The sequence below is a fragment of the Cryptomeria japonica genome, chromosome 6 (genome assembly GCF_030272615.1).
Source record: "Cryptomeria japonica chromosome 6, Sugi_1.0, whole genome shotgun sequence".
Taxonomy (NCBI): domain Eukaryota; kingdom Viridiplantae; phylum Streptophyta; class Pinopsida; order Cupressales; family Cupressaceae; genus Cryptomeria; species Cryptomeria japonica.
In genome coordinates, this window is record NC_081410.1 from 199,647,951 (window position 1) to 199,792,129 (window position 144,179).

Genomic DNA, 144,179 nt, shown 5'->3' on the forward strand with positions numbered 1-144,179 from the left:
TGATCAGTTGGTTCTTCCTCACCTTCTCTGATTATCGGCTCTGCAATGTGCAATTCTTGTTCTCCTTCGGGATTCACTTGGGTTGTGTATTGGGCTTTGACCACTTTTCTCTTCTTCATGTGGGGTGCGCCTGATAGTAGGCTGTTGAAATCGAGTGGAATCACCTCTATTGGTCTACTAGGCCTTTTCTGCTATTTTAACCATTTGGACATGTTTTCAGCTTCTACATTTATTAGGCTGACCCCTTTCGAAATGACTTTCTCCTTTTCCATTTCCTTGTTCATTTATGACCCTTTTGAACCTTGATCTCTTCCTTCTCTTTTATAGGAGTTATCTCCCATTTCTACTTGTAGGGATTCTCCTTTATCTTGTTTTGTTCCCTTTTGCTATTTTTTCCGCTATCGGGCATACTTATCGCTTTGTTTAACTCTCGGGCTCCATCTTTGCCTTCCTTGGCAGAGTTTGCTTTCTGTAGGGATAGTCGTTCTTCTTGAAGAGGAACTTCAAGAACCCTTGGTTCTTCTTGGTGCAGGGGCACCGCTGCTTCTTGATTACATTCTCTTAATTGCTCTTCATTTTCTTCCACTATCTTTTGTTGGTTTTCCTCATGAAGTGTTGTATTTTCTTCTATTCCTCTTTGCTCCACAATAGGAGTTTCTTCCATTCCACATTGTATGTCCTTTGCATTTGTTGTGTCTTCCTTGGATTCTCTTGAGCCTTCCAATTTTATCACTTGGTACATCATGCTTTTTCTAGTTGAGGCCTTTGCTCTATGTGCTGGATTTTGCAGTGATTTCCCCTGTTCCATCTTCTTCCGCAATTCTTCTAAGTTTCCCTTTCAGTGTTTTTCTAGTACCTGATTCAATTCATCATACAATCCTAGATCTTCTTCAGGTCTGACACCAACTAGTCTAACTATTCCACCAAAGGTGTTGTTTATTGATAGAGGGGATGAAAATAGTTGTGCAGTGGAATGAGACACGTTTATGGTAATGGCCCCCAATGACTATTCTTGGAGTGTTTCTTCCCACATCTCAACCCTTTCTCCTTGCCTAAGGGTTTGCACTATTTTACTACCCTAGTCTTGTGGTTCCTTCCTTTTGCTTTGGCCAGCATATTCAAGTCTGCATCTATGGTGATTACCTCAACACCTCTTTGTTCCAACTCTTTTGCTTCCATGGTGCCTGGTTTTATGATTTTGGCCATATCTATACTCCTTTTGTGAACCAAAAAATTTGCATTTTCCTCAATATCCTTTCTCTTCGTCTTCCTCCTTGCAATGAGTTTTGTTCCATTCTGCATGAGCTCTTCTTTATATGCCTCTAGTCATTTCCTTGTCACTTCTAGGAGTGGTTGATTTACTTGGTCCATTGCGATCATTTCCGGTTCATTTGGTGCAGGCTCTATCACCAGTCTTTTCTCCACATTGTGCACCATGTAATCTGGCCTTAGGATTTCTTCGTCATCTTAAGTTATCTCTGCGGGTACTTTGATCCCTGTCTTGTCTGGCCTCAACTGCTTTAGTTGTGCTAGTGTTAACCTTTGGTAATACTTTCGCTTTCTAACTTCTACTTCATCTTTGCAATCCATCCAATAATCTTCTATGTTCGAGATATGTTTGACTCTTCTAGCAATGTACTTCTATATCCTGTGCAAAGAGTTATAATCCTTCCTTATGTATAGGAAGTATTGTAGATGTCTATCTAGTAGGTCTTCTTCTGCCTTCTTCACATTTTGTAGTGATTCACATCTGAATTCTCCAATTTTTACAGGGAATTTGAACCCTACTTTTTTGTGAGAACTGAGGTAATTATCGTGAAATTCCACCATTTGTTTACAAAATTCCATTAACCATGCCCAAACTGAAGGATACCTTGGTAATTTGAAGGGCCTTCCTAAAAATCCTTGTACCCTTAAGTATGACCATGTGGGAAATTGTATATACCAACCCCCATAAAACAGGAGCACTTTTCTTATTTCCTCCAGCACCCTTTCACAAGGTCTTCCCTCTAATTCTTGGGCAAGCTTCATAATGAAGTAATCATTTATTTCTGTATAATATAACACCGATTCTTTCTTTTCCAGCTATGGGAAATATACGTATACTAGGTTCTGGCCTGGTTTTGTCCCTAAAAGTCCTACAGTTTTCAACCCTTGAATGTTTTCTTTTATTTCTCATGCATATACTATGTGTGAAGACATGTAAAAGCTTCCTGATGTTTCTTCTATGGGATGATATATTGAGTCACTAATGAATTGTGCCCAGTCATAAGTTCCCCTATTTTGCCTCAAACTTTGGATTTAAGTGAGCATCCACTCATGAAATACGCCACTGATTTCCAATCCAGGTATCCTACCGAGATAAGTGATCCCAATGTACACATCTAGGTGCATTTATTTCCTTAATACCAAAGTGGGTAACTTAGCCAGTGTTCTTCCTTGTTTCTTGATGTACCACTCTTCGCGTATAATCTTATCGCATGCTGACCTTGACTCCTGAAATTCATTTTATGCTTGTGCTCTGCTTCTTTCAATGCATGCTAATGGGGTAGGAATCCCTAGAGTTCTTTTATACCTCCACGCGATAGGTCTACATATATTCTGTGATTGTAAATGACATGTCTTTTGACTGCATCATAATGTTGGATGCATTGCTTGACTAAATCATGTGCGTCTACAGCTACCAGGAACGTTGGTTCCCATATTAGACTGCTTTGCCCCATATTCTTCATTTCCTCTATGGCAACTGGTTCTCTCATCCTGTCGATGAGGTCAGTGAGGTTGCACTCTCCCAGGTGGGTATCCAAATAAAACCCGGTATTGGGTATTATTTGGGGAAATTTCCACTCAAACTCCCACTTCATCTTGGCTTTCCTATTACCCATTACCGTGTTTTTCGTTCTCCTTGCTAATATTCCCTGTTTTATTTCTATGAATTTTACATTCTAAGCATTTAAACGATTTAGCCTTGATTTTTCCTCTTATCCTTACTCTGATTTAATTGACAACCTTTCACATGAATTTACTTAGTTGAGTTAGGGTACTTATCTGATTCGCTAGCAGAATCGCTAGAAGAGTCTGAGTATACTACCCTTCGGGATGCTCTGGGCTTGCTCATGTATCCACTTCTGTATTACATGTAGCTTATAACATTGCAAATTGTACGATTGCATAATTTGTGCCACTACTGTTACTTCTATTTAAGAACCAGTCATGTCTTATGCTAAATTCAACGCATGTTAAGCCACTAACACTTTAAAAGCACCTACCTGGAGGGAAATTTGAAAAAACCTATATCTAATGGTCACCATGGCATTTCCACATTCTTGGGTTAGAGTACCTCCTTCCGAGGATGCTGACACATGTTTTACCCTTTGAAAGTACTTACGTGAGCTCTTTATTATTCCACAATCCACCTCGGCTATCTTTCCACAATATTCTTCAATATTAAGAGTGATGTTTTATGTTCTTTTATCTCTTTTCTCTGCTGACCATTATGTCTGCTTCTATTACCTTCTGAGCTCGATTATACCTTTGCAAGGTGATCTTACTCTTCTCTTTCGGGGTTTCGTTAACACTTGGAAAACTTTTACTTAATACCCGCACTTCAGCTTGTTCCCATTAGATGATTCAATTTTGCGGAACATCAGGTTGTGGAGATATTCTAACTTTTGTCGCTTCTACCCTTTCATCCCGCGATGTGATATTCTCTGCAACTACTATTTTGCAGGGGGAAATGGTCATTGGGAACTTTGAACTTTCTCTTCTGTTATCATCTATCCCAAGTTGCCTATTTATTCCCGCAATCAACTTTTCTCCACTGGAGGGTATTCTTCATTTCTCAAATTAAAAGCCTCGTTAAGTAAAAATTTCGGTGGGTCTTAGGTTGTTGTATTTTCACACAATGGTTTTGATATTTAATGATTATTGGATGATTTATTGTTGAGGATTAATATTTATTAATGTTATTTTGATTAATTTTTATTAAGCCTTGATTTATTGGATTTATTATTATTTATTATCTTTTATTTAATTATTATTGATGTATGTTATTATCTTTTGTGGCTTTATATTTAATTGGGTATTTATTTGTATTGCCCATGGTTCATTTAATTAATTGGTTATTCTTATTATTTAATCTCTTTTTACCCATTTTGGGTTATAATTAAATTATTATTTATCCTACCTACCATATCTTTATTATTGGTTGAAAGATTTGGGTAAGTTAAATAATCTTATTTTATATTATTTTACCTTGAATTGGGGTATGGTTGGTAAGAAATATTATATTTCTATTTTTTTTTTATTGGCTGACATATTTCATAGATTATGAATGAATTGTATTTATTTGGTTTCATGAGCATTGTCGGGGGTTGGCTTTCTAGAGATTTTTTGTATTATTGGAGATTTTGATTTTCTTGGAGCTTGGAATTTGGCTTGGCTAGGTTGTGGATTGGATTTGATCTACTTCGAATTTCATTTTGCATAACATTGATATTCTAGGTTGGAGGAATTCTTCCTTCTATTATTTTTAATTTGAAAATATTGAATTCTTTGTGCCTGTGAAAAGATTGTCTGCAGGTAAATTCGGGTGGTTGTAAGATTTATTATATAGTTTGATACAAGATTATTATACTTGGGGATATTGTATTTTAAGGGTTATGCATTCCAGTATATTGTCGTGAATGGCTTTTGTAATTACATCTATGCTTTCCGTGAGTTTTTGTAGAACTGAGAATGGTTGCCCTGGGAGATGTTGGAACCTATCTTACCATGTTGTTCTATGTATATTGGTTTAAATTGTTAACTCATTGGAGTCCTGATATTTTTGTGTGAATTGGAAGTTTCTTACTTGTTACTGTCATGAGGAGTTGGTATTTTGTGTATTTTTAGGAAGAGCTTCTATGATGTTTTAGGAAGTGTATGTTTTGTCTTGGTGGAATACTTATACATTTGTGAAGTTCCTTGGGATATACTTTGAATTGCGCCCGTTTGGGATAAATTTGGTGTTGATTTTATGCCCTTAATGTATTTTTTGGGAGTTATCGCAAGTTCTTTATTTTGTTTTCTGAGTCTATCCTCCAAATGTGCTATTCCATATAGCATATGCACTAAGTTGATGTATGCGCTATTATATTGAATGAATGCATTGCAGGATTCCTCAAATGCACTACTCTGTCCTTCAAAAGTGCTACGGAATTTGACAAATGCACTACAAGATTTGATAAATGAGTTGCAAAATTATCTTTATGTGCTATAGAATGTCTCAAAGGCACTGCACTGTAATGTATATGTGTTGCACCATTTGATAAAAGTGCTAATCTTCTCTGTGTATGCGCTGTTTTGCTGACTTTGTATTTCTGAGATGGTTTTGATCTCCTAAGTCAAGTTTTCTTGGTTTGTTCTTTGTATCAAAGGCTAATTTTGGTTTCATTGTGATTTTCTAAGTTAATTTATGGTTCAAATTGGATATTCGATTATGTTTTAGCTCCAACATGATGATGTATTCCTTGATGTAGAGGGATATATTGAATTTAGCTCCAACAAAATGTTGTGTGCCTTGCTATAGAGGGTTGTAGTGATATGGCTTCAATGAGATGATTGTGCATTGTTGTAGAGGATTTTATTATTTATGGTTGAGCAAGAGGGAATTATGCCTTGGTCTTGTTTATTGGTTATTTTTTGAGGCTTTTGGTTTATATATTTGGCATTATGACTTTTGGTTATTGTTTTCAGATTTGTATATGTATATGTGGATGTTATTTTGTGATTATGGATTAACCTCCTTGTTGATGTTATTGTATGTGATTACCCTAAGGTCTTGGAACATGGTTAGGGGGAGTGGGCTTCCAAGTGATGGTCGGGGTCATGAGAGAATAGGTTGCCAAGAGGTTCCTTGTAAGGATGCTCAAAGTCTAGACCACCAAGAACACATTGGAGGTTTTCTTGATTTAAATAAGTGATAACCATAATAATTAATTAGATGGGTTGGGTAAATGGAATTCATCTAAATAAGATAATACAATGGATTCTTTGTTGCCCCACCTCATAGCCCTTGAGTTGAGACTCAGGATTAGCATGGGAAGGTTGTGGAGATGATGTAACCAAACTCCCTTGATTCTCTCATAGTTTGAGATGGTTCCACATGTCTATCAAGGTGATGGGTGGAGATCTCATACTATCGGGTGGAGATCTCGTGGTTTATATTTCCCTTATTTATGACGATGGTATGTGATGCCACTCTTCCCTACATGTGTCCTTGTTCCCTATGCCATGATCGTTGGTTAGCCTTTGGGAGTTTTTGTGCTTTTGAATTATCCATGTGCTGAGTTTTGGATTATTTGTTACGTGATTTCTTTTCAGTTGTGGTGTTTGTATTGCTGAGGTCTCTCTTTGGTTGTTAGGTGTCAACCTAGGTCTAGAGTGTGTGTGGGACCTTGTTTCATTCTCTATAGCATGAGGAGTGGCTCCTTATGGTTCCACATAGTTGGATGGTTTGATGCCTTCTTCCATTGGGATGTTCTTTGTTGGATGCTCTTGTGCATGGATGTAGATTCTTTATCTCTTTAGCTATTGGATGGATTCTCAGAGCAGATTGATGTAATGTGATTCATGTGGAATTTTCATTAGTAGGATTAATGATATAATTATATTTGTAGATTGAGAACTATGTATCTTGATGTGAGAGGATATTGTATCTATATGCAATGGAAAATGATGTAATAGGTTATGATTATGATTCTTGTAATTGGATATGATGCAGTAAATCTTGTTGAATCTATGTTGTTTCTTGGATATTGAACATTTATGGGAGTAAGGATTTAGATTCTTTATTGAATAAGATGTCATTGGATAGTCTTAAATGAAATAGAGTTTATGTTTTTAGCTGGAAAATAAGTTATTTCCTTATTGTACTTGTCTCTTGAGCATGGTTATGCATTGAGCATTATGTTGGATATGTATGCTTATCATTACTTAAGGAAATGGATTAGCTATGTTGCAGGTGATGTTTAGTAGTGGAATTTATGACGTCGTGATAATCAATAAGTGAATGGGAGGTTAGGAACATTTGGATTGGTGCTCTTAAAATGAATCTAAGGGGTTTAATGAAATTTGTATCATAACTGGATGTATTCATGGTAGTTAAATTGATGGATGATCTCTCTTATGTTATTGTAAGAAGTAAATGTTGGAATGTTAGAATATATTGGTTTATGGTAGTAAACATGATGCTATGTCCTTAGTGTTATATTAAGTAAAGGCATTGAAATACCCTAGGGAATCTTAATTGATGAGTTGTATTTATTTCCACTTGCATAATGTACTCTTATGATTATCCTTAAGTTGAATATGTGCATATCTAGTTGATGGTTGTTTAATGCATTGAGTATTTTAGTTACACGTGTTGTATTAGTTTATATATATATATATATATATATATATATATATATATATATATATATATATATATATATATATATATATATATATATATATATATATGTTAGTTGTTTATATTTTTGTAGGGTATTTTGGCGGGCATTACACGTCGATAGAATTTGGAATTTTGTCATGTTCCTGTCAAAGAATAGTTGAGGCAACCACCTCTTCTTAAATAGAGAAAGCAAGATTTCCCAAAAAGTTTCTCCTGGTAATAGTTTCTTTTTATCATTCTCATTGTCTCACCATGTAGTTGCTTCACCATTAAGTTTAAATGCATCACAAATAGCCTTAGTTTCATCCTATAGATTCTTGAGCTTGAAGTATTTTTCCATTTCCTTTGTTTTCCTATTGGTTTTTCTCCTCTCAATTTCCTTAAATTTATTGCTCTAAATTATCCATCTTGTTCCTAGTTATAGTCAAGAGGTTCAAGATTGATCCAACTGATTAAGATAATAATTGTTTGGTCCACTATGGTCATTATTCCTAGCTTGTACCATCTTTACTCAATAGGTGACCTGCGAACATAAAAGTCACATCTTAGAGAAGTAGACATAAGGACCTAGTGTTTAACCTAGGCTTGGATACATATGTAAAGACACAAGCAAATATAAAAATAAAATTCACTTCAAATGAATCATTCATATAATGATAAGGAATTAAAAAATCATATTTCATTAACATAGTTCATCTCAATATGAGGAAAAAATATTACATTTCCTTGAGATGTATAGGTTGTTTAGAAATATAAAATAACAATATAATATTGGTATTCATCCCTAAGAAGTCTTTTGCTTTAAATAAGGGTATTCTAGAAGTTTCACAAGCATGAGACTTTAATCTGGTCTATGAAATAGCCTCTGATATTTTTAAAGTCGACTTCACTTTGAGGGGGAAAATAAAAAAGGGAGGAGGAAAGGTATTGAAAGCTAAATGGAGGAAATATGCTAAATGCAAAGCTTTTACAACACTTTAAATTCTCCCTTTTGTAAAATGACAAAGAAACATTGATTGCTAAAATGAGCACATCATACCATAATCCTTCATTGTTGAGAGGAGAATGAGATGCACAAAGTGATTCAGACATATGACATAACCTTCAAATCCTCTCATGGAGAGCATATGTCAAGGCTTGGTTGGAAGTAGAGTGATCTCTTATGATTTTTGCAATAATTAACTATTCTTAAAATATTATCTCAATTAACGACATAATTCAAATCCTAATCTAAGAAAAATGATAGAGTAAATTCCACTACATGAACCAGTATCTCAGATTAGCAAAAAATGAAGAAGCTGAAATGAGTATACAAAAACCACTTTAAAATCAAAGCGACACAGAGCATGTAAAATTAAATGAAGCAAACAAAAGACAGACAAAGGCACAATTTAATGCCTGACTTAAGAACAAACATGCTAAGGTCATATTGACTAACCTTCTTAATTGTTCAACAATTAGACCTTGAAATCATACCTCACGGATTGGACATCCAACTAAGTAATTATCTTTCATCATGAAGTTGCATTTAGTTGTCAACCCGGAGCGTATACTTGAAATGGGTCTGCAAACTATATGCACTAGAAAGACCAAAACAACCACCTTTCCTATTGCTGGAAATGAAATTTTGACGAGGAAAAATGTTGAAAATAAGTAACTGAAATGCTTGAAAGGAAGAAAAACTAACTAAATTCCAAGAAACTAATAAAGAAGATAGGACTTATCCATGATCAACAAACAAAATTCTACTTGGTTTGTAGTGGCTGCAGGAACAGTCATAGGAAGTGTTCCAGTGGCTGTAGGAATAGTCTGTGATCAAGATAATGCTAAGTACATAATGAAAAATAACAGATGAAAAAAATCAAAGGAATACTCACTAAGTGGTCCCCCTTAGTAAGTATCCAAACAACTGAATCAAATGTATATAACTTAAAGCATCATCTTATTGATTCAAAAGTACTTGATAACATAACATCAAATTGTTGGAAGTCTGTTTCTTCAACTTAGAACTGTATTACAACTGCTGGAACTATCTTACTCTCAACCACCGTACAAGAGAAGGTGGGAGTTTATTTAAAGCATGAAATTCCTAACTAACTAGCATACCACTCCCAAAGTTCAAGGAGGATGATTTTATTTAACAAGGAGGATGCTTTTATTTAACAAGGAGAAAAAGAGGGTGAAGTTATAAGTGTTGAGAATCAGTCAAAATATGTTGGAACAACAGAGAGAATCATGCATAACCTCAATCCTAAATCTACTCCTTCAGCAAAGGAAAACATTTAAGTTTCAGATAAGTCATAATGAGCCATTTTCAACCACCAGCTGACTCTTTCAATGACAATCTTTGCAGTCTCTCTTACTAGCCAACAACTCCATAATCTTTATTACTGAGCATCTTGGACCAGTTCAACATTCTTCTTTAACCTTGCATGAAATTGTTAACGTGCCCAAATATAGGCCTAATTATGCCTACTAGAGTAACATTCAAAATCTACATGCAACATTACCATGTATATTTCTCATAGCATAATTATCTTTTATATTGCATCAAAAAGGAACTTATATCAAATGAGTTCATGTCACATGACCATACCATCAAAACATATAAAATCTTATCACTTAGAAAAGGTTATGAACTCAAAAGACATATCTAGACTCCTAATGTCCTAGTAATGACACATAAACATAGATATAATAGAGATATTCTTTTGGCTCATCACATATAATAAATTCTTATTGTTGTACTTCCTATCAACCCTTCAACTTTCCAAAAGAAAGGGCATTACAAGAACCTTCTCATTCAAAAGTGTTGAGCCATGATTGCAGGCATTCCCATAGGATTTTATAGAGTTCATTCCATTAGAGAGGGAATTATTTCTACAACTGCATTCTCCTCTACATATACACCATGTGTTCTTGATCCATCATGATGACCATTGTAAAATACATGAAGAATCTTCACATTATTTTCTCTCCACTACTCAAGGCATCAACACCACTTGGGCCTTCTATTAGTGAGATGATGTTTTTTGGCATGCAATATCTTTTGGGATATTTTGGCAACTAATATTGATAACTGATTCTATCTTTAGTCCATTAGGCATCTAGATTCATTTATGGGCCTACACATTCCTTGAATACATGGCAGGTCTTCAAGATTTGTTACAGTTGTATCTCTTGATTTTAACTTGGGTCTCCATAGGACTTCCACATTGTGTGATGGTGGAGGTTTGTGGGGCCTTCATTTTATTTTCATTCCTTTTCTCTGTGTGGCTTACACGTGTCTTATTTCTGTGGAACACTTTTCTTTTCAGTCAGAAAACCTTTGGAGAGAATGCAGGGGGAAATTTTCGCTCTTTCTTTTCTATTGAACAAGTGACACATAGTCAAATAATATTTGAAGCTTTTCCCTCTTTCTATTTTAGTTCTCCATGAGGCTTACACATGGAAAACCTATGAGAATGGGAGCCTTCACGAATATTTTATGCGTCTCTAAAAAGATTAAGGTTGTGAGGGTTATGCCTCTATTAGATTGAGGCTGGGTCAATCTAGCTATAGTCAAGGAATCTACAATTTTTGGCAACTCATAGGGGTCCTTCACTTTGTGGAGGATGAATCTAGAACCTTTAGTTTTGCAAACCAATCCTTAGGTATCCATATCTTTTCATTGTGGATTTTTTTGATTGGTTGTTAGTGATGAGGAAGGTTGTTGCCTTTGATTGATGTGCTAGTATTCTCAAAAAGATTAGCTTGCTTACAAGTGGTACATGGTCATGTCTTTCCCATTCAGGTAATCACACCTGTTGCTTTGGTTTTTTGACATCTGCAGGAAAAATGCTAACAGTTAGGAAATAAATTAATTATCTAAAGCATAATTCGTATGCATCTTAGATCAAGCATTATGCACAAAACAAATTCACTATGAGGATACATCTCCCTACAAATATAGACTAAAATGTATCAAGTTTTCACATTACTTTAAAACATGCATGAGAGACACAAGGCAAGTTTTTCGATGAACTAGAAGTAAGGTGAATGGACCCCCATGCGAATAAATACTTAGGCAGTTTGAATATGTATCCAACTATGCTTATGGTAGCATCCTGATTCTAGTAACAATAATAGGCTTCTGCTTTTAAAAGGAAAATAAAGAATTGATGGATTAGTAAATCTAATTTTTTTTAAAAATAGATTGATCTCCTAGAAAAGAAAACTTATACATTAGAAAATTTGCACTACAAAGAATTGAGACATCATTTGGGAGGGTCCATTGATTGTGTGTGCATTGTTCTTTGTTAATTACCCTTTTCATACGATAAAGTAATGAAGAAGACATATTTACATTAAGCTACGTAGTTTGGTAATTCCCTCCTAGCCAATCAGATAGAGCCTTGCTGCCAGACGAGTGTCCATAGCCTCGACAAGGATATCGTTTTGGTTTTTCACAAATCTTCCTCTACTACTAGTTGAGCATCTATGGCCCCTGTAGAGTCGCTCACATTACCCAAACATGAAATGCTTCTCTTTTTTTACTTTTCTCTTTAAGTTTTCCCATTTATTTATCTTTTATATTTGTTGGTAATAAAAATGGGTTGTCAGCTTGGAAACTGTTATCCTGTCATTCATCCCTCATAACAAGAGTAAGCCGCCTTACCAAAATTTTATTTGAGTCTTTATCTTTTCAGAAATTCCTTGGTTCAATCCTTAATTCGCTGGTAAAATGTCTCTTAATCCGTAGCGTCAAGTTTCAATGGCCAGTTTGAACCTCATGAACCCCCTTGAACCATTTTCAAAAGAGTTCATAATGTTCATTTAGGTACCGCGGGTTCTAAGTTGTCTAAAAAGTTTTCATGATAACGTTCACTCAAGTGTTTTTGTAGTAGTTCTATTTCATGGTCGCGTATGATGTGTTATATCCTCTTCCTCCAGGCTGTGAACCCTTTGAACCTAGTTCAAACAGTTCAGTGGTGTTCAACATGTTCAATGAAGTTCAAAATACCGACGACAGTTAACAGAGTTAATCTTTTCAAAGAGAATTTTCTTGGCGCAGCGCACGCTTTGAACTACCTAAACCCTCATGAAGTCAGTTCAAATTGTTCATGTGTGTTCAAATTAGGTGGGTCCATGGACTAAAAGACATGATGGTGCATTTATTGCTAAGTATGATGAAGATTGAACCATATCTCGGGTGACGTCAACTGGCTGATTTTTTAAGGCAAGTAATCATTTTTGGGAATTGGCGGTTACTCCAAAAACGTCGCCATGCATTCAATGTACGTGTGTGATGTCAATTCCCAATGCTCGGCACATTTGAGTTGACGACCGAAATTGATGCACTAAATAAGTTTGTATCACTTCTTTTGCTATAAGGTATGAAGTGATTAATTTTTGAAACTTGTTCTTCATTGCTGTGGAGTGTTTGATAGAAGGTTTGTTTGCTGGTAGTCGTTCGATTGGTCTCAACTGTGAAGGTGAGTTTTGTTTCCTATCTTCTCCAGTGATTTTTAGCTTCTTTTCTCTCTCGTAATAAAATTTGCTGGGGGAAATAAGGGTTGTTGTTTATGAATTATGAAGTCCACTCTGCACCTTTTCGGAAATATTTTCAGTCTTGCTTGCACAGAGCCCATTGTCAGTGATATAGACCTGAAAGGAGAAAATTTGGAAGTTTTGAAGGAAAGGGTGTTTAAAGGAATTGATGGTTCATTTGGTTTAAAAATTCTAAGTAGTGGTCTCGTAGAAGTGGCAACCTTTCCTCCTACTATCCCTTGCCCATAATTAGTTAGGGAGTGCATTGCGAGGTATGATCCTATTTCCGAAACTATCAAGAGAGATAATGGTGAAACCCTCCTCACGATTAACAGGGAAGTTATTTCCTCTGTTTTCAAATTGCCTGATTATCAGTTTTCAAATTTTTCTCCTGCCCAATCAATCACTAAGTTCAATGCAAATAAAACTGGACACCGGAATAATATAGCGAAGCATTGGTTGAAAATTCCTCAAAGGGGTGGCTCCAGGTTACCTAAGTATTCCAACAAGAATCACATGCTTCCCCACATCCATGATGTTATGTTACTGTTACACCGAGTTAGAGGTTCAGCTGAGGCCTACAACTTTGATGATTGGATTTACTGTTGTGTGCAACTGGTGTTGGAAGGAAAGCAGTATCTTGACTGGGCAGAGCTTATTGCTGACTCCATGAGGCAACAGTTGAGCATGGCGAAGAAGTTCAAGCAAAATTTGTTTATTTCCTCATATTTGATATATTGTCTGGCATGTGTTAAAGAAATAGTGGGAATACCTAGGCAGCTTGCTGAGGGAGATGTTTCTATGTATGATTTTTACCCCATGTTGAAAAAAGATAATTTTTCAAGATTTTAGGAGAGTACATAATGCTTTCCTGGGAGATTTGTGTTATGAGTTAAAGAACATGAAAACCAAGAGGATGTCTAAAGATGCCCAGGCATTAGTGAAAAGATATGGTAGTTTCTTTGTTCAGTTTTCTCATTTCTGTTATATAAGAGTAGGTGGTTTTGAAGAAGAGCCTTTCAGACTTCCTCGTTTTTGTTCAGATTGTTTTGTTCTTGCTGAGATCTGTTGCCAATTATCTATTGGAATTAAGAAAGCTCAACCCAGAGATAAATGGGAGGATCATTTTCCTATTCAATTAGGCATTATATCTTGTAGTTTAATGTCAGATGCGTTGAGCATAGGGGTTGACTTGAAGAATTTCAATTTTCCACTATATCATGAAAGAAAGGGCTTTGACAATAAAGGTTTCTCACAGAGTCTTGGTTTGATGCCGCACCTTCCAATCCCACACCTGGAGGACTTTTGGGAAGATTGTAATGATGAGGTTGAAGTGTACAAAAGAGAAAATATGAGAATGGTTTTGGAACAGGTAGTTTCACTACAGGTGAAACTTGATATAAGTGGGATCGAAGAGGATTATCTAGAGCTCTTTGAACCTGTATATCTAGACCGAGCTGAACCCGAAACGTCCTGCATTAACTGGGATGTGGAAGAAGAGGATGATATACAGCTTAAAACAAAGAGAGTCTTGGAAAGAACCGCAGATTGGGTTAATAAGAGAAGAGCAATGAAAATAGGCATCAAGATTGATCCTGCAAGAGATAGTGAGGTTGCTCTACATCCTCCAAAGCATTTTTTTAACCCTACTTCTATGCCTGTTCATGCAGATAAAAATAAGAAGTCATCTCACACGAAGCACAAGCCTAATCCAGCTCTGGACTTTTTTGCTCCTCGATATACAAGGTCACGGAGTGCTACGCAGAAGAAAATGGACTAGGTCAAAGACACAGAGGTAAAAGACAAAATCCTTGATACTCAGATTTTTGAAGTCAAGGACCTTGACAGCGACATTGTCAACACCATGGATTCTCATGTGATCATTGTAGCCATGACCCCGCCACCTAAAGTGCCTGGAGGAACAACTAGTTCAAGTGCAACGCCTAAATGGCTAACCACTTCAATAAGAAAGAAACGGAGTTTCATTCCAGTGTCCATCCCAATTCAAGACATGGTGGTTAAATAAACGGAGAAGGGTCCCAAATAGAAGAAGTTCAAAACAACTGCCAGATTGGATGCTGATGAAAAGACTGGGAGGTGGGTTGCCGAAATCGCTTCCTATAAGCCTAAAGATGAGAATAAGGAAGTAAATGTAGAGGATTTTGAGGTCACCAAAGTGGATCTTGGGAACATGAGCAGGGATTCAGATAATCAGCTTTTCCAAGTATCAGCCAAGAATATTCTCACCAGGTCAGAAAAAGATGGGCAGGAGAAAAGAGAGTTGAAACAGCATATCAAGATTCTAGCTCAGTTCATTGATAGCATAGGTTGTTTTGGAGCACTTCCCATATCGCTTGCTTCAGAAAATTTTGACCCCACTTCACCAGAGAACAAGAAACTGGTGAATCAAGTTCAATGAGCTAAGAGCATCGCAGGGGCCGTAGAGAAATGGATTGAAGGAGTGATTAGAGATGGTGACAAATATATCACAAGCTCCCGGAAGCTATGCGATGAGATGCAAAACCTCACTGCAGAGATTCAGAATCAGATTGTGCCATGGGAAAAGGAAGAGCATAAATGGGAAAATTTATTACCCATGCTCACCAAGATAGAGGAATACGGAGCTGCAAAGTTTTTAGCAGAAAACTCAATTAAATTGGTAACTGATGAGTGCTAGCTCTTCGTGCTGAAGAAAACTATAGCATGGTGGGTAACTACATTCAAGTTTGTGATTTCTGATGCCAGGGCTTCTGTTTACGAGCTTCAAGAACTTCAGAGTAGTTTGGTCAATGACAATATAGTGGTTAACCCGGACCATGATTGGCAATTGGGACTTTGTGGGCTGAACACGCAGGACACAATAAGGCATTTAGGTTGCACATGGAGAAAGTTAAGGCCAAAGGCAACTTCACTCCCGAAGATATAACGCAAATCGCCCAAATTGAGTCCATGACGTTCATTGGTAACGATCAGTTACCTAAGCATGCCAAGAAAATGGTGAAACATAGATGGGAGAAAGAAGTCACAAAAGCAAAGATCAATGCCATGAAAAATCTGAGTCACTCTATAATTCAGGAGCTTACAACTACCCACGATGCCCAAAAAAGTGGAGGAGAGGATGACGATGGAGAAGAGGCATAGCATGATGCTAATGTTTTGTTTTTATTTAATATGTTTCATATGATCTTGCAATGACTTCGGGACATTTGTTCCCTAAATACTCTGTTGGTTTTTATAACTGTCTCAGAGGAGGTCGAGTTTTCTGGGAGACCTCCTTTGTTCTTTAAAAAGCTACTATAAATTAGATGAAGAGGGATAGAGAAAGGGTGAGAACAATAAGCTTAGATTTTAGAAGGTTTGGTTTTTTTGGAAAGAAGTGATCAAGTTTTTCAGAAATCTAGACTTGGAAAGAACTTATGTGTGTATTGTTATGTCTTTGTTGCATGAAATATATATATAAGATTATATGCATTTTGAGGTGGAAAATCTTTGGGTTTGAATCCGTGGAGTGGTATTTCTTTGCAAATATTAGTCTAATCAAAATGTTTGTGATTACCTTTCAGATGGTGGATGTTGATATTAGTATGGAGCTTCTTTCTGTTTTGTTTAGAAAGATTTTTAGTTGAAGAGAGACTTTGCCCCTCTTGTCTATTTTTAAGAAGTGCTGAAATCAGTGCTATTAAACTTTGCTTTGATTTCTTCTGATATTCACAATAAAACATTTTGTAGAAAGTTATTCTGAATTATTTTACATATTACTTGGTCTCTCATCTAAGAATAAAGTAGGCAGCCTTACGTGCTTTCAGGTTAAAAGCATATCAGTTTATTTAGTTAGATTATTCCCTGAATAACTAATGGAGGGAGTTGTACCTATCTAAAATTCAGAGGGAAGTGATGTATGTCACACTTGCCCAATTGTTTAGTTGAACTTTTGTCTTTCAAAGGGAGTAACAGAGCATAGAATCAATTCAATTTAAAGAAAGACAAAATATGTTCACTAACAGAAACCAAAGTGGTAGCAAGGGCTACCTTTATGTTTTTCACTTAAGGAAAACATGTGCCCCTTCAATATTTCAAATAGGAGAAAAAATAATTATATTATGATGACTAATTATATGGACACTACTGCCAAATGAATGACAAGGTTGTAGTTGTATGAGATTTTTTGTCATATTAATTAATATCTCTAGGAAAATCAAGTTAAATCTTTGCTATAGATAAGCGAAATAAATGCTTCAATTCTTCACTTAACTCGAAAAAGAAAGTTGCATAATTACCTTTGTTGTCATTCAAAGGAATACTAAAATAAATTCTTATTGAATACCAAATGTATTCGACATGCTACCTTGGTACCTGGAGACTTGTTAGCAAGCATGATTGTTCACTTTAAGATGTGAGAACATAGTTGTTCACACGTGCATAGAGGCTAGGAATTGTCTATAGAAGGCAATTACTCTATTGATTAAATCATTCCAAACTTGTTGATTAAGCCTATATAAGAAAGAGAACTGGTATAGTTGTTAGCTTAGATAGCAGTGCATACTCCCATTGACTTCCAGTAAGGCACAAAGGTCATTCTTAGGTACCAAATTATATACGCGGCTAGAGTGATTGATAAACACTAACAATGACTTGGTTCTTGTTGTAGTTAAATAGATTCTGGGGAGCGATTTCTTAGTTAGCAAGGATAAGAATTGAGTCAATTTTGATACTGTATCTCACTTCATAGGTTCCTTTCTTGACCTTGGGGATCCAAAGGATGTGATTTCAAGGATGACATAGGAATTGTTTGAGAATGATCTTCTTGGTGGGATAGACCAGATTCGAGAGGTTGCACTATACGGGGTGGGTATACCTACTACGATGGACCTTAAGGCATATTTAGAGAAAGATGTAGTAGTTCCTTGGTGGCCCTTCATGGCTAATTTCAAGAGCTAATCTACTGAAGATCATCGAGTGTGTTGTGGTCATGCCTTCGAACTCCTCAAGAAAGTGATAGGGAAGGAATTGACGTTTGACAAAGAGTGGCTAGAGGGCTTTTAGTTCCTAGTGGACAACTAGGATTAGGACAACAACCACAAAAGTGACATGATCAATAAGAGGGAACTGCTCCAAATAGATGAATATTTTTTATTAGAAGGACAACAAAGGGGACATCTCCTAGTCCTTATAAAGCTAACCCTGCCTGCTTGTGCTGCAAATAAAAAATATTTCGCTTTCTATTTCAAAACAAAAATTCATGACAATTTTGCAAGTTCTTTTTTGGAAAACCCATTTTGAAATCTTACAATGTATTGCAAGGTTTATGAGCATATATGTATACTTGTATGATTTTACTATATAAATGAATATACATATATGCATCTTTTGATATTATGATTCCATGCAAAAATTGTCTATGCATGTGTTATGTTCTTCTCTTTCTGTAAAGACTTTTAAAAGCACATTATTAATCAGCTCAAATCTATAATGTGTGAAAGAGTATAATTAATCAAATGCAGAGAAGACATTCTTTTGAATAAATGTGAAAAATGAAGTTTCCTTTTATTATGCTTTTGATTTTTGGAGCTAAGGACCCAAAACACTACATACAGAAAATGGCATCGGGTAGAGTATACCTGATATCTGAAATGTGTGTAATGATAAGTCAAAGCACTTATTCTTTAACCTTAGCATGTTCTATTGTTATGTGGGGGAGATTCTGAGCATAAGGTTTTTCTTTTTTGCATACATTTGATAGGACGCATACTAATTCTCATTGTTATTCAATTTTAGCTAACAATTTTGAAACCAACAAGGGATGCCAAGGGTCACACACTTTCACAAAAAGAGAAGAGAAGTAAAGGCCAAATGATGCAATTCCTAAAAGGGGGCAAATGTTTGACAACGCTTCTTGGAAATAAAAACAACTAACTATCCCTTTTCTAGCCTAACCTACTACAAAAAAAATGATCCTAATCAAAACCATTAACTAGATTTTTGAAATATCTTCCCTTCTTACCTAATTTATTACATTTCGCATGCTTTTGAATCAAGGGTAAAGAAGGGAGTAAAGACTTGCCTAATATCTCTTCTTTGCTTTATTCCTAGGTCGAGATATTTTTAGGGGGTTTTTTTGGGGTTTTAGGAATAACCTCCCTTTCATTTTAATGCTTATTGTATCATCAAAATCTGTATTGTGTGTCAGATCTTCACAGAGATTGACTCTATCTCATTGTGAATCTAAGATCATCTCTAGGGTTGGTACAAAAATTGCTTCTTTCTTGCTCTCTGGAAGACATGGGGCCTAGAGATCTTCACACACTTCCTCTCATTTTTCATGATACTAGTTTGTTCTCCAAACAACTTGTCCACCCTTGAAAAGTGAGATGGTGTCGAGGAGAGACATCTATGGAGGTGTTGGTTCCCAAATCAACAAAATATTAAGATCTAACTTTATATTCAATCTTAACACTAGACTTGGCCAACTAACAGGAAATAAACATTTTCCCTACACTTCAAGCTCTACAGAACCTAAGGGGGTGACCCTTTGCAATATCTATTAATCCAACACAATTTAAGACAAATATTGCATATAATATATGACTCTCAGAATTTTTAGTCAGAATACATTAAACTTCATCTAGATTGGCTCTATTCTAGTTATATATCATTCATGCATATCTGAGAGTAAAAACCCTACTCTAATTCGTCTCCTGCAAACATGAAAAGTAAAATGATTTGATTAAATATTATTTCTGAAACAAGAAAACTACTATCTCATGGACCAATGCCTACAACATGATCACAAAGTCGAGATTACAGAAAATAGGAATTATTTGCAAAAAAAAAAAAAATCTTGACTCAAATTAGTGGGCATATTCAATAATACCTTGCATTAATGAACCCTATGTGAATATTTCAGAATTCTTCTTAGAAACACAAAACTAAGATTACTACGAATTGCTCAAGGCAATTATTTCTTTCCTTAAAAGAAAGCTATGAACATGAATGACACCTTGACACCTTTTGCCTTTTGACATTAATTATTTCATATTCATCTTTGCATTTTCCTCACACAACAAAATTGGGGCGTGCCCCACACATTTTATCACCAAGCCGTAATCTCCTTGCGAGCTAGCGGGGGAAGCACAAACTTTTTTAATTTATTAATTTATTTATTTCTCCATTGTATTCCTCATGGGCCCACGTCACTTTTCATTTTTCCCTAAAATCCTTGCGAGATAGCAGGGATGCATAAAACGTTAGAAAAGTTTGATTGATTTATTCTCTTTGTATTGCCTTGTGGACCCACTCCCAATTACAACAACCTCCCTTAATGAAATAAATGTGAGATGAATTAAAATATTTAAATTGTTTATTACTTTGAGATGATATAAAATAAATCACGACCCTCTCAACTTTGGTAATATTCTCTTACCATGTGACCCTGGACTCATTTTTCACTTGCCCACTTTTCTTTGGGGGGATGCGGGGTAGAGAAAAATCCTCCTTGCTAAGTGAATTTAGAAAATGGGCTCCATGTTGATTTTGAATATATTTAAAAATATTGTAGCCCTTTACTCTTGAGAAAATATTTAAATCATATAAAATGATTCAAATAATTTTAATATTCATTTCCATGCTTGGGATTGAAATTCATTATTTATAAAGCACACTATTATTTAAATCTAGAAATGACTTAAAATAATAAAGCTTTAAAATTGAGCATCATGGTATATGTCGATTCCCCTCGTTGGCCTGGCCTAATTTTTTTTTCGTTTTTAGACAATTGACCTTGGAATGCTCTGAAACCACATTTGGACATATCCTAGACCCAAAAGATTGAGTGGTTTGTCATTTAAACTTGATGTTTGGAATCTCTGCATTGTAACTAAACCACTCAAGTAGCCTCCGGAACTGCCTCTAAAAACATATCAAATCATCTCTGTGTCTCGAAAACTGGCACACTTGCAAAATGTTATACAAAGAATCTATAATGCCAAATAAATACTCATGACGATGCTTGAGGCAAGAAATTTTAATACAAGAAGTTGCCTACTTAGGTACTTTGGGAAACTGGACATTTATGAACCCTTTCAAACCCTGCGCAATCACCGTTTTGGAAAAATACCAAACCTACGTATCAGGGGCTGCCACTAGGGAAATTACTTCATCTGAATACAATGAGCATGTGTGCAAAGGGGTTTTCTTTGAATTGATCGCATGTGCAAGATATTAACATCTGAACTTGTTGTTTGCCTCACCAATAGGAACAATAACCATAGCTAAAGTCTCAACTTGAAGTTTGGACATTCACTATGTGAAGTTATTATCTCCATAACTAAAGTTCATTTATTTGTCAACCTAGGGACGTATTACTTGAAATGGGTCTGCACTATATATGCACTAGGTTCATGTGATAGCTATTCTGCATTACTGCAACAACTAAACCTATTTGAAATAAGCAAGCAAGAATTATAACAATTGAATGACTACAGGAAAACTCAACATTAACAGAAAATTCTAATTAAAGAACTGTTAACTAAGTCCAAAGCTGACAAACAAGAATTACTCTATTTGCTTTAGCTACGAACAATCACAGGATCTGCTTCCAGTGGCTGTAGGAACAGTCAATCGCTAGAACGTCTACTGCAGCAAAAAGGGAAACTGAATCTAACAATTGCACAAGAATACTCACCAAGTGGCCCCCCTTGGATGAGTGTATCTAGACTTCAAAGATATCTCTATATACTCAGAATAGCATCATTTTATTCATTGTTTTTCAAAGGTTGATACAACACACAGAATGAAAGAAAATGCTTTTAATTCTAAAAATAGTCTGCAACTCTATTTCTAAATCTCCTGTCACTAACCTTTGAGAAGAGGTGCAGGCTCTTATTTAAAAGAAAACTATAACAACTTCCTACAATCTAGGTCACGTCGATGAAATGAGGCGAAAAACATTTATGACAGAAAACAAACGGAGTTAATCCATTGAAAACGTGGATCTCCACTAAACCGCAGCCAAGAATATAGCATGGCGGTATTATAAGATTGATGTTTGCTGAAGACAAACATAAATGAGTCTTGCGCGCCCTGGTATTCCTTTTCCGCTCCTCATGCCTTTTATTCTCTTTGTTGTTTTGAATATTTAAGCGCCCCTTGAATATCTCTAACTGTCTTTATGACGTGAAACAATAACCACCTCTGCAGCATCTTACTTATTCTTGAAATTAAAAAGATAGAACATACAAGCACACATATATCTATTTTAATTAATCATAACACTTATACATTTCACACATGATATTATCTATGATAATCTGCATGGCAACATGATTTAATGGGTTTAGTTAACATCTAGAATGCATATAGTCAAACTTCGATACATCATATGACTTAAATACTATCCCATTATACGAATTAAAACATGGCAAAAAATTATGAGTTTTAGGAATAAAAGAGCTAATATCTCAGCTCATCAATTGTCTTCTTTGAATTTTCTAGAAATGTTGATTTTCAACCCTTACAAAGCCCATTTGAATTTAGCTTTAAAAACACATCAAATGAAGTGTTGGGGTGCTACAAACTAGTGAAGTGGTAGATTAATATACAAAGAATCATGGGGAACACTCACTTTTTCATGCAGTTCAATAGGCCATGAAATAAAAATCTGGATGTAGGGCTACTTCAACAGATTTTACATAGTTTAGCCTACAAATTTGAACAAAATGCATATGAATTTGACATGGAAAACATGTCAAATGTTTTCATGGGGCTCTGAATATTGATATGGAAGTTCTATAATGCCTACCAAAATACCCTAGAGAAATAAAGCTAACTAACATACAATAGAAAATAATTTTTTTTAAACATCATTTAATACAACACTTATAACTATCTACTCATATGCATTTAACATCCATTAACAAGATATACATATATCCATCATGAACATAAACATAAAAGCACTATACACAAGCGGAAATAAATATAACTAACCACAACTATCCCTAGGGTATCTTAACGTCATTACTTACAACATCATCAAGAACATATCCATACAAGCACATCTCTACATAAGCATAACATCATAAATTACTACCATAACCAATGCATTCTAACTCAACTAACCTTTCTCTTCATGCATACATAAGATATCTTACTAATCTATCTATCATGATTACAACCATTAATAATGCAAATCTCATTTAATGATCTATATCCAAGATACATCAAGATACAACAATAATCACATCACAACGATTACGTCATTTTTCTATCACATATAGATACAAGATCTCACTATACCAAGATACATGGTTTCTTTTCTACAAATGCAACCATCTCATAAGTCCTACTAATACATAAATCATATTACATCAATGTGCTACAAGAATACATCCAAGAGTTTCAATAGAAGAATCCACATCCACGCGCAAGAGCGATCATTGAAGAACATCCCAATGGAAGAAGGTACCAAACCACCCAACCATGTGAAACCAAAGGAACCACCCCCTATGCTAGGAGATGACACAAGGTCCCACACACACTATAGACCTAGGCTAACACCTAACGACCAAAGAGATATGACAACACTCAAGCCCAACTAAAAAGCAACCACATAAACAACAAGCCAATTATATCACAAGGCTAACTCAAAACCGCAAAACCTCCAGAGGCTACCCAAGACAAGGCATAAGGAACTAGGATCAACATGTAGGGAAAAGTGTCATCACATGCTATCACTATTGAAGGATATCCTAGAACTCAGTCCCGACATCTGTGATAGACACGCAGAACTGTCTCAGCCTTTGAGGAAATCAAGAGAGTTCAGTTTATCCGGTTACCAGATCTGCCCATACCTCACTTTGGATACACTAGCAATCCAGCCATGAGATGGGGTACCACATATACATTTCTTATCTTATTAAGATGAGTTACTACTACCCAACCCACCTACGATTAATTTATTATGTTATCCCTTGATTATTACAATAAACCTCCAATGAGCTATCCCAATGGTCCAGACCTCGACTCCATGACACAAGGAATCCTAGCAGTCCATACCTCATAACCTCAACAACCCATGGAAGCCCACTTCCCGTAATCATGATCCTAGGCCTTAGGGTAAACATACACAACAAGAACAAGGACAAGGGCTCTCAATGCAACATCACCTGGATAACCAAGGTCTCCATTACAAGATAATCAATAATGAATGTAAATCAATACCATTACCACATCATATAGCCATGTAATAGCCAATAGTCGCAATACCAAGTGTAATCCAATGAGCCCCAATATCATAGCAAGGCATATCACATCTTGCTTAATTTGCCAAGGGTAACAGACATAGCCTCTGGACAAACAAAAGATCAAACTGAAATCCAGGAATCTGATTGAGAAAACCCAAAATGACCAAAACATAGAAAACAAGCAGAATGAGACATTTGACTGATCCTATGGCACTTTCAATGAGTTCTACAACACCTTTAACACCCAGAATGACACATCTAACATATTCTACCATGCATCTGACTAATGAAATGGTGGATTCAATAGCTATTGTAGTGTATTCAACCTATTAACTATCACATATAACACAGACTATGGTGCTTATGAACTAAACAATGGTGCATTCAACACAGAGACTAAAAACTCAAAAAAATGGAAGTAAAGATTGCGATTAAGTCGTGAAAATTACTAAGGGACTCCAGACGATACCAAAATCAACCAGATAAAGATGCAAAGGTAAATACAACCTAAAGAATTCACAAAATAATATTAATTAGATCCAAAGCATAAGATAATTCTATTGGAAACAAGGCAGAAAATAGAGAGGGGGGGTGAATCAGTTTTCTCAAAATCTTTGCTAAACTCAAACACAATTTCAGATCAGATAAATAATAGTGAAAGCATAAATCAACACCACGTCAATAACACACATAATACCAATCTTTTTGACGTGGAAAACCCAGTTTAGGGACAAACCACAATGGCAACCTACCCGCAATATGATGATACCCTATTAGAAGTATATGAAATATTACAATGGAGAATGCACACGCATTCAGGCACACTGCTTAGAGCTCACTACTCAAAACAACAACAATAAGGGCTACAACCCTAGGGAAGACTTATTGTCTTAAAAAAGGATTCATATTACATCCAAAAGATCATGAACTGATAGAATAGCATCTCCTCATGCTTGGTTACAGTTATGGTTAGGCTCATACACTTCTCTTTCACACTTCTTCAAATTTCTTCCCACTTTTCCTCTGCTACCAAAAACTCAAAGCATTATTCGCACATCACACACATTTGCAAATTCATAGATACATCTAAAACATGATATTACATTAATTTATACATATCATCAACCTATCTTTCAAGGTCGGCTCAACCCACATCACAAATTACAAAATATAACAATACACACTACAATATTACATGAAGACCAAAACAATGTCAGCTACGACATAGTATGGACCTAAATCACCACCCCGAACATGAAACACCTCCAAGAATTATTCCTCAAACATTCACAACACACTACAATCATCATGTCAGCCAAGAACATGAAGAACACCACGGAAAATAAGGAAAATCATCAATAACGCAAACAACAATCAATGCAGACCACCAACACAAATAGTACATGATCAAGAAACATCCACAAGCATCATGAATTACCACAATAACAGTCGCAACATCACCACTTACTAGAGTATTCATCATCATTATACCGAACTTCAAGAACACTGACTGAACTAACTATCAAACTGAAAGATACACTTGCGGACCTCCAAATCATGAACCATCTGAATTAAGGACACACCAGAATGTCCCAAATAAACTGCTAAATTTGCAAACCAATATATTACAACATGGAGCAATACAGAGAAAAATATAGAATACTAATCAACATTGAACAACTGAAAAACTAACCGCAACACCAAAACTCGATCAAATATCCATGCAAACTATTGAAACTTTTAGTGAATAAACTAGAGATAATTATCTCAAAACCCTTTAATCCACAACAACTCATCTGCAACACACTGGGCAAACCAACTTACTTAATCTGAATACAACACTGGAACACAGAGAGGAATACTTTGACAACAATGACAACACATCGCTCAAACACATATTTGCACATTATCCCGATAATCTCCAACAATCTCCCCCTTTGGCATTGATGGCAAACATGAAAAATAATAAATGACAAAGACAATATTAAATCTCAACTGTCAAAAATCTCTCCCTAAGATCAAGCATATGATATGATAGTTGTTCACATGATTCTCTCCCCCTTTGACATCAATGTAGAAACACATATTTGCAAACCACAAAAATCACTAAATTGAACATCAAAATCACAACATTGACTACTCCCCCTAATTAGAAACCACCACACATCAATATGGATCACAAGATAATATTGTGAAATCCACTAGACTGATGCAAATCCATGCATCTTAGTTCTTATCTGTAGGGGCAATCACCCCTAACTTCTCTCTGAGATACTCAAAAGTATCCTTAGGCAAAGGCTTCGTAAAGATATATGCAATTTGTTCCTTTGTAGACACATACTCCAATCTAACTTCCTTCTCATTCACCTTCTCTCTTAAGAAATGAAACTTGATTGATATATTCTTAGTCTTTGATTGTAACACTGGATTTTTAGAAATATTGATAGCACTTGAATTATCATAGTATATAGCAGTAGGCACATCATAAACAACTCTGATATCCTTCAACATCTATTTCATCCATATTACCTGTGTACAATTGCTAGTAGCAGCAATGTATTCAGCGTCTGCACTAGACAAAGAAATAGCATTCTACTTCTTAATCGTCCATGAAACCAATCTCTTTCCTAAGAAAAATGCACCACCACTAGTACCCTTCCAGTCATCATTATCACTTGCCCAATCAACATTTGTAAAATCCCTTAAAGTAAAATCATCATCCTTAGGATACCACAAACCAAAATCAATAGTCCCTTTCAAATATCTAAAAATTCTTTTCACAACAATGACATGAGATTCCTTAGGATCAACTTGAAATCTAGAAATAAGACAAACGACATTCATAATATTTAATCTAGTCTGAGTCAAATAAATCAATCCACCAATCATAGAACTATATCTAGTTTAATTTTATTTTAGAGAATCGTCATCCTTTGTCAACTTACATCCGGTTCCCATAGGAGTAACAACTGGCTTTGAGTCATCCAAACCAAACTTCTTCAACAATTCCTTCACATATTTGGACTGAGATATAAAAATACCTTTATGTGACTGAGTAATTTGCAATCCTAAAAAGAATTTCATCTCACCAATCATAGATATTTCAAATTCATTATGCATGTCATCAGCAAACTTCTTGCACAAACTATCATCTCCATAAAAATTAATATCATCAACAAATACCTCATCAATCAAAATGTTATCATGATCAATCTTGAAATACAAATTACTATCAGTAGTACCTTTATTGAATTCAAGCTTCATCAAATACCTATCCAATCTGGCATACCAAGCTTTGGGGGTTTGCTTCAATCCATATAGTGTTTTCTTCAGTATGCAAACCATATCTTTCTGATTTGTCAACTGAAATCCATCTAGTTTCTCAATATAGACTTCTTCTTCTAGCTCACCATTAAGAAAAGATAACTTGACATCCATCTGATAAACTTTGAAATCTTTGTAAGTAGAATAAGCAAGAAATAATCTAACAACTTCAATTCTTGCCACCAGAGAAAAAGTCTCCTCAAATTCAATTCCTTCCATCTGAGAATATCCCTTACAAACAAGTCTAGCTTTGTTCCTAACAACTTCACCTTGTTCATTCAATTTGTTTTGGAAGACCCATTTAGTTCCAATTATATTTTTATCCTTAGGTATGGGAACAAGAATCCATGTATTATTCTTTTCAATCTAGTTCAATTCTTCTTCCATTGCTTTAACCCAGTTTTCATCTTTACATGCTTCATCAACATCTTTAGGTTCGATTTTAGAAATCAAGAAATACTCTTCATCAATTCGTCTTCTTTTCATCACACCTTTATTCTTATCAACTATGATCTGATTCTCTGAATGATTCAATCTTACATACCTGGGAGTCTTAGGATTTTCTTGATTTCTAGACTCTTGAACTCTTTCTTTTACACTAGCACTTGTACCTTCTCCTTCATTCTTAGGCTTTTTTGGATCAAACTGAATTTAATTCTTGGTTTGCACTTGCTTTCCTTATTCTGAACTGGCATCCTGATAATTTTAATCATATTCATAAGATCTTATCTATCTCACATTTTTTTCATCAACTTTCACATTAGAATTCTCAACTATCTTTCTCAATCTCTTATTATAACACCAGTAGAACTTGCTCTTAGTAGAATAACCAAGAAAAATTCCTTCATCACATCTAGCATCAAATTTCCCTAAATCTTCATCTCTTCTGATATAGCATTTAGTTCCAAAAATTTTGAAATAACTAACTATAGGAACATGACCAAACCATAACTCCTAAGGAGTCTTATCAGTATAACCTTTAATATGCACTCGGTTAAGAGTATATACAATAGTACTCACAACTTCTCTCCAATAGATATGCGGAACATTTCCTTCAATCATCATGGTTCTAGCAGCTTCCTAAATTGTCCCATTCTTCCTCTCCACAACACCATTTCGTTGAGGAGTTATAGGTGCAAATAATTGTCTCTTAATGCCATGCTTTTTACAAAATGCATTAAACTCACTGGAAGTAAATTCACCACCTCTATCAGATCTTACTTCAACTTCAGTTCAGTCTCAGTCTCAACCATAGATTTGAAATTCTTGAACTTCTCCATGCTTTAGACTTCTCCCTTAAGAAAGTAACCCACATCATCCTTGAATTGTCATTGTATACACTTAAAATTGGCTATGAGAAATTGAATAAATATTTTATATTTATTTAACGTTAATTCCTCTATTAAATAAGTAATTTGAAAAGATTAATTTATTTAATTCGCTTTCATTAATATTCTTCTATTAATTAATTAAGTTGAAACATTTTATTAATTAATTCATTAATCCCTTTCTTCTAAACCAGTTAATTAAATATCTAATATTTAGTTATCTCCACATCACTTCCTCTTTTGCCAACTCATCAATCATGTGGCTAAAGATATTAATATTTTTAAATATTAATACATCATTTATCTTCAACTTCCAAATCATAAATCAAAGAATGTGTACGTACACACATTTCTCAACTTCCCTATATTTTCTCCAACCTTCCTACATCTTTGGAGGGAGTTGAGTCCACTTGTCCTCATATCCCTAAATCTTCTCCAACTATCCTATATTCTCTCAAGTCTTCATCCTCAGTCAAGGAGATCTTTCTGACACTTAGATTTTCCTTCCACCTTTTCCTCTGTCTTGTAGGTATAGGAGGAACATCTTCCACCTTTATCTCTCACATCTCAACCTCTTATTTCATTGCCATCCAAATTGCAAGATTTAATCAGGGTCGTTGATCTCCGCCACCTAAGCTTATCCTCTCAAAAATCTATAAATAGAGGTCTCCTAAGCCATTTTTGAAACTAATAGCTAATCTCATAGTGAATCTAGGAGTCTTCATTTTGCATCTGTGAGTTTTGAGTTTGAAGCAATTTAGCATTTTAGGAGTTTTACCATAGCATATCATTATCTTTGCATATTAGATTAATATCATTTAGCATATCATTTAGTAATCATCAATCAACAACCAATTATCTGTCCATTCTTCATGTGCCATCTTGGAAGCTAAATAGTGCTTGTTTGAGAGCAGCATTAATCTGCAACCAAGAACTATGGGGATAGGACACAATGAGACATAAGGGTAAAAAGGTATAATCTTTGATATTTTGTTATTTTACTTTGTTTCATTGGTTGAAGCTTCAATTCTTGTAGCTTTTTGTATTTCATGATGAACTAACAAGTTGTAGGTTTATTTTGAGTTCAACTTAAGTCAATACATTTTTGGCACCCACCGTGGGGTCGAGGCCTCAGATCCTTCCAATATCCTATCTTTTTATTCGTAGCTTAGATTTGATTTCATTTAATCATGCATTTGTAATCCAGTTTCACACCTGTGTGTTATTTGGCAGTGCTTTTACTCTGTACGATAGCACATTTACTACTTCCGTTAATGCAGTTACTACATTGGCTAGCGCTTTTATTGATAAAATCACACATTTACGATGCAGGTTCATGCTTTTGTGATGCATGTTAACGCTTTTGTGATGCAGGTTAACAATTTAATAGATTTTTCTCACGCATATACTTGTTTAGCGCATTTACTCTGTTAATCTGCAAAATTGGAATTTTACAGTTTGTCAGCTAACTCTCTTTTTGCAGGTTCGACTGTCCAAGGCAAGATTTTTGAAAAACCACTAACTGGGTGTTGCAGGGTTCATTTTTAAGCAATTTTTCATGCATTTCCTCACTTAGCTAAGTTAAGGGTTTTTCAAAGTAAAAGATCATACTTGTTCATCTAGTTTAACTAGGGGTGAAAGAACAACATGCAAACTTGTATTGAGTGTCTTCTTTAGATTAGTTGCACTTATATTAATTTAGGAGGAAAATCAATTTTTTTTTGTTCACTATGCTTGTCAAAGTGGTAGGTTATTATGCTCTCACCTCAACCACGTGATCAGAAAACTAGACCCACTTTCTAGAATGTATAACCTTTAGAGGGCCTTCCTCCCGAGTATCCCTTAAGGCTTTGTGAGAGGGGATGACCCAAGTGAAAACAAGTTAATGCCAAGCTCTTCTGATCCACTATAAATAAATTATGTCTGTAACGAAAGTTACAAGCAATGAGTGTTGATTAGTTCATACCGACACCATGTCTCCCCATAAACCCTATAGAGCACAACCTCTATAGGTTGGGAGCCTTCCTTAATGAATTGTAAGGTGTCGCATGTATGGCCACTTGACCGGATGCCTTGACTAAAAACTCTTTGTGTAAAAAGCCCAAATCCTTCTAGTTGTTGGCACTGGAGGTGACCTCTGAAGCGGCTCACATACATATGGTTCTTAGTAGAGATACAAAGTTCACCATGAGGAGTTTTCATGGGAACTGGTGTTTGGCTGCCCTAAAGAAGTGAGTGTTGAGGGTGGAGCCAGTGGGGTCAAGCATCTAAGTATCCTCTTTGAATAGTGTATCTTCAGGGAAACTGATGTGAGATTCAACAATCATTGTCCTGGACTACCATAGGAATTGTACTTGCATGTGCATTTTTCTTTTGAAACATTGTGTCTGTTGTGCGTACATCACGTTTTCAAAATCAAAAGCAAAAAAATAATCATCTTGATGAAAATCTCAAAACTTGTTGAAAAAGAAACTGAATCATGCATTCCCAGCACAGAGTCGCACTTTTGCAAAATTTGACAGCGCAATTACCTATCAAAGCAGCGCATTTACAACTTTAGATCACACATGCACACTGTTTGATAGCACATTTATCACAAAACAACACATTTGCAACGCAGTGTCATGCTTTTGAAACACAGAGTTGCACATTTGCACAAGAGTGCAATCCATTTGTTACATTGGACAACACATTTACACAATTAGGTCGCACATTTGTTTTTGCGCATTCATAACAGAGGGCACTTCCCGCAATCAACTTAAAATTTTGAAAACAATTTTGGATACCCATTATCAAGAAGAATTCATTTCAATTTTCTCAGATTTAGCAACTGGTCAAACAGATAAGTTTCATGAATAAAATACCAAAAACAATAGATCACACCTAAGGTTATCACAATTATTCACCTTTAACAAGTATTAGATCCAACATTTCAAGTGCACAAAACATATTTTTCTTGATAAATTTGATCTTTCAAACATAGTTTCTCAAACAGGATACATCATCCTTCATCACGAAACTTTAAGATCATATTAACCTTGTTCATTCACTTGGATATATTATTTCACCTTGAACTTGGTATTATCAAACTTCACAAAACTTGCACTCACATTGGGATCAAAAAACTTTTCAACCATTACATACTTGTATGACCATTTCGTGTTGTCTCAAGAAAAGGAAACCTAGTTATAAGGCAAGCTTGAAGAAGAGAAGGTTTCTATACATAAACCGCAAAATTTTGTTGAAGCATCTCACATTCCTACACCATTTTCATAACTATCTATGTGGTTACGGAATAGAGTTTGATGAAGAAAACTTACAAGAATGTGCTTTTCAACAAAGAGATGCCTTATCTCAATGCACTAATAGGGGTGATAAAATCAACTTAGCTTATCTTCCTAAACAAGTAATCACCTATTGAGTTACATCTAAAAAATCAAAACTTGGGAAGTTTCAAATTGATCATATGCCAGTTTGGATCAGAGCTCAACACGAGCATTTGAGAAGACAACAAAAATAAATGGAAGAATAAAATTCAATGTTTCAACCATTTGGATACACAGAGGTTGATGAAGAAGCAGTCAATAGTACCATTAGATATCTTGAACAAGATTCCAGATTTGATGAACTATTGGAAAAACAAAAACACATGTATCCTAATGTTGGAAAATTTAGGATCAATATTGCCACAAGGTTTTAACATGGAAAGTTTGAACCAAGTCATAATCAAAACACTGATGATCACAATGACGATGACTTAAACCAAGTAAACCATGAAGAAACAAGAAGAGATAGAGAAGAAACAAGAGGAAATAGAACATGAAGAGACCATGATGATACAAGGAACCAAGATGAAACAAGAAGGGAATGAAGTGATAGAAGAACTTATGAGGATGCAAGGAGAACTCGTGTTGATAATCCTCTATTAACTCTCACTCAACAAATGCAAACTTTGCATCAACAAATACAGGATATGCAGAATGGAAAAAGTTCAAAGAAATATTAATTGGAGGACTTTTGTCCATATCCTTTTGATAAGAGTTTAAACATGATAACAATCCCACAACATTGTGAAATCCCAAAATACGATAAATATGATGGAGAATCTGATCCTCAAGATCATATTAGGGAATTTTGCACTATGAGTATGGAGTTTGCACACAATGAAACTTTTTTGATGCGTTTATTTCCTAGAAGCTTAAGTGGGCAATCAATGGAATGGTTTTCAAAATTGCCATCTAGGATTAAATATTTTGAAGAACTTGTGAACAGACTCATCTCACAATATTACTCCTACAACATAAGAAATGAAATAACAATGCTAGACCTATGCAACATCAAACAAAAGAATGGTGAACCTTTCATGGTTTTTCAATGAACGATGGAGATGATTGTTTAATAGGTATCCAAGAGATGTACCAGATCAAGAGAAAATGGATATCTTCATTGACAATCTTACCAGTGAAATGATTTATAGACTCAAAATGCAATGTCCTCCCAGTTTTGCAAAAATGATTGAAAATGGTTTGAAAATACAAGATGCTATGGTCAAGAAGGGAGAATTAAAACTTTACAATTCCTCTAACTAAAACAACAACAATAACAACAACAACAACAACGGTAACCACAACAATGGCAATAATAGCAACAATGATAAACCAAAATTCTAGATGAAGAACAAAAATGTTGCCAATGAGGGAGTATCTCATAACATTGATGCTAAACCACAACAACCCATTTTCAATCTCTCAAGTCTAACAATGGTAAACAATCAAGAGAATACTAAACCAAAGTCCTTTTATTTCAACCTCCACAATAAATTTACAAACATTGGGTTACCATTGGAATCGGCTCTTAAAACACTTCTTGCAAACAAGTTAATCACATTACCAAAAGCAAGATATTTTGAGCATAAGGTCAAACCAAGTAGGCAGAATGACAATCATTTTTGTGATTTACATAGAAACAAAGGACACCAAATGAATGATTGTCAAAGACTGAAACATCTCATTCAGGACTTGATTGATAATGAGGTTATCCCAATGGATGGTCATAAAATGAATGAGTCACACTTGGCATTCAAGACTCCACTCCCCAATTATGAAAAAGGGGATCATCCAATCCATAAAATTACAAGAGAAAAGCAAAGGTAAACTATACTTAGACATATGACAATGTAGTGAATGTCATCATCGTTAAAGACAAAGCACCTACAGAACCAATGAATGCAATTACTCAAAGTAAGGAAAAGGTAACATTTTTGGGTGTAACAAACAATACAACATCCACTTTAAGACAATACAACTTAGTGGATCAATTATAGAAAATACCCATGCAAATATTAATCTTAGAGCTTCTCAAGATCTCACTAATGCATAAGGAAATATTGGAGAAAGCTCTAGTGGAAACAATAGCCTCTAAGGACTTGGATGTTAATCAATTTCAAAACATGGTGGGACATCTCATAGCCCCTCATTGCTTATCATTCATAGAAAATGAGGATGTATCATTACAACATCCTCATAATGCTCCCCTACACATTGAAGTTGTTATTCATACAACCCTTGTCAATCATGTTCTTATAGATGGAGGAGCTAATTTAAATATTTCTGCATTAAGTTTGATAAAAGGTTTGAGATATTTAGAAAATGCAGTGGATCATAAAAAGAAAATAACAATCAAGGCCTATGATGAAGAAGAACATTCTTCTAGAGGAACAGTGGTTTCACCACTCAAAATAGGACCAGTTGAGAGAGATATAGCTTATCAAGTTTTGGACTTGAATTTATCTTAAAATATTCTTCTAAGTAGACTGTGGATTCATGATATGCAAGAAATTCCTTTGACATATCATCAATGTGTCAAATTTCCTCATAATGGACAAGAAATAACCATATCAACAGATTCCAGTCAGTATTGCAACAATTTGAAACCAGCTCAAGATGCAAGGGTTCCTCATAATAGAGAAGCATTATATCCTACCAAGGCATCTCAAGAAACATCATATACATCCACTTTGGAAAGTTTTGAGAAAAAGATAAAATTAAATGATGTTGGAATGGGAAAGTATTATTTACAAGTTTTACCACTTTCTCCAAAGTCATATGGAAAACCAACAAATGCAAAAACACAAATCCAACAAAAGCCTATTGAAATATTTGATGGAAAATTTGTTGGAGTTGGAACATCATCTAAAGAAATTGAAGAGAAAGACATTCTTGATTGGTTGTATAAAGATGAAGAGGAAATCAGAGCAACATCTTTAGATATCACTATCCCCACATAACAATATGGTAATGGATTCAGGATAATGCAAAGAATGGGATATCAAGGAAAAGGCCCTATTGGCAAGCATCAATAAGGAATTATAAAACCAATCACACCTCACTCTCAACATATTAAAGATAAATTTAGACTTGGGTATGACAAGCATACTCAACCTATATAAAAACGAGATCATTATCAAAATACCCAATGGAGAAGAAAAGTAGTGCATAAAGAGGAATCATGGCAAGAAGTGATACATCAAGCATCTAAAAAGACAAATAGAGAACAACGAGAAGAATAATATGAGAAACAACAAGAAGAACTCTCTATTCAAAGAGAGGAGGCTTCTTATAAACAGATTCATCAAGTGTAAGCCAGAACACAACCTGATCAAGATAGTATAGAATCAGCAACAAAAGAAACAGTTAGAGAACAAAGAGAAGAGGAATATGAACAACAAAAAGATGAACATATCCATTCAAAAGGAGGAGTCTGTTTATGAAAAAATCCAAAGAGTACAAGCAAGTGCAGAACCTGAATTAGAATAGGCAACAAAACTGGTATCCATTATCAGTGAACTCTTCTTGCCATACAATATCCCTGTCAGATACGACGGTGTAGTCTTAGAAAGTGATTCTAAAACCGACTCACGTGAATATGAATGGGGTCTAGATCTACCACTTGATTTATCAAGTAAAGAAATTGAAGGCAAGGCCACTACTCCAAAAGATAACACATCTTCCAAGAAACAGAAAGAAGAACTTGATAGAAGATAAGAAGAAATTAGAATCCAAAGAAAAGAAGCATATGCTAGAAAACATGAGGAAGAAAATAAGAGAAAGTGTAATAACCCACCTTACTTAACCCAACAAAATTTGACCATTTTTTTTTTTTTGTTTAATTTAATCATTTGTGTTTGATTCAATCACATACTTTGGGCATCCATCCATTAGGATTAGGCATTCATCCATCCAGGATGATCATCTAACCATACGGGTTAGGCAACTGTCCATACAGAGCAGGAGGTTTCATCTATCCAATATGGGATAGGTATCTACCCATATGGGGTAGGCATCTATCTAATTGGGATAGGAGGTGCTCTGGCCAGAGACTTAGACTCATCAGGACCATTCGGCTCCTGAGTCACTCACTAAGTACTACACTCTTCTAATAGGAGTGCACCAAGGTCGTCGTCCTTAGGAGAAATTAAAATAACATAATACAAGCTTGAATTTCGCCTTGGAATTTGGCTTAAAGTCTCGGGAAGTCAAGCGAATCCATACGGGATTCCTTCCGAGTATGCATTGAATTACTTTTTTCTTTTTATTATACTTATCTTTCAAATTAGGATTCTACTCAATCCTTCTTCTTACCAAACCTAGACCCCATCCACGAACGCCTGAGTACTAGGGACAACTCCGTCCCAAGACTGCCTACATACCCGTTTCGACACGAGATCAAGGCGTAAAGTGTGTAGTTCTATTTTCTACTCTATGGTTTGATGTAAACTGATTAGTGGGTGTAGTCACATAAATCTGTCCACTTAATTAAATGAATACTTAGTATTTATTTGATTATTTAACCATCAATTAATAATTAATTAAATTAATATTTAATTAATTCATCTTAACCCTCTTCTCCTATTAATTAAATAAATTATTCAATTTATTTGATTTAATTCACTTAACCAAATTCATACCATTAATTAAATAAATAAATCATATTTGTTTAATTATATCTTCTCTCACATTTAAATAAATTAATATTTATTTAAATCCCCCAAAATCCCACCTCTCACATTTAAATAAATTAATATTTATTTAAATCCCCCAAAATCCCACCTCTCACATTTAAATAAATAAATCATTTATTTAAATCACCTTTATCCTCCACCCACTTGTATTTTCCTACAAAAGCAAGTTGCACAATTATTTTAAATAAATAATTTATTTAAATCACCTTTATCCTCCACCCACTTGTATTTTCCTACAAAAGCAAGTTGCACAACTATTTTAAATAAATTATTTATTTAAAATCCTATTTATCCTCACCCACTTGAAACCTTTAATGGTTTCCCTTAAAGTATTCAAACTTGATGGCTTTAAAGTCTTCAAACTTGATGGCTTCCTTCTATAGTCTTCTTAAGACTTTAATGGTTTTCCTTAAAGTCTTCAAGCCTTTAATGGTTCCCCTCAAAGTCTTCAAGCATTTTAATGCTTTATCTTCCTTTTTCTCATTTAAATAAATTAATATTTATTTGAATATTTATCCAAATACAACTTGCACACATTTATTGAAATAAATAAATTTTTATTTTAATAAAATCCTATTTTCCCTCACCCACCAAATCCACTTGCAAAATCTAATCCCCTTCTAGATTCTTCTAACCCCTTCCTAATTAACTTAATCCATCCCCTAATTATTGTCACATTCCTAAGCAAAATGGAGTCACTTCTCAAAGCCTAAAAGTCTTGGATAACCTTTGAAAGCTTCCAACCTTCAACCACTAAATGGCTCAAAGTCTTTGATAACCATTGAAGGCTTTCAACCTTCAACCACTTAATCCCCAAAGTCTCCAATAACCATTAATGGTTACCTCAAACCCTCCCACATGGTTAAAACATTTGTTTTGACTCAACCTCTACCCAACCCAAAGGTCTCATCAGGCCATTAATGCTTTGACCATGATTATCTCTTAAACATTTGCACAAAGGTTTATCCTTGGATTAACTCTTAATCCAGTGGGTAATCTTAATTTGGACTTGACCCTTAGCCTCTAGATAACCATGAGGTCTTCTCAGGCCTTTAATGCCTCCAACCTCTTCTCTCAACCCAATCTTATGTTGACACTTGTCACCATTTCATTGGTGCAAATTGTGCACATGGATCCCCAACTTTCAAGCTTGGCCCTTGATTAAACCATTCAATCTTAACCCTTCATTTCCCCATTTCTTCTATAAATAGAACCCTTCTCCTCAAGCAAAAAAGAGAGAAGCATTAGAGTATTGTTGTTATATTGGCATTAGCATAGAGCTTTCTCATAGCATCACTATCTACACTTGCATAGCATTTGCTTATCATATTCAACTATCTTGAATCTCCATATGGCATCCATGGCTAGTGCTAAAAGCTGAGAGCTACACTCATTTGGGACTTGGAGAGGAGAGGAACAAGGGAGGAGCAACTATGAGCATCTTGATTAGCTATTTTATTCTATGTTTATATGCTTTCTATTTCATGCTTAATATCTCTCTTGATATGCCTGTTTAGGATAATCTTTTGTTGCTAACACTAATGTTTGTTTCTTGTGCTCTTGTGTGTGTTGCCATCAAACAGATTTTCTAATCCTTTTTGCAGAGCATCAGTGGGTACACAACCCTTTCTAGGGTCAATGTCCTAGACAGTTTCTCTATGGTTTCTACCCATGGTGGTAGCACTTAAGCAAAGGCTCAAGGTGGCCTATTGCTTGTGGCCTAAACAACTAGATCCTAATACTTATCATAAGCGTCACCCTTGCCCCAATTGTCAATCATCAACAACTCTTCAAGCTTAAATCAATTTCATAAAAGCATTTCACTTAATCAACCCTAAAGGAGGTTTACTATGGTTTAACTCAACGGATGTAAAAATCATTTAAGGATTATCTTATTAGATTATCGATCCAAGGGGGATTACCCGCCCCTTGGATTTTAAGTTCCAAGTGTCCCTTATTACTCCCTGACAATTTATAGGGATGATGCCACAGACGTCATTGATGCATCTTTATTAGGTGTTAAGTGCAGTAGTTCAACACGACGGCATTACCCGTAAGCATGACCCAGACGCACTATATATACCGAACACTGCTAGGTTTTGGTTTTCCGACTTCCTTTATTTAGTTTCCTTAACTAAGAAGCTATGAAAAACATCATGCTTGAAAACAATTATGAATTGAACGTGTATAATTAGACATTGCAAAGCTTATTTAATTGAAACAACTACTTGATGAACCACGTGGAATAAAAACTATAACTAAATTATTTAATATTCAAAACTTGAAATATAACTTGCAGAATAATGACAATTATGAAACTTGCATATTAATAATTAAACGTGTAACTTGCATGAAGATGAAGAAAATGTAACTTTGTCATCAATAAATGCAAGTAGTGTATAAGTAATTCGCATGAAGCAAGGATAGTGTAAGTTACATGCAAGGTTAAGCAATGTGTTGATTTCTACCATGAGAATAATCACTTATAAAGTCACTAGTCCCAAAAATAGCAATTAGCTTAGACATTTGGTTCAAATCATAGTAATATGAATTAATTGTTTTTAATGAGTCCAAAATGCCAACTAAGTGACCCAATGAATCTTAAGTAGTTTTTATAAAATTCCAATTATAAAATTTAATACAATTTAATTTATAATTAGAAAATTGCTAAAAATAAATTAATTATAAAATTTACTAAGGATGATAAATTTCAAATTTACCTAAGTTAAATTTTTATTAAACTAAAATTTGGACTAAAAAAGTTAACAAAGTCCAAATTGCCATGAGTTAAATTTATAGTGGCATTTAAAAAAAAAAAAGAAAGCAAGTGGGAGTGGGGCCCACGGGTCCCATCACCACTACGGACTTGCGGGAGTAGGCCCGCAGTGATGAGGGGACCGCTGTGGTCCCCTCCACTACCCTATGGCCACTGTCGTAACAGTGACCGCAGGGTTAGTGGAGGGTACCACTCCCCTGCAGTGGTAATAACTTCTCCCCCCCTGCGTTTGGCCTGCTATTCCATGCAAGGACAAAGTTAAATCTACGGATTTCTTCGTGCACTAATTTCGAATATATTTTTGCTTTGCATATATATATATAGTTTTTCATTCCAGTTTATTTAATAGCATAAAAGGTATATGTATAAGAGAAATGTTAATGAAAAAAAAAATGAGAATAAGAATTTAATCACGGGGATTAAATAACACAAAGAAATAAATTTGTTTTAGCTATGTACAGATAACCAAATTTGTTTCAGCTATGAACTAACAAGTTGCAGGTTTATTTGGAGGAGTTCAACTTAAGTCGATACAGTCATCAATCAACAAAATGAAATACATGTCTCCCTACAAGTTTCTCACTCTAGAAGGACCACAAAAATCAGTATGCACAAGATCCAATAATCTATTAGAATATACTATTTGCTTTTGAAAGTAACTCTTGTCTACTTCCCTAATTGACATTCCTTACATACCAGATTAGTAGGCTTTACCAACTTAGGAAGATCTCTCACTACTTGAGTAGAACTTATCTTAACCATACAATCAAAATTCACATGGCACATCCTTCTATGCCATAATGAACTTTTATCAACCTGAGAAATCAAACAACTTTTACCACTAGCAATCAAGTTAAAGATATTACCTTTAGTCTGTGTCCCTGATGCAATCTCAATTCTAGAACCACTTAATATTTTATGCTATCCACTCTTGAATTGCAAATCATATCCCTTGTCAACCATCTGTCCAACACTCAAAAGATTATGCTTTACACCTTCTACATATAAGACATGCATTCAAGCGCACTTCCTAAAGCTCACTGCTCAAAACAACAACAATAATGGTTACAACCTTGGGGAAGACTCACTGCCTTACAAAAGGATTTGGATTACATCTGGAAGATCATGAATGGATAGAATAACATCTCCTTATATCTAGTTATAGTTTTGGTTAGGCTCATACACTACTCTTTCACACTTCTTCACACACATTCGCACATGAAACACCTCCAAGAATTATGCCTCAAACATCCACAACATGCTACAATTATGCCGCTAGGTTGACTTAAGGATAGGATCATATCTTTCTTCCATTTTTGATAAGATTTAAAAAGAGCATCGTTCCTTGATGGAAGAGATTGAAATTGCTTAGGCCAAAAGAAATCAATAGGAACACTAGGGCTTCTTTCGGATGGACAAAATAAGCTATGATTCATGGTTATGATTTCTCCATTGTGAGGAAATTTCAGACACTTGTGGATTGGAGAAGCAATAGCCTTCATGGAAGATAGCCAAGGATATCCCAGCTTCACACGAAATTGCTCACAAGAAGGTATGATAACAAAGTCAACATCCATGGATTTAGTATGAACTTCAACAGGAAGGGTGATAGAGCCAATAGTAGGACAAGAGAATCCATCAAATAACTTCACCACTACTTTAGAAGCATCATATAGTGGTTTATGCAATCATAAAGTGAAAAGATACTCCTCAGTGATGATGTTAACCATGCAAGAAGGATCAACAAGAGCATCATGGCAAGGGATATCCTTAACCTTCGCAATTATCTATAAAGGGCCAAGCTTTAGGAGATACCAATCCCCCAAATGTTTCAGATGATTACAATGAGTTTGAAGGCGCCAAGCTTTAGGACATACCAATCCCCCAGATTTTATGGACACCAATCCTTTTACAATCACTGAATTTGAAGGCACCAACCTTCAGGAGACACCAATCCCCTACACTAACCTGTAAGACTACAATCTTGAAGTAATACAATGAAAAATTATGAACCTTCGGTAGTTCTGCTCTGCTTCAGTAGTTCACTCTCTATTATCTATGCAACTCTATCTTCTTATCGGTCCAACATTTATCAACAACGGACTAACCTTTGTCGACATACATATATTCTACATTCACCTCCATAAGGTTGGCCAGGACATAGTTCATCATAGATCAAACCAAAATAGTTTGCATCATTATCATACAACATGATTTATACAACTTTCTATGTTACATTAGAATCGTCCATTTAGTCATTTTGCACTTTGATCTTATCATCTTAGCATAGAGAATCTACCCCATTTTGTAACTGAAAAATTGCATTCAACGGTTAGCAATCTAAGCTTATTTGTGCAAGTTCCCAAAATACTCTGTTAGTGTGCCAAAACAAGTTCTTCAATATCTTTAAATCTGGACCATTGATATGCTAGATATGACCAAAAAGACTTGGTCAATGTTGGCGTCATGGCGGTTCAACATGCCACATCATCAAAAATGCAAAAGGTAATCCCACAATTTGACTAACACTACATGTTATATGCTTGTCACTATAGCACCAAAGGCTGGCAAGAAACAAATTGAGCTCTACCTAATAGAAAATTCTCATTGAAATAAAAGGATGTCGGTGAGACTTGAAGGATCTCTCACTCAAATGCTTCATCAAAACTGGAATATCGGAGAGACACCGTGGGACAACCAAGACTGAAAAAGGTCTTACCGAAAAGCAAACTTACATTGAAATGCTTTATTATCGTCACTAGTTTGTGGATTTGGCAGAATGTTTGGGACATTCTGGTGTGTCCTCAATTCATATGGTTCGTGATTTAGAGGTCTGCAAGTGAATCTTTTATTTTGACAGTCATTGTTGTCAGTGTTCTTGAAGTTTGGTATAATTATGATGAAGATTCTAGTAAGTGTTGTTGGTGTGGTTGTTTCTTGTTGGGAAAATTGTGTTTCAAGCTTGCATTTACATGAGTTTACTATTTATAGTAAGTTTTCATTTGGGCACGAAATGCTGTGAAATTCTCCTTGAAGCTTCTGGTTGGCTAGATAAGCATTTCGGTAAAGTTACATCGCAAGATCACATATAGTTTTGAAGATATTAAATCTTTTATTTTGGAGGGTGCAATGAAAGGTTTGAATTTGAGTTTGAGGACTTTAGAGGCCCCAAAATGCCTTGAAAAGTAGGTATAAGTGGTGTAGTAAATAGAGCACTTTGTGAGCTTTCCAGTGCTTCAAATAGTTCGTCAATAAGACACACAGTTCTCAAGTTATGGCCTCCGGAAGTTTGTACTCCTGAAATAGGAAAATATAAAATACATCGAACACATAAATGAGTTGTAAAAGAGAGAGACATATCATAGGGCATCTAGAAGGGAGATAAGATCAGCTACACCTTATTGGGTGATTTTAGCCCATGGTTTTGTAATATCGTTTGGTGTTTTCTTGTATTGTATCTCCTATATATGAGGTGCGTGAGATAGAGGTTGTGTGTAAGAGTCTTATGGCTATTGAGTTACCTCTGAATCTCTGATTAGTAGTACTTCTATGAAGAGCTTGCTTTGAAAGTATATGGTAATCTATTTTGATTGCTGAATAATATATTGGGTGGCTTTTGGAGTGTGGAGTTTTTCTCCTAAAAGGGTTTTCCCCATGTAAATCACTGTGTTCTAGTTTGAATGTTATTATATCTATTTCTTTTTTTGTAACTATTGCGACGATCTGTAAAAGTTTTTGCATTATCCTCCTCTTAAGGTTAGTGTAGGAAGTTGTTCCACTACTTAACTTCCTTACAAGTGGTATCAGAGCTTTATCACCTTTGGTTTCAATTGTGGGTTGTAGGGTTTTTTTTTAACTAATCCAGATTTGAGTGGGAGCTTGTGTTGAAGACACTTTTTGATCTTCTTGCAGGAATTTCCAGATGGCAAGTTCTTCAGGGAAAATAGAGGTGGAGAAATCTAATGGAACGAATTTTGAGATGTGGAAGCTGAAGATGGAAGATCTGCTAATAGATCAAGATCTATGGGATGTTGTTGATATGAATGTCCAAAGGCCCTCAGATCATACTGTGGCGGCTCAGTATGATGTTATGTATCGAAAAGCCAAGGGTCTAATCAGAATATGCTTGGCAGCCTCTGTTATGGTCAATGTCCATGAAGAAAATGCTGCAAAGAAGTTATGGACTAAGCTTGGTGAAATGTATCAAGCAAAATCTTTATTAAATCAGATTTTCTTGAGGAAGAAATTGTATTCCTTGAAGATAGAAGAGGTTGGATGAATTGTAGACCACCAGGAAGCATTCAATATGTTGGTGGATCAATTAGTATATGTCGGTGTTAAGATGAATGAAGAGGAGAAATGTCAGATCTTGCTTTTTTCTTTGCCTGATTCGTGGGATTCTCTTGTTATGGCTATCGGTAGTAATTCTGTTGTTTTGAAGTCTAAAGATGTGGTGGGTGCCCTACTTGGTGAAGAGATGTAGAGGAAGGTATCCCTCAGCTCAAAGAAAGCCCTAACTATTTGTGGAAGACCTAAGGACAAAGACAAGAAGAATGAGAAGCGCAATAAGTCCAAATTGAGAGGGAGATCAAAATCTCCTAGAAAGTCCAAAGTCATTTGTTGGAATTGTGGTAAACCAAGTCACATATGTAAGGACTCCAAAGAAGAAAAGTAGAAGAAAAAGAAAATTTTTTATTATAATTATGAGTTCGAGAAGGAAGATGGTGATGCATTCATTGCTGCTTTGGCGATTCATGCAAGTAATGATGCCTAGTTAATTGACTCAGGTGCATCTTTTCATATGACTGTCAATACAGATTGGTTTTCTAAATATGAAGAATTTAATGGAGGTAAGGTGTACTTGGGCGATGATTCAAATTTAGACATTGATGGTCAAGGTAAAGTTAGAATCAGGTTTTCCAATGGTAGAATAAAAAGGATTAATAGTGTGTTGCATATCCCTGGATTAAAATAAAATTTGTTATCTATGAGCAAACTAATAGATGTGGGTGTGCAGGTAGTCTTTTCTGAAGCAGGATGTAAGATGATTAAGGGTGCTATGGTAATTGCTAGAGGTGTCAAGTTCGACACTTTGTATAAGCTAGACACATACACTGTTGAGTGTAAAAGCACTTATGTAAAAAGTAAACTTGTGGAAGATTTGAGGGTTTCACCTTCAGTAGATGGAAATGACTTTTGGGTACTTAAGGGTGCTCTTTCTTCTAAAGCAAAGTTACCTACAGAGAAGACTATGTTATGGCACTAGAAGCTTTGCCACATTGGAGAAAATGGTCTAAGGACCTTGAAAAATAAAAACCTTGTTGAAGGTTTGAATGATTATAATTTTGACTTTGATTTATGTGAGCATTGCATTTATGGAAAACAAAACCACGTTCAGTTTTACTCGAGTTCTCATAAAACTTGTGGTGTTTTGGATCTTATTCATTACGATGTGTTTGGTCATGTAGATGTTCCTTTGATTGGAAAATCCACATATTATGTTTCATTTATTGATGATTTTAGTAGTAGGACATGGGTATATTTTCTAAATAGTAAATCTGAAGTTTTCAGTTGATTTAAAGAATTTAAAGCAATGGTTGAGTTGCAGATTGTAAAGAAAATTAAATGTTTGGGGATTGATAATGGCGGTGAATTTTACTCTAATGATTTTGATAAATTCTATAGACTGTGGCATTAATAGATAGAAGATGACTCTGTATTCTTCACAACAAAACGGAGTTGTAAAAAGAATGAATAGGACACTAATGGAGAAGTCTAGGAGTATGTTGAGTGGTGATGGTCTAGAACAAAAATTTTGGGCTAAAGTTGTTGCCACTGCTTGCTACTTAATTAACAGGTCTCCTACATCAACTCTTGTTAATAAAACAACTATGAAATCATGGTCGGGTCACAAGCCTTCATTGAGACATCTTAGAGTTTTTGGTTGTGAGGCATATGCACATGTACCAAAGGAGAAGCGAACAAAGTTGGAGAACAAGGTTGTGAAATGTATCTTCATCAGGTACAGTTATGGTGTAAAGGATACAAGTTTTGGGACCCTAATGCACAAAAGGTAATTCATAGTAGAAGTGTTATTTCTAGAGAAATTAAGTCTTCTTTTGTTACATTGCAGCTGGAACAGACTAAAAAGGAAGATATGATTCAATTCCCTTCTACACCTGAAAGAGTTGAATCGAGACCCATAGATAGGCAAGAAGTTGAGGAGAGCTCGTCTAGCTCTAAATCTTCAAAAGAGGAAGAACCTCCAACTCAGCTTGTTTGAAGGTCTACAAGACATAAACAACCACCTGAAAGGTATTCACCTGATGATTGGAGATGTATTTTGCTTTGAATACTAATGTGGATGAACTGAAATCTGTAGAAGAGGCATTAGGTATGAATAATACAGAATCCTGGAAGATTGCTATGGAAGAAGAAATGACAACTTTGAAAAAGAATGATACATGGGATCTTGTACCATTGTCTAAAGGATGGAAGCCTATTGGTTGCAAATGGGTGTTCAAGAAAAAGATTGGTTCAGATGGAAGCATAGAGAAGTATAAAGTGAGGTTGGTTGCACAAGGCTACTCTCAGGTTGAGGGTGTTGATTATGGTGAGATATTTTCTCCTATTGCAAAAATGACATCCATTAGATTTTTGCTTTCTATTGCTACTGCTTATGATTTAGAGGTTGAGAAAATGGATGTGAAAATTGCTTTCCTTCATGGTGATTTGGAGGAAGATATTTATATGACATAGCCAGAGTACTATGTGGTAAAAGGTAAAAGTAATTTGGTCTCTAAATTAAAAAAATCTTTGTATGGCCTCAAACAGAGTCCTAGGATGTGGTACCAAAAATTTGATACATATGTGTTAAGTTTGGGATTTGTGCATTCTAAATCAGATTACTATGTTTATTATAAATCTGATGGTCATCATTTCTTGTACATTGCATTACATGTTGATGACATGTTATTCATTGGTAAAGGAAAAGGTATGATTCTAGAACTAAAGTCTCGGCTTGAACTGAAAGATCTTGGTGCAGAAAAACACATTCTTGGGATGGAAATTAGAAGAGATAGAGTTAACATAAAGCTATGGCTAGGCCAGCATAACTATGTGAATTTTGTGTTACAGAGGTTTAACATGCAGGATTGTAGACCATTGTGTGTTCCTTTTACAGTTGGAACGAAATTATCTATTGCGGATTGTCCTACATCCCCATCGAAGATGGAAGACACAAGCAGAGTGCCTTACCAAAGTGCAGTTGGAATTTTGATATATGTTATGGTTTGTACTAGACTAGACATTTCTCAGGCAATGGGAGTTTTGTCCAGATATATGTCTAATCCTGGTAGAGTTCATTGGGATGCAGTCAAAAGAGTCTTCAAATATTTGAAGGGTACCTCAGAGTAAACTTTCTATTATCACGATAATTCAATTGGAGACATGATTTCCCTTGATATTCATAGTTATATGGATTCAAACTAGGCAGGTGATATTGATAGAAGAAGATCCACCAGTGCTTATGTGTTTACTCTGTTTGGTGGTGCAATTAGTTGGATGAGTAAGTGACAGGTTGTGGTTGCTTTGTCCACTACTGAAGTAGCGTATATGGCAGCTACTCATGCTTGTAAAGAAGCCATTTGGCTTAAGATACTGTGTTTAGATATTGGAATAAAACAAGGAGCGGTGACAATATATTGTGACAGTCAGAATGTGATCTACCTAGCTAAGAACCCGACATTTCATGCCCGAACCAAGCACATTGATGTTCAGTATCATTTTTTCAAAGATATGGTCGAAGATGGCTGGGTGAAGCTGGTTAAGGTATAAATTTTGATGAATGTTGCCTATTCTTTAACTAAGGTTGTGAGCACAAAGAAGTTCAGATGGTGTTCGGAGTCTATGGGCCTCATGGCCCTTAGCAATTTATTTATTGTGTTGATACTCTCTTTTCTCTTGCAAGGTGTTCGACAAGTGGGAGAATGTTAGGAAAATGGTGTCTCAACCTTGCATTTACATGAGATTACTATTTATAGTAAGTTTTCATTTGAGCACAAAATGGTGCGAAATTCTCTCAGAAGCTTCCGATTGGCTAGATAAGCATTATGATAAAGTTACGTCGCAAGATCACATATAGTTTTGAAGATATTAAATTTTTCATTTTGGAGGGGTGCAATGAAAGGTTTGAATTTGATTTCAAGGACTTTAGAGGCCCTGAAATGCCTTGAAAAGTGGTTGTAAGTGGCGTAGGCAATAGAGCACTTCACGATCTTGTTGGCGCTTCAAATGGTTCATCAATAGGACACGGTTCTCAAGTTATGGCCTCCGGAAGTTTGTACTCCTGAAATAAGAAATATAAAATACATCAAACACATAAATGAGTTGTAAAAGGGAAGGACACATCATAGGTGATATAGAAGGGAGATAAGGTTGGCTACACCTTATTGGGTGGTTTTAGCACATGGTTTTGTAATACTGTTTGACGGTTTCTTGTATTGTATCTCTTATATATGAGGTGTGTGAGATAGAGGTTGTGTGTAAGAGTCTTATGGCTATTGAGTTACCTATGAATCTCTAATAAGTGGTACTCCTACAAAGATCTTTCTCTGCAAGTATATTGTAATCTATTTTGATTGTTGAATAATATATTGGATGGGTTTTGGAGTGTGGGGTTTTTCTCCTGAAAGGGTTTTCCCCACATAAATCATTGTGTTATGGTTTGAATGTTATTATATCTATTTTTGTTTTGTATAACTGTTGTGATGATCTGTAAAATTTTTTGCATTATCCTCCTCTCAAGGTCAGTGTAGGAAGTTGTTCCTCTACATAACTTCCTAACATTTCTATGGTAATTCATGATGCTTGTGGATGTTTCTAGATCATGTCCTATTTGTGTTGGTGGTCAACATTGATCATTGTGCGCATTATTGATGATTTTCCTTATTCTGGTAGTGTTCTTCATGTTCTTAGCTGACATAATGATTGTAGCGTGTTGCAGATGTTAGAGGCATAATTCTTGGAGGTGTTTCATGTTTGAGGTGTTGATTTGGGTCCATACTACGTCTTAGCTGACATTTTTTTGTTTGCATATGTTTTTGTTTACGTATGTTATTGTAGTGTGTACAGTTATATTTTATAATTTGTGAGGTGGGTTGAACCGACCTTAAAAGATAGGTTGATGATATGTATAAAATGATGTAATATCATGTTCCAGATGTATATGTGAAAGTCTATGATGTGTGAGTAATGCTTTAATCTTTTGGAAGTAGTGAAGAAGTGTGAAAAAGTGTGAAGAGGTGTGAAAGAGCAGTATATGTGCCTCACTGGAACAATAACCAGGCATTAGGAGATGTATTTTCTCATTTCATGATCTTCTAGATGTAATTTGAATGTTTTTGTAAGATAGTGAGTCTTCCCTGGGTTGTAGCCCTTTGTTGTTGTTTAGTAGTGAGCTCTAGGCAGTGTGCTTGAATGCATGTGCATTCCCGATTGTAATATTTCATATACTTATTGATGATGTGAGAAATGGGTACAAGGCACAAACAAAGTTCAACATTAATATGTTAGTTCCAACCAAAAACCATAACCAAATGAACTAGAAACTATTTCAAAACATATCAAAAGAGATTTAAAAGCATAAATGAAACATGAACGAAACAAAAGAAAAGAGAAAAGTCTCCCTAAGATGCTTTCATGATGCCTTTGTTTCTCCTCCCTTGTTTCCCTCATCTCCAAGTTCCAAATGAGTAGAGCTCTCAGCTTTTAGCACTAACCATGGATGCCATATGGAGATTCAAGATGGTTGAAGATATGAAACAAATGTTATGGAAATGTAAATATTATTATGCTATGAGAAAGCTCTAAATGTCTATACTAATATCAGTATAGTAACAATGCTCTAATGCTTCCTCTTTTTCTTGAGGGTGATGGCTCATTTTATAAGGTAGAATATTGATTGAATGGCTAAGATTGAGTAAGTTTGTGAAGGACTGGGATTGATAGGTTTGTGATCCATGTGATGGTTTTCAATCCAATCCTATGATGACAAGTGTCAACATGAGATGGATTGAGAAGAGAGGAAGGGAGCATTAAATGCTTGAGGGGACATGAGGGTAACCTCATGTGGTTGGGTTTATTAGATAAAGTTTTTTATCCAAGGGTAAAGTTATTATCCAATGGGTAAACTCTTGTGCAAATTTTACCCATGGTTAAGTCTTGACCAAAGGATCAAGACCCATGTGGGTTGGAGTGTTGAAAGAGGAAATGCATTTAAGACTCTGTAAGAGCCTTAAATGACTTTTGAAGACTTTTAGGGGGGAGTTTTGGATTAGGATTGTGCAAGTGGCTAAGAGTAGGATTTAGGCTAATTTGGAAGGGGTTAGAAGAATCTAGAAAGAGGTGGGTGTGGGTAAATAGGTTTTTATTAAAATAAAAATCTATTTAAATGTGCAACTTGCATTTCTAGGAGAATTCAAGTGGGTGGATTATTTTTAAATAAACATTGATTTATTTAAAAAAGGGATTTGATTTGGTTGGAGTGTTGAAAGAGGAAATGCATTTAAGACTCTATAAGAGCCTTAAATGACTTTTGAAGACTTTTAGGGGGAGTTTTGGATTAGGATTGTGCAAGTGGCTAAGAGTAGGATTTAGGCTAATTTGGAAGGGGTTAGAAAAATCTAGAAAGAGGTGGGTGTGGGTAAATAGGTTTTTATTAAAATAAAAATCTATTTAAATGTGCAACTTGCATTTCTAGGAGAATTCAAGTGGGTGGATTATTTTTAAATAAACATTGATTTATTTAAAAAAGGGATTTGATTTGGTTGGAGTGTTGAAAGAGGAAATGCATTTAAGACTCTATAAGAGCCTTAAATGACTTTTGAAGACTTTTAGGGGGGAGTTTTGGATTAGGATTGTGCAAGTGGCTAAGAGTAGGATTTAGGCTAATTTGGAAGGGGTTAGAAGAATCTAGAAAGAGGTGGGTGTGGGTAAATAGGTTTTTATTAAAATAAAAATCTATTTAAATGTGCAACTTGCATTTCTAGGAGAATTCAAGTGGGTGGATTATTTTTAAATAAAAAGGGATTTGATTTGGTGATTTGATTTTTAAATAAATGTTAAATTTATTTAAATAAGAAGGGGGGTGAATTAAATAAATTAGATTTATTTAATAACATGGACTATAGTTAATAATTAAATAAATTGATTAAATTTATTTAACTAAAATAGAAAAATCAGCTAAGGTGAATTAATTAAATGTCAATTTAATTAGTAGAGGAATATTTAGTCATTAAATAAATATTTAATATTCATTTAATTAATAGACAAATTTATGTGTCTACACTTCTAATAGGGTATCATCATATTGTGGGTAGGTTACCACCATGGTTTTTCTCTTGACCAGATTTTCCAAGTCAAAAATATTGGTGTTATGTGTGTTATTGATGTGGTGTTGATTTATGCTTTCATTGTTAATTATCAGATCTAAGATTGTGTTTTAAGTTAAGATTTTGTGAAAACTTTCTATATTAACCTTGAGAGGAGGGTAATGCAAAAAAATTTACAAATCGTCACAACAGTTACAGAATACAGAAAATAGAAATAGATATAATAACATTCAAACCATAACACAATGATTTGCATGGGGAAACCCTTTCGAGAGAAAAACCCCACTCCAAAAGCCGCCCAATATATTACTCTGCAATCAAAATAGATTACAATATACTTGTAGAGCAAGCTCTTCGTAGGAGTACCACTAATCAAATATTCAGATGTAACTCAATAGCGATAAGACTCTTACACACAACCTCTATCTCGCACACCTCATATATAGGAGATACAATACAAGAAACCGTTAAACGGTATTACAAAACTATGGGCTAAAACCACCCAATAAGGTGTAGCTGACCTTATCTCCCTTCTAGATGCCCTATGATGTGTCCCTCGCTTTTTACAACTCATTTATGTGTCCAATGTATTTTATATTTCTAATTTCAGGAGTAAAATCTGTAATTCGCTATTGGTTTTATCAACAGACTTGTTTGATTTGTGCTTTCGTGCATCCAACTTGATTGCACCACTGTTGATGTGGTCTTGGACAACATGCCGAAGATGATAACATCAATCAGTGTCGTGACTAGGAACATGATGATAATGACAAAACTTTGAACCATCATACAAACGTGGATAAGGCCAAATATCAAATAGTGGTTTGATTTCCGGAAGGGTAATAAGGTTGTCTTTCAACAACTGTTGCATTATGCTCAAGTAGGATTCATTAAGCTTAGTGAAAACTCTATTTTGTCGCAAGGTTTGTGTAGCAACCATTAGAGGAATTGTCACAACATTAGTGACAACCTTATTCTTTCGAGACCCATCCATGGACGTGCTTGCAAAGGACCCACCGCGAGGGTTCAAAGAAGTATCTCCAAACTACGACACAGTGTGTTAGTAATTGGTGAGAGCAGAGCACATGTTAGAGAAGTTCTGATATCAATTAAGAGATAGTTTCTCCCTCAATGTCGACTACAGATTGTTGATAAACATCTTCTACATATCACTATCTGGTAGGGCAAAGGGGATCTTAGTAGAGCCACCCATGAAAAGGATCCTAAGAGTGTGGGAAGTAAGAAACTCGTTTGGGTCAGAAGAAGGATCCGTCTTCATCATGTCGAGTAGAGGATTCTACAATTTAGGTCAGAAAGATGATTCTACAAGTATTGGATCCCCACTTGGATTTCTCCATATACTTAAACAAAGTGTATAGATAGAGATCTGGTAGTGCTAGCTCCCCCACCACGACACTCACTTCTCTTTTATGTCAAAATTTCATACCCCAAAGATCCAAAGATCTTATGAACCTAGGGACATCTATCTCTCCTTCGAATAGTACAATGGGCGGCTTCGAAGGTCCAACCTCCTACACCAACAAGCAAATGGGATTTGGGCCACTATAACAAGGTGTCTCTAGTAATGTTCCAAGGGATCCTAGTCCAACAACAAATCCATGAAGCAACCTACTTAAGACACTAATTGAACTTATCAATGAAAAGGGCTCCACATAACCGAATTCACTCAACACTTCGACCGTTTAACCAACGTATTTGTATAGCGATTCAAAAAACACCACTTAAGGTCCCACTAGGAGAGATGATATACCCAACGTACCTCAGTTTCAAAACAATCCCTTGAGGTGATGAGGACCGCATGAGGTGATTCTCTACTCAAAAATAAAAATCGGGCATTATGAATCACCTCTCTTTCACCCAAGGTCCATGAAGGCAAGGAGAGAGGATACTTGATGTAACAATGGATCCACCCTATGGATGTGCAAGTGCACCAAACACAAAAAAAAACTTGTTCTTTTTAATCCATCATCACAAAATGTGAGTTTATTCTAAAAACATGAAAATGAAAAGATGATTTGTTCATTTTAAATGCAAAATGTGTGATTATTAAGGTTGTATTATGTGGTCAATGTGTATATATGCATAATGATTTTATGTTTGTATTGCATCAAGTGTGTACATAATGCCACTTTATTAGTCTTTGATATTTATGGAATTGACTTGTATACATATTTGTGTTTATCCAAAATTTATGATGATTACATCATGTGTAAAATTAATTTCTATGGTGTATGCAATATGCTTGTGTGCGTTACAATTGATTGGTATTTATATGCGACTGGTTTACATTACACATTCACGATACAAATTCAATTTACACATGTAATATAATCATAACATAAATTTTGTATAAACAAGAATATGTATACAAGTTAATTACATAAATGTCAATTCATATTATTTTATGCATCTTGCATCAAGTGTGTACACTATTTATTAGAATTATATGGCGACCTAATGTGAACTAGTCTTTGACATTTGTAGAATTGACTTGTAAATTGAATTTGCATGGTGTATATAGAAAATCAATCACATCTAACTCAATGATATAAATAGCATTCAATCCTAATGTGCACAAGCACACATCAAGTCACCATACAAATTCAATAAATGTAGCTTTATGTACACACCTAATGCAACACCAATATAAAAGCATCATGTGCATATCAACGTTAACCACACAGTACAACCTTAATATGAATTGATATTTATGCAATTGATTTGTATACATATTCTTGTTTATATAAAAATTTGTAGTATGACTATATGTGCATAATGTTTTTCTGTTGGTGTTGCATTATGTACATAAAGCTACTTTTTATTAAAGTTCTATGGTGACCTAGTGTGAATTAGGCTTGTATTTAAAGCTACTTTTTATTAAATTCGTATGGTGGCCTAATGTGAATTAGGCTTTAACATGCATAATACTTTTATATTGGCATTGCATCAATGTGTATATAAAACTCCATTTTATTAAAGTTGTATGATGACCTAATATGAATTACGCTTTGACATTTATGCAATTCACTTGTATATGTATTCTTGTTTATTTAAAATTTATGTTATGACTGTATCATTTGTAAATTGAATTTGTATGGTGTATGTCATATACTTGTGTGCATTAGTTTTAAATGGTATTTAGTTTTAGGTGGTTAATTTGTATTCCATATACACAATACAAATTCAATTTATGAGTGTGATGTCATCAACATAAATTGTATATAAATAAGAATATGTATATAAGTCAATTGCATAAAAGTCAAAGCCTAATTCACATTAGGTCGTCAAATAACTTTAATAAAAAGTAGCTAAGACAACATATGAGATATATTCCACATATGTTGTACTTTTTTAAGTTACACATGTTATGTACTCATAACATAAATTTTATACAAACAAGAATATGTATATAAATCAATTGTATAAATGTCAAAAGGTCAACATACCATTGTACTAAGAAATAGTGTTATGTACACACTTGATGCAACATCAACATAAATGCATTATGCACATATACACATTGGTCATATAATATAACGTTAATATGAAGTGATATTTATGTATTGACTTGTATACATATTCTAGTATGTATAATATGAATACTATGATTATATCGCGTGTAAGTTTGAATTTGTATGGTGTATACTGAATACAAATAAAGCACATACAACTCGTTGATATAAATACCATTTAATCCTAATGCACACAAGTGTGTAACTTGAATTTGTATGATTTATATGGAATACAAATCAATCACATACAACTCAATGATATAAATACCATTCAATTCTAATACACAAGTGCATAAGATACACCATGCAAATTCAATTTACACGTGATATAATCATAACATAATTTTTATATACACACATCAATTGCATAAATGTCAATTCATATTAAGGTTGAGTTGTGTAGCCAATTCATACATGTGCATATGCTTTTATGTTGGTGTTGCATTAAGTGTGTACATAAAGCTACTTTTTATCAAAGTTTGATGGTGACTTAATGTGAATTAGGCTTGCATATAAAACTAATTTTTATTAAATTTGTATGGTGACCTAATGGGAACTAGGCTTTGACATTCATGCAATGACTTATATACATATTCTTCTTTATATAAATTTATAGTATGTTTGTATTGCATGTAAATTGAAAGCATGCAAAGTCAATTTACACATGCAATATAATCATAACAGATTTTATATAAACAAGAATATGTATAAAAGTCAAATGCATAAATTCCAATTCATATTAAGATGTACATGGCTAATGTGTACATATGCATAATACTTTTATATTGGTGTTGCATCAATGTGCATATAAAGCTACTTTTTATTGAAGTTGTATGATGACCAAATATGAATTAGGCTTTGGGATTTATGCAATTCACTTGTATATATATTCTTGTTTATAAAAAATTTATGTTATGATTACATCATATGTATAAATTGAATTTGTATGGTGTATGTTATATGTGCATGTGCATCAAATTGGAATGGTATTTATATCATTGAGTTGGATTTGATTGATCTATATTCTATATGCACCATACTATTTCAATTTATACACGTGATGTCATCAACATAAATTGTATATATAAATAAGAATATGTATAGAAGTCAACTAAATAAATGTCATAGCCTATTTTACATTAGGTCACCATACAACTTTAATTAAAGTAGCTTTGTACACACTTGATGCAACAACATACAATATATATTCCACATATAGCATACTCATAATTTACAAATGTGATGTAATTGTAATATAAATTTTATTAAAAACTGTTGTTATATACAATCTTGACACAACGTCAACATAAATGCATTATGCACATTTACACATTGCCCACACAATATAACATTAATATAAATTTTGTATAAATAAGAAAATGTACACAACTCAATTACATAAATGTCAAAGCCTGGTCCACATTAGGTCACCATACAACCTTAATAAAAAGTAGCTCTATGTACACTTGATGTAAGACAAACATAAAAGAAACATAAAAGCATTATGCACATACAAATTGGCCACACAATACAACCTTAATATGAATTGACATTTATGCAATTGACGTATATTATTGTTTATATTAAATTTATGTTATGATCATATCACGACTATGAATTGAATTAGTATGGTGTATATGGAATACAAATCAATCACATACAATTCAATGATATAAATACCATTCAATTCTAATGCACACAAGATACACCATGCAAATTCAATTTATAAATTTGATGTGATCATAACATAAATAAGAAAATTTAAACAAGTCAATTGCATAAATGTCAAAGCCTAATTGATATTAGGCCACAAAGAGTATATAAATTAAGAGTGTATAAACAATGGGCACACAAAATAACCTTGACATAAATTATCCTCATATACATGACATACAAAATCAATCACATATGACTCAATGAATAAATACCATTCAATCCTAATGCACATGAGCACACAAAGTACACCATACAAATTCAATTCACAAATGTGATGCAATCATAACATAAATCTATTTAAACAAGAATGTATCATGCCAAAGAGTGTTATACACACAATGGCACCCCATACAACTTCAATTGATAATTAGCCCTATTTATTCATTATGGGGAGTGTTATGCACACAACTCAATGACATACACAACATTCATCCATAATATGAACTAGAGCAATTTATGTTTCATATGAATCAATCACATGTACCCAACTTAATAACATACATATTACCAATACTAATGCACACAAACACTCTAAGCACACCTATATAAGTTTGATTTACACTTGATGCAACACCATATATGTATGCCATACAACCTTGGTACACCCTTTATTCAACCCTAAAGCACACGAGGTCATTAGACACACAATGCAATTTTACTATTTTACACATAATATTCAACTCAAATAGATAACATATTATAAAATTTATTTACAATAAATAAAATAAACTCTATATTTATAATAAAATAGGCAAATTAAAAAGATTAACCCATGTCAATAAAGCTTGCATACGTAACGTAATCATACTAATGTATATTTTCTCAAAACTTACTTCAAAATGTAATATTCACATAAACAAGCTAAATTACAATCATATTTTACAAGAACAATGTGGCTAAGAAAACATTAAAATAAATTAGGTATTCATGTATTTTGTCATTTATTTCCCTAAGTAATACTTATATAAACTTAAAACTTAACCATCCACGAGAACTATTTAACAAATATAAAATTTTATAATTATTTAAATGGCTATCAGCTAATTAATTTAATTACTTTGATTAAAAATTAAAAATATATAATATTAAAAGATATATCAATTAATTATGAAACTTAACAATTAATGCCAAATTTGATGGGCATTTAATGTTAAATAATTTTAATTGAAAATTAACAATTAATTTTTATTAACTTTTAACACATGTTTGACAATTAATTTTTATTAACTTTTAACACATGTTTAACAATTAATTTTAATTAACTTTTAACACATGTTTAGCTGGCATAAAACTTATTATCATTTAAATAAATCACAACAATAATATTTTTAACCAACTTATTAAAAAAAACCAAAACAAAAAAAAAAATGGTAGTAGAGAAACAAGAGACTCTCAAAGATGTCCATGGCCATCTTTGAGAGTTTTGGGAGGGGTATTTCTACCCTCCCTCAAAAAAAAAAAGGTGTACATTTATTAATTATAATTGTTGATGAATGTTTACAATAAATAAAAGTAATCAATTCAAAATGAATGTTACATATTTTGTACTTCTATTCCACTATTAAACAATACCATAAGTTGATCCCTTAATAGGAGTTATGTTCATGTTCTCATTGTTGTGAACAACTCCTCCAACGAATCCGCTGTGTTCAAGCTCTCACTTGTCAAAACCTTTTTTTAAACTGTCACTATCATGCAAAACAAATATAAATTAATGGATAGAAACCTTCTCAAGTCTAAATTTTATTTCATACAATTCAGGTAGAATCCTGCAGGTTGTACCAATTTGCAAAACCTAGATAAACGTCGAAAATTTCCAGAAGGGTGAATTTTTACTTATATAATCTAAATAAAATCTTACATTGAAAATTTCACTCAACTCCAATAAGATTCTAAACAAGTTTATTATTGTGCAAATTCTCATTAGTATGTTGTAGAAAGATGAACATAAATTAACAGTCATTAAATTTCAAAAGAGTTAATTTTCACTTCATATAATTCAAATAAATCATACACATTAAAAATTTCAAAATTTCTAGCATACTTCCTAATATAGACATTTCAAAAATAATATTCATTTAAAAATATTAGGAAGTTTCTCTTAACTTGAGAAATAAAAATAGATCACAACAAATTGTTGAGAGTTTTAAGACAATAATTAATGAGGGTATGAAGGCATCAAATATTAAAAAGTGAAATATATTTGAAGATGTACTGAATACTCTATTGGATCTTCTTTGCGATACTGTATTGAATACTGAAGGTCTTCTTTATGATATTTTATTTATTAATGCCTTTGCTAATGTCTATGTGATAATTTTTTTAACAATATTCTATTCTGTTATAATTTGCACATTCCCTATATCAGGATACTTTGCAAATGCCTAATTGATATTGGTATACTAGTGATGCAGGGGTGCCTGACAAAGTGGGATGAATGGGCAGGAGTCACAAAGTTTGATTGCAGATTTAATACAAAAACAGAGTAATATGCAGGGTATAGCATTGAATTTGAAAATGATATGCAGAGTTTATAGCAGAGCCAAAAGAAATTGGCTTCCAAAGTGGGATGAATGCGCAGGAGTCCCAAAGTTTGATTGCACATTTAATACAAAAACAGAGTAATATACAGAGTATGGCATTGAATTTGAAAATGATATGCAGAGTTTAGAGCAGAGCCAAAAGAAATTCTTTGTCGTCATTTTGACAGTGCTGTAAGGAATTGAAGATAATTAAAAAACAAAAATAAAGCACAAGCAGGTGTTGCGCTGAAGAAGAGTTTGGGCAAACGAAGAGAGGCCCGAAATTAAGACACATTGAGAGTTTTAAAAGTTGCAGAAGATGCACTGGAGAAGGAGAGAAGAAAGAGAGAGAAATCATGTTTTAAAAATCTGCAGAGGTGAATGCGTGGGAAGAGAGTGAGTTGTAATTTGAGAAGACTTTAAAAACAAAAATAAATACAGATTGCAGGAGAAGTGTGCAGCAGTTTAGATGTGGCATATTTTCAAAGAAAGATGACAAACAACACAGATGGAAATTAATAAGAATAAAAATTGCAGATTTAAGTTGACAGTAGGGGGCATTGAGGTAGGTGTGGAACAGAGAAGAAAACAACAGGAAGTTAAGAGAAACATATAAGCTAGTTTTTGCAGTCCATGAGATTTATCTCAAAAGTTTTTGAAAAAAACTGTTTGAATTTTGTAATAAATTTTGAAATACAATATGATTTATGATTCCAAAAATCAAACTCACAGTTTTAAATATAATCAAATCAAATTTAGTTTAAAATCATGTGGAAGAGTGGTGCTCTTTTTAAATTTTAATATGCCACAGTTGAAGCCAGATCAATTTAAACTTTCAGAGATCTATTGTAACTTTCAGGCTATTGTGCATTTATATTTTTTGTTTCCTAAAATTGCAATCTCACTCTTCAAGTCCTGAAATCTGAGGCACGATATAACCAGTATGTTGATTCAACACAACTGTAAAATGTGTTTTGCAGGTTAAACTACCTGGTAATGTCATTTGTAAATATAGATCTATAACCTAAGACCAAACAAGGTTTATGTTTGATACCTTTTAAGTTTATTTTGTCATGTCCTTTCTGGAATAAAGATTTAAGCTTGTCTGGGGAAGAACAAAGAACTAGGACCATTTTAATTGTAATTATAAGTCTACAGCCAAAAAATTGATACTGATTATTAACAAACACAGAGATGAGATCTATCTGGGAAAAGCAAGATTAATATTTTCTTTGTGCTAAAATTGAACGCTAAATTTAGTGTGCTACTTTTAAAACCAAACTTTGATTGCATCTGTGTCTGTAACTATATATTATGTAGTCTTGAGTCATACAGCAGCATAATAAGTTCTTTTATAGTGACTGCGAAGGTCTGGGCTTCCACCAGATGCGTTGAAAAGTTTATGGTCAGTAAAGAATGCCGAGCTAAGAGTGGACACGGGATTTTGGTTTTCTGGTGGACAAGAAGAACAAGTTTTGATTAGAGATTAAAATAAAGGAATAGAGCACTATGAAGAGGAAGAGATTAAAAGAAGGGGTGGGCGCAGTAGCTGGAAGATGAAATAATTAGCTGGAACAGAATATAGCCCATGGCTTGACAAAGACTTTTCAAGAGAAGGAATAAAAACTAAATTTACTTGCAATGTTTATATTTTCATTAGTGTAGTATAAATATGGATCATCAATTGTATTTGATTTTATAAGATAATGATATCCTTTTATGTTGGTTCTTTGAGTTAATGAACAAACATTAGTGTTGTTGGATGCTTGGTTTGGTGATCTGATAAGATACCCGGACCTTGTCTGCATTACTAGTCAAACCTATGCCATTAGCACAACTACCTTCCCACAAATAACTTGCACACAGTCTATGCCAAAAAGTTCCCATGCTTGTGTAGAAGATGGTGTCTGCAATTTGTATTTTCATTGACTCTATGTTGTAATGTGCTAATCAAAATGGGAGGTGCAAAGCATGGAAGAGGATCTACAGAGCAAGGAGATGGAGAAGGTGTCAATCATGCTTGGGTTGCAGATCATGGAAGAGGATCTAAAGGGTCCTCTGCGCAATGGAGTTACACTTCCCCAACAGAACCATGAAGAAGCATTTGAACAGTAACTTGCAATACGATATCACAAAGAAGGCCTTCAGTATCCAATATATGAAGGCAAATGAAGATGTATTGGATGCTGAAGGTCTTATTTGTGATACTGAAGATCTTCTTTGTGATACTTTATTTATTGATGCCTTTGCTAATGCCTATGTGAGTATTTTTCCAACAAAATTCCATTCAGTTATAATTTACACATTCCATATATCAGCAGACTTACAAATGCCTAATTGATATTATCCAGTCACGATATGGGTATACTAGTCAAACTGACGCAGGAGCATCCCTGGGAAAACTCATCCTGCATCACCTAAACTTGTTTCAGGGGATGTTAGGAGGAAAGTATCTTTTAGGACTGGCTTTTTTTGAGATGGTCTTGTTTTAAATTAGCATTTATGATCTCTTCTGTTCAAAAGTTAAATGTACTTCAAGTGTATACCTAGCCATCCTCTCTTCGATATACTCAAATGTGCAGTTGTGATACTGAAGGTCTTCTTTGTGATAATTTATTTATTGATGCCTTTGCTAATGCCTATGTGAGTTATTTTTCAACAAAATTCCATTCAGTTATAATTTGCACATTCCATATATCAGCATACTTACAAGTTACAAATGCCTAATTGATATTATCCAATCACGATATGGGTATGCTAGTCAAACTGATGCAGGAGCATCCCTAGGAAAACTCATCCTGCATCACCTAAACTTGTTTCAGGGGAGGTTAAGAGGAAAGTATCTTTTAGGACTGGCTTTTTTTGAGATGGTCTTGTTTTAAATTAGCATTTATGATCTCTTCTGTTCAAAAGTTAAATGTACTTCAAGTGTGTACCTACCCATCCTCTCTTTGATATACTCAAATGTGCAGTTGTGACAGTCCTAATCTCTAATGGACTGAGTATTGGATGATCCAGTAGTAGTGATGGTTGGTGGTTAAGGCCATGGCAATGCAAAGTGTATACTTTCATCTTGGCTGTACCATTGGACAGGATCACTAGACCGTTAAAGTCTTCTATGATGTTAAAATGTGTGAAAGCTTTAAGTTCTAAGGAGTTTTAATATCATTGATGTACCTTGTAAGAGAGCAGGGAAAATATTCTTGATCGTATAAATGGATGTTTGGTAAACAATACCCTCTTGGTATTTGGTATGTTTAGAAGCATTTCTTGATTTCTCAAATTAAATACTCTCTATCCGAATTCCTTGTGTTTCATACCATATTTTGATATAACTTATGTTAAGCAAATTGATAGAGAATGATTGTCATCATAAATATCTGTGCAGATATAGACTAGACTGTACAGTGGATTAGCATCTACTGTGGACTGTTCGGTGGACTCTCTTACTTTGGAAAAGTACTGTAGTAAAACTCTATCAGAGGGCTGTGTAATATCAATTGGGAATATTATGAAGCTCTAGACCACTTGGAGTTTGGAAGTATTATGCAACTTCTAATCAGGGTTCCTACTTACATGTAAAATTGAACTATAAGTCCATAGAGGACTCACAATTCATTTGAAGAGAGTGATTTTGGTTTAAAGTGAATGATAGTACAAGACAAATTAAAGATCAAGACAAGGTTGTGCTGGAATAAATATTGTAACGTGGAAGGCAAAATAGGCACAGGGGAGAAGTGGAAAGGAAGAGGGAAGATGAGAGGGATGCGTGGAAGTTCCAGTGAGAGATTTCTGTAATATCACTCCACACATTCCAAAAATAGTAAATATGCTCAAAGGTGGCCGCATTCCTCCCCTTGCAAGCCTACCGTCATTTGGGGAAGTAAAGATGATAAAATCTAAAGTGAGGGAAGTATGATGGAATTTTATCAGGTGATTTTGACTAGGCTTTTGACAGCAGGGATCAGATGAATGGCCAGAGGATACGGGAAAGTTTTTGTGATTTCATCTTTGTAAGGAGGATAAGAACAACCAAGAGGCTTTGAAAGTGTCAGTGTAGCAATGATTGTAGATGCTAATGATATAGCTTTGAGGAAGTACAATTGGTGATGTTGTAATTCCTCTTCCTAGGTCAGGAAAAATTTACCCTAAAAATGAAATTGCTGAAACATTTCATAATCTAGCAGGAAAGGATTCAGTTAATTTGCAAGATAGCTCACCTAATGTGAAGGAATATTCAATAATGAGTTTGGCAAGAGGATATAGGAGATTAATCCAGAAGCCAATTGATTGTATGTGGAATATCATTAAGTATGAGAACCCCAACAATAATGTGTTTTAGAAGGTGACAAAGCAATTCCTTTTGTAAAGACTACTATAGTAAAGGAAAAGGACTGTAAACACTAGAAATCTCTAATCACAAGGGAATACAGCTATTTTATGCTAACGTTGTGCTGGGGAGTTTGGGACAATCATCAAGGAGCTTCCATAGAATTTAAGGGTTTGGGGTAAATTATTGAGATTCCAGTAAACCCTGATATGTTCTATAATTGCCCTCATAGAGGTAAATATCAAATGTTTATGATGAGATATTCTCAGACTTTGGTCAACTCCCTCTAAATCATCCTGCTCTACCATAGTTGAATTTTTTTTTTATGGAAGAAGATTTAATTGGTGTTGTATTGAATGAATGTGAAATGTTAAGGATGGAGGCATCTATAATAATCCCAAGAGCTCTATGAGGATGGCAGAGGTGTTGTTAATGTTTCTCAATAGTGTTTTGAAGGACTCTACCAAGATCAAGAGTTTAATGATCCAAGGAAGAACAAGTGTAAAAAGGGAGCATCAATTTCAACTCCTCGCTTTGTTGGCCTTGTAAGAGTTATCAAAGACAAGTTTCTAAAGAGTGTCTGGACTTTGCAGAATGTCACAAGGCATTTCAATCAACAGATGTCTTCGATTTCAGGCCTGATAAACAGCTAGTTGCTGCCAACTCGAGGAAAATTGAAAAGGATAGTAGTCTACCATGAGGACAATGTTGAAGGTTTTGAAAAAATACACCAAACACAATACAATTTTAAGAGATATGCTTCAATGGCAGTGTTCAGTCAACAGTAATGACATATGCATGAAGGGTTACTAGTGAACAAGTGCGAGTCCATGAGAAAAACATTGATAGACTTATCCTGTGCTATTATTGGTATAAAAATATATACAAAGCCTTTTTAATCATGATAAGCCATAAACTCTGTACAAGCCGGTGAAACAAAGGCCTACAACCAAAGGGGCAGTCAGCATAGAAGGAGATGAATTCTATGTGGAAATTCTATTGCAGTCACTGATTATTAATCTCCTATTTCATAAAAATTATTTAACTGCTGAAAATGAATTTACAGCTGAATATCGAAAAATAACACAACTGCAACTTCACTAAAAATACGGAAAGAAATAAGCAACACAAGGACACAATATTTTTGGACAATCGTCCCTGGAAAAACCCCTAAGGGAAAACCAGTTCTATTGATGGAAAATATATTAATCTTCAGCAATATAAGAATTACAAAAGAATTCCTTGCCTCTTACTGGCAGAACTCCGACAAACTCCTAATATCTCCTGCTGATATCCTCCACTACTATATCAACGCTATCACTGCGCCTCTTGCTAACACTGCAAGACTATTTGCTATCACTGCAAATTCTTCTCAAGACTTCTTGTTTTCCAAATGACCCATGACCCCTTTTTATACTACTCTGTTGGAAAACCAACGGCCAAGATTAATTCAAACCAACGGCTGAGATTAAGACAACTCAATAACCAATAACTAATTTTGGCTATGAGGTGTCACCTAAAAAGAGCCACTATTAAATAACAATTGTTTTTATCCTAACAATACTTGTTTTACAAAAACAACCATTTTCTAATTCTAGGTCAGGACGAACAGCTGTCCAAAACTACCCATAACCAATGTTGTTATTTCTGGGTAAGGACGAACAACTGTCCAAGCTACCCATAATTAACACTCCCTCTTAGTGAGGAAGCTGTTCTGCACGACACCCATCTTATCTCTAAAGAAGATGAATTTTGCCTTCCCCAATGCCTTTGTTAGAATGTCTGCTACCTGCTCCTCTGTAGGTATGTATTGTAGCTGAACAATCCCCCTCTGTACACAATCCCTGATGAAGTGATACCTGATGTCTATATGTTTCGATCTATCGTGAAACACTGGATTCTCAGTCAACTTGATGCAACTCTGATTGTCGCAGTGTATCACCGTAGTCTCAACCTTCTGACCAAACAAGCCTACTAGCAACTTCCGAAGCCATATAGCTTCACACGTCGCCATGCTGGCTGCTATGTATTCTGCTTCTGATGAACTCAAGGCCACAGATTTTTGTTTCCTGCTGAACCACGAAACAACTCCTGATCCCAAGCTGAAACAACATCCTGAAGTACTCCTTTTGTCCGTTGTACTGCCTGCCCAATCTGCATCAGTATAGCCAATCAACTTGATACCTTCACCTCGAACATATCTGATCCCATACTCAACTGTACCATGAAGATAACGCAACACATGCTTAGCCGCCGTCCAATGCACTCTCTTTGGCTCTACCATGAACTGACTAAGAGAGTTTACTGCAAAGGCTATATCTGGCCTAGTGTTGACCAAATACATGAGCGAACCAATCAACTGCCTGTATAGGGTGGGATCAACATCCTTTTCCTTGGATGCATCTACCTTCCTCCAATTAGTGATCATGGGTGTAGACATGGCTTTGTAATCTTCCATCTCGAATCTCTTCAAGATTTCAATGCAATATTTCCCTTGACCAAGGAAAATCTCTCCATCAGTCTGCCACACCTCCATGCCTAGAAAGTAGTGCATAAGTCCCAAATTCTTTATCTCAAACTCTTCTGCAAGGTCTCTCTTGCAATCCTCTATGAGCCCTAGCGCACCAGTAAGAAACAAGTCATCCACATATAGAACAAGAATGAGAACCTCACCCCCAACCACCAAGTAGTAGAGGTTCGCATCAGCCTCACTCTTCACAAAGCCCATTTCCTGCAAGTATGTATCAATGCGCTCATACCACACTCTGGGAGCCTGCTTGAGTCCGTATAAGGCTTTCTTTAATCTGCACACGTGGGTCTCTTTGTTGTGTGCTACAAAGCCTTCTGGTTGTTCTATGTATACCTCCTCCTTCAGTTCTCCATTAAGGAATGTTGTCTTGACATCCATTTGATGGATCTGCCATCCCATCTGTGCTGCAAATGAGATTATAGCTCGTATAGAAGTATACCTGGCCACAGGAGCAAATGTCTCCTCATAGTCTATTCCCTCCTTTTGAGAGAACCCCTTGGCCACAAACCTCGCCTTATATTTCTCGATGCTACCATCTGCACCATGCTTTATCTTGAAGATCCAGCGCGATCCAACTACTGCTCTATTAGTTGGTCTAGGCACTACCTCCCATACATCATTCTGCATTATTGAGTTATATTCCTCAACCATAGCATCTCGCCATACCTGATGCTTTGCAGCTTCTTGATAGCTAGAAAGTTCACTATCTACCAACTGGTTGACTAATGCCACATAGTCATTGAACTTGGTTGGTTGTCTCCTCTATCTTGTACTCTTCCTAGGAGCTCCCACAGACTCCTGAGTATCCCTTTGTATGTCTTGAACCTCATGGTTCCTACTGCCAACTGTAGAGGATGAAATATCAACCTCTATATCATCTAGATGCATATCCTGCTGCACCAGTTGCTCCATACTTTGTGAATCTTCACTACCTGAGTCTATGCTTGTACTAGTAACTGTACTTGAGCTTTGATGTCCTTGACTTGGACTTGGAGCTTTCATTGGCTGCTCACTCCGATCATCTGCTGGCAAATCTCTGGATCTTCTAAACGCCTTGTCCTCCATGAACTTGACATCGCGTCTGACAATAATTCTTCTGGTCCCTGGAATGAACATCCTATATGCCTTTGAAGTTTCACTATACCCAACAAAGTACCCCTTCTCTGCAGTCTGATCTAACTTGGTACGTGTGTCTCCAAGAATAAGGCAATATGCCAAACTCCCAAATATCCTGAAGTGACCAACATCTGGCTTCTTCCCCGTGAAAGCCTCCTCTGGTGTCATTTTCCCTAGTACCTTGTGTGGAACCCTATTCTGAATGTAGACTGCTGTACTACACGCTTCTGCCCATAAGTAGCGGGGCATGTCCTGGTCATGTAGCATGGCCCTTGCTGCCTCCGAAATAGAATAGTTCTTCCTCTCAGCAACTCCATTCTGCTGTGGATTGTAAGGAACAGTCCACTCTCTCTTGATTCCTTCTCTAGTACAGAAATCCTGGAAGTCATTTCCCTTGTACTCGCCTCCATTGTCTGACCGAAGAACCTTTATCTTCCTTCCTGTTGAGTTCTCCACAAGAGCCTTGAACCCTTGGAAGCGACTGAAAACCTCATCCTTGGTCTTCAAGAAGTATATCCAGGTCTTCCTGGAGAAATCATCAATAAAGGTAACATAATACTCATATCCTCTGAGAGACTTTGTCGACATTGGTCCACATACATCTGAATGTACTAGATCAAGAACACCCGTAGATCTGGTGTCACTCCTTGGAAAAGATGCTTTCACAAACTTTCCCAACACACATCCCTTACATACATCATCATGCTCTGTGCTCACCTCTGGAACGCCTATCACCGTCTCACGAAGCAATCTAAGTGCTCCATGATGTATATGGCCCATCCTCCTATGCCATAGCTCTCCAAGATCTCTAGGGTTACTGCTACTCATGAGTGCCTTAGGAGTATCAAACTGCAACCTATAAAGGCGACCACTCCTAACTCCAATAGATACAGGTGATTTCCAATCTTTATGCTTAATCAAAACATGCATCCCTCTAAAGAGAACATTATACCCTTTATCTTGAAGGACAGATACAGAAACCAAATTCATACCTAAGCCTGGCACATGCAACACATCATGAAGAGGAATTACCTTTCCATTCTCCCTCTGAAGCTGAACAGTCCCTTTCCCAACTGAGTTGAGCTTGGACAAGTTCCCCATAGAGATCTGGATTCTGGTGTTCTCCTCCTTGTAGCTGGAGAAGTACTCTCGAACTCCTGTCATATGAAATGATGCCCCACTGTCTATATACTAGACACTCTGTGAGGTTGAGCTAATCATACAAGCTATGAGTGCAAACTCATCCTCCAATCTACTAGAGAGCTCCTCTGCACTTGCTGAAGCTGCCACTTGGTTCTTTCCCTTCTTATCTTTCTTCCTTTGTGGGCAATCGCTGACATAGTGGCCAAACTCGTGACAACCAAAGCACTTGACCTTAGATAGGTCCTTCTTCTTCTTTTCAATTTGTGAATTTGCTCCTTTGCTAGATCCCTTCTTTGTTTTCCCCTTTCCCACTAGGGCAACATTTTCTTGTTCTACCTCACTTTTCTGACTCTTATTGTTGGCTCCATTGACAAGGCTTAGTCTAAGCTCCTCCTAAGTGAAATCACTCCAAAGTCGATCCCAACTTGGTAAGGTGTCTCGTCCATTAATAACTTGAACAAAGACATCCCACTGCTTAGAAAACCCATTTAGGGCTATTCTTACTAGCTCGTCTTCATTTGGCTTATCTCCAACAGCTGCTAACTCGTCCTTGACAAGTCTAAGTCTGGTGAGGTAACTTGTAACATCTTCTCCCTTGTTCATCCGGGTATTCCTCAATTTTTCTCTGAGAATCAGCTTCCGGTTAGTGGTAGCATTCTGGTACAGATTCAGAATGGCGTCCCACATTTTCTTCGCTGTATCTAACTCTGCGATATGTGGAACAACATGGTCCTTGACACCATCAAGGATTATCCTCCTCGCCTTGGCATCATCCTTCTTGTATGCTGCAAGTTGTACTGGATCTGTAGGTACAGCTACAGTACTGGTAACATATTCCTTGATACCATTCTCTTCCAGTAATAAAGAAATTCTAGCTTTCCAGACACCAAAATTTGAGGCACCATCCAATCTGTCCTGATCTCTCAAACCTGCTGAGGCCATCTCAAAGAAATAAAGGAAAACAATAACTCAAAAGAGGTCAAACTCAAATTTCTTTCCTTTGCTTAGGGTAAACCTTTTCTACCCTCAACAAAGCTCTGATACCATGTGGAAATTCTATTGCAGTCACTGATTATTAATCTCCTATCTCATAAAAATTATTTAACTGCTAAAAATGAATTTACAGCTGAATATCGAAAAATAACACAACTGCAACTTCACTAAAAATACGGAAAGAAATAAGCAACACAAGGACACAATATTTTTGGACAATCGTCCCTGGAAAAACCCCTAAGGGAAAACCAGTTCTACAGATGGAAAATATATTAATCTTCAGCAATATAAGAATTACAAAAGAATTCCTTGCCTCTTACTGGCAGAACTCCGACAAACTCCTAATATCACCTGCTGATATCCTCCACTGCTATATCAACGCTATCACTGCGCCTCTTGCTAACACTGCAAGACTATTTGCTATCACTGCAAATTCTTCTCAAGACTTCTTGTTTTCCAAATGACCCATGACCCCTTTTTATACTGCTCTGTTGGAAAACCAACGGCCAAGATTAATTCAAACCAACGGCTGAGATTAAGACAACTCAATAACCAATAACTAATTTTGGCTATGAGGTGTCACCTAAAAAGAGCCACTATTAAATAACAATTGTTTTTATCCTAACAATACTTGTTTGACAAAAACAACCATTTTCTAATTCTAGGTCAGGACGAACAGCTGTCCAAAACTACCCATAACCAATGCTGTTATTTCTGGGTAAGGACGAACAGCTATCCAAGCTACCCATAATTAACATTCTAGTGAGGGAAGAACAGCAGAGAGGGCTCTAAAAGGTCTATCATAGCAGAAGTAGAGGCCAAACAATGACAATCTATAGACCTGTAGAACCAAGTGACAGTCATCTAAAGATAAGTTTGGAAAGTGTCAAATAATTCACCAGCCTTGGTGTAGAGGACATTTAACAGAGAATTGATAAGACATTGCATAGAGTAATGTACAGGAGTAAGATTTGATTTTGAGCCATTATAACAGCTATTGACAGAGGATGAATCCCTGCAGCAAAATTGTATTGATTCACTGGCAACTATCAATAAAATATTTTTGAAAATCTTCCAATTGCAAATTGTGTAAATTTGTGGTTGCTGCACAATTCAACAGTCTGGTAAGAATCTTTGAATTTTGAGCTGCATCACAAACCTATGCCATTAGCAAAACTACTTTCCCATAAATTATGTCATTAGCAAAACTACTTTACCACAAATTACTCGCACATTGTCTATGCAAAAAAGTTCCCATGCATGTGTACAAGATGGTGTCTGCAATTTGTATTTTTATTGACTGCATGTTGTAATGTTCTAATCAAAATGCGAGGTGCAGAGCATGGAAGAGGATCTACAGAGAAAGAAGAAGGAGAAGGTGTCAATCATGCTAGAGTTGCAGATCATGGAAGAGGATTTATAGGGCCCTCTGCATAATGGAGTTACACTTCTACAACGGAACCATGAAGAAGCATTTGAACAGTCTCATCCAAGCGCAGCCAAGTTTTCAAACAGAAATTGTGAATTTATGCTGAGTCGCACACTTTAATTTTTTCTCAATAATTAAGTGCTAATTTCTTGCATGAGTAAACTTGCAAGCCCTTTTGACTTTGTAAGTACGCATGAGTTTTGCATCTGTCCCATCTAAAATTCCAACTACATCTTACACCCATAGAACATGCTTTTTAACAAACATATTTTTCTAGATGCACATCTCAAATACTCTCTAGACTGCAATAGGCCTCTTATAGTTCAAATTCTAATCTTTTCAATGGCTAGGTAACAATATGGTAATCTTTACATGATTCAAAACTGATTTACAAGTTTGAATTACACAATATGATGATCACAATAAAGTATCACAAAGAAGACCTTCAGTATCCAATATATGAAGACAACAAAAGAAAATATTTGAAGCATTTGTTGGAATAACCGTCTGTAGTCTACATTGCATAGAGAGTCGGTTAATAGGTGTTAAATTAGTGATAATTTGAAGCATTACACAATATGATGATCACAATAAAGTATCACAAAGAAGACTTTCAGTATCCAATATATGAAGACAACAAAAAAAAATATTTGAAGCATTTGTTGGAATAACCGTCTGTAGTCTACATTGCGTAGAGAGTCGGTTAATAGGTGTTAAATTAGTGATAATTTGTTCAGTCCCTTTTCAATCGATGAACCCTAATTTGTTCACTGTTGTTTCAGTCAACAAAGCTTGAATTCATGGTGTGATTCAAGAAGTCCATTTCTGTATACCTCTGTTATGTGAGCACCAAATCTTTCAAATAAAATGCAAAATTTTTATCTGTTAATTTGTTTATGCAGGGCCATATTTTGAATATGTTTTTAGAACCTAGTTCACAATAAAGAGAGACTGTGAGGGCCATGCCATGGATTGTAGATTCAAATTTTCCAAAAATGGCCAGCCAGATGGGTGAACAAGACAAGATGGCGGTCAAGTTTGATAGAGAAAACCTTCATCTGTGGAAGGTTAAGATGAAAATGCTACTCTTGGTAGCAGATCTACCAAGAGCTGCATTCCCTATCACCGGTTTATGCAAGGCCATATTTTGATAGAATAATGATAGAGTCATTCAAAGTCTTGGAGAAGCACCAGTGCCAATTGCACAATAGAGAGGTTGATCAATGCATAGTATGATGAAAAGAATGCCACATGAGAAGATACTAGGGAAATGCAACAGTTGTTTCCCTTTTTGTTTTAAATTAATCATGAACTATAGACTCCTTTGGATACATTCAATAAGTGCATCTGCACAAATTAAGGGGGGAGGATATCACAACCCTCCTTTATCACTTTTTGATTTGATACAACTCTATTATATTTTTGGTTGAGCTATTGAAAATAATTGAATGAATATTATAATTTAAGAATAAATAATGGACCCACATAGGAGAATATAATTCAAAAAGCATTATTTATTTTTATTTTTATTCTCAATTATGGCACATGTTGTAGGAGGAATTAGAAGCTTCTAGAGGAATCTTCAATACCTTGCCTGTAACTCCCCCACTAGGATATTAATCAATTTTGCATGGGTCCAATATTGGAAAAGAATCTCATTCTTAATTAATTTCTCTAGATAGTGAAATTAAGGGATTTTTCCTATATATTGTATGCAAGTTTTCAAAAAAGGGAATTGGTGATTCTTTGAAGAAAGTTTTCTCAAATAGTTTGTTTTTAGTAGTCATATTTTCATTTTTTGGAGAATAGTTAAGTTTGTTTTGAAGAATTTTTCCAAGCTTGCAAGGAAGGATCAAGGAAGGCTAGGCTTGAAGATTTGGTGAGGATTCAATAATCAAAAGGCTTCTCCAGGTTCCCTCTCTTTTTGTATTTGATATTTCTTTATGTAAATTTTTATATTTCAAAGAAAATATCTCCTCCTAAATTCTTTAGTTGAATATTGCTTTCTGAAAGAAATCATTTCTTACTTGTTAGATAGAAAGGAAATCTATTTTTCATTAAAGAAATGCATTGATAAAAAAAAAAAATCTTTTCTTTTTAAAATACAAATGCAGATTTCTCATTCATTGGTAATCTATTATTTAATCTATTTAAAAGAAAGAAATCAGATTCTGCTTTTTTATTTTTTTTTTTAAATCTAGAGAAGATCTTGATTTAAAAAAAGAGGAAAATAAATCATGCTTTTTTTCAACATCTCTATTCTTTTTTTTGAAAAACTTAAATTCTTTTATCTCTGTAAATAATCATTTTCTTTCTATGCTTATAATCATGGTATTAAGAAATCTCGCTATGTGATATAATATTTCAAGTAGGAATTCTTCTCAAATTATTTGTATAAAATCCCTGTGGAAATATTATCTTGTTATCTATTTATTTTCAAGAAATCTCCCCCTATGAATATCAATTTTCTGGAAATCTCATCAAAAAATTTATTATCTCAACATAAGACAAATTTGTTGAATATGATCTCTCTGAAATCAAAATTTAAGCATTTACCTATCTCTGTGATAATTTAGTTATCTGTATATTGCTGAAATAAATTTCTCTATTTTATTTCATCCCTGTGATTAAATTCTTATTCTCATTTTTTATAATAACATTCTTTGTACATATATCTTTTATATATTTCTCTCTTATATTATTAAATAAACTGGAATTAAAAAAAATCATATATATATATATATATATATATATATATATATATATATATATATATATATATATATATATATATATATATATATTTCAAATTTAATGCAAAAAAAGTATATTTAAGTTAATACGTAGCGTTATCAAAAAATATTATTTCGCATTATATATCGGTCAACACAGGGGGGGGGGGGGGGGGGGGGGGGGCAGAGGTTTATTACACCGTCGGGGAGTGATACTCTCCACTACCCCTGCGGTCACTGCTACGACAGTGGCCGCAGAGGGAGTGGAGAGGACCATGGTTGTCCCCTCATCATTGCGGGCCTCTACCCGCAGGTCCGTAGTGGTGATGGGACCCGTGAGCCCAACTCCCACTTGGCTTTTAAAAGCCACTACAAAAAAATTCAAACTCATGGCAACTTGGATTTTATTAACTTTTTTTTTAATCCAAATTTTAGTTTAATAAAAATTTAACTTAGGTAAATTTGAAATTTAATCATCCTTAGTAAATTTATAATTAATTTATCTTTAGCAAATTTATAATTGTAAATTAAATTATATCAAAATTTATAATTAGAATTTTTCAAATTATTTAAGATTCATTGGGTCACTTAGTTGGCATTTTAGACTCATTAAAAGCAATTAATTCATATTAATATGATTTGAACCAAATGTCTAAGCTAATTGCTATTTTTTGGACTAGTGACTTTATAAGTGATTATTCTCATGGTAGAAATCAACACATCGCTTAACCTTGCATGTAACTTACACTATCCTTGCTTCATGCGAATTACTTATACATTATTTGCATTTATTAATGACAAAGTTACATTTTCTTCGTCTTCATGCAAGTTACACGTTTAATTATTAATATGCAAGTTTCATAACTGTCATTATTATGTAAGTTATATTTCAAGTTTTGAATATTAAATAATTTAGTTATGGTTTTATTCCACGTAGTTCATCAAGTAGTTATTTCAATTAATTAAACTTTGCAATGTCTAATTATGTACATTCATTTCATAATTGGTTTCAAGCATGATGTTTTTCATAGCTTCTTAGTTAGAAAACTAAATAAAGGAAGTCAGAAAACCAAAACCTAGCAACGTTCGGTATATACAGTGCCTCTGGGTCACGCTTACGGGTAATGTCGTCGTGTTGAACTACTGCACTTAACGCCTAATAAAGTTGCATCAACGTCATCTGTGGCATCGTCCCTATAAATCGTCAGAGAGTAATAAGGGACACTTGGAAGTTAAAATCCAAGGGGCGGGTAATCCTCCTTGGATCAATAATTTAATAAGATAATCCTTAAATGATTTTACATCCGTTAAGTTAAACCATAGTAAACCTCATTTAGGGTTGATTAAGTGAAATGCTTTTATGAAATTGATTTAATCTTGAAGAGTTGTTGACAATTGACAATTGGGTCAAGGGTGACGCTTATGATAGGTATTAGGATCTAGTTGTTTTAGGCCACAAGCAATAGGCCATCTTGAGCTTTTGCTTAAGTGCTACCACCGTGGGTAGAAACCGTAGAGAAACTGTCTGGGACATTGACCCTAGAAAGGGTTGCGTACCCACTAATCAGTTTACATCAAACCATAGAGTAGAAAATAGAACTACATAGTTTATGCCTTGATCCCGTGCCGAAACGGGTATGTAGGCAGTCTAGGGACAGAGTTGTCCCTAGTACTTAGGCGTTCGTGGATGGGGTCTAGGTTTGGTAAGAAGAAGGATTGAGAAGAATCCTAATTTGAAAGATAAGTATAATAAAAATGAAAAAAGTAATTCAATGCATACTCGGAAGGAATCCCGCATGGATTCGCTTGACTTCCCGAGGCTTTAAGCCAAATTTCGAGGCGGAAATCAAGCTTGTATTATGTTATTTTGATTTCTCCTAAGGATGGCGACCTTGGTGCACTCCTATTATAAGAGTGTAGTACTTAGTTAGTGACTCAGGACCCGAATGGTCCCGATGAGTCTAAGTCTCTAGCCAGAGCACCTCCTATCCCAATTGGATAAATGCCTACCCCGTATGGGTAGATGCCTATCCCATATTGGATAGATGAAACCTCCTGCTTCGTATGAACAGATGCCTAACCCGTATGGTTAGATGCTCATCCCGGATGGATGAATGCCTAATCCTAATGGATGGATGCCCAGAGTATGCGATTGAATCAAACACAAATGATTAAAGTAAACAAAAAAAAGGGTCAAATTTTGTTGGGTTGAGTAAAGTGGGTTATTACAATGCGTGGGAAGTGTTTAGGTGCGTTGTGTAGAATGGGAACATGACCCCTTTTCGTAGAGTAACTAACTCAGAAACATGGTGGTTCTCCGCTGGAGCCATTGCCAGTGTAATCAACATCGAAGAATATGCTAGGGTGATCATACAGACCCTTAATGGGGATCAGTAGGTGACATAACCAAGTATGCCATATCTTTGTCTGTCGTCCCGTAGAGAGTTTTATTCACTGTAGATAGCAGTGTTTGTATGGACCTGGCAGTAGACAGTTAAATCTCATGTAATAGTCTCTTTTATGCAATACAAGGGTGCTATCCCTGTACTGATAACTCTTACCATTAAAAAATATATATATATTAAATCTTCTTTCATATTTAAATAAATAAATATTTATTTAAATCCCCTTTATCTTTCACCCACTTGCATTTTCCTACAAATGCAAGTTGCACCATAATTTTAAATAAATAAATAATTTATTTAAAACCCTATTTATCCTCACCCACTTGAAACCTTTAGTGGCTTCCCTTAAAGTCATCAAGCCTTTAATGGTTTTCCTTAAAATCTTTAAGCCTTTAAAGCGTTCCTTTTAGAGTCTTATTAAACCTTTAGTGGCTTCCCTTAAAGTCATCAAGCCTTTAATGGTTTTCCTTAAAATCTTTAAGCCTTTAAAGCGTTCCTTTTAGAGTCTTATTAAACCTTTAATAGTTTCCCTCAAAGTCTTCAAGCATTTTTATCCCCCTTTTTTCTCATTTAAATAAATTAATATTTATTTAAATATTTATCCAAATGCAAGTTTGCACCATTTAATTAAAATAAATGATTTTATTTTAATTGAAAATCTCAAATTTCCTCTCACTTGCATTCTCCTACAAAATCCACTTGCACACTAATCATTTTCTAGAATCTCCTAATCCTTCTAACCAAATCCTATCCTAACCATTGTCACATTCCTAAATAAAAGGAAGTCACTTCTCAAAAACCTCCAAAGTCTTCAATAACCATTAAAGGCTTTGTCTTCAAATGGTTACCCTCTAAAGTCTTCCAAAACAATAAAGGCTCTTACAAACATTAAAAGCCTTTTTACCCCAAAGTCTTCCCAAACCTTTAAGGCTTAAATCTAACTAACCCACCTTTCACTTTTGGTTAGAGACTTTCCTCTAACTTAACCATCCTTTTAACTCATGGGTCTCTTCAAAGCATTTACTGTTTTGACTAAGGTAACCATTTAACCCTTGCACATTCATATATCCCTTGGATAAAAGGAATGTCCATTAACCTAACCTTAACCCAACTCCCTAGGGTAACCCTCATATCCCCTCAAGCATTTAATGCTTCTTATCTCTCCTCTCAAGCCTCCTCATGGTGACACTTGTCAACATGGGATTGGGTTGAAAGTCTCACACGGATTTTCTTAACCCTTCATAAGCCAATTCAATCTTGGCCATCCAATTGCCCATTTCTTCATTATCATCATCCTAGGTTTTTGCATCCAGGTTATGTTATTTTCTTGTGTGCAAGTTATAAAGGAGTCTCATTTACCTTCTCTAAGCATTTTAGATCATTTTTAGTAACATTATAACATAGATTTTATCATGTTTAGCATATCATGTTAGTAATAGATTCATGTTAGTTCATGCTAGTTTAATATCATCTTCATATCATTCTCATGCTAGCTTAATATCATACTAATCTTATCATTTTGCACCATATCATAGTATCATATCAATAGCATTCACTAAGATCTTAGTTGCATAGCATTTAGATCTTAGATCATATATTCCTCGTTCTTTAGGTAGTCATTGTAGAGATCAAGTGCTCTTCCAAGCTAAGAGCCACCTTGATTTGAAGGATCCTTGGAGATAGAGAACAATGAGATGTTTTTAGAGCTTTTGTTTCATTTACTTATGTTTTATGTTTCATTTGAATCCTCTAATATAACGTTTCATTGGTGTGTTTAAGTTGTTTGTGTCTTGTTTTGTAGATTCCACACTTTTTGAGCATACACATGTGATGTAACCATAACATAAATTTTATATAGACAAGGAAATGTATACAATTCAATTGCATAAATGTCAAAGTCTTATTCATATTAAGTCACCATACAACCTTAACACTTGCAACACAAACATAAAAGCATTATGCACATATATAAATTGACCACACAACTCAACCTTACTATTAGTTAACATTTATATGGTGTATATGGAATACAGATCATTTACATACTAATATGCATACCTTTCAATCCTAATGCATCCAACCGTAAATTAAATGTGTATGGTGTACATGGAATACAAATCAATCACATATAGCTTCATGATATCATTTAATCCTAATGTACACATGTGATGTAGTCATAACATAATTTTTATATACACAAGTCAATTGCCATAAATGTCTATTCATATTAAGGTTATATTATGTTGTCAATATGTACATGTGCACAATACTTCTATATTGGTGTTGCATCTATGTACATAAAGCTATTTTTTTATTTAAAAGTTATGTTATGATAATATCATATGTATAAATTGAATTTGTATGGTGTATGTCATATGCTTGTGCATTATCTTAAAATGGTATTTATATCATTGAGTTATATGTGATTAATTTGTATTCCATATGCACCATAATAATTTGATTTATACATATTATGTTGCCAATATGTACATGTGCACAATACTTCTATATTGGTGTTGCATATGTGTACATAAAGCTATTTTTATTTTAAAGTTATGTTATGATAATATCATATGTATAAATTGAATTTGTATGGTGTATGTCATATGCTTGTGCATTATGTTAGAATGGTATTTATATCATTGAGTTATATGTAATTAATTTATATTCCATATGCACCATGATAATTTGATTTATACATATGATGTAATCAACATAAATTGCATATAAATAAGGAAATGTATAGAAGTCAATTGCATAATTGTCAAAGCCTATTTTACATTAGGTCACCATACAACTTTAATAAAAAGTAGCTTTGTACAAACCTGATGCAACAACATACAATATATATTTCACGTCATTGTCACTTAGCTTACACATGTAACCATAACATAAATTTTACAACAAACAAAAATATGTATACAAGTCAATTCCATAAATGTCAAAAGGTCACCATACAATTCTATTCAAAACTATTGTCATATGTAAACTTGATGCAACGCCAAATTAAATGGATTATGCACATATAACATTAATATGAATCAGGTATAACTTTAAGAAACCCCCCCCCCCCCTGCCACCGGACAACTGTGTAAAATCCTGGCGAATCATACATTATTTTCGGGGGGAAATTTTCATATCGATGGCGAAATTTTTATTTTAAATGAGAAAAAAATTATTTTGTATTGGCGATTTTTTTTCTAAGGTACGAAAATGCCATAAATTTCTGGCGAATAATACCTTGTTCTATGAGGAAAATATTTATTGTGGGAGGCGAATAATTATTGTTAAAAGGAACAAATATAAAATTGTATGGGCGAAAAATTTTACTCCAAAGGAAAAATTATTTAAATGTATTGGCGATTTTTATCCACCGCTTGAAAATTATTTAATTTGTTTGGCGAATATTTTGTTATTTATGGTACAATATATAATTCATTGGCGATTTCATAAATTTATTGCCATTAATAGACAAGGCACATCACATCACATCAGTACATCACATCACATAATACATTGAGTCCGGACTCTGCACGATGTATCAATAAGCGCGTCCTCTTTGACACATAAAGGGTGACACATACCTGAAATCTATCAATAATTTTAAACCGTTCGATGATCGTAGATCAATGGCTAAAGTTCTATTTCGGCCCAATTTTCTGAAGAGAACATAGCTCACCAGAAAGTGCCCGGAATGGAATTGGATTCAATAGACACGTATCAAATGTCATGAATCACAATAGATAATTTCGTTCATTTAATATATATCTATTCACTTACCGCAATCCACTCTATCCCCACAACTTCCAATGTGATACTTGCCAATTTGGTACTGGTTCATAGCTGTTTCCAATTTCGCACACTTGTGCATTTATGGGAAAGATTTAAAAAAATTTATAGCAGTAAATACTGTTAAAGAAGTAATTATTACAATCAAGAGCTTCAACAATTTATATACGATCTCTGCTTCTTTCATCTTCAATTAGCCTTTGCCATTTGGTAGATAAATCGTCAGAGCTCACGGTATTTTAGGTTTATAGGCTCACTGCTTAGGTTGCTTAATTTGTTAATCTGTTTTCTCAAGATGGACACTCCCATCCGCTTGAGAAGCATTTCTGCAGAGGACCAGAGGGCCTTTCTAGGCTCCGTTAGAGACCCAACCCTCCAATCAGTCTGCAAGGAGGTTGGATCGTTCACCAATGAGGTTGTGCGGATGGTGTTGGGTAGAGAATTTCTGCGAAACGAAAATAGGTACTGTGTTAACGCAGACCTTACATCCCGCTTCTTAGCGTCTCTTCTGGACTTGGGAGGAGACAAGGTGGATATGTTGATGCTGTTGAGGAAGGTTTATAAGGAAGACTTCCTCAGAGACGACATTACTCTTGTTGTTCTTGCAGAAGTAGGGGTGGGGATCCCTTAGGCGAGTGATTTATCCAAGCTTCTCCTCCCTAAGCAAACACTGCCAATGGCCAGGCAACCGTTTCTCCTAAACCTGAATGCGGAGCAACTGACGCGTCACAAAAAATGGGTGCAGATTGGCAGGGACTTCCTCCGCAAATGGTTCCTCCTAGACGACTTTCCAAACTACATGTGGCTTGAAGAATTTCCTCAACTTATGCTATCTGAAGAATTCTACATGGAAGGAAGGCCAAATTCTTAGGGCAAAATTGTAAACAATTCCACTACCTGTGCCCTAGCCCCGCCCCCCTGTAGTTTTTTTTTCCTATGTCCTTGAACCCTAACAGGCTGAGTGCTAGTGGCTCACTCATTTTGGCTTTTAAGTTTTGGGGGGACTCAAGTCTCTGACGAAAAAATTGTAAATTTCAAAAGCATAAATATTAATGATAATTTTTCAAATTCTAGTTTGTTTCAGTTTGCCTCCTACAGTCTTATGGATATAAAAATGTTTTCTATAATTCTATTTTATTTTTATTAATTAATTTCTTTCAAATGCTTTTTGTATATGAGCTACGTTATTTCAATTATTTGTTAAACAATGGAAATAAATTTAATACCGTGATCTTTTTTATGTAATGCTATAAAAAAAATTAAAAAAAAATTCGTTCCATTAATTATTTGTACATTGATTATGGTTGATTATAATTTTATAAATATATACTATATAGTCATTCAAAATACAAAATTTCAAAAGTATCAAGATACAAAAGTTTATCAGTAAAGGTTTTTTCATTCTATTAATTCAAAAGTTTCAAGACACAAAATTTGCCCACAACTTATAGCAAGCAGACAAAAAAACTTGTTCATTGTCGATAAGCCGCTCACTCAGTCTCACTATGCCCCTGGGTCGCCTCCTCCTAGTCCCTTCCCTCCTCGGAGGTCGATGCTTTGGCTTTCCCTTTTTCTGCTTCAGCTTTCATTTTTGGAATGCAGTTTAGGCACCCGAAGTTAGGGTAGCCCTCCAAGCTTGCCAATAGCTGTATGGCCCTTCCTTCTTCAACCCTATCTCTCAATGCCCTACCAACCTCCATCTTTGCCACCACATGCAAAGCCTTCAGGACTTCATCCACCCTCGTTAATTTCACAAAGAGTTTCATCGCTTCCCACCCCACTCGAGCTTGTTCATGGCACTGGTATTTGATTTCATCCTCTAGGCCACGAATAAAAGGAAGCAATTCCTCTTGGTCGTCCCCTTCCTTAATTCGAATGCCAACTCCCAGCACCACCCACTCCAAGATTGAATCCAAGTTAATCAAAAACTCCTCATCAATCAATTTGACCAATGTGAGTTTTACCTTTTCCACCTCTGATTCGAATTCACAGGCCCACGCCATAATCAGAGAGTAAACCTCCATGTTAGTTCGATACCGGTGACTGATAAGTGCCACCTTCTCCGCAAGCATTAGTCAAGCTGCCACCCACAACTTCTCCTCCTTAAACCTGAACAATCCTTGCATTCGTTTATCAGATACTTTGCCCAAAAAGGGCGGGCACCAACTTCTTGTCTGTTCGAAGTGTGAAACTGGCCTCCATTGTCACCTGCAATTTCAAAATCACTTCCTACAAAAAATGTCTTACAAAAGGTACCATTCTACGAACTACAAATTTGTTCTGCAGCTACTTCAAAGCAAAAAGTGGTACACAAATCAAAAAGTAAAAAAATATGCCTTCGTCTTATAGGTAGGGTAATGAACGTGCACAATAAGACATTAATGTCATGAGATTGGGAAAAAGATTTAATGCCATCCTCCCCTTCCTCTGTTCATGCAACATGCCGCATGCAACTCCTTCTGCAACAATTAATCGCCACCTTGGCATTTGTACTTTCCAAATTTGCTTGCTTTAACAAGTTGAGGACTGCAGTTGCACATTTTTTTAAATTAATACACTAAATTTATGTTAAACTTTTATATATATTTTTAAACTATTTTTTAAAATTATATATCGTAAACATATTTTCAAAGAATTTTTTTAAACTTTAAATTAATATTTTAGATTTTAGATTTAATTTTATTTTTTTTTTAATATTAAACTTTTACCTTTCAAATTGAATATCAAAATTTATATTTATATTTAGTTATTTGTTTTATTCTAGAAACTAAGTTTCATGTTTTATACTATTTTTGAATTTCAAATTTTTACAAATAATATTAACATTATATTTAATAGTTATCTCAAACTATTGCCCAGAATTGAACATTTTAAATTTAATTAAATAAAATTAAGTTTATAGTCTATAGACTATAAATCTCTTTTTCGGGCGGAATTTTAAAATGATTAGACTTTAAAAATAGACCCGAAAAGTAACATGAGTATGGTGACGTGCCAGAAAAATGGCAAAAGTCGTGTGACTCACTTCATCTTAAAATAGATACCATCGACCATTGGATGAACATAGATCAACGGCTAGGGTGGATTTCGACCCGAATGTGGGAAGTGAACACATTTGGGAGAACTTCGCCTAGAATTGAACGTATTACATTTAATGTTCTCAGAATTTATACTGAAGTAGTGAATGTTTTGTCCTTCGACTTCGAATAGTTATTAATAATAATTAATAAAATTATAACATGATTCTTAATGTCCTCGAAATTTATACTGAAGTAATGAATGTTTTTTCCTCCAACATTGAATAGTTATCAATAGTAATTAATAAAATTACAACATGATTCTAGATATTTTGCCCTTTAGATTTTACTTTTCTACTTTTCAGAGTTTTCAAAATAAGAGACTTGTAAATCATAATCATCTTTCATTTCTTGGACAAACCTGTAAATCGAGAGAGATTCAGAAACATCTACTAGATTGAGGAATGCAACTTGCAACAGAGACTGTTTGCGCCAATCTAGTGAACTAGAAATTCCAATTTCTGGGTAAAATCTAGAACACCTACATCCTGTCTTTTTTGCTTTTGGTAATCTCGTGGTCCAATTTGAGAGTTAGCATTTTCAAGTTTTTATCTAGCATTATTTTAAATTATTAACAATAATAGTAATGGGGAAAATGGGAAGCGGTAGTTCAACAAGAAGCCAGTGAAAAACAAAATGCACCTAACCAAACTGGTTAAAACACCAGGTTTCACTGATGAATACCATGATATTTATGACCCTGGTATCCATGGTGAAAAGCGTATCATAGATATTAGATATACATTGTCTAGTAAGGTGGCAGATGCATCCAATGCAAAATTTATTGTTTTCAACCCAATGTTAAAACAAAAAACAAATAAAATCGCATCGTGGGATGTTGGATTGGGAAGCATGGTGTTACCTAAAGTATTCCCTTGCACTGATTTTGTCATGGTTTGCACCGAAAATTATGATGAAGATAATAAAGCAATTGTCAATAAAAATACAAAAGAGGAAATTCTATCCATAAACGAGGGAGAATTTGCTCGTTTGTTGAACCTAGGATTTGAAGCCCAAAACTCAAACGTCCAAATTGACCTTGAAAAGCTGGCAGGGAATTATGAAAGTCTCGATCCAAATCGTAGAGATTCATTTATCAAAGCTCTAATAAATATTGGTACTGATATTGTGTTGGATCAGAATCATAAGCCTCCTTATGATTCTAACATTTTTGTTCCATGGGTTAGGGATACTATTTCCTTGCTATCGTTTTGCCTGGGATTGGAAATTGATAGGGAAGTGGGTGCAAGCCTTCTTGAAATAATTTATAATATCCATTGTGCAGGTCAGCCAGTAAGATATAATTTTATTGAGCACATTGTAAAATCTATGCAAAAACAATTACTGATGATCAAAAAAGGTTCTTGTAAGACATTTAGGTTCTCATCCTACTTGTGCTATCTCCTCCTATCCAAGTATTGTGCAATATTCGAGACCAACAAGCTTCAAATTGTGAGCTATAAGATTGATGAGAAGACTGGGAAGAGAATAGAGTGTCCAATATATGATTGGACCCCAAAGATAAAGATGCATGATAACAGAAAGAACTACAACCATTTTGTAGACTTCTTTTTGGCACCAATGTATAATGAAATTACAAGCACTCCAATGCCTAGGCTGCCTATGTCTTGTAGAGATTGCATTTAACTCGGAAGTCAAATAGAATTGGCTGATTGGTTCTTCATGGAAGAATTCACTGTGTTAAAGTTTTATGGATCGACAGTAAAACCATACAGACTTTCAATACATGTGACAAACAGGGTATTTGCATTAGAGTATGTATGGCAATTGGAGAACACAGATAGGCACTTCCATGGTCAGCAAAAGAAGAGCATATTTCCTTCCTTGCCTTTCTCATGTGGAGGGTTCACATTTGAGAGAAAAGCATTCAATGTGGCACATTATTTTTTGACAGTTTTTAACTTTGGTGATGAGGGTCTCTGGCAGTATGATCCAATCGGTGTAGTTCAAGCAAGGCTTAAGAAAAAATGGGAACTCTTCAGCATTATATCAACATGAAAGTAAACCATTGCTAGAAAAGCTTAGAAACATGGACTCCTAGGATGAGGTTAAAAAAGAGATGGAGAAAATTGCAACTGACAAAAACATTTCAACAGAAGAAATTTCATGACAAATCATGGCATTGCAAATGCACACAGAGAGGACAACAGAGGAGGGCCAAGGCATCCAAAATAGGAGGTCCTATAATTTCTACTTAAAATCTGCTAATCCATCTAACAAATCTATTCCCAAATCAATTCTGCACGAATGTAAAGAGAATTATTTCACTCAAACCAAAATAAATGATTTTTGGACTATGAGGAGGAATCTCGGTGAACCAAAGACAAGTGCAGAATTTGAGAGCATCGACGAGGATGCAAAGTTTAGCAAATTGTGGGATATGGAGCATGGCGAGACTGAAGGTGATGATGATGAGCATGAGGTTGTCGTTGAGCCCCCTCCAACAACTACTACAGTCTCGAAAATATTAGGTGGAGTCGGTGAGTCCATGAAAATAAAATATAGCGAAGGGACAAACCTTGTGGAAAAAATGGGTTTTGAAGGTGGTGGTCTAGGTCCTAGAGGAGAGGGCATTTGGTATCCACTTCAGGTACAACTTCCATCACAGTCAAAATCAAAAGGTCCTTATAAACCAGTCATTGGACTTGATTCTTCAGATTCATCATGGATAGGTACTACTCATTACCCTCAGGGTCCACCTACATTTGTTTCAGGTTCAAATCCACAACCACCACCACATCATGGTATTCCCATTGCTGGTGAATCAAGTGCCACTGCAACTGGTGGGGAATCTGGGGAAAGTATTCCTATTATTGTTCAGTCAAGTGTCGCTGTGATTGGTGGGGTTGGCATGGGTACTACTACTGATACTAGTTGTCTTCGTGTTGGACAAAGGCAACAACAAAATATCTCTCGCAAGAGGCCACTAGAGGTAGATACTCAATCTCATACTATTGAGAATCCTATATCAAGTGCCACTAACACTGCAAGTCAATCATTTGCAGCTTCAGATCACACACATCAAAAGACTATGAAAACTACACATGAAAGTGTCAGTGGAAGTGGGACAGCATCAGGAATTGTTGTTGGTAATCCTGGTCAAGCATTAGTTAAAACCACAGGAATAAGTGGAACTTGAGCCTATGGTATTCCTATGTCACCTTTCAAACATTCAATTGCTTCAACAAGCCCAGATTTTCAATTTCGTGATTACTATGAAAAATATGAACACACAACAAAAGCAAATAAAGAAAAAAAGAAAGCATTTCATAGGAATTCCGTGTCTGAAGTTGTAAACAAACAGCCTGCAAGGAACATGGTATTTCCAACATATGACCCACAGAAAGATATGATGGAGTTCATGGTTGTTATGCCCCCAGGCCCATCTAAAGATAAAAATCCACTACACAGTCAAATAGATCCCTCTCAATTTCAAGTTAGCACCCTCCAAATGGATTTTTCCAAAATACATAATGTGGACAAAATTAGTGTGTCAAAAAGGACTAACGAAGTGGTCTACACTTCACTACTGAAGGTGGAGAAAGAAAAATAAATTGGAGAAACAAATAGAAAAGTTACAGGCAGACCTGGAGAAGAATAAAAAATTCAAGCTCTGCAATAGAAATTGCAGAGCAGGAGAAGAAGGGTGCAGAATTGAAGGACCTGACAGAAAAACTGGCTAAAAGCAGTAAAAAAATTATTGAGGAAAAAGCCAGTTTTCAAAAATTATACAAAAGTTATGAGTCTGCTGCCGCTGAAATGAGAAAATTACAAGACCTATTGGATCATGGGAAGGAAAAAGAAAAACATTTGCAAGAGGAAGTAGAGGAAGAAACAAAAAATGTGCACAAATGAAAGAAAACCTGCACAATGCAAATGATAAAATAAAAACTTTGGAGGATAGATTGAAAGATAATATGAAAAATACAACAAAGTATATACAAGAAAACATTTGGTGGCAAATAATGCAGAAAAGTGAGAAGTTGCGTGAATGGTTTCAATTGACTGAAAGTATGAGACAATTTTTTTTTAAAATCAAAAGGCACTATGAGAAGAGCACACATGTTTATTCAAAAGAGGAAATGGCAAAAAAGATTCTGAAAGTAGTCTACAATTCCAGTGACAGCTACTTGGCATCCAAGGGAATTAAGAGCCGCATTGATGCCACAGTTAAGACATCTATCTTTCAAAAATGCCAGAAGCTAAGGGAAACATCAAAAGTTATGAACAGTTGTGGAAAAAAGATAGTGAAGCTGCAAGAAAAGAAAAATAATTTGATTAAATTTGATTTGCCTAAGCCTGTTGACACATCAAATAAATTCATTGGAGAAGAAGCTTACAAAAAAAACATGGAGATAAAAACGAAGTCTGATTTAGACTTGCTACCAAAGGACACAACTCCCAAAAGCTTTCTGGAATTCATCCAACCATTTACAACTCTAAATTCGATATTGGATGAAATAGTGATGTCAAGTAAATCTTCTAAATATGAAATGTTGACGAAGTTGGAGTTGACTTTCCATAGTTTACAGAATATTGACCTTCCATCAAACGAAAAGTGGAGCACCCTACAAAAACTGGCACAGAATTCTTAAGAATCATAGTATGTATTGCACAATTTTCTTCTTTTATTCTTAATTTCAAGGTTTTATGCTTTTTCTGATTGCTATTTTGCTAATCCAGCCTATGAATCTATGATGCACTCGCTATTACTATTTTGTTAATCCAGCCTATGAATCTATTTTATGAATAAGAAAAAAACAGCACTCGCTATTGCTATTTTGCTAATCTAGCCTATGAATCTATGATGCACAGTGCAAAACTTCAGCCAATAAATTTGTATTCTCAAATTCTCCCTTGCTTTAACATTTATGCATTTCTCTATTTCTGATTAGTAGGTTTTAGGCACTGCTACTATCTATGTTTAATTTGTCATGGCGTGAATCAATATTTAATTTTGAACTCTATTTTTTGAATATGGCCATATAAATATGTGCTGAGTTTGTGATTTTGATATTCAATGTTCACATGTTGCAAACTTGCAATTCGGCCTGAAGCTGTTGTTGCTCCCTTATTTCTATAAAAGGAAATTCAAGGTCATTTGCAATTTTGCAAAAGGTTCTGAAACTTTGTATTCACTTTTGCAAATGGCATGGAGAATCACACAGATTGGTGTATTACTATTGAATGAATTGTATCATATGGTTCTTAAATGTATCACACAGATTTGAGACTCAAACATGTATAAATAAACAATAAACATCTCTATATCAATAAACACATTATGGTTTTTTTTTTATTATGCTATTTTAAATCTGAAAAATAGAAAGTTGAAAAATACAATTACAAATCAATATTAATTTCTAATTGCAAAAAGTAATATGCTTTTGTAATATGAATGATGAGATACAATAATAAAATTAATAAATACCAATCTCTTACAGTTGCCATTCATCTTCATCAAATTCAGTGTTTTCTTCATTCTCGTCTGTGGTTTCTTCACTCTGAATCTAAGCCTGCATATCTTCACCGAACTGCATCTCAATGCTACCAGTAGTCCCACTGACACTTTGGTTTGAAGTGTTGCCCAAACCTCTTCTTTCACATTTGGACCTCCAGATTTGCAGTGCCCTATCGTAAAGAAAAGTGTGGACATCATACCTAGATGTATAGAGCCTCAAGCAATTTTCCAAATTTTTGTCTAGTTTGTTTCTTAGCTTTGATTTTAGGAACCCCACAGCACTGAAAACACTCTCATCTTCCACCGAACCCAATATCATGGTAAGACATAAATCAACAAGCTTTACATATTCTGGCATTGAATCACGCAAGGATGTGTTCTTAGCTATATATTTCCAAAGCCTTGTTACTAATCCCTCTTCGCAGGGGTTCTCCATTTTGGCATATTGTTCTTTCATAGTGTATGCAAAACGAGATGATTGCTCTTGAAGATGAGTTTCGTCTAATATTCCATTTATAGTTGCTCCATTAAATTCTCTGGATATGCAAAATTGTTTTACCAAAGTCAGTAGCTTACTTCGAAAATTAGATGCATTGTTGAGGCTCCAATAATGAGGAAACACAATAGACATGGCTTCGAGTAGGTTGTCAGGAGGGAATCTGCTTCTAATTTGTGAAGAAAGATCATATGCAATTTTTTTCACAAAAGTAGTTACAGTCTCAACAATCTTGTCGAAATCTTCCTTTGTAACTCTTGCTAGTTTCTTCCTGGGGCGCTTTCCTGGTTCCTCAGGGTCAACCGTGGCATAGAAGTGCATTGGTATCTCAACTCCCCATACATTGGCACATACCTCCCCGTCTGCATCGATTTGTAAAAAGTTATCAGGATTGTTCAAACCTGTGAGTGTTTGCCACTTAACAAATTTTTCATCAGATAGTGTTGATTGATTTCGATAGAGATTGTCGAGGGTCATGCATGTCATCTTACGCAGGGTAGCATATTCAGCAATATACAGAGCTTTTTTGGGTAGCCTTCATAATATTCCTCATTTCCTCTAGCATAGGCAGAAGAGCTGCTAAAGTTAAGAGTGTCTCTAAATTACTTACCTTGCCAAGAAGTTCAAGAAATTTCGGTTGATCTGATTCGTCGCGAGTTGTGTGAAATAGTCCAATCAAGGATGGATATTCTGAAAACACTCGATGTGCTGGACCATTCAAAGAGATCCATCTGGTATCATTATCCTTGAGAAGCTTGTTCCTGTCAGTTAATCCATCAACAAAGTGTTGAAATTCCATAAATCGCTTGGAACTTCAACAAAAGTGTGAGTAGAGCTCTCTGATTAAAATTTTAATTTTTTTAACCGAAGCAAACTTGCTCACAATTTCAAAAGCTAGATTCATTTTGTGAGCCATGCAATGAATTGCAATAATGTACGGTGCAAATGAAGTTTCAATCTTTGTACAAAGACCACATTACTGAAGCTCCATCTGCTCCAACACAAACCAATTTTTTGGCTACCGTCATGTCATCCATACCTCCATATTCAATTAAACTTCTCTTTACTAGTTGAAATAGATTTTTCGATGTCGCACTCTCCTTCATTTTAGCAAGAGATAGTAGATGAGGTTGGCGAGTATGATTCTCTACACTATAAACATACATGCATACCCATGAAGTATTGTCTACTGACGTAACTTCGTCTAAAGAAAATGCAATTAAGTTTCTCTTATTTTTTCATGTACATCTTTTTCAACCTCAGCAAGACAACTTGCCCATTCCCATCCACTGTTTATTGACCAGTGTCTATTAGGATAGTTAGGAACTTTCTAAAAGTGTAATAAACCACTAATTGATGGGAAATCTGTCATAGCATGCCCTCGGCTCAAAATATGAAAAACAATGCTTAACTGAACAGCTTTTCCCAGATGTTCTATTTGCATTGCTTTTCCAAAAAACGGCTTCAATAGAACCTTTAACTTCAACAGGCTGCATCTATAATTTCTCATGAAAATAATACTCTTCGGCATTCCTCACATGCTTACATTCATCCTTTGTTTTCCATCTTATCATTGATTTTTCAACCCCGTCTATCATTTGTTTTTCATAAACTTTACCCATATGCTTTTCTATGGTGTCAAATTTTAGCTGCAACCTAATTTCCTTGTTATGTTTCCAAGTGCAAATCTTACACCTACATTCTATTGGAGGCTCGCCTTCAAATAGATTCTCCACTAGTTCAATGAATGGATACTTTGATGCCCAATTAATTTGAAAATTCCTCACTGACATATCCCACTCTCAATCCTTTTTTGATTGTGGTTCACCCTTTTTTGATATGGCTTTTCTTTTCCCCTTCCTTGCATTATCATCAATGGCATTATCACCCAAGTCGATTATATCATTCCGACTAACTTGGGTATCTGTCAGATAATCTTCTTCAAGATCATCCTAATCTGAGATATCAAGTTCGCTATCGTCTTTAACATGCAATGCAGGTGGCAAATTTTGTATTTGTACTTGTGATGATGTACCTTCCTAATTTTCACCAGTACCACAATCTTTTCCAATGCCAAAGTACGAAGACAATGTTCTGCTTTTTGTTGGCCTCTCCTGGCCTTCCCCACATTCAGGTTTCCTACCCCTTTTCTTGTTCGACATCTCCAACGAAATAAAAGCTGCTAAAAAAATATCAATTTGTTGAAGAAGCAATAATAGACTATAATGTATAATATACCACTTCAAAAATATGATCGCTCACCTTTAGGTTTTAGGTCACTAGCAGTCACCACTACAGTCAACAACAATGATTTTCCTTGGTCTGAAACTTTGTTATTGATCAAAATTCAGAGCCTACAACCCACCAAATTGTGTTGAGATAGATCTGATCTTTGCATGTATTTATACCAATCCTTATATGGCAAATTCCGCGGGAATTTTATATGGTATACAAATATTTGGCGAATTCCGCATAACTATAACACGACTTATGTAATTTTCGAGGTGATTATAGGTCGTCCAAATAATAGGCGAATACAATATAGTTGGCGAAAGTTGGGGTGAATGGAGACACGCATCGGCAAGATGTCAGGCGAATTGGGTCCCCCTAGCTAACAAATCTTCACATGCCTATAGGCGAAACAATTAAATTTACCGTGTCCACCATATATTGTATTGGTGAAATCATCACATAAAAACATTTAATTGGATAAAACATATAGCGATCGAGTCGTGACTTTGACAGAAATTGATAATGTTCTGGCGACATGGCCACCCCCAGATGGTACAAAATATTCGCCATTTCCGACATGGCCGATGTGAAAAATTCACCACTAAAGTAATCTCTGATATGAATTGATATTTATGTTTGTATAAATATCAATTCACATTATGATTATATCACATGTTCAATTTGAATTTGTATGGTGTATATGGAATACAAATCAATCACATCCAACTCATTGATATAAATACCACTCAACCCCAATGCACACAAGCACACAACAAATACCATACAAATTCAATTTATATGTAATGTAATCATAACATAAATTTTGTATAAACAAGAAAATGTATACAATTCACTTACATAAATGTCAAAGCCTAATTCACATTAGGTCACCATTCAAATTAAACCTTAATAAAAAGTAGCTCTATGTACACACTTGATACAAGACAAACATAAAAACATTATGCACATACAAATTAACCACACAATAAAATTAATATTTATGCAATTGACTTGTATACATATTTTTGTTTATATTAAATTTATGTTATGATTATATCACGTATAAATTGAATTTTCATGGTGTATATGGAATACAAATCAATCACATGCACACAACTCAATGACATACATAACATTCAACCATAATATGAACTAGAACAGTTTATGTTTCGTATAAATCAATCACATGTATACAACTTAATGACATATATATTATCAATACAATGCACACAAACACTCTAAGCACACTTATATAAGTTCAATTCACACTTGATGCAACACCAACCCTAAAGTGCACAAGGTCATTAGATACACCATGCAATAGATAACACATAATATTCAGCTCAAATAGATAACAAATAGATAACACATTACAAAATTTAAATACAATAAATAAATACTTTATATTTATAATAAAATAGATTATTTAAATTGGTTAACTTACAATAATTGAAAGAATAGAGTATTTCTATTTCTAACCTATGATATGTCAATAAAGTTTACATACATAATGTAATCAATCATACTAATGTATAATTTCTCAAAACATACTTCAAAATGCAATATTCATATAAAAGAGCTAAATTACAATCATATTTTACAAGAACACATCAAATTAAATTACGTATTTTTGTCTTTTTGTCATTTATTTTCCTAGCTATTCACTTGTATAAACTTAAACTTATATGATCACCATCAATGAGAACTGATTAGCAATTATAAAATTTTATAATTTTTCAAATGGCTGTGACCTAATTAATTTAATTTTGATTGAAAATTAAAGATATATGAATTAATTGTGAAATACAATTAGTGCCAAATTTGGTGGGCATTTAATGTTAAAATAATTTTAATTGGAAATTAACAATTAATTTGTATTCTTTTAACACGTGTTTAGTTAACATAAAACTTATTATCATTAAAATAAATTACAACAATAATATTTTATATCAACTTATTATAAACAAAACAAAAACAAAAAAACAAAATAATGGTAGTAGAGAAACAAGAGAGACTCTCAAAGATGTCCATGGCCATCTTTGAGAGTTTTTGGAGGGATATTTCTACCCCTCCTAAAAAAAATGGTGCATCTTTATTAATTATAATTGTTGAGAAATGTTTACAATACATAAAAGTAATCAATTTAAAATGAATCTTACATACTTCCATTTCACAATTAAACAATACCACAAGTTGATCCCTTCTTTGAAATCTTCATGTTCATGTTCTCATGGATTCTCTATGTTCAGACCTTTTTTTACACTATCACTGTCATGCAAAACAAATATAAATTAAGGGATGGAAACCTTCTCAAGTCTAAACTTTACTTAAGACAATTCAAGTAGAATTCTGCGGATTGTGTCAATTTTCGAAACCAAGATAACTCTCTAAAATTTCTCACTAGTGCAAACTCGATTTTCTTTAAATGTTGTATAAGACAAATGTATGTTTAAAAGATGAAAAACTTCCAAAGGGTAAATTTTTACTTATATAATTTAAATAAAATCATACATTGAAAATTTCACTCTAACTCCAATAAAACTCTAGAATTTCTTATTAGTATGTTGCAGAAGATGAACATAAATTAACAGTGATAAAACTTCAAAAGAGTTAATTTTCACTTCATATAATTCAAATAAATCATTCTTATTGAAAATTTCACTTAGATCCCAACCTAATATAGACACTTCAAAAATAATATTCATTTAAAAATATTATGAAGTTTCTCTTAACTTGGAGAAATAAAAATAGATGGCAACAAATTGTTTGACCATCAACTATGAGGGTATGAAGGCATCAAATATTATAAAGTAAGTGAAATATATTTGAAGATGTATTGGATACTGAATACTGTATTGGGTCTTCTTTGTGATAATGTATTGAGAATGCCTTTGCTAATGTATTGGATACTGGATACTGGATACTGAATACTGATATCAGCATACTTCGCAAATGTCTAATTGATATCATACAGTCACGATATGAGTATATACTAGTGATGCAGGGGTTATGAGCATACTTTGCAAATGTCTAATTGATATTATACAGTCACGATATGGGTATACTAGGAATGCCTGACAAAGTGGGATGAATGCGCAGGAGTAACAAAAACAGAGTAATATGCATTGCAGAGTATGGCGTTGAATTTGAAAAAGATATGCAGAGTTTAGAGCAGACCCAAAAGGAATTGAAGATAATTAAAAAACGAAAATAAAGCACAAGCAAGTGTTGCGCTGAAGAAGAATAGTTTGGGCAAACGAAGAGAGGCCCAAAATTAAGACACATTGAGAGTTTTAAAAGTTGCAGAAGATGCACTGGAGAATAGAGCACTATGAAGAGGAAGAGATTAAGAGAAGGGGTGGGTGCAGTAGCTGGAAGATGAAATAATTAGCTGGAACAGAGTATAGCCTCTGCCATGACAAATACTTTTCAAGAGAAGGAATAAAAACTAAATTTACTTGCAATGTTTATGTTTTCATTAGTGTGGTATAAATATGGATCATCAATTGTATTTGATTTTATAAGATAATGATATCCTTTCATGTGTGGTTCTTTGTGTTAATGAACAAACATTAGTGTTGTTGGCTGCTTGGTTCGGAGGTCTGATGAGATACCTGGACCTTGTCTGCATTAACTAGTCAAACCTATGCCATTAGCACAACTACTTTCTCACAAATAACTTGCACACTGTCTATGCAAAAAATTTCCCATGCTTGTGTAGAGGATGGTGTCTGCAATATGTATTTTATTTCACTGACTGTGTGTTGTAATGTGCTAATCAAAATGGGAGGTGCAGAGCATGGCAGAGGATCTACAGAGCAAGGAGATGGAGAAGGTCTCAATCATGCTGGAGTTGCAGATCATGGAAGAGGATCTAAAGGGTCCTCTGCATAATGGAGTTACACTTCCCCAACAGAACCATGAAGAAGCATTTGAGCAGTACTATCCAAGCGCAGCCAAGTTTTCAAACAGAAATTGTAAGCCGATTTCTTGCATGAGTAACTTGCAAGCCCTTCTGACTTTGCAAGTACGCCTGAGTTTTGCATCTATCCCATCTAAAATTCCAACTACATCTTACACCCATAGAACATGCTCTCAAACAAACATATTTCCTAGGTGCACATCTCAAATACTTACTAGACTGCAATAGGCCTCTTATAGGTCAAATTCTAACCTTTACAATGGCTAGGGAACAATATGATAATCTTTACATGATTCAAAGCTGATTTACATGTTTGAATTACACAATATGGTGACCACAATACAGTATCACAAAGAAGACCTTCAGTATCCAATATGGTAATCAACATGAATCAAAACTGATTTACATGTTTGAATTACACAATATGATGACCACAATACAATATCACAAAGAAGACCTTCAGTATCCGATATATGAAGGTAACTGAAGATGTATTGGATACTGAAGGTCTTCTTTGTGATACTTTATTTATTGATGCCTTTGCTAATGCTTATGTGAGTATTTTTTCAACACAATCCCATTCAGTTATAATTTGCATATTCCATATATCAGTATACTTGCAAATGCCTAATTGATATCCCTGGGAAAATTCATTCTGCATCACCCAAAACTTGTTTTCAGGGCAGGTTAGGAGGAAAGTATCTTTTAGGACTGTGGCTTTTTTTTTGAGACGGTCTTGGCTTTTCTCTTCTATTCAAAAGTTAAATGTACTTCAAGTATATACCTAGCCGTCCTGTCTTCAATATACTCAAATGTGCAGTTGTGACAGTCCTAGTCTCTGATGGACTGAGTATTGGATGATCCAATAGTATTGGATGGTATGATTGGTGGTTAAGGCTAAGGCAATGCAAAGTGTATATTTTCATCTTGGCTGTACCATTGGACAGGATCACTAGACTGTTAAAGTCTTCTATGATGTTAAAACGTGTGAAAGCTTAAGTTCTACGGAGTTTTAATATCATTGATGTACGTGGTAAGAGGGCAGGGAAATTGTTCTTGATCGTATAAATGGATGTTTGGTAAACAGTTCCCTCTTGGTATTTGGTACGTTTAGAAGCATTTCTTGATTTTCTCAAATTAATTACTCTCTACCCAAATTACTTGAGTTTCATACCATATTTTGATCATAAATATCTGTGCAGATATAGACTAGACTGTACAGTGGATTAGAATCTATTGTAGACTGTTCAGTGGACTCTCTTACTTTAGAAAAGTACAGTAGTAAAACTCTATCAGAGGACTGTGTAATATCAATTGGGAATATTGTGAGGCTCTGGACCACTTGGAGTTTGGAAGTATTATGCAACCTCTAATCAGGGTTCCTACTTACGTGTAAAATTGAACTATAAGTCCATAGAGGACTCACATTTCATTTGAAGAGTGATTTTGGTTTAAACGGTTGTCTTTTATTTCAAGAGTGATTTTGGTTTAAAGTGAATAATTGTACAAGACAAATGAAAGATCAAGACAAGGTTGTGCTGGAATAAATATTACAAATGGAAGGTAGAATAGGCACGGGGAGAAGTGGAAAAAAAGAGGGAAGATGAGAGGGATGTGTGGAAGTTCCAGTGACAGATTTCTGTAATATCACTCCACACATTCCAGAAATGGTAAATATGCTCAAAGGTGGCCGCATTCCTCCTCTTGCAAGCCTACCGTCATGGAGGAAGTAAAGAAGATAGAAATCCAAAATGAGGGAAGTATGATGGAAGTTTATCAGGAGATTTTGACCAGGCTTTTGACAGCAGGGGATCAGATGAATGGCCAGAGGATAGGGGAAAGTTTTTGTGATTTCATCTTTGTAAGGAGAATAAGAACAACCAAGAGGCTTTTAAAGTGTCAGTGTAGCAATGATTGTAGATGCTAATGATTTACCTTTGAGGAAGTACAATTGATGATCTTATAATTCCTCTTCCTAGGTCAAGAATAATTTACCCTAAAAATGATATTGCTGAAACATTTCATAATCTAGCAGGAAAGGATTCAGTTAAATTGCAAGATAGCTCACCTAATGTGAAGGAATATTCAATAATGAGCATGGCAAGAGGACATTATCATTAAGTATGAGAAGCCCAACCCTAGCTCACGTAATGTGAAGGAATATTCAATAATGAGCATGGCAAGAGGACATTATCATTAAGTATGAGAAGCCCAACCCTATCTAGGGCAAAAATAATGTGTTTTTGAAGGTGAAAAAGTAATTCCTTTTGTGAAGACTACTATAGTAAAGGAAAAAGGACTGTAAACTACTATAGTAAAGGAAAAAGGACTGTAAACACTAGAAATCTCTAATCACAAGGGAATACAGCCATTTTATGCTAAAGGAGTACTGGGACAATTATCAAGGAGCTTGCATAGAATTTGAGAAGGGTTTGGGGCAAATTGTTGAGATTCCAGTAAACCCTGATATGTTCTATAATTGCCTTCATAGAGGTGAATATTAAATGTTTATGATGAGATATTCTCAGACTTTGGTCCAACTCCCTCTAAATCACCCTGCTCTACAATAGTTGATTTTTTTTTTATGGAAGAAAATTTATTTGCTGTTGTATTGAATGAATGTGAAACGTTAAGGATGGAGGCATCTATAATAATACCAAGAGCTCTATGAGGATGGCAGAGGTGTTGTTAATGTTTCTCATTAGTGTTTTGAAGGACTCTACCAAGATCAAGAGTTTAATGATCCAAGGAAGAACAAGTGTAAAAAGGAAGCATCAATTTCAACTCCTTGATTTGCTGGCCTTGTAGGAGTTATCAAAGACAAGTTTTTCTAAAGAGTGTCTGGACTTTGCAAAATGTCACAAGGTATTTCAAAATCAACAGATGTCTCTGATTTCAGGCCTGATAAACAGCTAGTTGCTGCCAACTCGAGGAAAACTGAAAAGGATAGTAGTCTACTAATGAGGACAATGTTGAAGATTTTGAAAAAATATGCCAAACACAATACAATTTTACGAGATATGCTTCAATGGCAGTGTTCTATGCATGACAAAAGGTGGAGATGAGCAGTCAACAGTAATGACATATGCTTGAAGGGTTACTTGTGAACAAGTGAGAGTCCATGAGAAAAACAGTGATAGACTTATCCTGTGCTATTATTGGTATAAAAATATATTCAAAGCCTTTCAAATCATGATAAGCCATAAACTATGTACAAGCCGGTGAAACAAATGCCTACAACCATAGGGGCAGTCAGCATACAAGGAGATAAGGGAAGGACAGCAGAGAGGGCTCTAAAAGGTCTATCATAGCAGAAGTAAAAGACAAACAATGACAATCTATAGACTGTAGAACCAAGGTGAGTCATCATGAATCAAAGTGACAGTCATCTAAAGATAAGTTTAGAAAGTGTCAAATAATTCACCAGCCTTGGCACGGAGGACATTTAACAGAGAACTGATACGAAATTGCAGAGTAATGTACAGGAGTGAGATTTGATTTTGAGCCATTATAAACGCTATTGACAGAGGATGGATCCCTGCAGCAAAATTGTATTGATTCACTGGCAATTATCAATAAAACATTTTTGAAAATCTTCCAATTGCAATTTGTGTTTCAGTGTAAATTAGTTGAATTGAATTTTATTTTGCGGTTGCTGCATAATTCAATAGTCTGGTAAGACTCTTGAATTTTGAGCTGCATCACAAACCTATGCCATTAGCAAAACTACTTTCCCACAAATAACTTGCACACTGTCTATGCAAAAAAGTTCACATGCATGTGTAGTGTAGAAGATGGTGCTTGCAATTTGCATTTTCATTGACTGTATGTTGAAATGTTCTAATCAAAATGGGAGGTGCAGAGCATGGAAGAGGATCTCCAGAGCAAGAAGATGGAGAAGTTGTCAATCATGCTGCATTTGCAGATCATGGAAGAAGATCTATAGGGTCCTCTGCATAATGCAGTTACACTTCTACAACAGAACCATGAAGAAGCATTCGAACAGTCTTATCCAAGCGTAGCCAAGTTTTCAAACAGAAATTGTGAATTTATGCTGAGTTGCACACTTGAGTTTTTTCTGAAATATTAAGTGCTAATTTTTTGCATAATGCAGTTACACTTCTACAACAGAACCATGAAGAAGCATTCGAACAGTCTTATCCAAGCATAGCCAAGTTTTCAAACAGAAATTGTGAATTTATGCTGAGTTGCACACTTGAGTTTTTTCTGAAATATTAAGTGCTAATTTTTTGCATGAGTAACTTGCAAGCCCTTTTGACTGTGTACGTATGCATGAGTTTTGCATCTGTCCCATCTTAATTTTTTAAGGTTTATGAGCTTTGCATCTGTCCCATCTAAAATTCCAACTACATCTCACACCCATAGAACATGCTTTTTAAATTTTAACAAACATATTTCCTAGATGAACATCTCAAACACTCTCTAGACTGCAATAGGCCTCTTATAGGTCAAATTCTAATCTTTGCAATGGCTAGGTAACAATATGGTAATCTTTACATGATTCAAAAATGATTTACAAGTTTGAATTACACAATATGATGACCACAATACAGTATCACAAAGAAGACCTTCCCTATCCAATATGTGAAGGCAACAAAAAAAAATATTTGAAGCATTTGTTGGAATAACTGGCTGAAGTCTAAATTGCCTAGAGTCCGTTAATAGGTGTTAAATTAGTGATAAATTGTTCAGTCCCTTTTCGATCAATGAACCCTAATTTGTTCACTGTTGTTTCAGTCAACAAAGCTTGAATCCATGGTGTGATTTGAGAAGTCTATTTTTGTATACCTCTATTATGTGAGTACCAAGTCTTTCAAATAAAAATAAAAAATTTTATCTGTTCATTTGTTTATGCCGGGCCATTTTTTGAATATGTTTTTAAAACCTAGTTTACAATAAAGAGAGACTGTGAGGGCCATGCCATGGATTGTAGATTCAAATTTTCCAGAAATGGCTAGCCAGATGGGTGAACAAGACAAGATGGCGGTCAAGTTTGATAGAGAAAACCTTCATCTTTGGAAGGTTAAGATGAAAATGCTGCTCTTGGTAGCAGATCTACCAAGAGCTGCATTCCCTGTCACCAGTTTATGCAAGGCCATATTTTAAATATGTTTTTAGAGCTTAGTTTACAATAAAGAGAGACTATGAGGGCCATGCCATGGACTGTAGATTCAAATTTTTCAGATATGGCTAGCCAGAAAGGTGAACAGAACAAGACGGTGGAGAAGTTTGATGGAGAAAACCTTCAGCTGTCGAACATTAAGATGAAAATGCTGCTCTTGGTAACAGATCTACAGAATATTGCTAATGGGACTAGGCTGAAACCTCTTCATGTAGAATCAGCAACCAAGTGGGAGTCAAGCAATGCCAAAGCGTTAGACACAATCTGGCTCGAGCTGAAGGATACACAACTAATGCATGCAAGTAGTGTAAATTCCAGGGTCAAACTTCAGTTACTTTACTTTATCATAATGGGAATTTATTTGCAGGGTTTATCTCTTCCAATATAAAGTTGAAGAGGATTATTTATCTAAACTTGAGTAACTAGAAAAGTTAAATTCCCTAGACTTTGGAAAACTTTCCAGATTTTCTTCACTGGATGACTAGACAAGCATCTCGAGGAAACAAGCATTGTATGACAGGTGAGAAGTTGAAGGATGCACAAGAAAATCTAGACACTGATCCTTATGATTATGTTTTTGTAGTGTATGTCTTTTCATAGGATTTAAGCTTAAAAATATTCACTAATAATAGCAGATACACAAGAAAATTTACAAATAACAGCAGCATAGAGCTGAATAGAGTTTACAAAATTGCAACAACAGTCACGGTAAGAGCTATACATTAAATGTTGTTCTGCATAACCCAATTAAAGTCAATTACAATGGCTACAATAGCAGCCACAACTATGCTGCCAGAAATGAAACAACACTCAATCAAACACAGCAAGTAATGAGTATGGAGTAGAACAGGGCATACAAGCCGAAAGGACTAAAGGTTGACAAAAATCTTCATATGAAGATAACAGGACACACTGTAACATTTGTGAAGAATATGCAACAATTTTTGGTCCAAACTGTAATTATGTTTGGACCTGTGAAGTATGACAATTTTCACTGGCCTTTTTCAATATGAAATGTTATCTTTTAATTAGTTATATATCCAGCACTGATATATCCCTTCTATTTATGGACCATAATTGAATCATAGCTATCTCCTTTAAAAGAAGCCCAAAAGAGAACATAGAAAATGGACCATATCACCATCGACAAAAGCAATTAGGAAGGTCAATATGGTAGAAAAGGAGAAACCCTTCGCAAGGCTAGAAAATGCAAAATGGCATAAGGGAGAGACAAGCCTAAAAAATTAAAGCACTGGCAATGGATGGATAAGTGAAGCACAAAACAAGTGAGCTCATTTGGATCAAATACAACTCAAAAAATAAAAATAAAAGTAATAGCAATTTAATCATGTAAACCCTTGAGTTCTTTAAAACCCTACTTATAATATAATAAGATTTTACATCATAGTAAAGCATTAAATAGAATAGAACTATTTAAACTAATAAAACACATAATAAAAACAGGCCATACACAATAGTTAAATTCTCAAAATGAAGAAGTCTGAACTCATGAAACATACGTGATTAATCACAACCAGCTCACTGTCTCGCTGTCAAGCCCTTTATAGGAACAATGCCTTTACGAATGAAGAAGTTCATTGCATATTTGGATCTTCAGCTGGGACTGTAAATCAAAACATTGAACATGTTATTCAAACAAAAGGGATACAGGGGATGGAAAGGAGAAAAACCTACAAAGTTATGGCTGAAAACAGTTTACTTCAAACCCTTTTTACTACATGAATGGAAAATGTTTCTCAAATTGAGATAAAGGAAAGAGAGCTAACAAACTTCTAACACACCTTATTTCTAAATCTTTCAAAGAGATAAATCATTTCATGTTGCCATCCATCAGCTGTAAGCACCTTCTGATAAATATTTTGGAATGATGTAACACTCCAATAACAAGATTAAACACAGATTCCAGTCCCACTGCCAGTTCCCTCTCTTGCCCTGGTTTTATTCGCCCCTTCTTTTTCCTTCATTTGAAGGCCGTATAAATTATTGTGTGAATCTCCCAATGGCCGTATAGATTACCACTGTATGAATCCTTTTGTCCAATGACACAACAATACAATGCAGATCCATTAACACTCCACTCTGACACAACACCCCAATGCAAATCCTATTCCCTCTCTTGCCCTCATTTTATTCTCGCATTCTTTTTCCTTCAGTTGGAGGCTTGAAATGCCCTCTGAGGTTAGCTATTTGTATGAATCCTTCCTGTAAGATCATTGTATGAATCTCCCAACAGCTAGTGTAGCTGGCATTAGGCTCCAACGGTCCTGCTCCAAGCTGCAACGTTAATAAAGCAATAACGTTAAAGCTGATTCAAGTGATTTTATATCAAAATATAAGGGTTGGTTTGATTCTTATTTTATATGATTGATAAGAGGAAAAATCACAATACAACTCAAAGGTAGAATTTTATATAAGAACTTTTTTTTTAAAAGAAATAGCAAAAGGATAAGGTTAATGTGTTTTATAATTCAAAATAAGGTGTTACGAGTATTTTTCGATTCATATTTGATATTGTTAAGGTAAGAAATTTATTGGAGGTTGGAGGCATTGAAGTTTGGAGGAATATTATCATCTTGGGTCAACTACTCACTAGATAGGATCGTTGCATGAGAAGCACTAGTGTTTTATTTGTCTCTTCATGAAGCAGAGAGGATCTGGGTAGTTTCATGATTTATGGATAGTTGATTATGTCTCAAATCATAAACTTTCATGTGTGTATTTATGGGTAATTGAGTTTCTCAATCCACCAAGAAAGGAGAGTTCTATGGATTGTGGAATAAGTCTTGATTTGTAGTTGGTTTGAGTTTCAGTTGGGTTGATACTTTTTCTTGTAGAGTGTCTCGATTCATGAGGGTGGTATACATACAAAGATCCTTATAATTATTAATTATTTGATTTGATTGATAAGAAGAAAAATCACAATATAACTTTGAACTTAAATTTTCATATAAGATTTTTGAGGAAATAGTAAAGGGAAGTTTTGCTAAAATTGAAATTATATGCTTTGGAGTGATAATGTTAATGTGTTTAATAAATCAAAATAAGGTGCTAAATGGATTTTACTATGTTTATGTGACATTGTAAAAGGTGCATTGTTGGTAGAAATTGACACCTTCAAATTTGATAATGTGTTATTATGTCACTAAATATGTATATTCTTCAAGCCGTTCACATTATGTTTGACAAAGAGATTTGAAGCTCACATGCTTGTACTATAAGAGAATCTAATGAGATATAAAATGGATAAAGTTCAACAAAGAGAATTATTGGAGGTTGGAGGCATGGAAGCTTGGAGGAATATTATCATCTTGAGCTAGCTTCTCACTTAGAATTGATACCTTGCATGAGAATCACTATTGTTTTGTGTGTCCCTTCACAGAGAAAGGGAGAGCTTGGAAGTTTTATGTTTTATGTTCCCCTTCATAAAACTATTATATTTTCTTATTTTTTATAATTAGTTGTACTATATTTTTTAATTTCTTTCATTTTAAAGGATAATAAAATATTTTATCTTCACATGCCTTATTTTTAGCAATAAATAATTATTTTGCCTCATCTTCCATGCTTGGGGAATCACTGAAATTATCACATGATTCCTACAATTGCAACACTTCTCTACTACAAATGCATCAAATCACTTATATTTGCATGCCTTATTCGTTCTCTTTTGCACCTACTTTCAATATTTCCTGCTCTCTTACTTATATACAACTTCTCCATTTACTCTTATTTTTTTGTTCTTATTTACAACACCTAATTTGTGTTCTCTTGTAATTCCTTGGTAATCTCCTCCATCACCCTTGTATCATCATCCTTACATTCTCTAAGATTTTAAAATGTTCCATATTTTCTCTCAAGTCCCTCAACATAGCCTAAAAAACCTCATGTACATGCTAACTACTACTTTGACCCTTTCTTCATCCTCACTTCACAAGCATGACCTCCTTTCTTACTACTTTTTTTAGTTTCATTGACTTTTATATCACCCTTATACTTAATTTCTTCCATGGTAATTGTTATTTGAAGAATTATTTCATCATTGGTTTCATTAGGACTTTAGTTCATTTGCATGATATCTCAAACTGTATGATGCATCTATATATAATTTATTGTCATAGTCCATTTCAAACTATATTTTAATGTTGGAGTATCAATTCTTAGGGTTTTAGTCTTGGTAATAATTTTGATTTTGTTGGTGATGACCTATTTCAAAGTTAACTAGGTTTATCTTACTCAATCTTACTTCCAGTACATTGAAGGACCCCACATATCTAAGTGCAAGCTTTGAAGATTTGGAAAAAGAGATTGAACTCTTATGAGATTTGACTCTTAAGAAGACCTTTTCTCCAATTGAGAACTATCTATATGTCTTTTACCTTGTTTGTATAATGTGTTTGTCTATCTGCTACTTCATTTTGTCTTCCCTTAATCAACTTCATATGCTCGTCCATTTCCTTGAGCATATCTAGACCAATAACAACTCTAGCTTCCACCTTATCACAACTAATAGGAATGCTACACTTGCTCCCATAAAGAGCCTCAAAAGGTGTGTCATCCCCAAAGATGTGTGATTGGAATTTTTATATGAAAAATCCACTAAGGGAAGATATTCTTTCAACTTATATTGTTAATCCATACAATACTTCCTAAGTAGGTCCTCAATAACCTAATTCACCCGCTCTATCTATCCATATGTTTGCAGATGATAAGTCGTGTTAAAATTCAACCTCATTCCTAAGGAAAAATTCAATATTATCCAAACCTTAATATCATTTGCATGTCTCAATCTAATATGATCATCTTAGGCACTCCATGCAATCTAAAAATCTCTTGAATTTTTTTGCTAATTTCATCTAACAATCCTTAAGATTCCTTGGAATGAAAAGTGCTACCTTGGTGAGCTTATCCACAACCACCAAGATAACATCGCATCTATTCTTAGACACAGGCAACTCCTAGATGAAATCCATATTAATCATTTCCATTTGTATTTTGGTATACCATACAAATATAATCCTTTTTGGATGAATATTCTTAGTCTTTACTTGTTGAATTCAAAAAGACCCACAAATTCAATCACGTCCTTCTTGAGTCTTGGCTAATAATAAAGTGGCCTCAAATCTGTTACCATTTTATTTAGTCCAACGTACCTTGACTATGATGCATTATGTATCTACTCCAAGATCAACTTCCTCAATTCTCCTTGGTTCAAAACATACATCCTTCTTTGATATCTTAGGATCCCATCATGTTCAAATGTATATCCATCAAAATGGTAGTTTGATGGAATTTCTTCTAGAGTTGACTTTACTAATGAATAATGCCCATCTCATTGAAGGTTGTGTAAAACTTGATGCCTCAAATTTGACCTCATTTTAGTTATGACTTCCAAATGTCTTCTTCTACTAAGGAGATCAACTACCCTATTTTCATTTCCCTTAGTGTACTCAGTCCCAAAATCACATTCGCTAAGGAATTTTAGTCATCTCCTATATTGAGCATCTTGGTTTGGTTGAGTGAAAAATTAGATGAGCCCACAATGATCTATCTTCAATTCAAAAGGATTTCCCAAGAGGTAATATATCCACATATGTAATGCATGAACTATTACCACCAACTCCAATTCATGTGGTATATAGTTCACCTCACATTGTTTCAATTTCCTTGATTTGTAAGCCACCACTTGCCCATTCTACATTAACACTCCTACATATTCTCCTCATAGATTTGTTATCATTGTGAATTGTCCATTTAGATCAGGTATAGTCAAATTGGAGTTGTAGTGGGTTTTTTTTCAGAAGCTATAAATCTTGTTTACATTTGTTTGTCCATTCAAATATCCTTTCCTTCCTCTATAGTGAGGTGATTGGAGCTACACTATTTTTCACCCTTGAACAAATTTCTTATAGTATTTAGCAAGTTTCATGAAGCTTCGACCTCAATGATATTTTAAGTTGTAGGTCATTCCATGATTACCTTGATCATCTTCTTTAGATCAACTGCAACTCTAGACCAGATGATTTGGCCTAGATAGTGTACCTTTTTTTAGAAGTACACTTGGATAACTTACCATATAGTTTGCACTCCCTCAAACAATACAAAACTATTCTCAAGTGCTTCTTGCACTCCTCTATATGTTTAAAATAAATTAGGATGTCATCAATAAATATTGACACAAAATCATCTAGACAATCCCTAAATACTCTATTCATTGGATTCATGAAGGTTGTTGGTACATTAGTAACCTAAAAGGTACCACAGTGCATTCATAGTGACCATATCAAGTTCTAAAAGAAGTATCAGATACATATTCCTCCATTATCCTAAATTGACCTAGTATCTAGGTATTAAATATATTTTAGAGAATATAATTTAGCATATTTCATGTAGTCAAAAAGTTCATAGATACTTAGAAGAGAGTATCTATTTTCATTATTGCCTTATTTAGTGTCTTCTAGTCGATGCACAAGCACAAAGTGCCATCCTTCTTCACAAAAATGACTGGTGCTCCCCATGGTGACACACTAGATTAGATAAATCCATTATCTAGTAGTTATTATAGTTGAACCTTCAATTCATATTATTTTGTTGTGGTCATTTTGTAAGGAGCCTTGGACAAAGGCTCAATTATATGAAGTAGATCTATGGAGAAATCAAATTCTCTCTTAGATAGAAACTCAGGTAGTTCTTCTATAAACACATCCTAAAACTCCTTTAGGATAAGGTAATCATCAAATACTAGCTTCATATCCTCTAGGTCACTAGCATGAGTAACATAAATTGTACATCCCTTCCTTTGTGCTTTTTTTTAGCTACATCATTGAAATTTTCCTAAGCTCAAATAGTTTTTGAACACCATGAAACTTGACAATCTTACCCATGCCATCTAAACAACTCACCACCTTATCCTAGTCCTCCTCAACACTAACTATTTAAAGTTAAGCTTTGACGACTCATCAAAAGGTAATCTAGGTCAGGCAGGAGGGGGTAGCATCATAACAGATGAAAAAGGCAATATAGTGCTTGCCTACATGGTCAACCTAGGGGTTTAGACTTCCAATTTTGTTGAGGTGGCATCTCATTTTCATGGCATATCTCTAGCCAAGGAGAAAGGTTTTAATAATCTCATTATCGAAGGGGATTCAAAGAATGTCATCATGATGCTCCATGATGACACATCCCCTAGATGGCCCATTAAGGTTTTACTCATTGATTCCCACTACATTCTCTCTACTCTCAGACAAATCAGATTGTCTCATACCTTTAGGGAAGGGAACAAGTTGGTTGGTAGGTTGGCTTGCTTGGGCCCCTTCGTTGGATATTTGAAAACATGGACTTCTTTGCACGAATTCCTAGAGGATGTTTGTGTTGTGATCTAAAGCTCTAATGCGGATTAAAGACATGTGGATTACCATTTTTATAATGGTATTTTCTATTCTCTCTTGTCATAATTACTCTATTAGGAAAAATATTCTTCATTTATGAGAAAGGACTTCTTTTTTAAACTCCTTTAAAGTTTGTCCCAATCTACTTTTTGTCTCTAAATTTCCTAATCCGATTATTATTAATTTTTCTAGTTCAATTGTACTTTGGCCTACCATGGGTGGTGACTTAATTTATGTGGAGCCAAATAGTTGTGAGACCCTTAAAAAGGATGAATTTCTATGGCCAATTTTCGAAAAGGGGATATTTTCCTCCTACATTGAGGCCATGACTAGTCATGATCCCTCTCCTTCTACTTAGTTGACCTGCTCTTAGGTTGATGGCAAGGTTTATATTGGGGGTCTCTTTCACTATGTCAATGGAGCTCATTGGAGCTACCACTTCCCTCTTGTAGGGACCTCCATATTATTAGAATATTAAAATACATAATTACACTTAATCTCACACATAATTAAGCACACATCAAATAATTTTCTCATTTGATAAGTATTGAAACATGATAACAATTTTCGATACATTGTCAACACATAAGCTCAAACATAAGTAAACATAAGACATCCAATGTTTTACAAAAGACCATACGACTAAATGCAAGAATACATAATTTATAAAGTTGATGATAACCCTGATAGGAGCTCCCAACATCTATCTCCCATGACCACACCACGAGCGAGAACATCATTGGAGCACTTTACTGCCCAACCGCGAACCATTTACGCTTCCTTGGAGTTTTTGATGACACGAAGAACCACCGACCTTGCACGAGGATCCCTGGCAACTTGAAACTGGAAAGGTGATGGAATCTGGTGCAACATAGTGTATCTACAATCTAAGATGTCATTGTATCGATACTATGATATAGAAGAGAGTGAAAAAAATATAATGATTCAAATAATAAACATATACTAAGAGATCAACAACAAGCTTTGGCCAAAGCACTTTTTGAGCCGACTACTGGCAGATAAGTTAAAGCAAAGATTAAAAATTCTCTAGAAACTTATCCTTCTCTTTGATCCATATTTGACACCCATCCAAATACAATACACTTTGTAACACACTAATGCATAATAAAGCTTAAAAAATCATACATGAGCATACAAAGGAATACAAGAGTATATAAATACATACAGGTGCAATATTTTTGACATGTCCACAAGTCAACAAAAGAACTCATTGACCTACTAAAGCATCTCTTTCTATGCAGTCATATCATATGAGAGCTAAATCTACTTGGTTTCTATGTGCAAACATGAAATCAACAAACACATGAGCACCCACATATATTTGTGTCTTTCATATACCCAAATTTTGATTTACACATAATGAATAATGCTTGCATGTGCAAACAATGGCATCAAAATTCACACATATCATATGAAGAATTTTTAGCATTCTAGACACTATTTTGATCATAAACATAGATCAACTTATCCCGATTTTCTAATGAACATTTGACATTATCAAATTTTCATTAGTGACAAAAAAAAATCGATAACGTTAAGGTGCAAACACGGTTCCTTAGAGGTCAACATTATGTAAGACAATATTTGATATCTCTATTCTTCTATAATCCATAGTTCCTTGTCTAATGATTCTACACTTAGTCTAGAGATATAGGAGTATGCACTAAGGTGATTGTGATGAAAATTTCATAGGTCCAAAGATTAATAATCAACCATAACTATGACAAGATAAATGTATTTTCATTTCCAACAAGAACACATCGGATAGTATTTTCATCGTTATCATATTCTTAAGTTTCCAAAAATCAATATAATGAACCTACATAAATTTAAGGAGATCACAATACATAACCCAATATTATTCTTATATGTTCTAGAAGAAACAATTGAGTACTCTCTCTACCATTCCTTTATTAATGATAGTGATGCTTCTCAAGGAGAGTTAAATAGGATACTTGAAAAAAAGGTGGTCATATCCTTTCTAAGTCTTTTAAGAACTTAGGATGAGTCTAAACTTATTTCCCTATTTCTAATATTCTTATACTATGAAAGTTATGAAGATAATGTTTATAGAAGATTAATTATCATAGTTAAGGAAGGTCTTGGTATACCCTTTTGGCCCTAAGCACATTTAAGTTGAAATACTCTCTTTTCATGTTTTAATATATTATCATTTCAATTTAAGGAGGATTTCTAAATCTCTTATTGTCAACATTTAGATGTTAATATGCAAAATATTCCCTTTTATAAAAATAAATAGAATAAAATATGCTCAATCTTTTCATATACTAATTTTTATTCAATCCTTACTCAATAATGATTTGTCTACTTCTACATGTCAAGGGAACTTAGACCAACTTTACACATATAAACATACGTATAATTACCAAACTTCAAACTAAGATAATGAAGTAGTCACCAATTAGGAGGGACCTCAAAGAGCTCAATCTAGACCGGTCAGCAAGAGTAACACAATGGAAACACAAATATATGATGGAGGCAATGCAGAACAGATTGAATTATAACATGAAAACTTATTACAATCAACCGGTAACAACCGGGTTACAAAAAATGGCTCACAGGCCTACTAAAACATGCTCAAAGTACATAATAGGTCACAACCAGAACCTTCAATCTTAAGATCTATCTTCTATGCTTAGTCTAGCTACTTCCTTGTTCGATCGTTACATTATAATGTGCAATTACAATTATATATACGATCCAATAGGATCCGGTCGGCCCAAAAAGGGATCAAAACCCGAAGAACAAGACCTAATGTGTAAAACCAATAGGGTCGGCCTCTGCGAAGAGATTCCTCCAAAAAATCCAAAGGATGAAGTGTAGATCATAGGAAAAGGTCAGCCACACGCTAAGGAACATCAGAATCAACACCCAAGGCTCTGCAAGCTTCGAAAGGGGTTCTAATAGATCACCAAAATAGGTCCAGGCAACCAGTAACAAGAAACTGTCAACCGGTAATAGGAGACTGTCATGGAAACCGATAGCGATAACTTGTCAGAAAATGATCCAAATGCGATGCGGTCTGGAAATAAGAAAGATGATCAAATCTTCAAGTAGAATCCAACTCCACAGGATCCAGTGAGCCAAAATCGAGACACAAAAAGAAATGTTGAAACTACAAACAGAAATCAAAACAGAAAGTAAAACATAAAGCAAAATAGAAAGGAAAATATTTTTGGTTGATGCAAGATTTCTATGAACCGGGGATGCTCTTGCATCAGACATTCGGGGTTATTGAAAAAGTGAGTATCTCACTTTGCTGGGGTCAGAGGAAAACCAAGGCGGTCTACCTCTGCCTGAGAAATCCAAGATGAATCTTCAATTGGTCTGTCCTTCCACTTCACAAGATACTCCTTATACTGACTGCTTCAGGTACTTCACCCAATCCTACTGTCCAAAATTTCTTCAATCTGATCTAGTTCCTTTTGGGGCAACTATTTCTCCAAGTTTGCAATACTGTCCTCATTGAATTCTGGTTCATGATACTCATGAAGATTTCCAATGTTAAACATAGGTGAAATACTCATACTATCTGGTTTCTCCACTTCATATGCATTCCTAAAACTGAACTTCCTCAAAATCCTGCAAGGTCCAAACTTTTTCATCTGCAATTTGTTATAAGTTCCAACCGGGAATCTCTCTTTTCTCAGATATACCATCACTTCATCACCAACTTCAAATTCATTATGTCTCCTCTTCTCATCTGCCTTCTCCTTATACTTGTTTTTCATGTCCTTCAAGTGCTGCTTAATCTGAATATGCAAGGTTGCCATGTGATCTGCAAAGTCTTCTGTTTCTGAACTTCTCTAGTCTTCACTACTAATATCTCTTAATTCTGATATACCTCTAGGATGCACTCCAGTAACAATCTCAAAAGGTGTCCATCTAGTAGTCTTATTTACTAAATTGTTGTAGGAAAACTCTTCTTGTGCAAGGATCAAATCCCAACTTCTGGTTTTATCTCCAACTAAACATCTCAACAAATTTCCCAAGCTCCGGTTAACTACTTTTGTCTGTCCATCAATACGTGGATGAAAAGTAGAACTGAACTTCAAATCTATCTTCATCTTCTTCCAAAGTGTTCTCCAAAAATAACCAACAAACTTAGTGTCTCTATCTGAAACTATGCTCTTAGGTAATCCATGCAATCTCACTACCTCCTTGAAAAATAGGTCTGCTACATGTAATGCACCTGATGTCTTCTTACAAGGTATGAAATGAGCCATCTTCGAGAATCTATCCACTACTACAAATATAGAATCATTTCCTCTTTGTGTTTTAGTTAATCCAAGTATGAAGTTCATGCTTATATCCTCCCAAGGTATTACCGGTACCGTCAAAGGTTTATACAATCCCACATTCTGACTACTACCCTTTGCAACTTGACAAACTCTACAACTTTGCACATATTTCTGGGGCCAAAAGTACTACTCACTCACCAATTCTATTGTTTTGTCAATACCAAAATTTCCAACTAATCCTCCATTGTGTTTCTCCTTTATCGGATTCTCCTTCATAGAACTCTTAGGTATGCACAACTAAACTCCCCTGAATAACATCCCATCCTGAATGAAATAATCCAACCACTTGCTTCTATCTACCATAACCGATTCTCTACATTCTCTCTAAGGTTCTACAAAATCCGTGTCATCGTCATACAAGGTCTTCAATTCCTCAAATCCTAATATTGTCACTCTCATCTCTATCAGCAAATTCCTTCTCCTACTCAATGCATCAACAACTTTGTTAGATTTTCTACTTCTATACTTCAACACAAAAGTATAACTCTGCAAAAACTCTACCCATCTCATATGTCTCTGATTCAACTTACTCTGACTGTTCAAATACTGCAAATCTTGATGATCTGTATACAACACAAATTCCTTGGGCAATAGGTAATGTCTCCACTTCTTCAAGGCTTGAACTATGGCATAAAACTCTTGATCATACACTGAATATCTCCTCTAGGTATCATTCAATTTCTCACTGAAATAAGCTATCGCTCTCCCTTCCAGACTCAAGACTGCTCCTATTGTTGTTCTACTTGCATCATAATCCACTTGAAATACTTTATTGAAATCTGGTAAAGCTAACACAGGTAGTTCAGTCACTTTCTGCTTCAATAGTTCAAAAATTTTGTTTGCTCTGGTGGTCCACTTGAATTCCTTCTGATCTCCCCTCATGGTCTCAGTCATAGGGTTACAAATTGAATTGAAATTTCTGATGAACTTTCGGTAGAAACTAGCCAATCCATGAAATGAGCTTACCTCTCCAATGCTTTCCGGTGTAGGCCACTCAACAATTGCTTTTACTTTCTCATGGTCCATCTTTGAACCATCCTCAAATATCACAAATCCCAAATAGACTAACTCATCCTTTATGAAAGTACACTTCTTAGTATTGATCAACAACTTTTCTTCTCTCAACCTCTGCAAAACTTGTCTCAGACGCAACAAATGTTCCTCTTTTGTCTTACTGAAAATCAAAATGTCATCCAAATACACAATAAAAAACTTACCCAATAATTTCTTCAATACCTCATTCATCAGCCTCATGAAAGTACTCGGTGCATTAGTTAACTCAAAAGGCATCACCAACCATTCATATAGTCCTTCATTTGTCTTAAATGTTGTCTTCCACTCATCTCCTTCTTTGATCCTAATCTGATGATATCCACTCTTCAAATCTATCTTTGTAAAGTATTTGGCTCCACTCAAATAGTCCATTATGTCATCCATCCTAGCTAGAGGAAACTGATATTTCATTGTGATCTTGTTTATTGCTCTGGAATCAATACACATTCTCCACTCTCTATTCTTCTTAGGTGCTACTACTATTGGTACTGTACAAGGGCTTAGACTTTCCTTGATCAAACCTTTCTTCAACAACTCCTACACTTGTTTATTCAACTCCTCATTCTCTATCGGTGTCATCCGGTGTGCAGATTTGTTAGGCAAACTAGCCCCGAGAACCAAGTCCATGCAATGATTGATACTTCTCACAGGTTGCAATCCATCAGGTACATTATCTGAAATGATGTCTTCATATTCTATCAGCAAATCTTTGATTCTTTCGATTGTTCCTCTTCATGCTCCACATTCTCAGTCTTCTTAGGAATTAAGGCAAAACACACATCTCATGTCTCAATCCATCCAAGAATTTCCTTCCATCCATCAAATAAATTCTAGCATTTGTATAGACTTCACTCTTCAAAGGTTCCTCCAAGGGCAAGAAGGTTTGCTTCATCCCATTGGCTACAATAGTGTATGTACTCTTCCTCCCATCATGTAATGCCTGTCTATCAAACTGCCAAGGTCTACCCAACAAAAGATGACAAACATCCATAGGCATAATATCACACAAAACTTCATCATGATAATTCTCAATTTTCAATTTTACCAAACGTTTCTCACTTACTAACAACTTATTCTCATCCTGAATCCATGCTATCTGATAAGGCTTAGGGTGTTTCAATATTTCCAAATTCAACTTATTCACCATCTCTTCTAAAACAAGATTATATGAACTACCACTATTAATAACAACTTTACAACACTTACCAAATACCTTACATATGGTCTTGAACAAATTTTTCCTCTGCAAGGGCTCTTCATCTCTCCCAGTATGACACAAAGCTCTCCTCGTCATCAATAGTTCTCCATCTTTTGGTTTATTGTCTGATCCAGTGGGGTTTTCTTCCACCACTATTTCTCTTCTAGTATTCTTTGTCTTCTTACACTCAAAAGCACAATGCCCTTCTCCTCCACACTTATAGCAAGTTCCTCTAAATGTTCTCTTGTCTGGTCTTCCAAAATTCTCATTCCGGTAGCCATCTGGTTCTCTCCTCCAGTAGAAATTTCTATCATATTTCCGGTATGAATTACCTTCTTTGTTCACTTCCTTGTCTTTGTTATGATCTGTATAGGTTCCTCTACCTTTGGTATATCCTCTTCCTCCTTGAAATCTTCCTCCGGTAAACCTTCCACCTCTGCTCATGTCTTTTTCTTAACTTCTCTTATGCCTTTAGGGCATACTGGTAAGCCTCTTCAATGCTCTCTAATTTGATCAGACTAAGTTCATCTTGTAGAGACACCCACAATCCATTCAAATATCTTGCAACTTGTTCAAATTCATCATCAACATGTTCGGATCTTATGTTCAACTTGTAAAATGCTTTGGTGTATTCCTTCACACTAGATTCCTTTTGTCTCAAATTGTGCAACTTCCGGAACAGATTCACTTGATAATCAGTTGGCATAAATTTTGATTTCAACTTAGCAATCATCTGATCCCATGTCTTAATCTTCTATTTACCTCTTCTCTATCTATCAACTTGCAAATGTTCCCACCAAAGAGATGCATGACCTTTCAACCGGGTACAAACATATTTCACCTTCCTTTCTTTTGCAGTGTTTTCAAAATTAAAATATTTCTCCATCTTTGAGATCCAATCCATCAGTTCATCTGAATCCAACTTACCATCATATTATGGTGGGGTAAAATGAGGTTTAGTATTTGCCCTACTCAAAACCCTCAAAAAAATTTCCTCATCTGGATCAATCGCCAGTGGGTTTACTTGTTCTGTCAGAGCTTCTTCTCCTTCATCTTCACTTACATCTTCGATGTGTTGGCCTCTTCTCTAGGTTGTCTCCACGGCTTCCAACCAGGCTGCTATCCCTCACAATATTTCCATCACAATAGGGTATTCATTTCCACGTGCTCCACCATTCCTAGTTCCTCTTTGCGCCATCATTCACGCCAATCCTCTATAGCTGCAGGTCGGATCCATAGTCTACCACCCTACAACAAAGATCTCAGAACACACAACCTTTGGAATGAAAACTTCACTTTGATACCACTAGAAGTAGTCACTGATTAGGAGGGACCTCAAAGAGATCAATCTAGACCGATCAACAAGAGTAACACAATGGAAACACAAATATATGATAGAGGCAATGCAAAATAGATTGAATTATAACATGAAAACTGATTACAATCAATCGGTAACAACTAGGTTACAAAAATCGGCTCACAGGCTTGCTAAAACATGCTCAAAGTACAAAATAGGTCACAACAGGGACCTTCAATCTTAAGATCTATCTTCTACGCTTAGTCTAGATACTTCCTTGTTTGATCGTTACATTCTAATGTGCAATTACAATTATATATACGATCCAAGGGGATCTGGTCAGCCCAAAAAGGTATCAAAACCCGAAGAAGAAGACCTAACGTGTAAAACCAACAAGGTCAGCCTCCGCTAAGAGATTCCTCTGGAAAATCCAAAGGATGATGTGTAGATCATGAGAAAAGGTCGACCACACACCAAGGAACATCAAAATCAATGCCCAAGGCTCTGCAAGCTTCGGAAGGGATTTCAGTAGATCACCAAAATAGGTCTAGGCAACCGGTAACAAGAAACTGTCAACTGGTAACAGGAAACTGTCATGGAAACTGATAGCGATAACTTGTTGGAAAATGATCCAAATGCGATGCGGTCTGCAAATAAGATAGATGATCAAGTCTTCAAGTAGAATCCCACTCTGCAGGATCCGGTGAGCCAAAACCGAGACACCTAGAAAGAAATGTTGAAATGGCAAATAAAAAGCAAAATAAAAAGGAAAATGTTTTTGGTTGATGCAAGATTTCTATGAATCGGGGATGCTCCTGCATCAGATAAACTTGTACTATTGAGAACCTAAATATTTCTTACTTAAATTTCTATAAGGTTTATCACTATCACATACTTTTCCTATTATAGGTTATGCTTCATTTGGTATAAACACCATTTATATAACAAGGTAGGCAATGGAAGTTTTAGACACGTATAAGAACATCTGACAAATGACATTAGAACTTAAAATTTTATCAATCTTAATTTATTCTACCCTAACTTACATGAAGTACAATTAAAGAACTAAATATAAATTTAATTTCACATCTTAAAGAAAACATTTAAAATGAGATAATTTTGAAATTAGCTTTATTAGACTAGGTATACTAAATTTGTAAATAATAGTCACTTATTCTCATTAGACTTACGTGAGGGATATGAGAAAAGGCTAAGATTAGGAAAAAAATAGATTCCTTTCTTAAAGAGAATCTTGGGTGGGCCCCTCATCCTCTTCCATAGGTTTTGAGCTAAATATTCTTTTATTTTAAATAATTCCTTATTTTAAGGATATCTAAATGTGGTTAGAAGTGTATAGTCAACATTAAAAAGATTATATATCATAGAAGTTTTAATATTATATGTGTAAGCATAATGTTTTTGCAATGCCCATACTATAAGGTAAACACAATGTCAATGGTCAAATAAGAGGTCGATTTGAGGAATTGGTACAAACAAGTTCTTAAGGAAAAAGGAAAAGGAATTTTATCAGCACAGTATCCTCTGAAGATTGTAACACTAGCAATTTCACCTTAGTGTGCAATGGGTACAACAAAAAGGCGTGGAAGGTTTCTTAGGGAAATTTTGGTGTATTTTTTGGAATATTGAGGGAGGGATAATTAGGAAGAGAGAGGGAGAGATAGATGGAGGAAAGAGAGGAGAGAGGGGGTAAGAAGATAAAGATAGAGAGAAAGATAGATATGAAAATGGAGAAGGAAAAATGATATGGAGAGGAGAGGGAGAGATAAAAAGAGAGAGCAATAAATAGAGATGGAAGAGATACATATACTGAGAGAGAGAGAGAGAGAGAGAGAGAGAGAGAGAGAGATAGATGGAGGAAAGAGAGGAGAGAGGGGGTAAGAAGATAAAGATAGAGAGAAAGATAGATATGAAAATGGAGAAGGAAAAATGAGGGATATGGAGAGGAGAGGGAGAGATAAAAAGAGAGAGCAATATATAGAGATGGAAGAGATACATATACTGAGAGAGAGAGAGAGAGAGAGAGAGAGAGAGAGAGAGAGAGAGAGAGAGAGAGATGTCTAAAGATAGAGAGGGGAGAGGAAAATAGAGGTGGGGATGAAGATGAAGTGAGAGAGGAAGAGGAAGAAAAATAGATAGAGATATAGAGGTAGAGGGAGATATAAGGATAGAGAGAGGGAGATAGAGATATATAACTTAAAAAATATAGAGGGTGTGATGGAAAGAGAGGAAAAGGGACAAATAGAGATAGAAAAAGGGAGATAATGAGAGAGGGTGATGGAGAGATTTAAAAAAGATATATAAGAAGTGGTATATATATAGAGAGAGAGAGGGGGGGGGAGGTCATAAGGAATTAATTATATATTTAATTACATATTTATTTTGTATAATTATTATTTTTATTTTTTTTTTAACTATGCCCGGTAAACTTTATAACGTGACCGATGACACTGGCACGACATGCCCTCCGGCTCCACATGAACATTTTTGACCTGGAGCTATGAACCAGTGAGGCCACAAACGGGGGACCTCATCCCCACACTTCACTTGTTCAAATCCGCGAGCACAATGACCCAGCGAAGGCACAAGGCCTTGCGAGCATAGTGGCCCAACAGGGATTTGAACCTTGGTGGCCGCTTCACCAACGAAGTGTTTTAACCATGACACTACATGTCCGAAGACATTTTGTATAATTATTTTGATAATATTTTTTCTTATTATTTTTTTTGTATTAAGTATCATAAAATATCATTACAAAATTCAGAAGTCTAGGCTGGAGAACACACAACCATCTAGCATTTAGATCTCATAGAGACAATAAAGCCATGTCAGGAAGGTCAACGGGCCATATTATGTGGCCTTATACACATGATGCAACTGAATCACAAAATTACAGAGTTGGATGTCCCATATACAAAATATATCACAGAGGATTGTTGACTAGCTAAATAGGAAGGAGGAGTCAAGATCAATATTTTCTCCCAAGGGGGGGAGCCACGCAGCCCATCCTAGCTCACCCTTGCACCACACCAGTACATTTCCTTTGGTGAATTGATCTCTAAAGGGGTGGGAAGGCAGTCCTTCTAGTTCTAGCTCAATGAAATCCTCTCTCTGCTGTCTTGCCTCTATCTCCTGCATAAATCTCATTAGCGCCTTCTCAAAGTGTGTCTTGTTGCTTCCCATACGGTCCCAAGTGAACCCATGGGACGGTTCTCAGATGAAGACAAGAGTTGTTCCATCATTCAGCCATCTGTCAAATTTGTCCTCGTCCAGTCGGAGAACCACAGTGACCTGCATAGCAACAAGGTAACGAATGAGTCTCCGAAGAGACTCAGTGAGGTATCTACCCTTTCCAATAAACATATCATCATTCCTAGATTTCCAAATGATCCAAAGAATTTCAAGGAGAGAACAGACCAAAAAAGATTAGCACATTTCTTGCCACCTTTAACATAACCAAGTACCACCTCTTCAATAGAAAGACATTTATTATCAACTGAAAAACCAAATAATTTCCATACCTCCGTGGAAAAATGACATTCAAAGAAAATATGGAGCACAGACTCAGGGAGACGACATAGTTTACACAATAGGGGGTTGCCATTATTATCCTTAAGCGGGAGCTTGTGAAGCAGCAGTTTCCAGGCAAAGAATTTCTTTTTTAGTTTAGTCAGATTAGACCAGAATCTCAAGAGACTAGTGTGTCACTTTTTAGAATCACAGGTGAGGTTCCAAATATTGTTGAGATGGGTTAGAATATCTTTGGAATCAACAAGGGTAGAGTAGATCAGTTTGGCCTTTATTAGAGGGAGGGGAGAGCCATCTCTCCAATAGAGGGAGGAGATTGGGGAGAGTGAAGAAGGGGCAGGTGAGGAGAGGATGGGATCAAGTGCAGGCTTGAGGACATTGTAGGTTTTGGCTTAGGAGACAGGGAGGTTGAATTCGGAGCTAAGGGCATCCCAAGAGATCAAGGTACCATCTTTTAGGATGTGTTCAAAAATAACCTGTCCTAAGTTGTGCCACTTCAAGGTAGAGCACCCTTGAAGACAAGCCAGTTGCTTTCCATTATGTATAGTATTCCACCATATAGATCTACCCAAGTTGAGAGATCCCTTGTTATCAACAATGCCCCTATTACTGATGAATTGTCTGACATGGTTCCAAGCCCTCCATATAGACTTGAAGACTTTTGATCCCACAGGAGAGATCTCGAAATTACCAGCAATCAAGTCCCACATGGGCAAGTTCTTCCAATTCTTTGCCTTTTTAGGGGTGGAGTGTTGTATATTGTGTTTGATCAGAATTTTCCAAGGTTCATTTCCATCAAGGTCTTTAAAAATCCATTTGGCAGTCAAGGCAATGCCCTGAGTTTTGAGGTCTTTGAGGCCCATACCCCCTATATCTTAGATCTAACAGACCAATCCCATTTAACAACATGTTGTTTCCTGTTCCCCTTCCCATTTGACCATAGAAATTCCCTGATTTTTTTTTGAAGATAATTGAACTGGTAATTACTGAATAGCCAAGCTGAGGAGCAATAGATGTTATATGACGACAAGATTTTTTGACAGACCTGAAACCGACCTACCAGGGAGAGGAAGTTCCTATTCCTTTTGGTAAGTTTTTTATCCACCTTATTCCTGAACCACTCCCACATTTATTTTAGATTCGGGGAGACAGAGAAGGGAATACCCAGATATCTAGTGACCGTGTTCAATCCTCCCCATTTCAATTCAAATTTGGACATCCAGTTAGGAGGGGAATCGGTCCATCCTAGCAAGGTAGATTTATGGAGAGCAATTTTTTTGCCTAAGGCCTTACAGAAGATTTCAATATTATATAGCAGAGAGGATAAATTTTCCTCATCCAAGGTTAGCAGAATAGCTATATCATCAGCAAACTAGACAATGATGATTTCTTCTTTATTATGGAGAGAGATGCCTTTGACCCTGAGGGTTATATTGCAGTCCTTAAGAACATAGTGCATAGCATCAGCAACCAATACAAATAGGGTCGGGGCAAGTGGGTAGCCCTGTCTTATTGACCTGGAAAGAATAATGTTACTAGATCTGTTTCCATTTACATCAACAACAACATTAGCATCATAGAGTAATGTTTGAACTACCTTACAGAATGTCTCCAGAAACCCCAAACTTACTAACATCTGGATTATGAAGTTCCACTCTATTCTATCATATGCCTTTTCAAAATCAATCAACAACATGGCCCCACTCTATCCTGAGTCCTTAGCCCACTTGAGAGATTCCCAACAAGTTACTAAGTTCTCAAGGATATATTTGCCTTTAACAAATCCTGTTTGGGTGGAGCTGATTATTTTTGACAGAATTTTAATCAGCTTGTTAGCTACCACTTTGGCCAATATCTTATAGGAGACATTTAGTAGCGTGAAAGGCCTCCAATTCTTCAACAATGTCTTGTCCCCCTCCTTAGGGATGAGCTTGATGACCCCTTGGTTGATTTCTTTGCCCAGGGTTCCTTTGGTAATAGCTTCCAGATATAGGTCGTGGAGGTCACCTACAATCCACTTGATGTTTTTCTTGTAAAATTCCATTGGAAAGGCATCCGGTCCAGGGGACCTGTCATTGCCCATTGAGGAGATGGCCTTTACAATTTCCTCTTTTGAGATGGGTTTCCCTACAAACTCATAATCCTCTGCATTAAGTTTAGTTGGGATCAATTCCTTAGTGAGCACCCTGGCAGTCCTATATTCATCATTTAACTCTTCTACAGTGAATAGATTTTGGTAGAACTAGGTGAAGCACTTTAGGATCTCCTTTGAGCCTGTAATATGGGTATTATTATCCCATATAGCATTGATGTTCTCTTTTGCCTCTTTGACCTTAAGCAATTGGAAGAAAAAATTTGAGCCCTTGTCTCCTGAGTCCAACCAATTTAATTTGGTCTTGGTTTTCAAGCCTCTAATTTTCTCATTCTGGATCTTCCTAAGGTGGTTTTTGATTGACACCAGAGTGTTAGTAAGGTTTTCATCATTAGGAGAGTTTTGCAGATTCATCTCTGCGATACAAAGGTCTTCCTGGAGCATCCTTTCAACCCATCTGGCATCCCTGGCTTTCTTTTTCCCTACTATTTGGTAGAGGGTGGTCCAACTTTTAATGTTTAGGTTCCATTTATCAATCTTAGAGAGTCGGTTCTGCTCTTTCATATTAAAAAGTTTGATGAAGGCTAGGGCAGAGCAAAGATCCTCATCCTCCAAGAGTCTAGTGTTTAAGGTGAAGGAAGGAGGTCTTGAAGAGGGGAGGTGATCAAATGGGGAGAGGTCAATTCCCATTAGTATGGGGTGGTGGTCTGACAGTGTGTATGGGGAGATAGAGTAATGATCTCCATTGGCTCCTTTGCCAATACCAAAATGGCTTTTATTGAAGTAAAGTTTGTCCAGCCTACAATAGATTCTCTTATTCAGCTGTTGGTAGTTACACCAGGTGAACCATACAATGTTCAATTGGTCTTTTCTTCCAGCAATAGGGTCAACAAGATGTAGTTTATTGACCATTCTGTCCCATTGCAACCTTTCCATACCCTTCCATTCAAATTTGTTGCCTCCTTTTTTGTCATTGGTTGATTCAATCATATTGAAATCTCCCCCTATAATCCAAGGGATGTCTTCCAACCCTGCTAGCTAGTTACACAGACCCCCCCACTCTCTATAGTCATTAGGGGCATACACAAAGTAGATACCAAACTTTTGGTCTTCCAGTTGAATAGAAACCTAGATAGCCCTGGCACAGAGGGATTGCCCCAAGTTGATCACTTTGCTAGCCCATCTAGGACGAAGTAGTATGGTTGTACCACCTTTACCCTTCTCATGGTTATTATGAAAGGATGTAGCCTCCCTCCAAATACATTTAAGGTTGATTTGCAGGGTGAAGCCAACAACTTTTAGCTCTTGAAGAAGGAGGCAATCCATGTCCTTATGTCCATTAAGGAATCTTTTGATGATATATTTCCTATCAGGAGCCTCAAGGCCCCTGATGTTCCAAGAGATTGTTTTCAGCACGACTCACTTTGTTGGGTAGGGTCCGTTTGGGATTTAAATCCCTCAAAACATTTAGGCCACTCCTCTTTATTTGTGATATTGCTAGCACCAAATGCAATAGAGGAGCAGGGTCTACCTCTCTTCTTCCTTGCCTCAGATATCTATTCAGGACCAAGGGATTCCTTCTTGGAGGCACTATCTTTACTATTCTTGGGGGATCTCTTCCTTCTAGCCTTCCTATTTTTAATCATAGTAAACCCTTCATTTGTATTTGTTGAGACTTGTTCAAAGTTAGTGTTTCTAGGAGTGAAGGGGTCCATGATGATCCCTGTTTCTTGTGTGGCAGTTTGCTCTGCCTTTAGGGCATCAATAGGGGTGCTAGAAGTATAATAGGTATTACTAGCAGGGTCTCTCCTAGTGGCTTCTGAACCAATTGATGCATCTAGGGGGTCTACTAAGATCTCATCCATAGTAGGTGCAGCAGCTTCCACTTCCAGGGTAGAAATCTCATCAGTTTTAAATCTAGTAGGAACCCTACATGCAGACAATTTAGGGTCCTGGTTAGAGGCCCTGCTAATGGTATCTATTATAAGTGTAGCACTCCTATCCATGTCCTCTAGGTCAGATATCTACCACGGGGAGGCTTCAATTTCCAATTTCTGCTTATGAAGGTCTTGCTCAAGAACCTTCCTAGCTTTAGCAGCTCTTCTCAATTTTTCCAACACCAGTTGTTGTGCGTTCTGGGATCTTGGACCCGAGTGGAGTTCGAGGTTATCAACAAATTCAGAGGGGTTGAAAGGCGGGGGATGGGTGACAGAGAGGGCTGCTTTAATAGCATTACTATAGTTCAAGATGGAGTTATCCATCAAGGGGGCCGAGTAGGATGGGGGAGGGTCGGGTGGGAGAGGGGTAGTCGGTGGTGAGGAAAAAGAATCAGACTAGGGGGAGTGGGGGAAGGAACTTGAGTAGGGACAGATGGAGGAGGTTCAGAGGGAACAGCCCGAGTCTGAGAGGGGGGAGGACCAGAAGAAGGGGTCTTGACTCTGTTAGATTTTTTGTTCAATAAAGGGCATTTGCTTCTAAAGTGACCACTAACTTTACAGTAATGGCAGGCATCTATGCCACCCATGTATTCAATTGGACAGCAGAAGGTTTAATTGTCAAGGTAGATAGCAATTTCAGTGGGATATACAATACCTGGTTTGAGGGCTATGAGTAATCTAGCATCAAGATGAGGGAGAACCGAGGGGGAGGAGTCAATGTTTACAATTTTTCCCAAGGGTTTGACAATTCTATCTATACAAGACCAGAGAAAAGGGGGAATATTTTTAATGGTTATCCATTTTGGACAAGATAGGGAGAGAATTTCATAATTACAAGCCTCAGGGTCCCAACGTACAGCCCTAAAAGATGAATTCCCCACAGACTAGAACTATTTGTTGACAATCTTGCTTTGGCTTTCTTTATTATCAAAAAAAATTAAGAACAAGCCCTTTTGAATCATTTTACAAAATGAAAAATGAAACCCTAGTTTATTGACCCACACATCTTGCAGCCATTCGTTCATGTATTGATGAGATGGTACATTATTTACATCAAAAGCAGCAAAAAAAATAGCTGAATCCCTAAGCCTCAAAATCTCAAAAGAAATAGTAGAAAGCATTGAACCATTAGGTTTAATGATGATGTGCTTGGAGGGGGAGACCTCACCTTGTTTTCTCACGAGATGGACATCATCTTCATGCTGCGGTGCAATCTCAAATTTTGCATCAATCGGGAATAGAATCTACTTGCCCTCCACCGCCTGGTTGAAGGTCTTCCGTCTCGCGTGCTCGTTCTCGGAGGCATGAGGAATGGACGGTTTATCCTTTCCTTGGGCATCTTTATTGGCCTCCATTAATGGTTGTATGCCAGCAGTTAATGCTCGAGGGCTGCCCAGCGAAGCTAGGGAGCCCTCGCACGCGGTGGCGGCTTGCAACCAACGACACCTTTGAGACTTGTGCCCTAGTTGCAGAGCGCCCCTTCCGACCTCTAGTGAAATTGAATTTTTTCTTATTATTATAAAATATGAATTATTATAAATAAAAATATATTATATAATTAATTAGCGATTTACACAATCTCCTCTTACATGTGTTATGGTAAATATTTCTAAAATTTTGCTACGATTTAATGGAAAAAATTCTTAAATATGACTAGATCAAAGTTGTGCCCATCTAAAATGATCTTTGGAAATGTGAGATATTATTAATTTCTCAATTTCTTATTATTTTTTGAAATTGACATATATCATCTTATATTTGATGAGGCACAAGGCAACATAAGCTTTGTTTAACACTTCGCTCTTATATGCTACTTGACCACTTGATATATTAAAATCAATTATTTATATATCATAATAATGTTTTAAATATTAAAAGTAAAAATAGTATTTATAAATTTATAAATATATAATTATTTCATTATACATTATATTTGTTATTTATTGTGTCATATTTTTTATCCATCAAGTCACTTGTATTTGGCCATTTAATGTGATTATGAACAATATAAGCAACATCCAATCCTTTAATTTTAGAGATTTATTTTAATTAGATAACTACTTACAGATTGAACAAAACATATGTAACGCATTTAAAGAAACAATATCTTATTATTAACCAAAATAAAAAATATAATTAATTAGAATAAATTTCAAAACTAAATCTAAATTAAAATTTAAAATAGAAAATACTAATAAAATATATCAAAATCTAAATATTAATAAAAATAATGATGACTAATATTTTTTTTAGGTTAATAAATAATTAAATTAAAAAGAAAAAATAAATTTTGATTTATTAGAATCAAAACAATTATTAATATATGTAGAAAAAATATATTTAAGACAATACAAACAATATTGACATTAATTAAAAGATAAATTCAATATGAACAAAAAAAACTATTATAAATTTGAACATAAATATAATTAAACTCTTTAAAAATTTAAATGTAAATAATTAAAATAATTTATTAAAATGGTTAAAATTTAAAAATTAAAAATAAAACATCTATTAAAAAGCCAAAATATTAATCTATAATTCATTAATTTAATTACTTCAACTTTTATATATGTATAATAATATTATGATTAGTACTATTTAAAAAAATTATATTTATAAAAAAATATTATTATTATTTATGTAAATATATTTAAAAGTTAAATAATATTAATGTTATAATATCTATATAATAATTACTAAATTAATCTCTATTTATTAAACTTAATACTATGCATGGGGATGACCCCGCAGTGCAACGGATGTTGCAACTCCGTGTTAATACGAAGATCCCATGTTCGAACTCTCGTACCTTATTGTTGTGGTGGATGTCGTCACATCCCTGGTGGCCGAGTTGGCAGTGTTGATTGGGGAGTGTTATTAACCCTCCAAATACGGACATTGGTACTGGTTGGTTGTCCTACATGCAGATAGGCACCAATAGGTGAGCAGAAAGTGGAGTGATAAGGAGGAGTTACAACAGGTGCGTAGAGAGTGGATTTATAAGGAGAAGCAGAGCGATAAGGAGTACAGAGTGATAAGGAGAGAAGAATGGAGAGATAGGAGAGATAAGGGGAGATCGAAATGATAAGGAAAAAGTTAGGAGGTGTTGATACCTCAAGTATAATGTATTTGGGGATGGGCCCCCCCTCTGTGGCCCCATTGGTTCAAGCTCCAGTCAAAAGCAGTCACCGATCAAAAAAAATTAAAAAAAAACTATGCATTAAATTACTTTTAATTATTAAAATTTATTATTATTTATGTAAATATATTTAAAAGTTAAATAATATTAATGTTATAATATCTATATAATAAATCACTAAATTAATCTCTATTTATTTAACTTAATACTATGCATTAAATTACTTTTAATTATTAAAATTTATTATTATTTATGTAAATATATTTAAAAGTTAAATAATATTAATGTTATAATATCTATATAATAAATTACTAAATTAATCTCTATTTATTAAACTTAATACTATGCATTGAATTACTTTTAAAATATAACAATCAAAATGGACTCCAACTCTCAACTCTTTGGGCATGGTGAAAAAGCATGTGAATATTTTTTTAAGTGTAGAAAAAGAGGGAAGCATCCATATGAAGCGAGTGGAAGTTTAAAATAAAAGTTAAAATGATGTCTTTACCTATGTCAAGGCAAATAGAAACATGAGAGTAAAATAGTTTGGTAATATGAGGCTAGAGGAGGGTGGTGGGCCCATGTCGAAGCTCTGAAACCTTGATAAAAAGTTTTGATGCCATATTTTGCCTTGTAAATAGGGAAACAATGATAAACGTAAAAATAAATAAAACATCAATATAAATGTCAAACTTAAAAAAAAAAAACACTATTCTACCCATTTTTTGCCCCACACGCCAAAACAGACCTCCTATGCGCTAAGCTGCTACCTATGCGTTATCTTTCTTCACCAATGCGCTAGAAACTTTACTCTATGTGTTAAAAATCCTCTATGCGCTAACTGGTTTTGCCATTGCGCTACCCTGCTAACCCAAAGCGCTAATATATCTGATGCGCTACTCTATCTACCCTGTGCGCTGACCTGTCTGTCCTATGCACTAAAACACCCTACGCGCTACCCTAACCTACCGACGTGCTGTAGAATGCAACTTAAACGCTAACCTAGCTAGGTTAACCCTACGTGCTATTGTTCCTATCGTATGTGCTAAAAATATACCCCTATGTGCTAAAACGACAAATTTTCAACTAAAAAATGAAAAACGTGATAAAAAAAGCAAAATCACTTAAAAACGTGGCAAAATTTAGATGACTTACAGGTGGGCCATACACAGCGGGCCTCCGGTATTGACTAACGCACTCAAATCAGTGTGAAGCATAGGGAACCAATATTTCATTAGAGCTCAAGTGTCACAATCACAAAGAGACAAATGTGCAAATGATAAGAATACAATCACTTTTTACTTTTTTATAGGGTAAAAGTCAACAAGGTTAGTAAGTGGGACATGTATTTTCCTTATTTTTCTCACTTTTAACCTTATCAACATCATTTTTGGGAGATGAATCAATTCAAATGCATTCAACACAGTCAAAATATTCAAAATGTAATTAATTAAAAAACGCTCATCAAATCAACAAATCTTGCACAATCCTTGATTCATCTCCCAAGGGGGCATCATCAATATCGTTCATCAAATCCGGGGCATCATATCGACATCTCAACACACAACATCATATCAACAAATTTTGACAGCATATCTGACAAATTTTCTTTGAATCAACATGTGCACACACGTCACTTCAAAGAGGGGCAAAATGTAGATGTATAAAAATGACCACTTTCCTAAGTGAATATTTAATATTCATTTTAACCTCATTCCTCTATTTAATTAAATTATTTATATTCATCTATTTGATTAAATGAATTACTCAATTTATTTAATTAAGTTCACCTAAGCCTTTTCTAGCCTTTGATTAAATAAAACACTTTATTTAATTAATTCCCCTTTCTCCTTTTTAATTAAATCTACATTTAATTAAATTGATCCTTGCAAATAAATAAATCTAATTTATATATTAAATCCCCCACTTGTATTTATGCAAGTTGCATCTTTTTTTGTTGAAATAAAGTAATTTATTTTAATTAAAATTCCCCTCCATCCACTTGCATTTTCCTACATCTCCCACTTGCCTCCCTAAAACCCTTCTAGATTCTTCTAATCACTTCCAATTTAGCCTAATCCATCTCCTAAATATTGTCACATCCCTAAGAAAAGGGAAGCCACTTCTCAAGCCCTCAAAGTCTTCAATAGCATTAAAGGCTTTATGTCTTCAACAAGTTAACCTTCAAAGTCTTCATAACCATTAATGGTTAACTCAACCTTCTTGCATGATTAGAGACTTTCTCTCTAACTCAACCCCCATTTAACCCAAGAGTCTCATCAAGCATTCATGGCTTTAACCTTGGTTATTCCTTTAACCCTTGCACAAGAGTTTACCCCTTGGGTAAAAGATTTATCCAATGGATAACCCTAACCTAGCCTTAACCCTTACCTCCTAGGGTAACCATCATGTCTTCTCAAGCATCTAATACTTCTTACATCTCCTCTCAAGCAACTTCTTGTTGATAATTGTCACCATTTCATTGGTGAGAATTGTAAACATGGATTGATAACTTTCAATCCTAGCCCTTGTTAAGATTATCCAATCTTGACCATCCATTGCTTTGTTTTTCCTATAAATAGAGCTTTCATTCTCTCATTTTCAGAAATGCAAGTTTCATGCATCTAATCTATAGTCATTTTATTAATCATTTAGCCTCTCTTTGATAATAATCATCTTAATAGCATTTAGTAGTAATTTTAAATATCATAGCATATCCATGTTAGACTAGTATATATTGTTAGGATAGGATTACTAATCTTTATCATAACATCATATTCATACTAGTTTAAAATCATCATAGATTCAATATCATACGTATCAAGGAATGCATTCATGTTAAATTAATCAAATATCACTCATTCTTATATTTGTCATTCCTAAGTCACTTTGCTCAGTGATCTAAGAGAAAAGGCATTGGCTTGAGGGATCCTATAAGATAGAGAACAATGGAACGCCCCTTGGGAAGTTGAGCTATTCAATATAGCTCCATAAATTGCACCAAGAGTCCCATTGGTGCGTGGATCTTTTGGAAACTGAATTTTACGTTTCTGTACCCCACATTTCCCGCACACATTTTTGGTGCCCATCATGGGGCATAACCCCATTAATCTTATCATTTTTTATACGGGACCAATATTGCAAGCATGCGGAAAAGTTGAGTTAGCGCATTGTACCTTTTCTTTAGCACATAGAACCCTTTTAGTAGTGCTTCTGGTATACTGTTTAGCGTGTGAGACTCATTCATTAGCACATTTAGGCTTTTTGTTAGCACCTAACAGTTCTAGCTTTATTCTATATTATCATAGCGCATTCGGCAAATAGAGTAGCGCATTAGGTAATCAACTTAGCGCATAGGAGTTATTCTGTAGCGCATCTGTGGCTTTTTGTAGCACATATGTGCAAAAGTCTAGCGTGTGATTCTGGAAGAAGCAAAAACACAATTTGTAACCGAAGCAAAAAGTTAGGCTTGTATAAGCTCACATCAGATCTAAATCTTTCACTAACTGGTATTTTTGTTTAGGATACTAATCTTTATTTGCAGGTTACTAATCTTTATTTGTGGGTTGGAGGAGTTTCATTTTAAAACATTTAATTATTTTTGTTTCTAACTTTTTCAAGTTAGTTTTAAAAATAGTTCATTTTCTTGTTAGTTAAAAATAACAACCTCATTTTCATTTGGTGTTGCTTTAAAAAGAACAACAAACTTTCAAAGTTTTGCAAAGGAAAAAAAAAACCTCATTTTCATTTGGTGTTACTTTAAAAAGAACAACAAACTTTCAAAGTTTTGCAAAAGATTAAAAAGAACAACCTCATTTTCATTTGGTGTTGCTTAGAAAGAACCTCACCTTGCTTTGGTGCATAAAAGGATCCATTCTCGATTTTCTTTACAAAGGGTAAAAAGAACCTCATATTTATTTTGTGCAAAGCAAAGGAAATTTTTCATTTCGCGACTTCCCTTTTGTTGACCCATATCAAAATTTCTTTTGTTGACTAGGATTTCTTTTACTTAAATAGAAAATCATTGCTATAAAGGGGTAAAAAGAACACCATTCTTTTTGAAGCAAAATCTCCAAGTAGAAATTAGAAAATCACTGATTTGAAGATTAAAAAGAGCACTTGTGTGCCTTGTCTCGAAAGTGGAAGGTATATGCTCTCCCCTTAATTGGGTGACCAAAAAGTCAAACCACTTTTATGCTTTCTTCATTTTCAAGCATTTAAATCCTTTAGCAGGCCTACCCTCTTGAGTTGCTCTTAGAGCGCCATTTAAATGGTCAGTGAGAGGGGAACGACCTAAGTGGGAAACGACTTTAATGCCAAGTATTCCAACCCACTATAATCAAAGGTGGAGGCTGACGAAAGTCCCCTTCAACTGTTTTTCTCAGCGATTAACCTTCCCCCAATATCTTTAAGATACGTAAAACCTTTGTTCTAAAGGTTGGGAAGCCTCCCAAGGGAGTTTATCACTAAAGACCGAACGAAAGCCTGATTAAGAACCTTAGAACTAGAAACTTTGAGCTAAGTTAGTATCCAAACATCTTCAATATCATAGTGCAAGGGTGGGGAAGAATCTGCCCCCAAGATCACTCACCATATATCTCCCAAGATAACTACTCAATTGTGAAGTAATTCACTTTGAGTTAATTTCTGGCAAAAGGCAAAAACACGGGCGCCCCCTAGGGGGTAACAAGGTTGTTTGAGCTGACGAAGTATCGAGACTAGTGGGCTATGATATTGTTGATGACCCTTGAATAAAGAGTATATCTGATTTATCTTACATGTTATCTAAACCTATGAAAACATCGGGGATTTGAACACATCCTCACCCATAGGCAAAATTTGTTATCTCATTTGTGTGTCGTGTTTGCAATTTATTTTTCAAAAAATCATCCATAAAAAACACAAGTTAAAATCCCAAAATGGCAGAAAACAAAGAAATCAGGGTAGATTAGCAAATAGGAGCAACTTCCTAGCGCGTATCAACCATTTTGTAGCGCATCTGCACCAAAACTTAGCGCTCTCAGTCTTCACTTTAGCGCCTAATCAGTTTCAGATTCAGTAAACTTTCAGTGGTGCATTCGGTAACTAGCTTAGCACATTTTAACACCAGCTTAGCGCGTAAGAGGCATATCTTAGCACTTTTAGCCCAAACATTAGCACTTTTCAGGGATATATTAGCACGTAACATTTCTAATCAAAACAGTTTCAAACAATCTCAGTCAGCACGTAGAAGAGGCAGCTTAGCGCATCTAGGACTTTCTATGGTGCATCCAGTCTCTGCTTTAGCGCATGGTAAAAATCCAGAAAAACGGAGAGTAAACCAGGCCTTTTCGGGAAAATTTTATCACTAGTTGTAAGTACCCTTTTTGGTCCTCTATCAAAATCATCAGTCAAAATCCGAACCAGATTATTAGAGAAAACAATTCCAAAATCAAACAAGCATCCTTACAACAATTTTTTTGAATCTTAAACTAGCTCGAGATAAGACTTCATCCAACCAAAATCAGGCAATACCATCACATTGATCAAAGTTTCACCATCTAACGGATCATATCACAAACAAAATACCAAATTTAATCCTTAAGTTGTCAAATCAAGTTTCCATATCAGGAGACTTTTATCCATATCATTTGACACACTTTGTCATGGGGGCGAATCTAACTAAACCTCTACTTGATGAAGTAAGCTTGAGTTTTTCAAACAAAGTATCACAATCCAACATCAACGAAAACCCTTGATCATTCATGTATGACCATTCCTCATATTTTGAGAAGAACAAGTCTTCATCACAAAACTAAGTTGAAGAAGAGACAACCTAGTTCTAAGACACTTGCAAAAAGGAATAAGTTTCTCTATATCAATCGCCAACTTTTTAAATCACATCACGCATTCTTGCGTCACATACGATTGTATATTCAAGGCAAATCAAACGAGTTTGACAAAGAACCTTTAAAAAGTAGAGCTTATATTCAGAAAGCGGCATTCAACCAACACTTAAATCATGGAGGAAGGATCAACCTCGCTTTATTCCCATAGTTCTGTATCACTTATAACGAAGCTCGACCTGAACCACCAACCCTTGAGAGAGAAGAAAAAGAAGAAGAAACTCCCTTTGTAACTAAATTTTTTTATTGAGGAACATATTCTATCCACCAAACACCACCAGGAACTCCGATAGAAATAAATGCCTGTTGTCACTCGCTCTCAAACAAACAAGCAAAGTGAATCACAACCAGAGTCAAGTATGGGTTGTAGATTATCCAACCCTTTTGAGTATACTAATCTGGGAGATACAGAGATCACTAAGGAACGCCTCCAAGAATGTCAAGAAAACCTCTCATTCCAAAGGCTCATGGAAAGACCTATTGAAGCTGACAAGGAAAAATAAATACTCATGCTAACTAGCAAAGGAGTTACACCTCTTGAAGATTTTGATACTGACAACTTAAGGAATGTTGACGAAAGAATTTTTAGAACAAGGTCTATAAATTATGCCTATCAAGACCAACAAAGAGAAGAAGAAACACACGACCCGGAAATCATACATGAACAAAATAACACACCCGAACACAACCATGCCCGAACTTGGGATAATCTTAATGAAAGGGAAGAAGCTCTCCCTCGACGTACAAATGCACCCATGGTCGGTCTCACACAACAAATTCAAATGTTGCAAAGGCAAATGCAGGACATGCAACAAGGGACTACGGTGCGATACTCCTTGGACAAGAGATTAAACATGATACCTTTTCCCCCGAATTCAGATATACCAAAATACGACAAGTACGCTGGTAAAAGTGATCCTTGCGATCATGTTCAGGAATTTTGTACCATAAGCCTAGAGTTTTCTCACGATGACACTTACTTAATGATACTATTCCCAAGAAGTTTGGGAGGGAAAACAATGGAGTGGTTGTCTAAACTTACACCTCCCATGAGATCATTTGATGAGTTGGTAAACAAATTTATCACACAATACTCCTATAATATTCAACAGGCAATCACCATGTTGGATGTATGCAACACCAAACAAAAAAACAATGAGACATTCATGGTATTTCTTCAATGTTAAAGACGTATGGTTTCGAGATATCCTCGAGATGTGCCTGAAAAGAAAAAAGATGAAGATCTTTATCGACAATCTAAATAGCGAGATGAGTTATCAACTCAAACTCTAATGCATACCATCTTTTTCCAAGTTAATAGAAAACAAATTCCAAGTAGAGGAAGCCTGCATCAAGAAAGGAACATTGAAATTCTTTAAGGAAGGAACTTACTCATCCAACAGTCACTCCTTTAACAACCAAAACAACAACAACACTTTAGACAAATCCAGTTTTTGGACAAGAAACAAAAATGTTGTTAATGATGGAGGAGTTGATGCTAATGATATCAAGTCCAAACAACCTGTATTATCTTTATCAGGTAATCCACAATCTAACAAAAATAAAAAAGGTGTTAATCAAGGCACTAACACTTATCCACAAAATACCAATAAAGGACCTTCAATTTCAAACACCAATAACAATACCCAAGGCAACAACAATAACCAAGGAAACAATGATAACCAACAAAATAATACAAACCAGAGAGGTAACACCAACACTTTCCCAAATAGACACATCTACACACCATTGGGGAAAACCTTAGAATCAACATTTCAAGAACTCCTGGCAAACATAGGCATCTTAGCGCATCGGGAATTTCTTATGGCGCATCTACATCATTAGTTAGCGCATCCAGTCTCTGTTTTAGCACATGGTAAAAACACAGAAAAATAGAGAGTAAACCAGGCATTTTGGAAAAAATTTATCACCAGTCCTCAATACCCTTTTGGGCCTTTTGTCAAACTCACCAGCTAGAATCTGAACCAGATCATCAGAGAAAACAATTCCAAAATCAAGCAAGCATCCTTAGAACAAATTTTTTGAATCTTAAACTAGCTCGAGATAAGACTTCATCCAACCAAAATCAGGTAGTATCATCACATTGGTCAAAGTTTCACCATTTAATGGACCCTATCACAAACAAAATATTGAGTTTAATCCTTAAGTTGTCAAATCGCGTTTCCATATCAGGAGACTCTTATCCATATCATTTGACACACTTTGTTGTAGGGGCGAATCTAAACCTCTACTTGATAAAGTAAGCTTGACTTTTTCAAACAAAGTATCACAATCCAACATCAATGGAAACCCTTGATCATTCATGTATGACCAATCCTCATATTTTGAGAAAAACAAGTCTTCATCACAAAACCGAGTTGAAGAAGAGGCAACCTAGTTCTAAAAAACTTGCAAAAATGAATAAGTTTCTCTATATCAATCACCAACTTTTCAAATCACATCGCACATTCTTGTGTCACATGCGATTGTATATTCAAGGCAAATCAAACAAGTTTGGAAAAGAACCTTTAAGAAGTAGAGCTTATATTCAAAAAGCGGCATTCAACCAATGCTTAAATTATGGAGGAAGGATCAATCCTACTTTATTCTCACATTTTTGTATCACTTATAACGAAGCTTGACCTGAACCACCAACCCCTGAGAGAGAAGAAGAAGACGAAACTCCCTTTGTAACCAAAATGTTTTTTTGAGAAGCATATTCTATCCACCAAACACCATCAAAAACTCTGATACAAATAAATGCTCATTGTCACTTGCCCTCAAAGAAGCAAGCAAAGTGAACCACGACCAGAGTCAAGTATGGGTCGTAGATTATCAAACCCTTTTGAGTATACGAATCTAGGAGATACATAGATCACTAAGGAACTTCTCCAAGAATGTCAAGAAAACCCCTCATTCCAAAAGCTCATGGAAAGACACATTGAAGTTGACAAGGAAAAATATATGCTCATACTAACTAGCAAAGGAGTTAGACTTCCTGAAGATTTTGATACTGAAAACTTAAGGAATGTAGACGAACAAATTTTTAGGACAAGGACTAGAAATTATGCCTATCAAGACCAACAAAGAGAAGAAGAAACGCATGACCCTGAAATCATACCTGAACAACATAACATACCTGGGGATAATGAAAGGGAAGAATCTTTCCCTCGACGTACAAATGCAACCATCACTAATACATTTGGACTAGATTTTTGACTGAGGTTTCCGACAGAGAAGGTATATTGTGGCCAAATTTGATTTTTTTTTGAAAAAATGCCCGAATTCATTTGTGCATTGCAATCCTGCGTAGGCGTCTGTGGTGACTTCAACCCCCAAGAACACCAAACCTGTATCGAAGGCATTTGTGGCATTGCTTACAATCCCGCGCAGGAGGTAGATTCAAATTGCCCTAGTTTTTAATTTCATGTTGCAAAAAATATACATGTGGTGGTTAATTGCCCTAGTTTTTAATGCAAATTGGTCAATCTCGTAAAACCATAGAACTGTGATTGAGGAGTGAGCTTTCAATTTTGTAGCAACAATCCCTTCCTCTCGTATACGTGTGTGTTGATTGTTCACATGAGATCACATCTCTTTGTGTCATTGTATCAAACAATTCACAAGCCTTGTCCATGTTTCCACATTTTGCATTCATGTCAAGCAGGGCATTTGCAAGTACAACACCTAACAAAATTCCTCTATCCGTTATGCTTTGATGGATGTCCATACCTTGTTCCAAAGCTCCCATTTTTGCACAGGCAGGGAGGATGCTGGCAAAGGTTGTGGAATTTGGCTATATACCTGCCAATTTCATTTGCTTGAAAGTGTCTAAAGCCTTTTCAACAAATCCATTTTGTGAATATCCAACAATCATTGCAGTCCACGAGACAACATTTCTTTCAGGCATTCTATCAAACAGTTCACATGCCTTGTCTATGCTTCCACATTTTGCATACATGTCTACCTGGGCAGTTGCAACCACAACATCTGACAAAATTCCTCTATCCTTTATGCTTCGATGAATATCCATACCCTGTTCCAAATCTCCCATTTTGGCACAGACAAGGAGGATAGTAGCAATGGTCATGGAGTTTGGCTTTACACCTATTGATTGCATTTTCTTGAAAGTTTCTAAAGCCTTCTCAACATCCATTTTGTGCATATCCGGCAATCATTACCACATTTCTTTGAGGCAATCCATCAAACAGTTCTCGTGCCTTGTCTATGCTTCCACATTTTGCATACATGTCTAACAGAGCAGTTGCAACTACATCTGACAAAATTCCTCTATCTTTATGCTTTGATGGATGTCCATACCCTGTTCCAAAGCTCCCATTTTGGCACAAGCTGGGAGTACGCTGGCAAATGTAGCTAAAGAAATGCAATGATCAACTCCAAAGACATCAAACCACTACTAACAAAACTAAGAGTCTAAAATATGATAGGGAATAGTGTGAGCTGTCCTGAATAAAATAATTTATTTTCAATTTCAATTAAAACATAATTACTCAGCCATTTAATGTTATTAATAAGTGTTTAATTTATGAAAGAGATAAATGGTTGGCCACAAGTACATGAGTTACTAAATGCACACAAATAAGTGAATTTGATATTCAAAACTATCTACAATGAGTTCAATTCTTGTCCATTAGTCATTTATGTTTGTAATAAGCATCTTTCTTTGTTTTTCTTAATCCTTATTCATAGTTATGTGCATATTTCACATTCTATAATTAGGATATCAATTGCTATGGCTGAACACTAGCATGATGTTTGTGTTGTGGTATTGTAGCGTCCTAAAATTGCGACACTTGCAATTTCGACTGCATTTGGGTCTTCACGATGGCGGCACAACGTTGAATCTGAATGGAGACCCCGAAACCTATTTATAACACCAAAAACTGCATTTTTCTGCACCTTGGCCTAATCCCTCCTTGCACCCTACTGTCCCGGGAGGTGGGACCATGGCGCCCAGCGCCCTGGTCCCTGGCCCTATTTTCGGCCCAGTCTCTTTTGGGCATCGGGTCTTTAAGTTTGCAATTCAGGAAATAATGTTTCTTGGTCGGCCTAAGGTCGGGAAAATCAGTCTATCAGCCCTAATTGACAAGTATATAAACTACATTTCCCCTCCCATTTGAGGAGGTAGGAAAGAGGAAAACATATGTATGCAAAAGGCGGAAGCGATATTCAAACATTCAAGTATTCCTTCAAGCAATTGAGCATTCTAAGTCTCCATTCAAGGATAGGTGTTGCATTCAAGACAAGGATTCAACCATTGAAGAGGAGATCACATACAACATACAACATACAACATACTACATACAACATACTACATACAACATACTACATACATTACACCTTCGCATGTAAGAATACAAACATTCTTACAACAAGGTATCAGTACTTGTTTACATTACAAACATTTACATTTACAACATTCTCATTTCTTGGTTAATTCCAAAACCGAGGTTTGACCTAAAGGCAAACCCCTCATCCCTAACCCCCCAATCGTCCTCTCTTTTCTGTGTGTAGGTTGCAGGTACGCGGCTGTAATTGAAGATCTGGAATCCTTGTGCAGAGACGAATAGATCCCCCTTCATTTCGCGGATTTTTCGGAGGACCGTGTGCACGCCGGGCACCATCGTCCCTTCAACTTCCACTCAAATTTGCAGAACAGCACCGTCTCGACATTTTACTGCTAATTCCAGGTCCGCAGCTTCATCCCATATCCCTATCTCTGTTTATAAGCGAATCTTTCCTACTTTACATGCATTCCTAGTTCAATCTTTCTATCTACATTCTTTACAAAAGAGGGTATCCTTGATGTCACAACCCTTGAAACTCATTTAGAATCTAATCTTGCATTGCGTGGGATTGGATCTTGTGGGTTTCAACCCCTCTTTTGAATGTAAAGTCTCCCCTAAGTGAAAACCATCAACCCTAGTGACTCTCCCTTCTCTCTCCTTGGAGTTGGGGAGGGGAGAACAACTAGGGTTCGATTTTTTCGCTTTACAGGTATAGATGTGTGGAAACATAATTATGGGATTGTTATATTATAGAGATCATAAATCTAGATATCGCATATTAGTTCTAGCTCTTCTTGGATTGAGTCTAAAGTTGACATACAGTCATAAAGCCATTATTAGCAGATCTATCCATTTCTAGTAAAGACAATTGAGAAAGTCATTTTGACATTGATAGTTTCTTATCTGTTTACCTACTGATCATTATTAAGCCATAATATTCAGGTCTATTTATCTCTCTTGCAAAACCTCTGTAAGTGTCCTAGATTGTCCCTACTACTCACTCTTCAATGAAATAGTGGAGTTCTAAAGATCTATTGCACAAGATGGTGTTGAACGTATCAACAAGGCTAGCATGGAAGGCATGTTCAAGCTTCCACTTGTACAACTTACAACAAATGATTTGTTGATAGAAGAAATTGTTGAAATGGGGATAAAATCGAAAGACAAGTAAGTACATACAAACCTCCTTAGTTGAAAGTAAAATCTGTGTATAAAAAGAGTACATTGAATCCCAATCCATAAACACAATAGAGATACTGATGGAGACTTAATTGGATGTAGCATGTCGCACCAAAGTTGTTAGAGTATGCTAAGCTAGTACATAATGTTTCCTAAAGCCACATTAGTATTTTACCCAGATCATTATCTACCAAAACTAACTATAGTAATCCTTTTGAGGATTCATTTCATGGTGCTAGATCTTCATTTAGTTCCACTTCTTGTTGGAGAAAAGAACAGTTATTTCTCGAGGTAGATGAATATCCCATCAACAAAGGACAAGACCCTTTCTAGAATATAACAAATTCTACTCCAACAAAAGATCATGGGGGTTTCACTAGAGATATTGAATAAGAGATAGACTTCTACTGTTGCATTAAAATCATTGGCATGTTCTTAATTTATTGATGTAAACTCTCTGTGATGCCACCACAACCAACAAAGGTGTAAAAAGTTGTTTGCAATGCATGGGTTTTTAGGACTGTCCTTTGATAAAACATAATTAAAGTATGGAAGCAGGATTTGCCAGCTCCTGAGGGAATCTTGATGAAAAATAATTGTAAAATATTTGGGCGAGCTTATATACAAAAACTCATGCTTCCTGATGGGTTCATGTACATAAATAAGCATGAATTAAGTGGTAAAGGGGCTTCTGGAAACAAGAGGGATAGAGAGGTAGTGGAAGTGAAAACTTGTGGTGTTGTGTCTGCTCCATCTCAGAATGGGAATGGCAAAGGTGTTGTAAGAGGAGCTGAGAAGGGTGTTGGAAGAAGTGGGGGTGTTTACATTCCCCCATTTAAGCTGGCTCATGATGAAAGATGTGGAAGATAAGAGTAGTGTGGAATACCAGCGCATGACATGGGACGCCCTTCAAAAGAATATCAATGGGTTAGTAAACAAGGTAAATGCATCTAACATCAAGAACATCATTCCAGAGTTGTTTGCAGAGAATCTCATCCGTGGGAGGGGTCTATTTTGTAGGTCTTGTATGAAATCCCAAATGGCATCCCCTGGATTTACAGATGTTTTTGCTGTGTTGGTTGCTGTGGTAAATACAAAATTTCCTGAAGTTGGTAATCTGCTTTTGCGAAGAATTATTTTGTAGCTTAAGAGGGCATACAAACGCAATGACAAGCACATGTTGATAGCAATAGCCAAATTCATAGCCCATTTAGTGAATCAACAAGTTGCACATGAGATCATTGCCTTGGAACTTCTCACCCTTTTACTAGAGAACCCCACAGATGACAGTGTAGAGGTTGTTGTTGGGTTCATGAAAGAATGTGGTTCTTTATTGCAAGACCTTTCACCCAAAGGTCTCTATGGGATTTTTGAAAGATTTAGAGGTATTCTCCATGAGGGGGAAATTGACAAATGAGTACAGTTTTTAATTGAAGGCTTTTTTGCAATTCGCAAAGCTATGTTCGAGGGTCATCCAGCTATGCGTCCAGAATTGGACCTTGTAGAGCAAGAAGATCAGTTAACACATGAAGTTTTCCTAGAAGATGAACTTGATCAAGAAGCTGGTTTGGATGTTTTCAAGCCAGATCCTGATTTCTTAGAGCATGAGGCAACCTATGAAAAACTGAAGAAATATATCCTTTGAAATGCTTCTTTAGATGAAGCAGAAGGGGAGAATGATTCAGGTGATGATTTAGATGATGATGATGATGATGATGATGATGAAGAGGAAGGTGAGGAAGCACTGAGAATATAGGATGAGATAGAGACAAACTTGGTCAATTTAAGACGTACAATTTATTTGACAATCATGTCAAGTGTTGATTTTGAGGAAGCTGGTCATAAGCTACTAAAGATCAAGATTGAACCTGGTCAAGAGATGGAATTATGCATCATGCTATTAGAATGCTGCAGTCAAGAGAGAACATACCTTCATTATTATGGTCTTCGTGGGCAAAGATTATGTATGATCAATAAAATTTATGAGGAATTTTTTTGATAAGTGTTTTGTACAACAATATTCTATGATACATAGACTGGAAACAAATAAAGTGCGTAATGTTGCAAAGTTTTTTGCCCACTTACGTGGCACATATGCTCTTCCATGGCATTGTCTTGCTTATATACGTCTGACAGAGGAAGATACTACTTCCTATTCCCGTATTTTTATAAAGATTCTCTTCCAAGAGCTGGCAGAGTAGCTTGGTATATTGTTGCTTAATGAAAGGTTGAACGATCCAACAATGCTGGAGTTTTTTGATTCAATTTTTCCAAAGGAAAATCCCAAAAATTCATGGTTTGCTATCAATTTCTTTACTTCTATTAGTCTTGGTGGTATCAATGAGAGTTTATGTGAGTATTTGAAGAATATGCCAAGGCTTGTAATGCAGCAGCAAAAGTCTATTCCTGAGTCAGATGAATCTACCTCTAATGACGATTCTTCTAGTTCATTAGGTTCGTCAGATTCTGATACAGAAGACTCAGATTCTAAGAGTGAAACTGACAGTGAGAGCAGTAAGGAGTCACCAAGAAAGAAAAATAATTCAAAGCATGACAATGAGTATGAAAAAACAAGAAGAAAGAAAAGGGCAAGGGCATCTAACTCAGAGGATGGAAGCGACAGTGAAAAAATCAGAAGGAAAAAGAAAAGGAATTTAAAATCTTTCTAGTCAGTTATTCAAGGCTCCAATAGACACCGTTTTCCTGGACTATGACAAACAAAAGAATCAGTCCCAAGTGCTTTGGTTTTCTAACAGATGATTATAAGATGCTACAATGTTGTCTTATGTATTTTAATAGCCACGAGTTTTAGAGTTTTGTACTTGATAGGTAATGGATAAACAGTGTTAGGAGGAGAAAATATTGAAGGCCAAGTGTAGATTATGATAATACTAGACCAATGAATCATGTTATTTATTGAGTATTTCTTGTTTTCCATGTTGTGTGATGTACCATAAACAAACTAGAAATCTAAATTCAAAAAGATGCTTTGTTCAATGATGATAATTTCTATTTTCAAGTAATTTGATTCGGTATATTATACTGAAACATGATTTCATAACTAACATTTCAACTTCTATATAGCTAGTTCTATAGCCCAATTTTCTTGCCTGTGAAGAAAGACCATGTCAGACAATATCAACGAACAACAAAATAAGGAGACAATTGCTAGATTGTGGTCTAACTTGAAAAGAAAAGGTGATGGAAAATGTTATTGTCCGTGCAAAATTTGTAAGGGGTTAAAGACTAGAAGACTTCTAATCAAAATGACAAAGAAACATTGTAGGCTGCATGGTCACATTGAAGGTTGACATGATTATCATCCATTGGTAAGTTTTTCATTATATCATTTTGACAATTTATATACATAATAAATCACATGATGATGAGATCATGATCACGGTTTATTTATGTTTATCAATTTTATACAGGTTGAGCACCCCAGAGCACATGGTATGGATCAACACAACCCCGAGAATATGGTTTTCGAAGTGGATGAACATGGAGGTGTGAATATCAAAGCTGAAGATAATGATCCCATGGAAGATGATGATCATGAGCCAAAAAACACAATTGAAGATGATGGTACAAATACATTGATCCATGACTCATTTAGTACTTGCGCAGCTGATCATGATGATGAAGATGACCTTGATGTTGTTCATGATGTCCCTCTACTTGAGAAGGCATCTGAGGCCCTTTACGAAGGCTCACATGCAACTCTTCTCTCTGTTGTATTGTTGTTGGTGAACTTGAAGGTTATGAATGGTTTATCCAACATAACAATGTCACGTATGTTAAGGTATGTCATATATGTCATAATAAACTGTGAATAATGCTGTACCATTAATATTCTTTATTATAACAGATTATATTTTTTTGTTATAGATTGATAGGTGAGTTTTTGTTACCACCATCAAATATTCTACCTCGCTCATACCGAGAATTATTTTCCGTTATGAAAGATATTGGAATGGAGTATCAAGCAATAGATGCTTGTCCCAATGATCATATTATATATCACAAACAACATGAATTTCGAACTGAATGCCCTGAATGTCATATCAATAGATATCGAACAGATCAAATAACAAAAAGGGTTCCTCGCAAGGTTCTTCGCTATATTCCCATTATTCCACATATGCAACAATTATTCAAGTGCACTAGCTTGGCACAATTTACAGATTACCATGCATGCAATAGAAGTCGAGATGACATTATTCGAATGCCTGCAGATGGTTCAACATTTATGGACATAGAGGAAAAGTGGCCACACTTTAAAGAAGAACCTTGTAATCTCAAGCTTTCATTGGCAGCGGACGATGCCAATCCATTTGGAGAGATGAGATCTATTTACTCAGTGTGGCCTATTTTTGTTATCAACAATAACATTCCTCCTCCATGGATGTCAATAAAGAGGGAGCACATAATGTTGGCAATGATTGTTCCAAGTATTTTATCATTTAAATATAGTCGTCTAAATTTAATTATAAATATTGCAGTAAAATGGTCATAATAATTATGTAATGTTTTTGTTCATTCGACTAGGTAAGTACCAAGTTACATATATGAATGTATATATCGAGCCTCTTATCGATGAGTTGCTGGAGTTATGGAATGGTGTCACTATGTATGATGTCTCTAGACCAATAGGACAAAGACAATTTCAATTCCATGCGATGCTTCTATGGACAATACACGATGCCCTGGGGCTAACACATTTTTGTGGTATGTTATAGTGTTTAAGTTGTGCATGAACATTATAATTCAAAAAATTATCATATTTAATCCAATTATGCATTATCTTGTAGGTCTTCAAACAAAGGGAAAATTTGCATGTCCTTTTTGTGGTCCAAAGATGAAATCTCGTCATTCAAAAAGTTTAGGAAAGCGGGTGTTTGATGAGTATAGGCACTTTCTCCACAAAAATCACAAGTATTGAAATACTAAAAAACATCTTTTCAATGGGAAAGAAGAGAATACACCAAAGCCATGAAGAATGACACCTCACCTGTGGAAGTTGGAATATAATAGAATTAATCGTCAAGGTAATACCATTCCATCTATTGGTTTGTCATAAAACATCTATTCTATTTTGTTTTGTTTACTGATGATGTGATTGATGATCATGAAGGTCATGAAGGCATAAATGACCACCTTCCTAAGGGACTAAAAAGTTATCCCCAATAATTTAGTAGGTTTCCCTACTACGACCAGTTACAAATTGTTCATTTGTTTGATAGTATGCATATTGGAAAGAATATAACAGAGACAGTATGGAAAATATTGGATGGAAGGCGTGACAAAGAAAAAATTGTCAAAATATGTAGTGACATTCAGGATTCCAATCATGCAATGATAAATATCATTCAATCAAATAGCCATGGAGACTAGATTAATATAAGTGAGCTTCCTTGGTTATTAATGGACCAGCAAAGCAATGCTATAAAAGAAGTCATACGAAAAATTCGATTTCCCACAGGATTTGCTGCGAACATAAACAATCTCATATCAAAGAAAAGTGAATTTGGGCCAGGGATGAAAATGCATGATTGGCATACCTTCATTAAGGTAATTCATGTTCTTGTGTTTTTAGTACTGCGCGTACGTGTACTTTTCATTATGTTACAAAAAAATCAAAAGATAATTTTATAATTGTTGCAGTACGTTCTACCTCTATCTCTCCCAACCGACTTCGACAATGATGTCAAGCAAGTCATATATTATCTTGGAAAATACATGAGGTAAGTAGTGATATTTGTTCAGTTCGTTGTATAGATATTATATTTGCAATTTGTTTTACTTGTTATGTAATATATTTTTTTGCGTCTTGAATACCTTGTAGGTGGTTGTCATGTAAAGAAATCCATAAAGACGATATAAAATATTGAAAAAGAAAAATTCCTCATTTAATGTGTGAAATGCAAAAGTGTCTACCTCCAGCTTTTTTCAATGCACAAGAACACTACCTCATGCACCAAGTTGAGGAGATTGAATTGTATGGACCTGTACACACTAGGTCAATGTGGATGGTTGAGAGGCACTTGAAATTTTTGAAGGCTTTGGTTCGACAAAGAGCACATCCTGAGGGTTCTATGGTGGAGGGATATATGGTATACCAGACTATGGTGTACATTTCTGAATATCTTCCTAAGTT

General features: G+C 35.2%; 1 long non-coding RNA gene across 3 annotated transcripts; it reads right to left on the reverse strand.

Moving 5' to 3' along the window:
* Positions 1–57,752: 57,752 nt before the first annotated feature.
* On the reverse strand, positions 57,753–101,996 carry LOC131063507 (uncharacterized). Of its 3 annotated transcripts, none has more exons than XR_009111081.2 (3): positions 101,435–101,967; positions 101,153–101,256; positions 57,753–57,979 (listed from the first exon to the last, which is right to left on the reverse strand). It is a non-coding gene; the product is annotated as an uncharacterized LOC131063507 (long non-coding RNA). The 3 variants fall into 3 exon arrangements; XR_009111080.2 differs by lacking the exon at positions 57,753–57,979 and adding an exon at positions 92,641–92,835; XR_009111079.2 differs by lacking the exon at positions 57,753–57,979 and having other exon boundaries at positions 101,088–101,256; positions 101,435–101,996.
* Between the last annotated feature and the right edge of the window lie 42,183 nt (positions 101,997–144,179).